This window comes from Xiphophorus hellerii, chromosome 14 (genome assembly GCF_003331165.1).
Source record: "Xiphophorus hellerii strain 12219 chromosome 14, Xiphophorus_hellerii-4.1, whole genome shotgun sequence".
NCBI lineage: Eukaryota > Metazoa > Chordata > Actinopteri > Cyprinodontiformes > Poeciliidae > Xiphophorus > Xiphophorus hellerii.
In genome coordinates, this window is record NC_045685.1 from 11,791,699 (window position 1) to 11,935,877 (window position 144,179).

General features: G+C 40.2%; 1 protein-coding gene and 1 long non-coding RNA gene across 3 annotated transcripts; one reads left to right on the forward strand and one right to left on the reverse strand.

The window, feature by feature from the left end:
• Positions 1-556: 556 nt before the first annotated feature.
• On the forward strand, positions 557-51,548 carry stim2b (stromal interaction molecule 2b). Of its 2 annotated transcripts, none has more exons than XM_032583431.1 (12): positions 557-1,849; positions 25,795-25,925; positions 36,546-36,657; positions 41,591-41,702; positions 42,414-42,529; positions 42,608-42,785; positions 43,780-43,957; positions 44,581-44,742; positions 45,574-45,674; positions 47,177-47,415; positions 47,526-47,712; positions 48,645-51,548. In XM_032583431.1, the coding sequence occupies exons 1-12, from the start codon at positions 1,723-1,725 to the stop codon at positions 49,261-49,263; spliced, it is 2,262 nt and encodes a 753-aa protein (XP_032439322.1). In that variant the 5' UTR covers positions 557-1,722; the 3' UTR covers positions 49,264-51,548. The 2 variants fall into 2 exon arrangements, with proteins under 2 accessions (XP_032439322.1, XP_032439321.1); XM_032583430.1 differs by having other exon boundaries at positions 1,723-1,849; positions 47,526-47,766.
• LOC116732875 (uncharacterized) lies at positions 20,493-25,786 on the reverse strand. The gene is made up of 2 exons (XR_004341900.1): positions 21,451-25,786; positions 20,493-20,914 (listed from the first exon to the last, which is right to left on the reverse strand). It is a non-coding gene; the product is annotated as an uncharacterized LOC116732875 (long non-coding RNA).
• Positions 51,549-144,179: the final 92,631 nt, after the last annotated feature.

Here is a 144,179-nt window from a genome sequence, read left to right on the forward strand (position 1 = left end):
TAAAGAACATCTAGACTCATTTTGTGCTGCACCTCAATAATACAATTTTCCATTTCTTTCAATAAGGGAAACATGCACCATTTTGAAGTTTTGGATTTACCATGATTTACACTTTTCTCTCCTGCAAAGACATCTATTTGTCTGTGTGAATACTCTTGAGTTGACAAGTTACAAAATGTTTTTTTTGTAATCCGTGATCCTGGTATTCCTAATGTTGGACCTCTTGATTTCTGACAGTCAATGAAGTTTAGCCATTTTACTTGTACGTTGTGTAATTGTTTTAGGGATGTCATAATCATAATATCGGTCTACATTTTATCTTAATGTTATCTGAATCATGAATTGTATCATGAGGCTGATATACTGTGTTTCAAGGCTGCTATAAAGGCCTTATCCATAAACCCTGCGCTGACCATCAATAGCAACAACGTCCCTTTGTTTTCCGCGCGCGGAGCATCTTCAAAAACAGACAGAAGACTGCTGGTGGAAGCAACCAATCAGACGCTGCCATGTCGGGGCAGTCCAGCCAATGGGATCGCTCGGTCGGGGGAGGAAAACTTGGATGGGCCGATGGAGGAGAACAATGAGGCGGCTAAAAAAACGTGCTCATCCTCCACTTCACCGTGGAAGGAGACGCCACGCTAAGTTTCTGGAGGCTTCCGGGGGTTCTGACGTGGTGTGGCTAAAGTAAACCCACGGGGGCACCATTAGCTTAAACCCAGGCAGGCGATAGCGCTCTGAATTTACCTCCATACAGGTACAAACACCCCCAGAAAAAGGTCTCCTCATCAGATGGTGTCCCGCACGCGAGGGCATTTGGAGGCAGACTACAGTTCCTCACCCCTCCCTCCGTCCTTTTCGGCACGTCAAGCCGCTTTGCATACCGACTTCCTTCTCCCACTGGTCCCCATCAGCCAGCCGGCGAGGCGAAGCATAGCGAGCAGCAGCAGCTGATAACATGACGGGAGGATACTGTATCACGGAGAGCCACGAAGAGCTGACTTTAAGAACTTCATTCGGGAAGTAGGCGGATGTCGTGTGCGGCCGATATCCAGCTCGGAGAAGGACTACACGGAGAGGAGCGGAGAAATGGATAATATTTGATGCAACCGGGATTTTTTTTGTTGTTGTTGTTGTTGTTGTTTTTTCTTGTTCGACGTGAAGAGGCTGAATATGCCGGTGTTTGTACACTACTGTACGTGGAAGTACACGGAGTGTTTTTCTTCCCACTCACGGCTCTAACCTAAGGATTTAAATCGCCACTTTTTTTCTTTTTTTTTTGCTAATTGTAGCCCCTGGGTTAAAAAAAAAACGCTCCTTGTGTGTTGCTTATTTTATTTATTTCTTTTTTTTTAACGTCGTAGTTATTGAGTGCTCTTTCCTACAGGCTTCATGTGATTTTGTAAGCTAATACACATTTTTAAATGTATAAAATTAGCCATGGGGTGGCCCCCCTCTCAAACAGCCTGTGGAACCATTAGAAGCGCCTCTTAGCTCCCCTTTTTGACCCACCGTCAATTAATATTTCCTGTGAGCTAGCTTTCCCCTTATTACAGGTGTCTATTTGTTTTCGTGACACCGCATTTATTTTGCAGTTATAATCTGATTTTTACAAAAAAAATATTTATCTTTACATTCAGGCTGCTAACTGCTGTGTGTTTTGCAATTAATTAACCCCTCGCAGGATACGATTTCCCTCATTTTCCCGTCCTAATTTCCACCATGAGTTACATGGTAGTAAATGTATTGCTACGTGGACTCGTCATCTATGCGGTACTGGGCTCGGAGTGCTCCTACTCGAATGATCTGCCAAGCCACTCGTCTGATGCTGCAAATGTAGCCATCACAGGTAAGATCTACCCGCTACGTGCCTGTAATGTATGTTATATATATTTTGAATATGCGTGCAGGATTTACCCCCACCGAACACACGGCCTCCTCTTTCCCTCCTCCTCCTCGTTTCCCTCTGGTCCCCAATGGTTTTCTCGGGGAAAGCCGAGGAAAGCCCTGCGCATTGATGGAGAGTGATGCATTTTTTCCCCCCTCCTGTACGTTGCTGAGGAATGCATGACATGACTAAAATGCAGGCTGCAAAATCTTTAAATGCAAGGGTATTGGCTTTATTCATCAAGGACGTCAGGGAAATCATGCTGTGTTTAAGTATTCACAACCCTTTTGCCTTCTATTTTGTTATTTTTTTTACATTTTGATCCCTCACAACCACAAACCCTTTTGTGTTGTTTTTGAATCGGATCTGACAGAAGCAACACAAAGAAATAGATATTTGAAAGCGGATACACACTCTAAGAAGGTTGGAGCAAAATTAAATCTTTCAGCATGCAAGATTTAAACATTATTGACACTGCACATTATCCTAATATTACCATCCCTATTGCAAAACATGGTGGTGGCAGCATTATTCCCTAGGGATGCTAGTTTTAAATAGGGAAACAAGGTTAAATTGATGGACAAAATGAATGAATACAGGAGAATCCTGGAAGAAAACCTGAGTTCGCCTACTACCAGCACAACAACAACGCTAAATATACAGCCAGAGCTACAATGTTTAGATGAAGGCACATTCATTTGTTAGAATGGTCCAGTCAACGTCCAGATCTGGATCCAATTGAGAATCTGTGCTGTGTCTTTAAAATTGATGCTCAATTTTTAACACTTTGTGGCAAAAAAAAAAACAATTTAAGCAAAGTTTCAAGTCTCCAGATTTTCAAAGCTCGTACAGTTATACAATAGGCTGTGATGAGCTCTCAGAAAATTCTTATTGCCACACATTAAAGTTAATAGCACGGACAAAGTGTGTACATGTTAGGAAGTCACTGTATGTTCTCGATCATTAAAGCCTCAGATGAACTCCTGCACTCTCCTTCACCCCCTTTTAACTGCAGTATTGATACAAACTAATGAGAACAGTATTTTCTATCCATTTGCATCCGTCTTTAACTAGGCTTTATTGATTGAACAGACTGAACAGCTCTTCACACTGTGCCTTAACTAGCAGGGTTAAATACAGACGCCAACTTATGTGTTTCTTTGTGCCATAAAGGATATATACAATACTTTTGGGACACTAATATATGCTCCAGCCGTCTTTTGCTTTATTTATTCATTTGGCTTCATTCAATATTCCAGTCGGAGGTTTACATATGCTCATCAAGGGCATAAATGTATTCCTGTTTGGGTTTTTAACGAATTATTTGAGTTGTTTATTTCGCAGAAAGGATCACACAACACAAAATTGTAGTCAGTAAAACAAGAATTGAGTGCTAAAGTGTGTTAAATTTGTTAAGGCTTTTCTCTAATCCACACATACTGTAGTGAAATTACAACCACCTAAGTTGTTAAATAAGCAGCATATTCAGTTGTAGCGTCAGGCAAAATGCAAATGAACATTGCACAACCTTTTTTTAAATGATTATTTTTAGCTTTCAAGAAGTCAGTCGCATCCATTTATTTTAGCTTTGTGCGACTCCACAGTTTTTCTGACTTCAAAAGACTTTTTTTTTAGACACAAGATGCTTTTATAAATCCGCTTTATTCTAAAGATTTGTTTTACAAAATGCCCTTTTTTTCAGAAATTAATCACTTAACAGTGGCCTATGAATCATTCAGGCCTAAAAAATGCAACACTTGACATCGATGGCTCAGCCTAAAGAGTGAGCAAGTGTTGACTTATTAACAGGCGTAGCTTTTCTTCGATGTCTGACCTTAAAGATGACAGTTAAAGAGCGAGACAATGCTGAAGTATACCTGATGTAACCTGGAACCACCTGGACCTGGGGCATTGTTATAGTTTGTGAAGGTTGTATGTTGTACACTGAATCCGTGTTCTCCTTCTCCAGACACTTTGTTCACTTCATAGTTTTGTCTCCTTTGAGGAAACAGTTTCTTTTCAAAGGCTCTGTTGCCATGTGACCAGGAGAAAGTCCAGGAAGTTGATGTTGCCCTGCTGGCAAATGCTCAGCCACAAAAACCTGCTCTAAAAATGGGTCATTTGTGTTTTCGTCCTCCACTTTATTACGAATTTATCGGAGTTGAACAAAAAGTGTCGCTGGTAGTAACTTAAAAACAGCCAGGGCACTTTCTAACTGCTGTACCCCCAGACTTGTTTAATTGTGATCTCACCTCAGTGTGAAGCATGGTTGTTTGACGGATAAATTAAGGCATCGCGAGTAGCGGGCTTTCTGCTGAGCCCGTCCAAAAGATAAGACTTAAAGGTCTTATCCAAAGATGTGAATATGCTCTGGTGCACATTAGGATTCTGGAAACCACAATGTATTTTTTCAATCAACTTATTAGAATATTACTGCAGCTTTCAACCATGTCTTCTTGTACTTTTTGTACTTTGTGTAGTTAGTTTCTTTTATATTTTATGGTCTTAATAAGTGTTACCTTTTATGATGATTTTGTCCGGTTATTTTGGAAAAGAAAATGTTCATGATGGTCAGCACATTAATGAAGAAAAAAAACAACTAAGTATACCCTGTTTGCTGTAATTTTCTAGAAGGGATTCTAGAAGCCTGTTCTCTTAATCAGTTGATCGACAATTGTGAGCGCTCTCAGGAGTTGGGTTACTTTGACAGGACAGGTCCGACAACAATCAGTTAGGTCTGCAGAGAGAATCATCAGGGTTGACCTCCCCCCCTTCAGGACTTGTAAAGGTCTAAGGTCAGGAAAAGGGCAGCTAACGTCTCTCCAGACCCCACACATCCTGGATATAAGCTGTTTAGGCTTTTACCTTTAGAGCACTGTTTGAAAAACCAGCCACTATAGGGACAATTTTTTCCCCCAGACCGTCTCTCCCAATCTCTAATTTATGTTCTTGCTATTTCAACTGTCTTTCTTTTTTGTAAAAAACAAAAACAGCCCTCTGTAATAAACAAGAAGATGGGAAGGGTTTCGAGGTCATTTTCGAACAATTTAAAATACATTCTCTGGTAACAAATATTAGTGGCACGAAAAACATTGAACAGTTTCCCATCTTTCCCGGAGTGAATATCCCACAAATTTAAACAAATTTACCACATGGTTATTATCTAATGTTATGAGAAATTCAAAATAACCCAAGAGCTCAATTTCAGCTTCTGTAGGCCTCATTTAGTGTGTTAAATGTTGCATTGCATGACGTTCAAAAAAGAGAAAGAACAAGTATGGCTTGTTTTGAAGAGTTACCAGGAGAAAACATCCGCTTTAGATTTGATAAGGAGTCCTTGGATATATAAGACCACATTGGAGATGTTTGGAGACCAAACACAGCATATCAGCATAAATGCCTCAAAAAAACTGTGGAAAAGTGAGCACCTTGCCGTGGAGTGAGGTAGCTTCAAGTGGCCCAGCCAAAGTCCAGACCATAGCCTGTTGGAAATGCCACAGTGGTCGTGCATAAATGTACACTCTCAAACCAAATTGGCTTGAGGCAATGTTGTCACAGAGATGGAAGAGATTTATAAAGTCATACAGAAAAGGATTATGACAAGGTATTGCTGCTAAAAGTGCTTTTATGACTAACAAAATGATGGAGTGTGCTTAGTAGATTTATCCAAGTTGCATTTAAATAGTCTTTTATGTAAGGCTCTGAGTTCTATGATGATTGTTATTTTCTAATACAGACCAGTAATTTAATAATAAATTACACGATCCTCACCAGAGGTTGTAGTTTAGCTGTCTTTGGTATTTTATTTATCTGTTCTTTCATTTTTTAATTTTTTTACCCTTTTATCTGTCCCCACAAGAAATTTTGTAAAGCTGCAAGCAGATTTTTCTTTTTAAAGATGCTTCCCTGATGTAAATATTAGTTTTCCTCTTCAACGTTAGTCTTAGATAAATCCAAAGTAAACCCTAGTTTCTTATTCTATTTCCTGTTTTACTCCTCTTCCTTTGTGAGCTGTTATGTAGACCAATATGTGCCCCAGTGTCAGGCTGCTAGCTTCACAAGCAGCCTGACAAATGTTTAGCCTTAAATTCATTTAAATATGCATATCCACCCAATACGTCCCACCCACGTGTGGCAGAGCTGCAGGAGAAGGTAATAAACCTCATCCGAGACAGCTGATAAACATTCAGGACCGTGTCTTTACAAGTGTGAATCCAGTCGCTGAAAATAAACCCAGGATATATACGGTTTATTGATTAATAAGGCAGAGGCACGCTCTGCCTTTTCCAGCGTGAGAGCGGCCCAGAGGCCGACGGCGACCCGCTCTCCAGCACACAGTGGAGCAAAGTGGACGCAGAGATGGCAGTGATTTAATACAATGTCAGTAAACATGACCGCAGTGTTAGCCGTTTCCCACACGGCTCCCTGGAAAGGTCAGCTGCCCTGGTGTCAGGCTAAGAAAACACAAGTCTCTGTTTGAGTGTGTTCGTGCTGAGGTCTCCTTACGATCTAATATGTTTCAGTTGCTCTCGGATTTTCAAAGGGTCCGGATAGTTTTGGGGTTTTTCCATTAAAAGGCTGTGAAGTGGTGGTGCTGTTATAGTCATTACTTAAATCATCTGTTAGTGAAGTAGTCAATACATTTCATTCTTCTTCTCTTACCTTTGTAAAATGTGTCCCTTTCAGAAAGCATTTCCCTGCCAATGACAATGACAAGATACAAACAACAGAGAATAGTAATGATCTAATTCATATTTTTTATATATTTGCGGTATGAAAATTCATTTGGAAGGCCTGCAGATTTCTGACTTTTTAATCGAGCTCAGAGATGAAGGCTGCTGCTATCCAATCCTCTCAGGCTTCAAAGCTGCCATTTAGCCTGCTGGGAGCAGCAAGGCGGTGAAACTGTAGGTGGGTCAGGTATATCCCCCCTGTGATTTGGGATGTTCAAAGATCAGGCCACGGGTTGCACCTAACCGGTTATTGGAGGGATAACTGCAGATGTTTCAAAATGGAAATGTTGACTTTAAGCTTAGAAATTTAACGCTAAATCTCTGAGTACATACTGTCCTGGCCAGAGGTTTACTTTCAGCCGTGATGGACATGGATGTCATGGAAATGATTATGTAAAATACAGTTGCACTTTGTTTTAAAAGCAAGGATTAGGTGCATTGGTTTGAATCTTGCGTGTTATTTAATCCAGACAAGATAAAGTTAAACATACTGACTCAATTATAAACATGCACTCCCACTATTATTTCAAAGTGTTTCAGAATTTTGGTGACAAAATATACGGTTTTTATTCTACCTACATTTAGCTTACTTATTTTTGACCACTGTCAGAATTTGTGTGCCTATGTGAGAGTGCTTCATAAGCAGGAAACTGACTGCAGCGCAGGGCATTCTGGGTAAATACAACCAAAACAAATGTGTGTGTCTTGCACTACTCGGGAGAACTGGCTTGTGCTCTTTTACCAAATACAAGCTTGAAATCCTACATCAGTTAAAATCTGGCACCGCTCCATTCTTGTTTGCATTTTGTGAAGAAGGAAGTTGCACTTAATGTCTTACTTCGAGGTACTGTATTTGCGTTGTTTCCTTGAGTTGTTCCTGGTGTAGCACCAGCACTGCCAAGGAAGTAACAAGTTTTTCAAAGGGTTTGGATTGTTTGATGTAGTACGTTTCAACCTTGGTCCCCAATCGAACCGTGCCTACCGGACTACGTCGTGGAAAAACATCATTGTTCAATTCTTCAGAATTACCTCTTTTTTTTTGCTTCACAAAAGTCGCAAATCCCTGCAGTCCGACTAATTTATAATGTGTCTGTTACCTCTTATTATACATTGTTAAGTCAACAAACTACAAAGGGATGTGGAAATAATTGATAACTTTTAGTCCCTCTCCCTTTCTCCTCTCCATTGGTTTAGTCCAAATAAGCATAATTACAAGATTAATCTGAAATTCATTAGAGGACATGCTCTAACGAATGTCCTCTTGATGGAAAGTTATTCATCAAGTCTTGTTGCTTGTCTTGGTTTTATGTGATTTGGATTAAAAACCAAAGTTGGGAAGATGTTTTTCACCAGGTTGCAACTGTATTTTATTGCCTCCTTGAAGCATCTGACAGCCCGTGTTCCTCACTGTGAATTTTATCAACATTTTACAGTTCCTGCTTTACTGGGAATGCACCTTCGGGGACCACAGTATATCACTCTGTGTGTGCTTTTTGTACAACAATACACATCATAAATCACCGGCGGTGATTTGAAGGAGCAAGTGGAGGAGCATTTTTGAGACGGACAACAGGGAGGTGTCTGTTTTGTACAAATGTGACCTCTCCCACTTTAATCTTCTTGTTTGGCGTTTCGACAAACATTGCGCTTCCCTCTGGTTGCGATGTGATGAGCCGGCGGGTTGATAGTTGTCTTGGTTACAGGCAGACGCGTTATGTAATCTTAATATGCGGCAAGTGGCTGCTGTGCATCAGAATAAACACATGCAGCTTGCATTCCTTTAGCATCTGTAGCTCGGTCAAACTTTTGGGCAAAGTCAATTTGTCTTTTGCTGTGTTTTCAGACCAATCGGAGGTGACTCTTATCATCTCATGGCTCACTGATTGCATTAATAAAGGGATTTGTTTGGAGGGGAGGTTCAACATTTGCTTATCTTCTGACTGCTTGCTTAAGTTCTGCTGGGAGCGCAGGAATTTGCATGCTGCTGTCGGCCAGCCTTTCATTCTATCAATCTGACACGCGCACATTTGAGGAAAGACAGGATGAGCCGGAGTCTTAAGAGAAAAATTTTGGTTTGCCCTGGGGTCGCAGTGTGAATGTGAACGTTTCATAATGTCCTCGTTCTCAACACGCCTTGTCCTTTGTCTTTACTTATGAGAAAAGTTTGCACCCACCCTATAGCTTTTTCACAAATCACTTAAACCGCCCTGAAAAAAAAAATAAAAAGAATAATCTCCAAACAGTTTATAAGGCAAAATATCCAATTCACATCCAACAATATAAAATACAATTTGATCAATAATCATTTCAAAATCAATCCAATTTATTCCAATACAATAAACATATTTAGATACAATTGCACATAGTCCAATCCAGTCCACAAAAATGCAATACAGTCAGATTCAAAATTGTCTAACCGTAAGCAAGTTTGTGGCGACAATAGAGGACACAAACACTGAGTTAGTGGTACCGTCTATGAGAAAAATAAACAAGAATAGTACTCATAGTTACTGGTAGTAGTTACTCTGTCCATCTATAAAACAGATGAAACCACATTTAGAAAAACGTAGGGGTATTTAATATGCACGCATAGGCAGCAATCGCTTTGTGAGTGAATCAGTATAGGAAAACCCCCCAGCTAAAAACAGAGATAACCAGAATAGCTTTCTATGCGGACAAAAACTAATAGTACACTAACTCAGTGGGAGCAACACCTTGGTCACTAGCTCTGTCTGTGGAAAACTCATTTAGACACAGAAAGTTAGGAATACCACTCCTAAGAAAAAGTTAATGACAGCAATATCTCCATTAATGGCTCCGTCTGGGGAAAAGACACAGAACTACTGAAATAGGAGGATTTTCTATGACAGAAAAAAAAAACTGAGGGAACACAAAGTTTATGGCTGTATTAACTTCGAATAATACATAAATGGAGAGCAGTAGGAGATAATGGCAGTCCAGTAAGTCTGGGAATAATTATAGCTATGGTTAGGTGGAACCACCTGTACTAGTCTTTATTAATGCAGAATTGCAGAGGTCTCTGATGGAACACACTCTGCTAATCTTTGTGTTGTGCACAACGTGTTATTCTTCATTACGTTGGCTACCTTGTGCATCCTTCCACTGTGCACGGTCAGCTCTGCGGGCTCCAGAGAAATCACAAACATGCAGTCTTTTTTATCACTTTGTTTGGAGCTTATAAGTCACTGATCTTGATGCAGCTGCCTAAATATATAGCAGCAATGAAAAGTGCTTGCTCTGTCACAGACAGAAACAATGATGATGGTGCTGGAGTCCTACATGACTATTTGTTTTGCACCACAGCAAGACTTATTTTTTTTTTATTTGTTTGCAATATTTCTATTTCTTCTATGATAGCAGCTAATTTGTCATAACAAAGCTAAATATATATTCTTTTTTGCGAGAGTTTCCTGATTTCCTTGCTGCGTTTTCTTTGACAACGTAATTGCGCAAATTGGGATAATAAAAATAAATTTGCTTAATGGAAACACGGCAGTTTAAAAAAAAAAAAAATCAGTTTTTTTGATAAAAAGTTTTTGCGCTAGGATGAGGTGTTTTTTTTGACTGCATCCAAATGAGTGTATTTTGTAAAACTGCAATATAAACACTTTTTTTGGCTCGTGATCAAAAGCAAATGTTACTACTGCTAGAAAAGATGAAGAAGAAATTGGTGGCAGGATAATGACACAGCATGTTTTTTAATGACATTGTGTGAACTAAAATAGTCACGTGTGATTTCAATTACGTTTCATGTTTAAAGGAAACTCCTTCGACATTAGCGGAATATTGGCAAAGTTTTTTGCACATTTGTAATAGAAACGCAGCTATAGAGCAAGTTCACCCAGGAAGCAAACTTTGGATAAACAACTGAAACATTTTAAAATAAAATTTTTACACGAATGGCATTAACTTTTTAATGACTGCATTCAAAACACGGCTGTTTCTGGATACCTTATTGCTGTGTCACCTCTCATCCCAAGTTCTTAAGTCCCTTTATCTACCCTATTAGCAAGTGGAGCAAGTTTTCAAAACACTCCCCCACGTCCTTGTGGCTAACATTGCCTCTGTGGATCCAGGATGCTCATTATTGTTCCTGAGGTCTGTCGCCATGGTGACAAACTGATCTACAAGTGACGCAAAGTTTTTTTAGCTTGATAGGATAGGACCAAGATCACATCCAAAGAGAGTGCTGAGAGTTGGTTGAGCGGCAATTTGTTGTATAGAGATCCACCTATCACAATTTTAAGGGTGATTTCGAATCTCCAGTTCTTGTCCAGTATATGTTTGATAAAATAATTTAAATGTTACTAGAATCTAAAAGGTGTTTCAGATAATGCGTCCATAAGCAGAGGCCCCCTTTGCAGTCAATAAGCTGATTCACTGTTTCACCGGGAGATGTAGGTCAGTGTGCTCCGCTGTAAATTGTTTCCTGCTGTGAGTAGCAGCTTACAGTAGCAGAGGCTGCCCTCACACATCCCCAGAGGAACGGGAGTCTATTGTTGTTCCTGTGCTGCTCATTTTAAGGCGTTGATGTCCCCAGCTGGCAGCACACAAGCTGGGTGAGCCCTTCATTACCAGCAACAACATAGAAAGACGTAAAGAGTTGCGGATCTATATGCATAAAGCTGAGTAGAAAAGAAAATAGTCTCGGTTCCCTTTTTAGGTGTCGCTTCCTCTATTTTTAGTTTCCTTATGCAGTAGCTTAAAGGGTTGGATGATCAATTACTCAAGCTCTTTTGATAGTTATGCTTGATGATAAATTGGACAGATGACTTTGTTTTACTGCAGGCGCCACAGAAACTCACCTTTGTCGGCTTCTTGAAACAGAAGCCAATCCCAGCGGCGGCTCAATGCCTCCTGGATAAAAGACGGATAGGGGTCACAGAGAGAGTGGGCTCCCACCGTGATAATTCTTCTCACCTTAACACCGGAAGAAACCAGTGTTGTGTCCTTCACAGAGATCTAAAACTGTTACAGGGGCATTGTCGCTGTATTGTTTGCCATTTCTTGCTCGGCAATGTACACGGCACACATATTTTCAGGTGAATTTGTGAGATTTAATGCGGGACATGAGCACGGAGAAGCGGCCCCCTCAGATTTCAGGGACTTTCCCTTGGCAGAGGGCACGTGATGCAGTGGGCCCGGGTAAGGAGGGCAGCGAGTGGTGTGGATTTCTTTGGCATGCTGTCACTTCTCGGTTCTGCCTCCACTGACGGTCATGCTCTGACCGGTACTCATAACAGCGTCATTTACAAGACGAGACCTAGAGAAAAGTATTTAAACAGGTAGCTCAGTTTATTTCTCTTTTCATATTAACGCCTGATGGTTACTAGAAAATTTATTTCAAATTTAGGGTTCTTTTCATTTCTCAAGAACCCAGGTTATTTTTCCTTATAGATTAAATCCGTAAAATTAGCCGAGTTATCCTTCCATTGGTAGTTGAGCTTTATTTTGATCCCAAAATTGACAATTTATCCTACCAAGCAGCTGCGGTTCCTCATTACCTTTTACATTGGTCTTAATCAATATTTCTTCAGACTTATTCCAAGACGTAAAGAATTTTTCTTTGGCCTATGGTTTCCTCTACACAAAGACACCTAACCATTTTTAACTTAATAAAATACTGACTTTTGTTAAGCCTGTTAGAAAGCTGCTTTTGGACAAATAGTCCCCCACCCTTTGTGGGTCATTGTGTCCTTTACACACAGATATTTGTTACGTTTTTGCAAAAAGGAAAAAAAAACAACAAAAACAACAAAAGAAGCACATTGTCTCAAAACCACAGGAACCCTCTACAACATTTGTTTTACTAAAGTTTCCTGTGGTGAGTTTTACTATCCCTTTTACTCAAAATATGATAAATAAGAATGTTTTTCAAATACTAATTGTCCAACTTCAATTAGTACATGTCCTAATTTTGAGGGAAGACCTTAAAGATGCTTGTCATTGAATTACTAATCAAACGTTCTTATAATAAAACATATGTTATGGTGTGTCCACAAAAACAAACACACACAGCAAAAAACAGGAAAGAACCAAATATAAAAGGAATATTTAGACGTGTTGTTGGCCTTTCACAAAGTTGTGATGTGTTCCCATCTCTTTGGTTAAGCAATAAAAAATATTAAAAATAAATAAAAACTGAAGAATGAATCACCTTGATTACTTCTAGATTTTCTTTCTTGTTTTTTAAAAACTACAAATTAAAATGTATCTAAAACGACCTCTTCAACCTTGAATTTCCCGTTTTTCAACACACCATAAAAATAATAAGATTTGTGAATTACCCTTGTTGGTCCAAAAACATATTCAAGCTAGTTAACCTATAATATTGCATTTTCTCTACAATTAATTTAACATGTGGAACAAATCTCAAGTGTTTTGGTGACAGAGAAGAGGTCACAAAAATACAATTTAAGAATAAATATGTGGCAAGTTGTGCTATTCATATGCTAGCAGTAAACACCAGCAGCTTTATTCTGAAAACTATTTGTTACATTTTCATTTTAACCTGCAGGTTTTGTGGAGTTCATCTCTTACTTTTTACCTTCCATCCTCGCATCCAAACTTAGAAGCGGCAAAGAAAAAAATAACAGGACGGAATCCGGTCTTGCAGGAAGATGAAGGACACGCACAGGATGCTGGAGAAGAACCAAATCTATATTTTGTTGTAAATTAACAAATCTCCCAACTGAGAAGCTCGGCACAAAAACCTCGTAAATTTGAAAGGTAACAGTGGTAGTTTGAACATTTTGTTCCTGGCATTTCCTTGCTACCAATAAAAGTCTTCGTTGGCCTCTCCAGAGACTTGGCCTTGGATTTTGATACAACTTAATGATACAACATAAATGTAAGATTCTATGGTGAAAGTATCAATTATAAGAAATCCTAAATCAAGAATAAGCAACGTGGAGTATTGTATTTTTGACTGCTTTAGACAAGTTTTTGCCACATAATCAGTTATAATGTGTATTTATTACAATTACTAGCATTCTAACATTTTGGATCCCTCCGAGTAGAACAGTGCATGAAGGACGAAATAATAAAACAATAGGTAAAAAAATGAAGTCTACCCTTGCTGTTTCTGTAGGACCTCAGACTGAAAGTAGCAGTCAACTGGAACTAATAAATTACGTGTTGAACCTACTTTATTAACCGATCATCAACAGACATAATCACTTGTAAAATCAGGAGTTTTGACAGTTACTTTGTCTGAAGCATAAAGCTGCATGCCTCAGACTAGTATGCTGCCAAAAGGCAGAAACGTTTGTTATCTCGCTGTTTGGGCGTTTACTGATCTAAAGCAGACGGTTGTAGATGGAAAAAGTGATGTGCTGAACCAGGACAGGTTCTTGTTTTGCAAATTAAAGGATTGTGGAAGAGATTTTATGTGAGTGACAGACAGCCTATGTGTTTATTGTCCCTCATTTGTCTAAGAATAGACCTAAAGTCACACTTTAAAGCCTTAAGTTTGTATCCCTTCAACGATTAAGTGATAAATTCCCACCAGGAACTCTTCTTCCAGCTTAGTCAGTCTGATACGTTTTAAGGAAGTAAAAAACCTGTATGGACAAGGTGTGCTCCATCGTTGTGTGAATTTCCAGGAATTATATTTGGAAACCTTTCCACACAAGTCAATTCAAATGAAAAGCGTGACAAGGGATCTTCCCATTGTTTCTTGAAGCACCTGGGAAAGGTTTTATTTTATTTTTGTTGCGTTCAGCCTCATTCAGTTGCTCAACCCGCTCGTCTGCTCACAACTAGAAGTATTGTTTAAAGTGTGACTTGAGATTCCTGTCTTTGGTGTTTTGTTATTCTAATAATTCCCTTGAGATTGTTGAGATATAAACAAATTTATATCTCAACAATGTTTCTCTTCTCCCCACACTTTTTCAGCTCTTTTTATTCATTTTGCTGTAATCGTGTTGCAAAGCTTAAGGTGCTGTTCATACCATTTGTGTCAACTTGTGTTCTTTGCAGCTACAATGGCTTTTACTGTTCTGGGGAGGATTTCCTCATGGTTTAGGAGTGTGTTTATAGGATTGTATGGCCATTTTTCCAGAAGCACATCTATGAGGTCAGACACTCATGTTGGACAACAAGACTTGGCTAATGGTGTCCAATCTTAAGTTCTCCCAAGGTGGTCAGGACTTTGTGCAGGTTCCTCTAGCTTTTACACAACAACTTTCACAAGTCTTCGTGTAGCTTGCTTTATGTATTGGTGCACTCATGTTGGAACAGGAGGAATTCACACTGATCCACATAATTGAGAGCATGAAATAGTATCAAAAATCTTGGTATGCTCAAAAAAGCTTAAGTGCTTAATCAAACTCTGGTGCCAAAAAAGTGAACTCTAGTTCAGCTAAAAACCTAGGTCTCAGTACGGGTTGAAGTGAATTCTTGTGCAGTTCACAATTCTGTGCCAAGCAGAGCGGAGACTGCTCCAAAAGCAGGAAGTGGACCAAAGCACATGGCGTTCTAGGTAACCATAACCAAAACAAACATGCAAGCCTCATCTTCCGCTCATGCTGAACCCATTGTTGAGGAGTTGTGTTTTTGGCACATTTGCTAGAAGAACAAATCTACAGCTGCTAAAGTCTTCATTTTGGTTTACATGTTGTGAAGAAGGAGGTTGTGCTCGGAGACCTTTGCATAGTTTCCTTCAGAAGTTCTTAGTACAGCGCCACCACTGGGTGAGGGTACGAACGGGTTGCTTAAAGAGTTTGGTACATTTGACACAGTGCAGTGTGAAAGCAAACAGCAGCAGTTGAAAATGTAGCGAATGTTGCAATTTTGGTTCCCAATCAAACTGAGTCTACCAGAGTATGAGGTGTGAAAACACCCAGAGAGGCTAATACATCCGATGCTTAGGATTGAACTTGGTGATATAAGGCTTGGAAGTAGCTGCTCGCCAATGGAAACTCATTCTGTGAAGCTCTCTGTGGCCTGTTCTTGGAGTAATCTGAAGTTGGGAGGTCTGTAGCTACTGAATGCATAAACTTGGTGACCTCTGCTCACTGCGAGCCTCATCTTTTACTGACCCTGCTCTGTAATTTTATATGATCCACCACTTTGTGGCTGAGTTTCTGTCTTTTCCAATCACTCTTAATGCCTCTAACTGTGGAATATTTAGTAGTGAGGAAATTTCACGACTGGAACCAATTCTTCCTCAGATGTTTGTAGAAGCATTTTCCATTGTGCTGGGTTTTATACACGTGGCAATGAAACTTCGTAGAACACCTGAATTTAATGAGGGTGAGTGAACACTTTTGGCACAATAGTGTTTACAGGGCATTTTTCAGAAATCCTAACCTTAATTTATGTGTGTGTAAAAATTATTTTCTTTCTGCTGAAAGAAAAGACACATTTGTCCTCTTCTCTTTAGCTTTCCATCCCTCAGGCCCCGTAAGAGATGGGGGAACACATAATCCCAGCTGGGATTAACAAGGAGGCACGCTCAGTAGCAGAAGTTATTTTCTACTGTTTTTGGCCTTTGTACAATATATACTGAATGTACATACTGAACTCCCATCATGCTTTTCTTCAACTATCCCCTTTGTCTCTCTGTAGACACTCACTCCATTAACCTCCTGTCCTGAGGAGCGTGTCGAGTTCAGCTAATTAAATGATTGCTCGGCCTCGCAGTGCCCTTTCCTCCTCGCGTCTGAGGCCTACATCGCACATCCCGTGTTCTGGTTCTTACTCAAACATTCCTGAGAGAAAGCAGGGAACGTCTCCTTTTCTGGAAGTTTTTTCATCAGACTAAGTGAGATGTTGAGGCCCTTCCTCTTCATCTGCCCTCTTGTTTCAAGCTGTTGCCCAAGCAGAGGATTACCGTTGGTTGAGATGCTCAAGATTTTTCGCAAAAGGAGTGGGCTCCTGTAAGCCGGCAAGACGTCACAGTCGTTTGTTTTTGCAACCTCAGATCCCTGAGCTGATCCACCTCCTCCTATGCTATGTGCTTGATATGTTCTGTATTCCGTCGTCTTTCAGAGCGGACGATGGTTCATTCAGACATGTTGAATATAGCTTATAGAGGTGGCTTATCAAGGCGTCTTTCAAGAACCCATATTTGTGTTTGTGGATGGCAGTGGTTGTCTTGTCATCAGTTGTAATCATATATTTGTGTGTGCTGCTCATTGATGACTTTGTTGCAACACATTCCTCTGCCACGCCTGGCCGCGACACATGGAGTTCAAAGACTCATCTGTCAGCACATCATCAAATGAATAATGGTAAAGCATCAGCGCTGAAACACGTCTTACCAGGTCCCAGTTGCCAGTCGGATTCAGTCTCTGTTTAGTGACTTATTTCGATACCCAAACTACTTTTGGATAAGAGCGCTTCTTAAAATGGGGTCTGTTTTTAACATTGCACTCTTGTGACTAACTTGTGAAAACCGAGAGTAACAAACCCTTTCTGTATCTTGTTTAACTGCCTCTCTTCCACCCTTCTCATACCTCTGCTCTCGCCGGTGGCTGATGATATTTGTGTCTTACTAACGGTTGCTGATGAGCTGAAATGGTAGACTCTCCCGAAGCTTTATTTACCCGCCTTTAATACTGACCCGTCAGCTTGACTTATGAGACTGCCACATGGGCATCATGTACGACGGTCCACTCTGACATCACATCCTCAGCCAGGTTCACACAGTGGAAGGAAGTTGGGTGCTCCAACTTCCTCCCACAGTCCAAAATAATGCATGTTTGGTTCTTGTTTTACTCTAAATTGCCTTTCTTTTCAATGTTTGCTGTGGCTCCTTACTTGGCTCAAAGAAAACTCTTGTTGTCAGAATGATAAATGTACGAAGGTGTACCATTTTGAAAGAGATTAACTCTTTTGCATCAAAATTGACCAAAGCTGAGCCATTTTCATCACCTAAAGGTGGCACAGAGCAAAGCTTAGATAGACAGACACTTACTGGCTGTGTTTGCGTTACAAATGTGCGCAAAACTTTGTTGCGCACAACAAAATTAGCAACAGAGTTGACACAATTTTGCAATTGCTAAATTTTGCCGAAAGAACTCCCACAATTTTGCCATTGCAATGTTTCACTTATATAAAAAATGTAATTGGAATCACACGTGAATAAGTTTGTTCGTCTTTCTACCACTTCCTGTTGTCTTCTTCGTCTTTTCCGCCAGTAGTAACACCCGGTTGTTGATCACATGACTCGTGTGATGCGAAAAAAAGTGCTTCCATCGCAGTTTTGCAAAATGCACTAATTTCAATCTTACTTCAAATCTAAACACCTCGTTCTTTCACACAGGACCCAACTTGCCCCAAAACAACCTCAACCGACTTGTTCCTGTCGGTATGTCGTTTAAGGAGTGTGTTGCGTAACAGAGATGGGCTGACCTACACTCCCCTTTCCCAATTGGCCCTTTCGTAAAACACACAGAGAAGGCAAAATGGCGACTTAAAAAGACTCGACTGCCTACCTACATTGGGGCAGCTTTTACATCTTGGCTCCGAGTCTTGCTGATGTGGACTCTGACCTTATCTAAACTCTCCTGCGGCAGCTGCAGTAACACTTATCTTGATTCAAATTTAATGAGCCAAAGGTGAACCCTGGGGATTTCCTGCAAACAAACCCTGAGGATCAGGAATGCAAACATATTTTGCATTCCTCATGCCAGACAACCAGAATGCTTCTTCCTGATGCATTTGCAAGAACAATTAGCCCTTTACAAACTGATTCTTAGGCTCTTGCTTTCGCTAGAGTAGAGGCGCGTTAAAACTCGCAACAGGCAGTGACACTGCTTAATGTTGCAGTGATGGTACAGTTGGCATTAAACAAAATAAATAATGTCAATTTTACAAGTTGATGTTTTGTTAGTTCACTGCAAACAAACCTCAGCCTGAAAGTAGCCAATAAAGATACCAGGGAAAGCAATGCATTATTTCCACCAGCGTGCTTTTATTGAAAAACGTGCATCTGGTTACAGCTGCTGTGTTGGCAGTGGAAGAGTGCAGTTGGCTGTTGTACAGACCTCAGTGCCTGCCATAAAAGCGCTTTCCTGCTGTGCTAAACCAAAGCTCCACCAAACGTTGTTAATGGCATGAATGCAACTCTGTAATTACCTAATATACATTCATTATCCGCAGTCCTATGCAGTATTGGTACTGCGTTTAATGGCTACTACTAGGAGATCCGAACTGTGTTTCTGTTTCATCAGATTCACAGTAGAGATGAACTCAAAAAAGGATGAAAGACTAACCTGAAGGAAAAGTTGCTTCTATAAAGCATGCACTTGTATCCAACCGTCTTCCTCTATGTTTTTTAAAAAATGGCACATAAGTCACATTTTTATTAAATTTCAAAACGCTGCAACTTTAACAGTGGTGTGTTAAGTTTTGGAAGCCGCTGAATTATTTTAGGGAAGCACTGGTTTCATATAGGCGGTGTGACGATACTCACAGCATAACCTTGGTTCAAAAATATCATCACATTTTAAATTGGACTTACGCAAAAAAAACAAAAAAACAAACAACAATATGCATAAACATTGTATAGCATGATCAAAGTGATTTCTTGTACCGCTAAAAAACAGTTTGATTGTTACCACCTCAATTTAAATAATGTCAAATAGAAATGTTATTATTTTTAATTGGATACCTCCGTTTCAGCAAAATAAAGAATAAAAACCATTATGTTCAAAATTTTGGTGAGATTATCTGGCCAATCGAGAGTTTTACTGCATAAACGTGTTGAAGATTGATTTATTTCTTGTCTGAGCCTCTTTCTGATTCTGTCAGCCTTTGTAAAGCCGACAAAAAAACCCCATTTACTTTAAAGTCTGTATTAATAGCTGCTGTATGATAAATAATGCTGCAATGAAAAATTACTGTCTGGAGAAATAGGGATTAGTGTGTGTGTGTGTTGGGGTGAAGGGGTGTGTGTGTGGAAGAGGAGGAGAGAGCAGAGGATCCTGAGAAATCTCAAGCTGGTGTGCTGGTGGAAAGAGGCCGCCTCAGCTCCCCACAGTCACAGATCATCAAACCCACCGTATCCTGCTGCCTTAACTCCCCGTTGCCCCTACGCACACTCCCTCCTCTCAGATACGCTTACCCTGAATCAGGCTCCTCGTCCCAGATCAAGTTATAGCGAAGACGGAATTGGAGCTAAGCTCGGTAGAGATCTCCCTTTGTGGTCTGTGACGAGCTGATTTAAAGTCTCCGAGGCCGGTTTTAATCCTCACTGCTGGGAAAACAATGACACTCGCGCTGTTGATTTACAGCCATCTGCAAATGACACAGCTATCTTTATAAATGGAAGTTGGAGGAAGTTCATTAGACAGTTTCAAAGTGTTTTGTTTTATTTTTGGAAAAAGTGAAAAGCTGTAAAGTCCCCCGGTAAAAGTAGCTTGAACAGCTTCGTATTTTCAGATATGGAGGCTGAAATGTTTGCCTGTTGTTTTTCGGGAAACAGCTTAAACTCTTCAGATTGGATTGAGAGCATCTATAAAAGGAAATCTTTTAGATTTTTAACTGGATGTCGGTATGGACTTTGACTGAGCCATTTTAACACAACTATGCTTTGCTCTACAACATGTCAGCGAACCTCCGGCTGTATGTTTAGGGTCACTGTCCCGCTAGAGATGAATCTCTACTCAATTTGAAGTCTTCTTGAGGTATTCCTCCAGGATTGTTCTGTATTTAGCTCCATCCATCTTCCCCTCAACTGTTTTTTTTCCCTCTAGCTTTCCATCAACAGTGGCGTCTTATTGAAAACTCTACACATATCGATGCTCTGGTCTTCCTCGGTCTTCATGATTTTTTTTTGTTCATTTTTGTTCTTGGACAGACCCATGAAGCTGTCACAGAACAGCTGGATTTACAGTTGGACACTTTGTGACTTTTGCTTTTTTTTTTTTAGGGAAATCAAATTAAAGGGAGCAACATAAAAACGAATGCCACACTTCTTTTTAATTTTTGCATTATTTTCATTCCATTTAGTGATTCTGCATGGATTTGTGTTGTTTTATTACTTAAAAACCCAATGAGATACAATGCAGGCTGTCAAAACAAGAAAAATGTCATACTTTTTTTTTTTTTTTTTAGCTGCTTCAATTTTTCTCTTTCTTTTATAGGTTGGTTCTTCTATTCTGTTTCTCCCAGTACGGTTCCAGGATGGTGGACGTTTTATCTATTTTGGGACGCCAGTAGAGTTTTGCAGCAGTAGTTGGTTTAAATACAGTCTGAGGAAGTCCCAGACCACAGAGCACTTTGTCTTCATTGTTTTCTCCTCCTGTCTCCTTCTCTTCAGCTCCTTGTGAAAACAAAGACAGAGGCTTGTTAATGACATGCATATATCGTGCTAAGAAGAAGAAGAAGAAAAAAAAACTTTTCAGGTGCAGCATTTCACTTTAAAGGAAGAGGCTGACAGCTAAATGCCTTTGTTATCAGATTCTATTGAAGACGAGCTGCTGCCCTCTCTGCGACAGCCTGCATGCGTTTGTGAGTTAAAGCGACTCAAACGGCTTTACTACCACTGTCCCGCTCGCGTCGCGCCGCCGCGCTGCGTGTGTGCGTCTGTCTGAGCGCGCATCCGCCTGCTCGAGCGAGGGAGACCTCTGCCATTGTTGAGGTTTTTTCTTCTTTTTTTTTTTTTTACACGCTGACAGCCGGGACTAAAAATAATCCAGTGCTTTCCAAATTTGTCATCTTTAAGGCTACACTGTTTTGTTTTTGAGCGTGCTTCTCCCCGGGAGAGCTCGAGGTCAGCGTGGGGCGCTTCCTGTTCCTCTTTGTTGTGCTAATGGCAGTTCCTAAACGCACTCAATCATACAAAAATAAGTAGGACACCTGGGAAGGAAAGGCCTGCGCTGTCATCTTTCCTGAGTCGCACAGCAGGTAGTCCAGCTGTGACTGACAGTCTTTCCTTCTTTTACCCTATCTTCTTGTTTTTCCCTGTGTGGGAAGATAAGTCAGATCATGAGGAATTATGCCACCGCAACAGCAGCCTATAGAGAGAAATGAAACCAAGTCTGTCAGTCCTGCAAAACCAACTTAAGAGTTAAACTTGGACTCACAATAGGATGTGCGGCTGTGTGCCTGCATCTCAGCCCTGGCTTGTAAAAACCCAAAGAAAAGTTCTGTGTCTCTTTAAATAACCAAACAGCCTAATAGACATGCACACTGCTATGCAAACATCCGACTATGTAAACTTCCCAGATGATCTAGGCAAATACATTATGTAAGTTGTTCTCTGGTGCTTTTTGACTGAAAACAGACGCAGGCTTCTTTGACTAAGACTTTACTGAAAGGGTTTCTGACATCCTACAACTTTTTCACACTGTTTATGTTGAGAAGTGGTTTAGAGCGATATGTGGTCGCCTCCTTCCTGTTTCTCAGAGGTTTGTCAAGAGAAGGCTGGTGCTCATCATTTCGGCCTACCAGGAAGTAACCCGTCATGTTTCCACAAGGTCCTCTGTATATCATTACATTTAAATCCAGCTCAGTTCTGATATACTAACCCACTGTGTCTATTTTCACACGAACAAGTGATCACAACTTTATCTACGCTCAGTCATTTGCCCGTGCCGGTTCCTTCACCTGACACGATAAACGCTCTTCAGACTGACGCTTTTCTTTGACCGTGCAACTGAAATGAATTTGATTGTTTTTCCCCTAAATTAGGAACGATTGAAAAAATAAAATAGCTGCTAACATGAGTTAGCCCTCCAAACCGTCAATGTGTTTATGAAAATGCTGTTTCAGTTGGAAGGTTAAAACGAGAAATACTTTAGCATTTTGACCGTTGTCGCAAATTCGCCTCAAACCTCCACACAACCAAAGTGGCGAACGTATACCACGACTGCCTCCAACAAAAATATGGGCTATTCAAATATTTTCTCATAATGACCAGCCACACTCCATGTGCAATATGGCTTCTTCCTGCACTGACCTCCAAATTGCACATGGACTGTTGTGAGAAGGAGGGACGTGGTGACTTTTTAAGTCTGTTGTTCAAGTGCAAAATGTATTAGCCACACTGTCAAACATTTACTCTTACATCATAAGTGGAGATTAGGAGGGGGATTAAAACGAGCAAGGAGTGGCTCATATTATTTATCCTGCACACTTGCACAAACAGAGTGTGTGTAATTGTTTGACTACTGTTTCTTAATGGGTGTGGGGATTATATACTTTTTGTCCTTCTCTAGGTGCAGAGTAGCCTAATAAAAACCATCCCCCCGTACTCCGCTTTGCTTCGTACAGAAGGTGGCTATTGAGAAATGATTGCCTCCTGTAGGGCTGGACTCTGACATTTTAAATTTTATTGAGAACATTCGTCTGTGACGTGTGCAACGCACCAGTTCGACGCCATGAAGCGTACCGTGACTCGCCTGCCCTGTAAACAACCACCCTCCACTGCGCAAAGAGAAGCACCGAGCTGAACAACTCCACTGTTAATGTTAATTCAGTATTTGGAAAACCGCAGGCTGACTGCAATTCTAAAGCAGTCCAGAAAATCGAAGGTCACAACGTCTCCTTCTGATTGGCCCGATTGAAATTCTACCAGAGGAATCCAAGTAAATGGGAGAAAACCCAGACTGTCCGTGAAGTGGGATTTTAATTGAGAGGAATTTTACAGGAAGTCAATGGCCAGGCTATGTGCCAATATATTTTATGTGTGAACTTTTAACAACAATAAAGAGTTTAATGCAATTTTGCAATATCTGAAATGCATTGGGATCAGCACAGAGTTGTTGTAACTAGAGAAAATATTAATTAAAAATTTTTGTGCATTATTCCTTTCCAATACACTCGATGTATGAATAAAAGATTTATTAGACATATATTTTGGTGGATGTCATGACTGATGGTGTACTGCATCAGTAAGATCTGCTCTTTCAGTAAAGCTAAAGGTGATGGTCCAGAAACCTCCATTGTTTATGAGCATAATCTGCAGAGTGTCAGGAAACGTTCTGATGTAGAAATGGTTCTTGTGACTGTAGCACTGTGAACGAAAAGCAAAATTAAATCAAACAATTGAAACAATTCCCAATGTTTTCAGAAAACACACACAATATAATTTCCTGAATCTTTGAAGTTTTGTAATCTTACTCTAGTGCCCAGTTTTATTCTGTGCCCTTGAAGTAATTACCAAAGATTAACTGTTTTAAAAGGCACGGCTGTTTTTATTTTTATTGCTGTTCTTTAATTACTCTTTTGGTTTCTCTAGCGCCCTTTCAGGCACTGACGGGTTTCTTGTTGCCAACGTGAATTACAGACCCGAGTTTGGGCGTGTTAGGTGGTGGTGTGTTGACTTTGCAGTTGCTCGTTTCTGTTTTGAACTCTTGCCAGCGCAGAACACGGTTGTTCTTCTGGCTTGGACCGAGGCCAGAACACGACTGATTGACGGTTCCCATCTTTGAGGTGGAAAAACTTTTTTGTTCAGTTTGACTGATGCCTTTGAAATTGGGACAAATGTGGTGTGTGGGCGTGTGTGTGTGTTTGCGCCTGAGCTGCAGTTTTCTGAGGATTTTCGTTTGTGTGGGGACTCTGAGACAATGTGGCTCCTTTCCAGTTCAGGGGTGGTCAAATAAAAACAAGACGGGGGGAACGCTAAGGGACGCCGCAGGAATGACAGCAACATTCAGCAGAGGCTTACACAGGAGCACTGAGCTGCTGTTTAAAGAGAAATCTGCTTTATGCTATATCTGCTTAATCTGTACGCGGTACACTTCAAATAGTTGTTTCTTATCCAGGTAGCGTTTGACCTGAAGCTTCTTGTTGAAAATCTGACGAACGACAGCCGTCGGGTAAATGAGAGCTGATTGGCTGACACCGAAATCATGATGCGACCTTGTTGGAATCGTCAGGCGCTTGTTGAAATGTTGGAAATATTCAGTGTCAAATCATAAAAATACAGATGTTTCCTTCTCCCTAATGATGTCTAGTCTCTTTGTGCTTTGCGTAAGAAAAACTAGTTCCAAAGGTTTTATTTAAGAGTCACTGGACTCTTGGTGATTTCAGTGCAATTATTTCCTTTTACACAGATCTGTGGTTTCACAGTAAAATTGCAGCCAGTAGCTTAAAAAGGTATAAATTTAGCAAATATAGAAGTTTTTTAAAGTTTTTCTAACTCTTAAGTTGTTTATTGAACCTCTTCCATACATGTGACCTCTTGTCTACATGTTTTAGACAAGGGGTCTAAAACAGCTCTGGATAAACATTGTTAAAAAATATAAACAATTCAATACAGAAGACATTTTATGGCTTAAATTTGATAACAATATCACCGTTAAAAATGCAATGCTGTGACGGTATAGGTGCTATGAAAACTGCGGTGGCAGTCCCTTGCTAATTGAAAAGTTTAGCCACACCAGTGCAAACAAGAAGTCTGGACCTCTGACAGTGCAGCAGATAATTCCTATTTATTTGATAGAATGTGAACTGAAGTCTTTCAAAAATGATTTATGTGCTGAAAATACACATTTCTGTGTTTGGAGCTGCATTTCAAACTTTCAAGTGAGAAAGATTTCATGCAACTGGAGCCTTGTTAGCTGGAACAACCCTGGAGACGAGCAGCACTGAACTGCCTCGATGTTGCCGTATTCATGTTCCTCCCTTTGACATGACTGATGGCTTCGGTGCAGCATGCGCGTGACTTAGCTTATTTCACTCTGTGGATGATACGACTTATGTATTGTTACAGGAGCAGCACAGTAAACAAAGGCTGATTACTCCTTGTTGCAGAAACTACAACAAAACATTTGCTTTGTCCTCTGTATGTAATGGGTCGAATATTTCATTGCTTTTTAAAACACGTGACTATATTCTGTTCTGACATCCGAAGAAGCTCATCTAAAAACCCATAAAATCCTGAGTTTTAAAATGAAATCCTGCCTGCATTTTGAAAATAAGTCGCAATGAATTAGCTGACTAACTGTCTTCACTGATTAAATACTACTTCTTGTATTTTAGTCTTCCAGGATTGTCTTGAAATAATTAAAATGCGTCTAATTTAATTGTCATTGTGGCTTTCCCACTGTGACTCTTGCGCTGGGGCCCATTTTCAATGAGTCACACAACAAATATCTCTTGTCTTTGGGAAATTAAAACACACTTCTTTATTAGAATCTGTATTTTACGTGCAGTACGTGGGACGATGAACTGACGTGAAGCGTTTCCTCTCTGTAGATCCGTGCCTCATCGTGATGCCGCCATGCGTGGGCGAGGCCGACCGCTTCAGCCTGGAGGCGCTGCGGCACATCCACAAGCAGCTGGACGACGACAACGACGGAGGGATAGAGGTCAACGAGAGCTTGGAGGTGAGCTTCAGGGCTCAGCGTTCAGCGTTTCTTTTAGGGTTGATTGGCGTCACTGGTACGAGTTGAGTCCAAGTCTCAGCAATTGACCCAAACTATCAACATGGAGAACAGGTAGCAACCTTGACAATTCAAAGAGAGGTTTTTGCAGCTAGTCCTACAAAAACTAAGTGTATTCATTAAACCGACATGAAGAAAAAGAAAATGTTTTTCAGAAACATAGTAAATAAAATTTTTTGTGGATGAAATTTTTCAAACATAGTTTTTCGTCTTAGGTTTTAGAACAATAAAAGTAGATGGAACAACATCCCAGGAGGCAAACCGAGTTCTTTGTGTGACTATAAATAAGAAAAAATAAAAAATTAAATGAATAAAAAAGCACAACTTTTAAGATCAGGTCGTTTCAGTTGTTGAAATTTGATAGACCTGCTGAACTAATTTGTTCATCTCAAGACATGACTCATTAATATTGTGACGAGAATATCCGTTACGACCGTCATCCTGTCTTTTTATTTCATCACAATGTCAACACAATGCTGCGACAACATTCAGTCGCTAAAAGTAAAAGGACAAACATATTATTAGCACACATAATTTGCATCATTTAGTCATGACTCAGCCTCCTATGAACTGGAAATGGGTGTCACTGCTCATGATGGTGGCAGCATCATGCTGCGGATATGTTTTTCTTCATCTAGTGGTGGTGCGTTCCTCAATGTTTCTGGAATAATAATGAAACTTCACCTGAGATCAGCATCTAAAATGGTTGAAATTTGGGCATATTTTATAATTGCAGCAGGGAAATGTTCCCAAAACTCAAACTGTCTCCTATAACACTCTAGAATCAGCCAGTCTCAACCCAATTAAAAGGCAAAATAGTCTACACTTAAAAACTGGACCTTATCAGAAAAACAACCCATTAAAATATGTCCAGAATAATGCAGAGGCTTCTTAATGGCTATAAAAAGCATGAATGAATGAGGTGGGAAATTTTGCAAATCAACAATTTGTAACAATGCTCTTGTTAGAACAGTGTGAAGGGACCAACATGCCTCAAGGTAGTGGTTTAAACAATGCATAAATATCAAGAAACAGAAAGAAAAATCTTTTAAAAGAGATAAAGTTCACAAGCGTTGACCTCACAGCTGAATGTCGGCAAAATTAAACGTCAGAGGTTTAAGAAAATAAATGCTTAACCTTGAAACTGCCACTTTTCTATATTTTTAATTACTAGCCTTACATTTTGTATATTCAGCTAGAGAATGTTTTCCTAAAGCTTTTTCATTTGCCTGATGGTGCTTTGTTGAAGCAGGATCTCTTGTCCGTCGCAGGTCGACGCATGTAAATATTTAGTTTCCAGCACTGGGAGAGAGAGAGGGAGGACCTGGCTGAAAGTGAAATGATTTTAATGCTTAGCGGTCAGCCATCAAAGGATGAGTCAGCATTCCTGTCATAGCGACACATCGTCACAACACCGAGCAATGCTATGACGGATTTTATGTTACGGCCGTGCAATGAGGAAAATATCTCTTTCAGTTTCGATTTCAGCTCCAAATAAACACAAAACGGTGGGATTGCTGGAAAAAATTGTAGCCACATTCACTCATTCATATCAGTATTTCAGAGATGGAGATGTTTGTGGTTTTTGAATCAGATTCAGACGAAACCCTTAACAATGTTTCTGCCCTCTCACACCCCAGCATAAAGCAGCTGGTTGGAGGTGTTTGGTTGACTGGAAGGGTAGATTGACGCACGAGAGCACTCTGATCCGCCACCCTCCATTCCAGTCTCTTGCTAATAAACGTCTGACTACCGCTTTTTTTTTTTTCTTTTTTCCAGGAGTAATTTCAAGTGTTGAAGGAGTCCTGGTGTGAGGGATAGCTATACCCCGCTGCCCTGTCTGTGGCGCCTCAGTTAGTCGTTTGGGTCTTGTTTTAACGGATCCCTGTCCACGTTAGGGCATGTGTGTCAGTGATGTGCTATAAACAGCCTGGTTTAACTTTTGTCTACTATGACGATAAATCATGTCCGTTTCTTTCCAGTGGAAGACAGTCATTGGAGACAGATTCCATAACACCATTGAGTCTCTTCTTCCCAAATGATTGTTTTCTTCTTCTTTGTTTGCTTTCTGAAGAGAGATGTCTTTGTCAGTGGGAGATTGTGACAAAATTTCTTTGAATCTGACATATTTCCTTAGTTGCCGTAGACTCACTGCTGGCCACTTTATTAGACACACCTTACTCATACCCGGTTCAACCGTCTTTTGAGATCCGGTGGCCGTTGGAGTACGTTGAAAGTCGCTGTTATTGATGTACAAGGAACCAGTTGGAGAGGATCTGAGCTGTTTTACGGGGCGGATTAGTGGCCATCAAAAGATGGGTACACTGTGTTCAGAAAGGGACGAATGTGTTCAGCAACAGTCCCGATCCGTGACCGCCATTATGCTATTTCCGCTAAACTCTCAACCTGTCATTGTAATGTTGCAGATGAAGACTCGTTGGACCAGGCAACCTTTTTTTTTTTCTTCTTGCAGTCTGTTAACTGTCCGTGTTTTCGTTGTGCCTTCAGGAACAATATTTTGCATACTTTGGTTGTAGCAAGGTGCAGCACCTGGTTGTTTCAGGTGCTTTTGACATCAATGCGACTCACTTATTTCTTTCACTCGTTTTGACAATTTCTTCTAATCCCGGGCTATGAATGTGTGAGAACCTGCTAGTATATGAGTTGCTTCTGAAATATTCGAACCAGTCCGTCTGGCTCTGACAGCAAAGTCACTTAAGCTTTCAATAAACCCGTCTTCCCTGCGTGAGTTTTGTGACCTTGTGACCCACTGCATGATGCTACCACCACCGTGCTTGACGGTGTTTGCAGTGTTCTTAGCTTCGAATGCCTCGCTTTGACATCAACAGCTCAATCTATGTCTTGTCTGTCTATAAGATCTTCTTCTCCAGGCATTTATTTAGTACCGATACGGTAAATCAGGTTAATCGCGATGAATCGATTAATTAAGTTACCGTCAACTAATTTAACAATTGATTAATGGTTAACTGGAGAACACAGACTCAAAAAAGGTCATACTCTGAAAGACAGTTAGAGCTGTTTTCAGAGAACCGGGGGGACGGCAGCTGTAATTAAGTCAAAAAAATATAAATATTTATTGCATTTCAGTCAAAAAAAGTTTTTCTCTTTTAAAAAGCAATTCCATTATTTGTTCGTTTGCATCTTTTAGTGTATTCCTAGTACTGTACACAAAGGCTTGAGCGGTTAAATGAAAAAAATGAGCAGAATGTGCAACTTCTTCTCCGAATAATCGTTTAATCGTCAGAAAAACTGATAGATTAATCGATAACCAAGATCATTGTTAGCTTTAGTCCTACATTTATTTAAAAATGCAAATCAAAAAACTCGCCCTTGCTCTAAGAAGTGCAGAATTGTTCCTCTTTGTCCTTAAACTTTAAGTGATTCTGGGGATATTTTATGGTTTTATCATAAACTGAACCTGCTCGAACACGGTTCTGCAGGCCGGACATTTCTGCTCACTCCCAGGGGTTTTGGATGACGCCCGTGGGGTCTGTTGCTGAGCACAGCCACCGGGGGGACGGCAGGTGCATGTCCTCGCCTCTCGCTGCCGGGCCGCCAAGTGGATGTTCGGCCGGATCGTGTTGCATCTCTTGAATTGCACGAGCTCAAACCTCGTCACGGACCGGAGCGGTGGTGGTTTTGGTGCTTCTGTTGCAGACTTTTATTAGTTCTCGGCTGATTGTGCACAACGTTCCCGAGGGTCCGTCGGCGCGGAGGCGTACTGTACAGTATATGCAACACGTCTTAGAACGACGCGAACGGGGAGAAACCCGAGTCGGGTAGAAGCAGCATCGAGGGTATGATACGTCTATAAAAAGAAGATTCTTAAGGGTGTTTGTTGACTTGTCTGAGAATGTTCAACACAGAGATTTGATTTACAGCTTAAACGTACGTCTCGTGATGCTTGCATCATCAAATATGAGGTGTCATGTGGTAAAAAGTTAGAAAAATAGCTGTTTCTTGGACTGTTGGGTCGAAGACAGGGATGCATGAAGAAATCAGTGGCAAGACGGATAGAAATATAGCAAAAATGATGACATACTGAACAGAAATGAGAAATAAACAGGATTTTTTTTTTTTTTTACAGCATATTTTTTTTTATTTCAAGAAGAGATGGTGACTAAAAGGAAAGTTACCTGAGCTCGTCTTGGTTGTGGTTAGATGGAGGATCTAGATTCAGGACAAAGACTGAGAATAAATTAAAAAAAGGATGCACAATTAAGATTGCGAGATTAAAGCCGCCTTTAATATGTTCTGGTTCATTTGTTTTGAATAAGAGAATAAGATAAACAGCCATTTTAATCACTGATCTGTGTGCAGCTGTCCTGCTAATGGTGTCCAGTAGCCTCCAGATTTGACTCAAAAGCAATTTCCTGCTGATTTATACTTCATAATTAATTCACGGAGCCAAGAAAACCGATTGTTTTTAGACCACCCCTCTCACTGAGGGCACGTTTGTGTAAGTATTTCTTTAATAGAATAAATTAGACGGCTCTGTGAGACTCAGAAACCTTGCTTTGGACTGCTACTGCTGAGCAAACTGCACTGCAGTTATGAGAGAACAGTGGATGAACTTATGTTCACTTCTAAATTTTGACCGAAGCAGGAAGCGGCAGCAGGGAAATGCTGTGGTAAATATGGTCACTGGGACAGAGCAAAACCGGATAAATGAGGTTCGTCCTCTTCGTACCAGGAAGGGCTGCCTGATTTCTGCAAAAGGGATTTTTATAGAGTATAAAAGCATAATAATTATAATGTTTTGACACCATTTTCAAGTAATATGTTCGCAAGTTTTGCCTCTCTAAGACCTAAAACTTTAATTTTGTAGGGAACGCTCCACACTGGAACTGGAAGATATTATAAATATTCAGAAAACACAACAACTGTAAATAAAAACAAAAATAATAGTCGCACACAAACAAAACTTTAAATAAATGAACTATGAAGTCTTTTTAAACAAACTTGCCCTTCAAAAAACATTATTCATCGGAGTGGAAGTGATGAAGCTCGTTTCAGTTTATCATGAAATAAATTGAATAATTGCTGATTAGAAAATGGAGTTGCTACTAAAGGTTTCACAAGACTCTCCATGTTAGATTTTCATCGGGTCGCTAAGGGGAAATGTTTTTATGTTGCCAACAAGGAACCAGCAGCAATTAATCATGATTATTTACTAGAAGTTAATAACGGCACTTGGCCTTGTCGAGTTAAAAGATTAACCATCTTCAGTAAATTAAAGTGTTTAAATGATCGTTTGTTCATGTTTCTGTCTGTTTGTGTACTTCTGAAGCAATAAAATCCAGTATAAATTCAAATGATCTATTGATATTTTGATTAAAAAAAATAAAAAATCAAATCAGCTTGATGTGTAATCATTCCACTGTTGGGAAAAAGACCTTTTAAAACAGGGGTGTCAAACTCAATTTCACCAAGGGCCACTTCAGCATATTGGCCACCCTCAACGGGCCACATTGACGGTATAAATCAGGAATGCCCAAGTGCAGTCCTCCAGACTGCAACTTTTAGATGCATCCCTGCTAAAACATACCCCGGACAAAAAGTTGACTTCCCTCATTAGCAGCAACTCAGTTCTGTAGAGGCCTATGAATGAGTCAATGATCCAGGTGTGTTAGAGAAAGAACACATCTAAAGTTGCAGAGTGATAGGTCTGGAAAACTAGACTTGGGCAACCCTAGCATAAATGTATGAAAATACAATGTTAAAAATAAATTAAACAACACTTCATATTGTTAAATAACTGATTTTATGTAATCAAGTTTTAAATATTACATTTGAGTTTGCATGGATGTAAAATTACTGCTCAGTTTAAAAATTACAATATTTTTAAACTGAGCAGATTAAAAATATGCTCAGTATTTTTAATCTGCTCAGCTAAACTTCGCTCTTTAGCTTGTTAGCTTGTCGATGTTTCAGTTTTATTCGCTGGGAAAATTAATCTTTGTCTGCTTTAAAGATAAGCAGACAAAGAATAAAAACAAGTTTTGATATTAACTCTCAACTTCATTCACAAAACGTTTTCGTTATTTATTACACAACGAACATGTATTTCACATAAGAACAAAACAATGAGGTGATGTTGCATGTCCTTGAACACAACGCTGATCCCTCTTCACCCTGTCACCAACTCACACACATCCTCATTGTGTTGTGTTCTGTAAATAAACAAAACACAAGCAACATCAATAAACTATATGCATATTCCAGTATACTGAGTTTTGGTTTTACATTCATTCTATTTTAATTTAGTTTGTTCGTGCTTACCAATGTTTTCTGGCCGGATGTCTGGCACCGTTTTCCCCTGGTCAGTTCGTCCATGTCTGGTTTTAGTTCTTGTGCTGTGGCAATCCGCAAAATTTTCGTCAGTAATGCGCGATCTGTGCTTGGTCTTGTTTGAATGAATTATTGAAAACATCTGTTCGCACAGATAGGTGCTTCCAAACATGGACAAAACACGAGCTGCATGGAGTCGAAGGTGTGGCATCAAATCAGGGGGCAGTAGACGGTAAAAGTCCTCGATTGAAACATCACGGAGCTTCGCTCTTTAGCTTGTTAGCTTGTCGATGTTTCAGTTTTATTCGCTGGGAAAATTAATAATCAGCTTGAGGTGACTCTGCTGCACTCTTCTTCTTCTTCTTCTTGGTATTTATTGGCGGTTGGCAACAAACCTATCTGCTGCACTCTAGTGGCGAGAAGCCGTAATGTTGGCTGGTAAGAATCGGAAGGCATTATGGGAGATGTAGTTTGTAGTCAATTCGTGCTCAAAACCTATTTTAAGTCAATCAATAGGGCTGTAAAACGGTGGTGGGGGAGAGGGCCACATAAAATGACGTAGCGGGCCACATGTGGCCCGCGGGCCTTGAGTTTGACACATGTGTTTTAAAATGAAGCATTAAAAGCCCCCAATTTATGACTTTGACCCCGACAAGTGGATGCAAACTTCTGACCAGAACTGTAAATCTGCAGCTCCTCAGAGAAACAAAAAAAAAAAAGAAAATTACGAAATGATGGACGGCTTCACCGGAGTTCACGTCTTCATAAATCGCAGCCCCGTGCTGTTTGTGTCATGTTAACGACATATCAGGAAGGATCAATCAAAATCACTGTCCTCCGTCCTACACACTCTCTTACTTAGAATAATGTTGATCTCCGAGTGCGTTTGTCACCTTTACAGTGATGATGATGGAAAAACAGCGGATGTAATAACTTTCGCTCGTTAAATGAGAACAGATTGACTGCTTAGCTGAGTGTCACGGCGACACGGAGTCAGCGGAGCAAAGGCTCATGGGAGGAATACCAAAACTCAGCCAACTCCTCCTGAAGCTGGAGTCTGGTCCGGACAAAAATGTTCTTTGTTCTCTGCTGTGTAAGTGTGTGTCTGTGTCAGTCTGGGTCTGATTATGTCACAAACCGCTTGTCATAGGCTGTTGTCCCGAGAGCATGTCGTCACATCGGCGCTGATGCTTGATTCTCAGAGGAAGTCTGGACTTTCTATTCCTATAAAGATTTCTACCAACCCTTGTTTGGAGAGATTCCCTCCTCTCCTCCGTTCTGGTAAATGGATCTCAACTCTGAACCACCAAAACCACAAATCACCTGCAGTCAGACCTATCTGTATATTTGTGGCTTGCTGCTTTGACTTTATATGGCTCTATAAAGTACCTCGAAGCTACGTCTGACTGCATGCAAAGCGTCTCTGCCAACCTGCCGGGAAGTGGATTCGTGACGCAGCTCTGTGACTATTACCATATAGCCTTAGATTTCTAAGAGAAAGGCCTTGCACTTTTATGCATTTTATTCACAGTTTGATGTTTTCTGTTGCCTTAAATGTTGAATTAGAAAACAGTGACGTCTTCCCTTTGAGGGAGCGACGTTGAAAATTGATATTATTAAAAAGTTTTCTGCTTTTTCCTCTCCATGCTCATGTGGTTTGGAAAGTATTCTTTAGGTCTTTGGCCAGAAAGTCGTTTCGTTTCATCCTTAACTTGTAGTGGTTATTAAGGACGAGTATCACACATGCTGCTCTGTAATACAGACTGCGGCTGTTGGGCATTTATTGGCTGTTTGCGTCTTTCACAATTTCCATCAATGGTCCAATGTTCTCAAGAAGGTGTGAGGATACAGAAAACACCCGCATGTGCCAGCCAAAGCAGTGTCCGTACGGGAACAAATAAAAGCCATCTATCCACTTATCTCGTGCTACACGCAGACCCGTTGCCATGGCGACCGACTGACAACAGCTGCATTAGCCTACAGAGCAGAGATTACATTCAAGTGTGTCAAGATCCCACGCTGAAAAACACACAGCATTTCCCACAAAGAGAGCAGAGCACTCAGTCCGTTACAGTGTTGTATTTTATGCATGAAGTTCATTTTGCGATGATTAATGAGTAAAAATAAGTAATAAGTATAAATAGATAAGTAATAAATAAATTTACTGGGCTGGTGCCTGTTTGCGTGTTCTCACGACTAATCGTGAACATTCCGGCATGACTCCATGTCATATTTTACAATCTGGCTTCATGTCTGACTCCTAATAAACTCACCGTGGCATCTGTTGGTATCTGTGCTTTCTGTTTTTTTTTTTTTTAATCGTGTTGAAGACGTTCCTGATTACGGCTTCACCGAAAACTCTCGGCAAAGTCTCGCTGTGACAGCTCGAGAGCCCTTTCACGTCTGACTCAAGTGCGGGCGCTTAAGTCAGCGCTCGTCCCAGACTTTTAATTTCACAGGCCATTCAGACAGCTCCTGCGAGCAAAAAGGATTTTTCTTTCAATCTGTGACAGGAGGAACATTTGCAGCAGACAGCCTTTCAACGCCAGGCTGCCATTATGTATTCAATGTCAAACTCACAGCAGTCCTCCAGCTCGGGCTCCTTTGAGCACACACTGGAGACGTGTGAAAGTGCTGCGAGGTTCTGATGTCGACTGCCACGTCTGCATATCTGTGTCATAGCTAATACTGTTGTTGGAGTATTTCTACTAAATGAAAGAGCTGATGAAAACATCTGTCACGGTGCAGTCAACAGACATAGATCTAAAACCTCTTAATTAAAATGTTCCCTCGGTTGTTGCTAAACTCTTAACTCAAAAACTGGTTTTGAGCTTTTTTTGTGTGTGTGTTTGTTTTTCTGGGTCAGTTGGGACGTCTTTCTGTTTTTTCTGCCCCAAAGTTGAAGAGGGATTTATTTATTTATTTTTATCACCTTTTATTTGCTGCTGAGGTGAACAGAAAGCAAACTGTGCTCAGCTTTTCACTTCTTACACTTTGGTTTAGAGCTCAGGAACTTTTCGTTTCTCTGTAAATTTCAAATTTGATATTTTCACAAGTTATCTGACAAAAAACGAAAAGAAAAACAGAACTACTTTCAGTCCTTAAAACTCATGTAAATTATGTTTAACAGAGTGGGGTTGCTGTTTTTTTTTAATATATATATATTTATTTTACACTCGCCAACAAATAGACAAAACAAAATCACTTTAATTTTAAGATGTTTCAAAATTATGTAAGGGAAATTTCAGTATGAGATGCTTTCAGGATTGCTTGTATTTCTCTTCTTACAGCAGAGTTGGAATTTACTAGCCTATCCCAGTTTGACCGCTGGGCTAAATTACCTAAAGGAATGGAAATCTTTGGAATGTTTATTATTATTATTATTATTATTATTATTATTATTATTATTATTATTATTATTTCTGTTTTAAATCAACTGAGACCATTTTAGCTGAGTTTCTTCACACGGTTTCTCCTCTCCAGTTAATGTTGAATGAAAGTACACTGTCCTTCTGAACAATATCAGAAACGAATCGGTTTTCCGGCACCTACAACGTTTCCTTCATCTATAAATAAGTGCGTCTGTTGACCCTGGTGGTCTTCTATTGCTCTACTACTCCTACTCATAAATGGCTTACCTTTAATTTTTAGGATTAACAAAATGTTTTAAAGTCACATGTCAGTGTCGGTAGTTTCCCCTAATCTACATGCAACATAAACCCCAGACTTAAAGGAAACTGTCAGGGTGGAAAAGTGACATTCTTCAGCGGTCCGACGCTCATCTGCATCACAGTCACAGGCTGGTGGAGAATCATAAACAAGCAAGATGACAGGAGTTCTTCCTTTCTAAGCGCATGCCCAGGCCACACACGTGTGCACCCAGGAGCCTGGGATGAATGCTTTGAGGTGTTTGGTAGTCAGCTCTGATCCTTGCTAATGCTGCTGGTGTTCTGGCTGTTCTCTTCGTTCGCTTTGTCTCTGCAGGGGCTCTCGGTTCTGAGCGCCAGAAAACTAAAACGCACACACACACACACACTCACAGAGGTGGAAGCGGCACCTCTTCCACAGATCTATTCTCTTTTCTAAACTCTTGAAGGGAAGAAAAAAATAAGTCGGCATGTGCTTGTGTGTGTGTGTGTGTGAGTGATACAAAGAAAGACTTGAAGATAAAACTCTTGTGTTTTTAAATCCCGACAAGCACAGCTATCTGTACCTTCGTCTAGCTCTGTCTCTCCTCTTTTTTTTTTCTAGTTTATAATAGAAGACATGAAGCAGCAGCAAACCAACAAACACAGCAACCTGCACCGTGAAGACCAGCACATCACAGTGGAGGAGCTGTGGAAGGGATGGAAGAACTCTGAAGGTAAAGCAAAGTTATTCGTCCCTGTCAGGAAAAACCCGTCCTGTCCTGAGCGAACCTCTGCTTTCTGGTTTTGCCTTCCGTTTTCCACCTAAATTCACCTTTTAGACGTTGCCCAGACAGGTGTGAGACGCCAACGCTAATGTTTTTACATCGTCAAACATAAAGCACAATCACTGATAATAAAAGAGACAAACTCCATCCATCCATCCATCCATCCATCTTCTTCCGCTTATCCGAGGTCGGGTCGCGGGGGTAGCAGCTTCAGAAGGGAGGCCCAGACTTCCCTCTCCCCAGCCACTTCTTCTAGCTCCTCCGGGGGAATCCCGAGGCGTTCCCAGGCCAGCCGAGAGACATAGTCCCTCCAGCGTGTCCTGGGTCTTCCCCGGGGCCTCCTCCCGGTGGGACGTGCCCGGAACACCTCACCAGGGAGGCGTCTAGGAGGCATCCTGACCAGATGCCCGAGCCACCTCAACTGGCTCCTCTCGATGTGAAGGAGCAGCGGCTCTACTCTGAGTCCCTCCCGGATGACTGAGCTTCTCACCCTATCTCTAAGGGAGAGCCCAGCCACCCTACGGAGAAAACCCATTTCGGCCGCTTGTATCCGCGATCTCGTTCTTTCGGTCATGACCCAAAGCTCATGACCATAGATGAGGGTGGGAACGTAGATCGACCGGTAAATCGAGAGCTTCGCTTTTTGGCTCAGCTCTCTCTTCACCACGACGGACCGGTACAGCGCCCGCTTGACAGCAGACGCTGCGCCAATCCGCCTGTCGATCTCCCGCTCCCTTCTTCCCCCATTCGTGAACAAGATCCCGAGATACTTAAACTCCTCCACTTGGGGCAGGACACCCCCCCTGACCCGGAGAAGGCACTCTACCCTTTTCCGGCTCAAGACCATGGCCTCGGATTTGGAGGCACTGATCCTCATCCCGGCCGCGTCACACTCGGCTGCGAACCGCTCCAGCGAGAGCTGCAGATCACGATCTGATGAAGCCAAAAGGACCACATCGTCTGCAAAAAGCAGAGATGAGATCCTAAGGCCACCAAATCGGATCCCCTCAACACCTTGGCTGCGCCTAGAAATTCTGTCCATGAAAGTGATGAACAGAATCGGTGACAAAGGGCAGCCCTGGCGGAGTCCAACTCTCACCGGAAACGAGCCCGACTTACTGCCGGCAATGCGGACCAGACTCTGACACCGGTCATACAGGGACCTGACAGCCCGTATCAAAGGGCCCGGTACCCCATACTCCCGGAGAACCCCCCACAGGGCTCCCCGAGGGACACGGTCGAACGCCTTCTCCAGGTCCACAAAACACATGTAGACTGGTTGGGCGAACTCCCATGCACCCTCCAGGACCCTGCCGAGGGTGTAGAGCTGGTCCAGCGTTCCACGACCAGGACGAAAACCACACTGCTCTTCCTGAATCCGAGGTTCGACTATCCGACGGACCCTCCTCTCCAGGACCCCTGAATAGACCTTGCCAGGGAGGCTTAAGAGTGTGACCCCTCTATAATTGGAGCACACCCTCCGGTCCCCCTTTTTGAACAGGGGGACCACCACCCCAGTCTGCCAATCCAGGGGAACTGCCCCCGATGTCCATGCGACATTGCAGAGTCGCGTCAACCAACACAACCCTACAACATCCAGAGCCTTAAGAAACTCCGGGCGGATCTCATCCACCCCCGGGGCCCTGCCACCGAGGAGCTTTTTAACCACCTCGGCGACCTCGTCCCCAGAGATTGGAGAGCCTAACCCAGAGTCCCCAGGCTCCGCTTCCTCAGTGGAAGGCATGTTGGTGGGATTGAGGAGGTCTTCGAAGTACTCTGCCCACCGGCCCACAACGTCCCGAGTAGAGGTCAGCAGCACACCATCCCCACTATAAACAGTGTTGGTGCTGCACCGCTTCCCCCCCCTGAGACGCCGGATGGTGGACCAGAATCGCCTCGAAGCCGTACGGAAGTCTTTCTCCATGGCCTCTCCAAACTCCTCCCACGCCCGGGTTTTTGCCTCAGCAACCGCCCGAGCCGCATGCCGCTTCGCCCGCCGGTACCCATCAGCTGCTTCCGGAGTCCCACAGGCCAAAAAGGCCCGATAGGACTCCTTCTTCAGCCTGACGGCATCCCTCACCGAAGGTGTCCACCAGCGGGTTCGAGGGTTGCCGCCGCGACAGGCACCGACAACCTTGCGGCCACAGCTCCGATCGGCCGCCTCGACAATGGAGGCACGGAACACGGTCCACTCAGACTCCATGTCCCCCACCTCCCCCGGGAGGTGGGGGACATGGAGGTGGGGGACAAAAGAGACAAACTGATAATAAAAAAAAACTTCAACACACTTCAATGCAATAAATCACACAACAAGGGCGTGGTCGCTTTCAGGTAAACACCAGCTGAGATGTCGTCCCCGTAACGCACTCCGGTGTGTTCCTGCACTTCAGGCAGAACCTGTTCGGTTCGTTTGCCTTTCAGTCGGCACCGATGGCATCCTCTTACATAACCGTGTGAGCATTCCCATATATTTTGCAGGAGCACTTCCTTCTTCTTTTCTATAATTTCATCTCTTATTTGCTGAACCGCTCTGCTACAGTTCAGTTCATCTTTTACACGTTTTCGTCCTTCATCTCACAGCCGGGGCCAGATGTTCTGACAGTGCCACGCGTGTCTCTGGCATACTTAGGAACTGTAAAAAAACAACAGAGAGTTAAGGTTTCAAGGGCTTTACATGTGCTTAAAGGCTTAATAATTTAATATCAGGGTTCAGGTCTGAATAAGTGTGGTAAAAGATTTGAAGTTTGATCCTTTTTCCCCCCCTATTTTCTTTTTTATTATTTTTGTTCTGACGCTAGAAACTTTTATTTGCAGAAGATCTGCGAAGAGAGAGAAGCTGGGAAAGACATGCAGAGCAGGTTTCAGATTTAATTAATTAATTTATTTTATTCCGAACATTATAGCAGTCGGACCAGCGAGGTTCTGTACTTTGGAGTTGAAGATCGTCCTACTGAATTTTTTACTTTAATTAAATCTTTAAGCTCTGATTCTTTCATTTGGCACGATGTCAGTATCTGCAGATCTTTCTTTACAGGCAGCCATCTTTTCTGACACAAGAAGTCGATGACGGCAAACACTTAGAATAATTTAAACAAAGTGAAGTTTCACCACCAAAACCGGAGCTGCTAAGTTTGCAAAACTCAACATATTTTAGGCACCGTCGCGACTCTTGACCGTAACTGCACTTCCTTGTGTGCCATTGTACAATCAAAGGTTTATGCTCGCTTTTCTTTCCGTCTTTCTCTGTATCTGACTTCAAGCTGTGCCTTTGTTGAGGGGAAGCAATTTAAATCAGGTTTATTGAATGTGGGCTGATCACTGGTTGTTAAAAATCGCAAGCCTTGTAGGTTTTTGACAGATTTTCTGTAGGAATAGTTTGTGCTGCATCTGCCTCTTGAGCTTTTTGTTTCAGATATTTGATGATACGGCGACTTTTCTCCGGCAAACACCGTAAAGTTAAGGAAATCGTCAGCAGTGTGAGTTTGAGAGAAGAAACAAACAGCAGTTGTGAAGTTCAGTCACTTGCAGGCTGTAAAACAATCCTGGACAGTGGGATCACTTTTCAAGGAAACATATTATATAAAAAATGTTCCAACAACCTGGTTATATACAGTACAGACCAAAAGTTTGGACACACCTTTTAATTCAATGAGTTTCCTTTATTTTCATGACTATTGACATTGTAGATTCACACTGAAGGCATCAAAACTATGAATAACACATGTGGAAATATGCACTAAACAAAAAAGTGTAAAACAACTGAAAATACCCCTTATATTCTAGTTTCTTCAAAGTAGCAACCTTTTGCTGTGATTACTGCTTTGCACACACTCTGCATTTTCTTGATGAGCTTCAAGAGGTAGTCACCTGAAATGGTTTTCACTTCATAGGTGCCCTGTCAGGTTAATAAGTGGGATTTATTGCCTTATAAATAGTCATGAAAATAAAGAAAACCCATTTTAATTAGAAGGTGTGTCCAAACTTTTGGTCTGTACTGTATGTGTGCAAACTCTTAAACTCATAGTTTGTTGAAACACCTTTTGTTTTAGTTTTTGCCTGCTGTTTGTAGGAATTTCTGGGTATTTCACCCACACTGCCTTGCAGTGCAATTATTTCATCACAACTAGTAGAGCCATTTATCCGAGAAAGGAGTGGTATTTGGTTCTAAATGACTATTCTCACTTTTTAAAGTGACTCAACCCAGATCTGATTTGATAGTATTTTAGTCTTGATTTTATCTGTTGATGAACAACTTTTTGTCTTAGTTATCATCATAATTCTGATTGACTTCAGACTTATGTTTTAGTGGTAAAGACTTAACTTAACACTGACATGCAGTGCTGTTTTTGAATCAAGCTTACATTTTGCTTCTTTTTTTTAACAATTGTTTGCTTGGTTTCATCAGGGAATTCAACAAAACTTGTGTTTTTCATTGTTGTTTTTTAAAGAAAATGTTCCTAACTTTGATCCTTATCCTTTTAGTACAGACATGGAGATTACAGGAGATTGTGTCTTTATTTGAAGAATGTAAATGTCAGCTAAACTTTATTTTCTGGTAATCTTCGTTGTCAGTTACCCAAGAAATGAAACGAAATCAGACTTGTATAGCGCTTTATTTGGACGCATTAGAAGACTAAATATTAAAGTGTGGTGCAATAAACAAAGCATTTATTACTGCATCTCTGTGTGTTTTTGGCCCCTAAACGTTCTGCTGGTTTTTCAGTTGCATTTCGCAGAATAAATGCCACATTAAAGCCGCAGAAAGCTTTTGGAATAAGTTTAACTGGGGTGTTTGCACTTCCAGAGCCAGTGTAAGTCAGATCTAGGTTATTTATTTGAGTTCTTTGAGAGTTTTCTAACTCTGTCTTTAACCTCTCATCAGTCCACAACTGGACCACGGAGGACACGGTGCAGTGGCTGAAGGAGTCGGTGGAGCTGCCGCAGTACGAGAAGAACTTCCGGGACTTCCGGGTCACAGGGAACACGTTGCCTCGGTCAGTACGGCCAGGAGCTGCCGGTCTTCCTCCCCCCTCTGCCTCAGGAGAAACTTAAATAAAAGCTTTTCAATTTTTATGACAAATCATTAAAAGTAAAAAGACATTCTTTTCTTCCCATCCCCCCATCAACTAAAGCAACCAGTGATTTTTTTTTAAATTTAAATTCTGTATTCTGCTGCCCTCTGCTGGTTAAGAAATGCAACACAGGAAAAAAATGTTTGGAATATTTTAAATGGCAGACATTCCTCACGGCTTAAAGGTTTCTTTTCATCCTTAAGTCCGACGTTCAGCTTCGCAGTCATTCGGTCCATTCTCTAACGCTAACAAAGTTCCCAGTCATGAGTTTTAGTCTTCAGTGGAAGAAGCTGCAGATGAAGTTGTTATTTAAGGACTGTCGTTAAATGAACTCCTGTGCAACGTGAGCTGCTGCAGACTGAATGTACTGAGTGACTGATTGTAACCAGGGGGAGGCGGTGGGTCGTCGGGGGGCTTCATGTTTCTGCGCCGAGCTGACTCATGAAGTGATGTCATAACCAGAGGGCTCGGTTGTTTTCTGAGCCGTTTTAGATGCTGATCGACGGTCCACCTGTCGGTCCCGTGTTTCTGTACGGAATGTTAAACATCTCCCCGATTTACTGTCTCGAGGGGGGAAAAATATTAAAAATGTGCTACCTTGTCATTTGAATGTATGCTCTGTTTGCGTTGTAGAATAGCGGCAAACGAGCCGTCGTTTATGTCCATGCAGCTGAGGGTATTAGACCAGCGGCACAAGCAGAAGCTCAACCTGAAGGCGCTCGACGCTGTGCTCTTCGGGCCTCCTCTGCGTGAGTACGGCTTCTGTTCCAACGCGGCAAACCGGCGGCGCGTCTCCTTCTCACCCCTCGCTCTTGGGTCCCCTGCAGGTCCGCAGCACAACTGGGTGAAAGACTTTGTCCTGATGATCTCCATTGTGATCGGAGTGGGAGGCTGCTGGTTCGCCTACATTCAGAACAAGTCCAGCAAGGTGCACATTTCTCAGATGATGAAGGACCTGGAGAGCCTTCAGAACGCCGAGCAGAGCCTGATGGACATGCAGAGCCGGTAAGACGACCGAGCAGACTAGAAATTCTGAAGTATGCTTTCATTTAACTTTTTTTTTTTTTTTTCTTCTTTGCATACAAAGTGATAAACAGTTAGATTTTGCTCAAGTAGCATGCTTAATAGTTATGCTTGCCAATAGAAATTCCTGCCAGCTGACTGAACTTTGACTGCAAGTGGCGGAGATGTTCAGGCTCCCAAAGAGCAGTGAAGACACGGATGAAGGAAAATAAAAAAAATTGCGAGGAAAATTAGGTGAAATCGGTATTATTAGCACAATATGGAGCAACAGTTTCGCAATTTCTTGATATTGTGCAGTCCTACTTTTAGACTTCGGAAGAAAGATAATGTAGTAAAAAAGGTCAAAAGGAGCTGTTCTGGTCATATGAGACCAAAATTTAACATTTTCAGCCTACCTGCAAAACGGTGTGTGTGTGTGTAGGTGTGTGGGGGTGTGTGTGGGTGTGCGTGTGTGTGTCGGAACAAACTAGCAGTGAAAGAAGGACACGGCAGCATTATGCGGTGCTGAGGTCTAATGTTCTGCAGGAGCAGGCCAGATTGGATGTGAAGATGGATGGAGCTGCCTTTTATTAATAAATAAATAAAAGGCAGCAAATGACTTGAATCTGAGGAGGAAGTTCACCTTGAAGCAGGATCCACAGCTAGAGCTTCAATTGAATGGTCCAATCAAAGTTTGGATGGAACTCAAATTTTGAATCTGTTTCAAGACGTGAAAACCGATGATCATACATAACAATCAGCCTGAGCTTGGGCTATTTTGCAAAGAACAAATCAAATTTAGATGTAAAAAAATGGAGCGAGAGAGAGAATCCTAAAGATGGCAGCTGTTAACTGTAGCGATTCTACAAGATGTTGAGTCAAGAGGCTCGAATGCAAATTTGTCGCACATATTTTAGATTCTTAAATAAATGTAAAAAAAACAAAACAAAAAAGTATTTTGTCTCATTACATAAAACACATGGACCTTTGTTTCCAGGTTGGAAAAGGCTCAGGAGGAGAACCGGACGGTCGCCGTGGAGAAGGAGAACCTCGAGCAGAAGATGAGGGACGAGATCATCGACGCCAAGAAGGAGGCCCATCGGCTGCGAGAGCTGCGAGAGGGCGCCGAGTGCGAGCTCAGCCGGCTCAAATACGCCGAGGAGGAGCTGGTCCAGGTGAGGCCTCCCGGAGGACTTCCTGTCCCTGAACGCAGCTTAACTCATTTCCCCTGAATGCAACTCGGCCACAGGCTCATTATCAGTCAAAACATGCTGGCCGGCTGAAGTGAATATCACACGGTTGCGTGCATAAATGTGTGGAAACATGACTTAGTTCATATGGAAATTAAATTTGAATTCACTTTGATGCGGTTTGCACATTCTTCGCTGTCTTTTGAACGATGGATTTAATTTAAAATAAGGGGGAAAAGGCTCGTCTGGGTGCAGAGCTTTATGCAGATGTAAATGTATTCATCACTGTGGCTAAACCACCTAAAATTGAAAAGATTAGTTTTATATTGTCTGCCTTAAATTTTCATTTCATTTGCGAGGGACCTGCTTTGCATATTTATCCGCCTTCGTAAAAAAAAAGAAAAAGAAAAAGAAAACCCTACAGCTCTGCCCTTGGATTCGAGTCGGGACAAAAACTCCTTTTATTAACTCATCAGATATGGAAGAATCCAATAAACAGTAATCTCTGTTTATTGGTTTATTGGGACCGTTCGTACGAACGGTTTCTGTCGGCGGAAGGTTTATGTTTTTTTGAAACCCCGGTCGTGACCTGTCACCTCTTCCTGCAGGTGCGGAAGGCTCTGAAGCGGGCGGAGAAGGAGATGCAGTCGGAGCGCTCCGTCCCCGAGGCGCTGCAGAAGTGGCTGCAGCTCACGCACGAGGTGGAAGTTCAGTACTACAACATCAAGAAGCAGAGCGCCGAGTTCCAGCTGTACGTCGCCAAAGACGAGGTGAGCTTCTCTTTGGCGGCGCAGGGAAGCGACGGATCCGGAGCGCTCCGCCGTCCTTCAGCGCCGGGATTAGCGGCCGTAGCGATTCGTCCATATTTGCATTGTATAAATTTGAATGAATTTCGCCCTGATTTGGCCGTTAATGCGGATTGTCAAGTGACGGACTTTTCTTTGATGGAGCTGCCCTAGAGGATGTGGAAATATGCGTATAGATTTGATTCTTGTCTGATGCAATTTCAGGCAGCTGCGTCAGGTTTTAAGGACACTTAAATCTTCCCGAACATCAACAAATTCTCATAATGGCAACTTTTTTTTTTAAAACCCTCCTCGATCAAGCCTGACCCTGTGTGAAGAAGTAATGACACCCTGACCTTATAAGTTGTGGAGGCAACAACCTTCGCTAAGAGTTTATGATAATTTTGACAGTTTCTTCTTTGCAGAATTGATTTCAGTCGCATTAAAGAGGTATTGATTATAACCAGCCATCGTAACTGGATTCAAGTCGCTGCTTTGACTAGTCCGCTACATAACCCTTAATTTGAAGCTCTGATTCTTTCAAAAGTGAGAAACAGATGTTAGCCTAGTTCTGTTTCAAATAATTATTTGAAACCTGTCTGAAAAAACCTTATTCTACATATGTAGCAAAGATGATCGTGAGAACAGAATAAAGAAATCTTAATGCGTTAATAATGTTGCATATTGTTTGAATTGAACTTGTAGAAGTTTTAACAAATGTTTTTATTTGTTCGATCCCCTAGATTCATTCTGAGTTGTTGCAGAAAAGTTCAGTAAATAACTTTGGCTTCCTCTTTTTTTTTTTTTTTGTTTCAGGCAGAGAAAATAAAAAAGAAAAGAGGTTCTGTGTTCGGAACCCTTCATGTCGCCCACAGCTCGTCCCTGGATGAGGTGGACCACAAGATACTAGAAGCAAAGTAAGACTCAAATCTACTTCCTGCGTGCGCAGTTCCCCTCCCAATCTGATTTACGATAATTTGTTTTAACCCGAGTTCATTAGAATAACTTAGTCTAACATAAAGCAGCCCTGAGGAAAGCAAAATGGAGAGAAATTAAATTTCTCAGTCATTCACGGCTAAGGCCTTTGCGTATATTGGAGTTCAAGTCACCAGCAGCACAAAATCCCCCAACAGCCTCATTTATTGCTGTCTTACTGTTTGTTCGCAGTAAACTGATTCAGGAAGTGACGGAGAATCAGACTGATTCTCCCTGCACATGTAATCAAGGCCTGACTTTTATTTAGCTAAAGTTCTACAGAGAAAAATGCATTTAAGATATCCTGAAATGGCGTGCTGTGGTGGCGCAGGGGGTTAGCACGCCCCACGTTTGGAGGCCTTAGTCCTCGACGCGGACGTCGCGGGTTCGACTCCCGGTCCCGACGACCTTTGCCGCATGTCTTCCTCACCCTACTTCCTGTCTGCCTACCGTGGAAAAAAATACAAACCACTAGCGCCGCAAAAAACTCTTCGGAGAAAAAAAAGGAAAAAAAAAAAAGATATCCTGAAACGATAAGGGACGTTCAATGTCGACATTTATTATGAATGTTTTGTGGCAATAAAAATTATTACTCACTATTATTATTCCATCATCAGTCTTTTTGGCTTACATCGATCAGTTTGAGCCTTTATTGTCAGACAGTGGTGGGAAACTCTTTGGTGTACACTCAAATCGGTGTTTGTGACAGAAAACTTATCAACGCACATTCGGCCTATTGGGAAACATTTTGGCAGCATCATGCTGTGGGGGTCACCACCTTTAGCGTTTATAAGAGGATCTATGAACGTAGGTACAAGAAAATCATTGTCAGTCCTAAACATAGTCCTGTGTTAGAATGGCTTAGTAAAATTCCGGTATTGAGTGCTGAATACACACATGGACAGCATGCCACACTTGTGAGAGTTTTATTTGTTAATTGTTTTGAAGCAAACCCCGAATTGTCCCAAACATGTCCGACCTGCATGCAACGCCGGCTCTCCGCTGGTGTTAATACCACAAGTCCTCTGGTGAAAGGCCAGCTCCTGATCTATTCTACACTGCTTTGCAGATTAGGGTACATTCTTCTGGGCGCTTAACTTTGTGTAGTCTGCGAGGTTATTTAGAGTTCCTCTGAAATCCAGTTCAAAGAATCGTTCAGTTGTTCAAACACCAAGGGGAATCACAGGAAAAACAAGAAGAAAGTGCAGCGCTCCGTCTGGCTTCTTGTTAGGCAGAGGTCCAGCTTTACAGCGGGTCTGCTTCGTGCCAAAAAGCGCATTAATCTTGGCTCGTCAACTTTTTCTGTGTGCGTCTTAGAAAGGACGTTTTGATGTGCATCAGAGAAGAATCTCTCCAGCTCGCCAAGTTCGGCACGTTCAGAACCAGGGCCGTCCTCTTCGTTTAGTTTTTCCCTTCTTGTTTTTTTTATATATATTTTTTTTAGGAAAGCTCTGTCAGAGGTGACAGCGTGCCTGAGGGAGCGGCTTCACCGCTGGCAGCAGATCGAGAAGCTCTGCGGCTTCCCCGTCGTCAACAACTCAGGTCTGCCGAGCCTGACGGCCAGCCTCTACTCGGACCACAGCTGGGTGGTCATGCCCCGAGTCTCTGTCCCTCCGTACCCCATCGCAGGCGGTGTGGACGACCTGGACGAGGACACGCCTCCCATCATTCCACAGTTCTCCAGTGAGTGCGCCGCGCCATTAATTTATACATTTTTTTACACTCGTTCTCAGCAGGAGAAAATGTTGCCGCTTGCTCCGGAACGACGTCCGATCTTTGTTTTGCTCTCCCAGCCGCTGCGTTGATCCGACCCCCGCTGACCCGCAACAGCAGCCTGTGCCGCTCCCGCCGAAGCCTGCTGAGCCAACAGTCGTCCCTGATGTCCCCGGACCCAGACCTGCTGTCCATGGCCGGCTCGTCCCTCTCCTATCGCCCCGACGCAGACGACGAACAGTTTATGTTCAGTTTGGATAGGAGGGGGTATGTAGCTGTGGCCGGAACGCCATGGAATGGTTTTACAGTTTGGACTAACAGGTGTTTTATCCAGACACTGACAGATTACCAAGAGGGTTTCACTGAGTGTTATAGACTGTCTTCTGACTGCAGGCAAATCACATTCATCTCATTAATCAGACGTTTGTTTTAGGACTAACTGCCTCCCGAAAATGAAACGATCTGATTTTTGTCCCAGTGTTTCTAACTTATAGCCAAGAGTCTCAACAAAGCCTGGTCGAATCTTTACCAGACTGCAAAAACACAAAAGTCTTGTTGGTCTAGTTTCTAACACTTGAAGTAAGACAAAATGAACTTACAAGTAACTTTTCAGCATGATACAGGAGCTTGTTTCAAGTCAATACTTCCTTAATATTGATGAAAAAATACTAGGTATAAGTGAAATAATCAGCCAATGGAACAATGTGTTTTTCCCACATCGTAAATTAAAAATGTCTTGTTCCATTGGCAGATTATTTCATATCTAGCTGGTACTTTTTCATCATTATTAAGGGACTGTTGACTAAAAACAAACTCCCATTTCTTCCAGAGAAGTTATTTGTGAGTTAGTTTTGTCTTTATTTCAAGTGTTCTAAGAAAACAGACCGAAAGTGCTTGTAAGATTTTGTGTTTTTGCGGCGTTGGCGGTAGAACTGGGTCATAGTATTAGCAGCAGTAGAGGTGCAATAGCACCAGAGTGCGGTTAAAAATAGATGTATTTTAAAGCTTTTCCTGGTTTGTTGTGATTTTAGTTGTTGTTGGAAAAGATGTAAACAAAAAAATTATAAAAAATTGTGAATTGGCTGTCGTATTTTGCCCCTCCTACCCTCTGTGGTTAATATTCTGAACAGTCGTACATATTTCCACATTGCGGCGACGTTTTCAGTGTGTGACCCGCTTGTTCTGCTCCTCCCCGTCAGAGAACCGGCTCAGGATGGCAGCTCCGACACGGACTCCCTCTGCTCCACCATCGGCCGGAAGCAGCTGCACTCCCCCGGCGCCGCCGACGCCCCGTACCGCCGCATCTCCCGCGAGGAGCTGCTGCTGCTGGGCCAGGGCAGCCCGGAGCGCCCCGGCTCCACCCACACCACCAGCAGCAGCAGCAGCAGCAGCCTCAGGGACTCCACGCCTCCTCCCATGCCCCCGACGCCGGCCGCCACCCCCTCCGGCCCGCCCTCCACCTCCCCGTCCCCGGCCCTGGAGCACCACCCGTTCACGCGGAAAGGCTCGCCCGACCTCACCCGCGTCATACCCGAGTCCCAAAGCATGCCGCTGTCGCAGGGCAGCGCCGCCTCTCCGACGGGCAAGGGCGTCTACAACGGCATCCTGGAGAAGTCCTACAGCTACGGCCAGCTGCCGGCGAGCATGCTGCCCAACGTGGGGCGCCACCCGTCTCTCACCTCGCTGGACTCGGAGGGCCGGAGCCTGGGGAGAGATTACAAGCTCCACAGCACCTCCTCCCAGGACTCCTGCGACAACGGGGAGAAAATCAAGCGCTCCTCGTCTAAAATCAAAAGCTTATTTAAGAAGAAGAAATAACAACATTCAGAGATAGGTCAGCGTGTGACAGCGAGAGAGAAAACTAAACTAAAGGAAGAGTTTTATCGCTCATACGTCACTGGAAGATAAAACATTTCCTTTTCTCTCCTGGGTTTTTTTTTCTTCTTTTCTTTGTCATCAGAGATGGAATGTAGCTCAGCCTGGGTGCCGTCAAACGCCCCTCAGCCTGGTAGCCTTATTTTTCAATAATCCCTTTGTATTTAGTTATCGCAAAGAAAAAACCCGCACAGATGGAGGGAGGAGCCGAGGCAAGCTCAAAACCTGCTCACGGTTCTCTCTTCCTTTCTTTTCTTTGTATTTAATTTTTTTTTTTTTTTTTTAGTTTGAACCAACCAAAAAAAACCTCTTCATAAAGGGTCTAAAGGTGCGGTCTGTACATTTAGTTTCAAACTCACAAAGTGTAGTGTTTCACTGAAGTCGTGTTGTGTGGATGAACTCGTGTACTTGACTCATTTCATTCAGAAGAGAGGGAGAGAGAGAGAGAGAAATAATCCTGCTAAAAGTTTGTTGCACTACTGCTTTCTTCGTGGTTGTGTTTTTTTTTGTTTTTTGGCGGGGAGAGGGAGAGAGGGCGCAGCTCGCGGAGTTAGAATCAAGATGTCGACATGAAGGGAGGGGGATGCATGAGCGGTCGCAATGAAAACGCAGCACAGAGCCAAAATGATCTGATGTGCCCTCAGTGCCACTCTTTATGGATGTCTCAATATAAATATATAAATAGGAAAAAAAATAGATATATATATATATATATAAACTGTTTTCACACGATGTTCTTAAAGGTGATTTTAATAGATTTTTTAATTTTACGGCTTCATCGCGGACTGAAGCCGCAGCGGTCACTTTATCTGTGTTCTTGTCGCCCTTTATTACTTGATTACCTGCATTCTGTAGCCATACAGTAACAAAATCTACTATCTTTATGTTTTTTTTTTGTTTTTGTTTTTAAATATATATATATATATCCTGCAGCTTTTTAAACCTGGTGTCACTACAATGTTTGGAGGGGGGGGAATTGGCTTTCAGGTGCATCTCTCAAGTAAGTTAGATCATCATTGAAAAGCTTATTTATTTTTGTAATGTAGTTTAAAAAGTGAAAGCTGTGTCTCGTGTAGTTTTGTTACATACAGAGTGATGTATTTTAAGTGTTTTTTTTGGGGGGGGGGGGGTTGAAGATTTTAATCTTTCGCAAACCTTCAAATGGGTTTCGATGATCCCTGCTCAAGGATGCAGTCATCAAGAGCGTGGAGTCGAACGTTATTATGTTTCCCGCCTTCATATATAAAGTAAAATTGATTCTTTGTTTAAAATCTAATCACTATTTTGAACAATAAATGGCAAACTCCGATTAAAAAAAAAAAATCTATAACCATCTTCAAAGTTGTTGTTTCAACTATGCAATTTTTACTTTTTTGTTTTGTTTCTTGCTTAAATGTCCATACTATTAGAGCAGATAGAGAAGTCTAGAAATTAGATTCAGCTTGTACTGAAGTCTTGAAGTGGATGGCTTTTGGGAATCCAGCCTCCCTCAGTTTTCCTTCTACTGAACTTACCATTAATATTCTTGTATGCAGCACTCTATGAGCAGCCATCAAGTATTTTTTAATCTCTCATCTCATGCGTAACAAATTTTTTTTTGAGTAACTGTATTTTTTTTTAGCTGCAAGTAATAATCAAAATGAACAGAAATAAACGCTTGAAATGTATCACTCTGCGTAATGAATAGAAGTTTCACTCTTTGAACTGAAGTATCAGCTTAGGAACATTGATTTTTTTTTTTTTTTTTTTGATGCGCCTGTATGTGTTAAAATTCCAGGGACACTAAGAATAATCTGCTGCCAATCTGACATCACACTGCAAGGCAACCAGACCCACCCAACTGTTTGCCTAAAACAAAAAAAGCAACAAAAAAAAAAAAAACACACACAACAATAACAGGAAAAACAACAATATGCGGCAAGAAGTCAAGCTGTTTGATCCGGATCTGATGAATGATGCACCAAGACCTGCCTCTCCTCCCTGCTTCTGACCCTCCCTGAGTCCCCACTAAGCTCGACCCTCGCAATACAGTCCTGCTCATCACCTATGGGGCCCGCAAACCTAGCGCACTGATGTCAAGAGCTTCACACTGTGATTACTGGCCGCTTCCTCTCGTCCCGGAGCTGGGTGTCACCGCTGCAGTTTGAGAATGCAACAGTGCTCCAGCAGCATCTAGGAGGTCGCTGAGCTGATGATCCAATGTGTGGTTCTAAAAATAGAAGAAGAAGAAGAAGAAGAAAAAACAAACAAAAACTCGTACATTTGAGAGGTTGTCGGGCAATGGAGCGCGCAATGAAGGGAATGCAGGACAGGGCTGCTAGGTGGGGAGGAAGTGAATGTTTACGAGGAATGTGGGGGTTTGAGAACATTTTGTGTGTGTGGATATTTGTATACTGTAGAAGAATTAATAATAATAATAAAAAATTTTTAAAAAAAGGAAGCAACCGAGATGGTTCAGAGTCATGTTTGCGGGTCTGTTTTATGCTTTTGTCTGAAGTGGTGAAAAAGTGTTTCATGCAAATCAAACAGCTGCTGAAATTTCATTGCCAAAAGAGCACAAATAGCACAGCTTTTATATTTTCTTTTTCTTTCAGTTTCCTATAGCCTCGCAGGGCATGTTGTGCCGTATTTAGCTTCATGTCGGAAGTTGAGAAAATTGTAAAATATTATGACAGAAAGAAATCAAGACTGCATCTGGAAGTCGCTGCAGAATGATGATATCAAACGTTATATTGAGCGCTTAGCACACAAGCTTGAATTGTTTGGAGATTTATCCAGACAAATGTATGAGAGGAAATATCTTGGAAGACCTAACAAACCGGCACCTTATCCAGAAAATTCAAGCACTATGTGATGTACCCAACCTTTGCGTTATTTACAGTGATGCTTGTAGCAACAATTGTAATTCTCAAAACCCAAATTGCCACAGCATTTGGAGGGAAGACATAATTTCTGTTCCTGTTCTGACCAGCATTGTTACTCTGATGCAATAGGTGTCACTACCCCCACTTAATCCAAACGGTGTCACCAGAACCTTTGACAAGGGATGCATCCAGTAGATGAGTAAAATATTTTGGCAGTGAATGGAACCAGCTGAAAGTCACACTTTAGAAATAGTCTGTTTTATTTCTGAGCGGTAACGACACGACAGCAATGTGACTTTCATCTGAGAATGTGTTGTTATGCTAGTCAAATACTGACTTTAATCAGCAATTTTCTACCTATTTAGGTTTAAAAAGAAAAGCAAGGTCAAAAACACATTTTTATCTGAAAAACTTTATGCTCACAAACAACACCGGAAGTTGCCTCACTGTTCTGGCTTCCAGCTCGAGTTGTCTGTCCTAGCTGCGGCCTGAACTTTGTTGTATCATCATTCCTCAAGTTTTATTGTTATTCTCCTTGAAGCTAAGTTTCCAGTTATTTCATACCCCTCAGGTCAGGACATTATGTTATGTTTTTTTCTCTTCTATAGCAGGAACCTCAGGGGGAAGTGAAAGTGCTCCCTCCATTATTCTCTTTGTTGTCAGTTAGGCAGACACACATCCAGTCGACACATTCCCCTAAAATACGTCGTTATAGGAAAACACAACAGGCAGTAACGCTCTGACTTTTTCAAGACATGCACATCTTCATTCATATATGGTATGTATTTCTATCTCATAGAGGGGTGGCTATAAAAGCTCTCTCTGTATGAAAAAGGGTTTTAATGTTTCAGCTTAGAAAAAACAGTGCAATTTAATTGTATTGTAGTTTCATTTTCTTAGTACTTCAAAAAAGTTTGTTTCCAAAAACAAAAAGTACAATTTTAACTTTTTGATAGCTCTCTGAAGTGTTTTCACATAAAACCCCATCCACTTTTTCTGATTGACATCCAGCTGGGTTGCCTGTTTGTTTCACGACAGAAAACAGCCGAAAGACCATCCCTTCCGAAACCCGCATCCTCCACCAGCCGAGCCCTAGTGGGAGGATAGAATATCCTTCTGACATCCCATTTGTCTTTGGAGCGGAGGGTTAAACCGTGAAGCGCAGAAGAAAAGCATGCATGATTGCTTTATCAATACCAAGTGAACGTGATGAAACTTTTGTTGATGGTTCATCAATTTGGGCGCACCAGGAGAGGAGCGGAAACGTCTGCTGGTGATGAATGTTGCCGGGGAGTGCTGCGTGCACCGCACAGCACCCAAACCCGCTGCTGCGCCGCTCCCAGCTGGAGGCGCAGTTACAGCGTCGGCCACATGGTGTCAGCAGAGCATCACAGAAGGAACCTCACCGGCCACTCCCTGAGAGAAAATAAGGATCTGCTGGGCGTTGGTATTTGATGCGATGGGAAAAGCGGCACCGGACGTGATTTGTATGTGCTGTCAAGCGTTCACAAGTGCATACAGCAGGTCCAGTGCGGAAAAGTTGTGTTTTATGCCCGATAGTTTAAGGTGTCTTAGCCCTAAGTGGTTCTTTGCAGTCCAGGTTTTAAACGAGACGTTATTCGATCGAATGTGATTGGCTCCCCAACTTTAATTCAGTAAATCAAGACAGAATTACATTTTCATTGATTGGTTCAGCAGTTAGTTACGGTTCAAAAAATATTTCAATCAATAGGTGCCGGATACTAAAAGAATAACTTCTGAATGTGACTGAGCGAAAGGGACTGTCTCGAATACTGGTGGTGTTGCTCAATACCTCTCATGCATAAAATCACCCACTCAAACAGCTTTCTGCTTTTGAATTCATAGTATTTGTTTACGTCTGAAATCAGTTCTACTGTTTGCGAGTTGGCTTTGTTCTAGACAGAACAAGAAAGGAGCAGTCTTTCAACGCAGCCATGCAAACAAAGGAATGAAAGCTGATGACGCTGGCTCATTTCTGAAGGACACAAACTCTTAGGTTTCAACCATGAACATGCCTTCTTTACTACAAAATGATTTAATGAGAAAGTTAATGGCAGTGCTGTCCAACACTGAACTATCTGTTCATCCATTTTCCATATCTGTTTAATCTTTGCGGTGGGAGGCATGGCGCCCATCTCCAGAACTCAGCGGGCATCCGGCGGGCTTCACCCTGGTCAGTGACGGAAGCGGAGCTGCTAATTGGAGAGTCTCTACCTTCTGTTTTAGAGTCTCTGCAGGAACAGGACTCTGAGCGTCATCACAGACCCCTCGCCGCTTCGCCGTCATTTTCTTTGAACTGATGCCATCAGGAGAATGAAGGTGAGGCAACACCAAAAACAGAACCACCAGACTGCAACACAACTTTAAGACCAAGGTTCGGTAAGATATTGTTCAGATTATGTTTTATAAGTTAGTGCACCGATCTTGTACAGTTCAAAAAACAAAACAAACATATGACCTCCCCTGCGATGGACTGGCGACCTGTCCAGGGTGTACCCTACCTCTCGCCCAAAATGTTCGCTGGAGATAGGCACCAGCACCCCTCTGACCCCACTAGAGAAAAGGGTGTAAGAAAACGGACAGATGGACATATGACGTCCCAATTAAACATCTTGTCTTTATTAAGAAACGTTCACAGCCTAATGTCTAATTATAGTTTTTTGGGGGGGAAATTGTGTTTTACTTATTAGCTTCAGTAAAAGAATTGAACTGCACCTGTACTGGTGCCTCTTCGTTACCCTCCTCCGTCAGCATTAGAGAATATAAATGATATGATCCGTGGTTATTGATTTCCGGAACGAGGATCGTCAGACTGTTTGCTTTGGTCTTTTCTCCAAAAAATCATCATGAGCAAGCCAAGCCCAAGCGTTTTGCACGCGCTAAAAGTTGAAATCCTGCCTTTATGCATCTTGACATTGTTAGTTACAGTTCATATTGTGACACTGCAATGCCAAAAACCCACAAGCGTTCGCTCTGCAGCACCTCATTTCGCATGGATCTGATTGTAGAAAAGTACATTTAAAGCTGCTGCATTCAGCAGCACGATGTCCCTTATTCTCCCCCTTACTTTCTTGTTTATGCTTCCTTTCTATCCTCACAGGAGCTTCGCAGGTTGGGGACGCGTTGCTGATATTTATGGCCCCCTGAACAGCACTGCAGTGTGGTAATTGGCCCCACAATGACGCTAATACTCAGACAGAGGAGTTGCGTGAGGGAGCAGAAAGTGATGCAATGCCATAAGATGGCAGGTCCTTCCCTTAATGAGTGGTGGTTGGGAGAAAGAAAAAAAAAAAAGCCCAGTAAATGAGCAGACCGAAACAATATTTTAAGAAACACATGAATGTAAAGTGAATATAAAACAATAAGGTTTTTGTTTTTTTTACCCAAACTGCTGCTGCAATCTCTCCCTATTCATTCTCCTCTCCTCTTTTCTTGATCCCCTATAACTCTAGCCCCTCTCCTCTCTCGTTTGGATCCCATTCCTTTGCAGCGTAATGGGTTTATTAGTGTGGTTAATGCACTGTGACCTAATGGGTGCTCGCCGTCTACCTTTTTCATCTATGGAACGAAAAAAAAAAAAAAAGGAATGTTTTTTCAAAGGCGAAGCAGAAGAGAAGTGAGGTGTACAGGGAAGCCACAAAAACAGCGAATGACAGTTTTAGAGCCAAAATCGTAGCTGAACAGATGAGAAAAAGAAAATACATAAAACCTGAGCGGAAAATTGACAGCCTTTGCACTTAAACAAAAAAAAAAAAGCAAAAATCAGAGGCAAGACATTTTTAGCCTTTGTAATTAATAGTATTGGAGAATGAAAGCTATACCTGAACAGAGAAAGAAAAAAGGATTTTAGCCAGATATGTTCTGGACAAATAAATGATTTTGATGCAAAATTGTGCAGTCAGGATGATGGAGAGACCGGAGGGTTCTTTTGTCTGCAACAGCGGAGACAAAAATGAAATAAAATGAAACATAATTAGGAGGGTGCCAGCCTTAATTTTGTGAGAGCGAGACAGTGTACTGCTCGTCAAATCTCATCATCGATTTCGCCTGAAGTAGAGGAGAGAAGAAGTTTTCAAAATAAGCAGATAGTAAATCTTCTAAACAGATGAAAATTTTAAAATGAGCTTTGTTTGACCTTAAACCTTGTTTTGGTTTGACGCCCAGCTCGCTTGCAATTCTCTTATGAGCAAAAACAGAAATCAGCCTTCAAACTTTGCAAATACTGACCGTGTTTAATATTTATATGATAATTCCAACTTTATAATATTGTGATAAAAAAAAAGTTAAGAGTTTTCCCCCAATATCTATTTGAACAGATGGGTTTTGTCTTCACTTTCAACATTTTTGTGCAAACAAAAAGGTATTTGTTTGTCTTTACTGTCAAGCAAATGCTAAATAAAAAGAATAGTGATTAATATAATTTGTCAAATTCAGGTGTTTTATGCACGAAATAGAGAATTTAGCAAATAATTGTGCAGAACTCCAACCACTAGATGGCAGAAAAGTCCTTCCAAGATAGTCCATGGTATGGGTGGAATATGCATCAAGCAGCGCTAGAGAGATAAATACTCCATCTTTGCTGTATTGAGACCAGAGGCAGTTTGGGGTCAAATTTGAGACAATGGTCTGCAAAAGGACCATAATAAACTTGTTTTGGATAAAACTCTAGAATCGCCTCTCAAAAAGAAAATGCAATAAACTCAGTAAGTCCAGCTGGTTTTCTGCTTGCTCTGCTTTGCAAACCGTAGGGCCGCATGGTGGAGTGTGTTGTGCTTTGAGTGGACTTTCCTCAGGTGCTCTGGCTCTACACCTGCATTCAAAGAAATGTGCAAGTCCAGGGCTCTTGTCCACTGACCGCTAGGATATGCTGCACCTCTTGTTTCAGTCTGAAAAAGACTACAGTTTAAAGAAAATGGATGGATTGATGGATTGGTGACGACTTAGCGGTGAAATTGAATGACCTCAAGCTTTGCAGAAGTAGGAACAACATTGAGGAAATGTGTGTTAATAGCAGAGGCATAACGGTGCGAAAAATAAAAACCGGGAGTATTTTGGTTTTAAAGTCATGGTTCGGTAGATTTTCGCTATGCCTCAAGAAAAAGAACAAAAAGTTCCCGCCGTAGAACTGACTGAATATTTGCTTCGATATTATTCTGTTAATTAAGGATTCACGAGTAGAGCTAGCACTTACTGGGCGGATTAAAGAATGGATAGATTTTATAACAATAAAACAATTTGAAGTTTGTTGTAGTTTTTCTAAGACTGCGTAGACATTTGAGAAGAAAAAGATTTGGAGCACGTTGCAGCTGTTTTTGATGTACCTCATCTTGACAGGCAGGTCCTATTTAAGGGATGTCTTGATTGAGAACAGGTGTGGCTAATCCGGACCACTGCAGCTAGAGACAGTGAAGTCAGGTGTGATTGCGTGTGTTTGTGTGTGGGCGTGGGTGTGTGTGTGTGTGTGTGAGATAACAGGGTCATTAGGTCTTGATTTTTGTTTTCTCCTTTAATAAACACCTTTATTTAAAATCTGCATTTTCTGGTTTACTTATATGGTCTTTGATTAGTATCTAGGATTCTGAAACCCTTGTGACAAACAGGCAAAAAAAAATAAAAAATAAGAAAAGAAAAGCAAATCAGGATGCCTTCTGGAAACAAATGAGTAATTAAGAATTTTAGCAAAATCACTGGGGGTTGTCTGAAAACATAAAAAACTGAGACACTGAGAACCAGAAGTAGAGCCCAAAATATCACTGCTTCTGACAAATTGACTATATTGGATTTTATAACCTTAACAGAACACAGATACAATCAAGCTGAAATACTGCATGTCTTTTACGCTCGCTGTTAAATATCACCACAATAATGGCGGCCTCAGGTAATGCAAAACTCGCCCTATCGTGAAGCACAATCGCAACCAGTGGGGTCAGACTGAGGGGAGCATCTGCATCGTTCATTACGTAGCAGCACGACTCGTTCTCGCTCCCTCAATGAAAGCAAACAGTCTGAGATCTCGTCCTCAATTTCTCGCAACGACAGATCTGATTGAAACTGCCTCTAAAAATAATTTGAGGACACTTCAGTGTCGCGTGCACCTTTTGATCAAACGCTGCCGGTTTTCATTTGTTTGCCCCTAAAAAGCAGCTGAAACAGATCAATAGAGCCGGAACGCGTCGCGAGGACGTGTTTGTCGGGACTCGAGGTTGTCGCGTGCGCCATTTGAATGGGCGTGATTGGGCAGATCTTAATCGGGCTAACAAAGATCGTCATTAGTTTAAGTTTGGTTCTCCGCACCTGAAAGATTTCTAATTTAACGTACCCGTGCTTTTTTTTTTTTTTTTTTTAACGTTGCAAACCAACGTTTGCTGATTTATGCTCTCTGCGACTTCCTGGAGAACTTGTCGGGGCAAAGGTGGGGCGGTTTTATTAAAGGCACTTTTCAGGATCATGAATAAGTCGGCGCAAAAATGGAAATTAACTTTCTGTCCTCCCGCTCGAGCTTATTCGGCTGACGGGAGAAAAATAGTGTTTGGACTCTCGGGAGTCGGATACTTATTACCTGACAGCGTGCCGGCTGAAACAATTAGGTGTCGTAGGACGGGTGGTGGCAACAGGTGAAGCCCAGCTTCATTTCACTTGATGGAAATCCTCCTACTCTTTTGATCTGCTCCAAGGTAAGACAAGGCAATTTAAAGTGTATCCCAAAGGGTATAAAAACTTTATGAAAAATCATAAGTCATTATTATTATTTAAAAAAAAAAAAAAGAATTAAAATAGATTAAATCGAAAAGAAGCTACAGTTAAATATGAATGGAGAGTTCTAATTTAAAACCTAACAGAAAGCAGCAGCAGCAACCTTCCGACATTGTTCCAGTTCATTTAAATGTCACTTTATCTAATGAGCGTGATTGCTTGTACACGCGCCAGCAGGAAGTGGCGGCACGAGCAGCACCAGTGTGTTGTCCAAGTTCACCCTTCAGGAGAACTACCGCAGCTCTCCGCTCCCATCGCACACACTAAAACTGTTGTTCATTATTTCACTTCACAGCAGCACGGCAAAAGCGGCAAGGGACGGTAAAAAAAAGAGGTTAAGATCTTAGGACTGCAAATGTGACAGAATAATTCATTTCTTTTAAAGGGCAGATTTCATCATATTTATGAGTCGGGAAACCTGCAAATCTTGACAGTGCTGAAATAAATAATTCAGTCAGCCCTTTCATTGTTTTTCAAGACAGATAAATTACTTTAAACTGCACTTTACTGGCACAATGACAACTTTTGGTGGCCTTTACTGTACAAAAAAAAACAAAACGGATGACCATATATGGAGTAAACCATCCACAGGAGTAAAGCACCATGTCCCATAGCTGTGTTGAGTGTAAACGCCAAGACGTTGTCATGATATTCGTATCAAAATGAATACACATCAAGGTGGTCCTGAAATATTATTATTATTAAATTAGGTCTAATGGCAAGATGTACAAACTATAACAGCGGTTTGTAACAAACAAATTCAAACTAGAACAGTTGTCGGGGCAAAGGTGGGGCAGTTTTATTAAAGACACTTTTCAGGATCATGAATAAGTCGGCGCAAAAATGGAAATGAACTTTCTGTCCTCCCGCTCGAGCTGTTTGGCTGACGGGAGAAAAATAGTGTTTGGGCTCTCGGGAGTCGGATACTTATTACCTGAAAGCGTGCCGGCTAAAACAATTAGAGTTCACAACTATATGTAGAAATAATATTAGAAATCTACCACCCACCCCCACAAAGCCCCATACATGTTTAAGAAAACAAACCTTGTGTTGACAAAAGGTAGAGCAAAAGCTAATGGCTGTTAGCCAATAACAGCTCAAGCCAAGTCAGCAGCCAGATCTGGAAGTGCAACTGCTAAAGCATGAAGTTTATTCAGTGTCACTTTTTACGTTTGCTGATGTCTGTGCATCACAAACTTTACCACTGCTGGTTTTTACCCACAATAACCATCTGCAGCATTGAGCAGTTTTGTTTTTTTTCCCTCAGTGTCTGAGCCAAATGGATGATAGATCACATATCAGTATTTTGACTTCCCTTCCAACAACTGTGTGTAACAATAACTTGAAATGACTTTTAGGGCCAGATAAAATGTTTTGAGAGAACTAAGTGTAGACAAATTGTAGTGGTGTAACCTAGGATGTGTTCAAACGGACTATTTTCCTTTTATTCGCTGCCACCATGTCTTACACATTTCACTTTTGAAAGCTTTCTGTTGGCACAGGTTTCTTTGCACATAGCTGGAGTTCAGATATGGAAGATAACAGAAACTATAACACAAACACAACTGAAAAACGAGTTTAAAACAATTTCAAAACATCATCAGAATCAAGACACTACCTAAAATCACAGTAAGAATGTGAAAACTACAGTGCTTTTCTTTTTTTTAACATCAATGTTTCTCTAAATACACCCTTTCTGTAGATTTTCATCATAATTATTTCTATGCACATGAAATATTATTTTTACATATCCGCTAGGATTGTCCCTTTTTAACGATGCTTCTTATTTGCTTGGTGCTCTAACTTTAAATTCTTCTCGTTGAATTAATTATTCTGTCCTTAACTCAAACTGACTGCTTGTGATTTAAAAAAAAAAAAAAAGTGACAAATTTTAACACAAGCTGACATAAGTAAATGCACTCAGAATGCCGCACGGACTCCAGGCTCATGACTCCCACAAGACTAAGTCATGATTGCGGCTTCTTTGTCTGTCAGCTGAAATTATATTTCATGAGTCACAAGCAGGATAAAAGCACTCAATCAAATATCAAAAAGAGGCGTCCAACAAGGCAGTGTGGCCGCCGTAATAGGTGTCAAAGATGTTTTCCGGTGCAATTATCATGTTGTTACTGTCAACATGGTGTCAGAAGGCACGATGACGTCCAAACCGAGTCGGGGCTGAGCCGTGTCGCGGTCTAAGAGATCTGACAGCAACGATTAGATTTACATGGAAGGTTCCACTCAAGACAGAGAGCTCAGTGTGGAAATGAAAACCGCTGGGAGACAGAGTTTCCTTCTTCGGTTTGTTTAGTTCTTATTGTGAGGGTTTTACCTATATGTTGTTTTATTTATTTATTTATTTATTTTTTAGGCTGACCTGAGATTAGACGTGGATTAAAGGTGCGATTTTGTCTGACCTACTGAGATTAAAGAGAGTGAGTTCTGAACTGAGCTTTCTGCAACGTGTGCCAAACATTTTGAAAAGACTCTGTGCTTCTTCAGCTTGTCTTTTGGGAAATTTTTTGCAATAACCAATAAAACGTTCTAAATTGTGCCAAACGATGGGGAAAAAAATAAAAGCTTAATTGTGTCGTTCTGTTTAAGCATAATGGGTTACACTGTGCTGCTGTTGCGCTAGTCTAATTCAATTCATTCACTTGTCCTTTATTACAGTGAGAAAAGTTGCCTCTGATTCCGAATAGATAATAAACATTAAAGTCTGAATTGATTAAATGACACTAATATGGGAGGCACATGCATTTTCCTGTTGCATTTAACCTAAACTGATTAGTTTATGATACGTTTGAATGAAAAACAAAGTTTATGTTGCATGTTAGTGATTTGTGAAACATACATTTTATGACTGCTGGCATTTTTTGTGAGGCTGGCTTTATAAAGTGCCTCCAGTCCAATACGTTAGAACGACTTTATAGTAATTTATTTCTCAAAATAGATTACAGATCAACAGAAAAATAATAAATTCCGAACGTGTTTTTGATCCGGTGCTTGATATCCACAATTACCTTTAAAATCCACGATCTTTGAATGTTACATCTGTGATTATTTTTAATTAATTTGTAACTTATCTACAAACCTAATTTAAAATGTTATCGATGCCTCCACCAGCTGGTTGCTTACATATGCCAGAGTCTTTTTCTGCTCAATAAAAAGGATGTCTATAAAGGCATCGACTCTATTAAATCACGCCTTTGGCATCAAAGTTGTATTTCAAACTTAATTCAGTTAGAGTAATGTACCTGGTAGAGCATAATTAAGTATTTTTAATAAAAACTGTGCAGATCGTGAAGAAACAAAGTTAACCAAAAATAATGAAGGTACGCTGGTACTTTTATTATCAGACAAGTTTTGCAAATCCAGTATTACATTACTTGGGGAAAAAATGACAAATATCTGTGTAAATATACAGTATATATATATATATATTTTTTCTTTTTTAAATTTAAATTGTGTTGGCATGCTCCTTTCTTTCTTCTTACAGTTGTAATGAATGTGGCAGTAATTTATATTTTTATGGTTTTTTTTCTTACTTCAAGATTGAAACGCAATAAATAAGAATCAATCAAGCAGGATGTGAAAATTCATGTTTTTCACCATGTTCTCACAGAGGAATCATTCTCTGGCGCACCGCCAACACACACCCACACACACACAAACACACCCACACAAAAAGAGGAATTTGTGAAATCACATGTTTTTTCTTCAGCAACACATGAAACAGTTTAACTTTTCTGGTTCTTAAATGGAAATTGAAGCATGCCATCAAATCCGAACACGCAATGAGAAGACGGAGATAATCAATGTGAAGCTGACGTACAACAAAGGTGTAACACAAAGCTCTCTGCAAAGATAAAAACAAAAAAAAAACACTAGAAATGATCAACTTTAATAAAACAAACAAACAAAACATCAATAGGAACTGATGCGTCCGCCGTGGATGTTGCTCAGATCTGCATACCTTTCTTCACATTGTGTTTAGATGTGATTGCGAGTTGAAACAGGGTGAAAGTAAACGAGTATAAACTAAAAAATAAATGTGGTATCTTGGGTTGCACTGTGGTTTAACCGGCAGCGTCAACAATTGCATTTAGGTTTAATAAAAGCAGAAATGAAGGTTTGTTTTGATCCTTAAGTCGGTCAAAAACCTTTAGCAGTGCTGCTTTTGTAACATGATTGGATCTAAAAACATGACCGGTAGTTTTCAGGGATGAAGAAATGATTCGTTGTACGCTAATACAAAGAATCAACAACAAAACAAGTAATACAAAAAAAAATATGAGTAACCTTTTCCAGAAAGTCATTCTAAGTTAGTTTTAAAAAAGGAGCCTAAAACTTCAGAACTTGACAGAACTTTAATTCTTTGACAGTCCTGCAGCGGCGTGGATCACTTTCTGAGCCCGGGTGACACTTAAAGTCGTTCCTGACACATAAAGTGAGTCCTAAAGTTTCATTTAATTTACTCAAGTTGATGAAACACGGTGAAATACGACAAAAGATGGGAAAAAAAAGAGAACAGAAAAGGAAAATTTAGTCAGATAAGATCAAATCCCTAAACGTGCCAAATACAAAATTAATATACAAATTTAAAATTCCTTAAAGGCTTTGCTTTATGGCAGCTGCAGCATTGTTAAAACTTTATTTTTTTTTTAGTTTTGTTCTTTTTAAATCAGACTTTTGGAGCAGTTGTCTGACCCCTGTGAGCCACTGAGAGGGTCTGTGAATTTTTGTGACAGCGGGGGATCGGAGCTGGGGAGGGAGGAAGGCATGGAAAAATGGAATCTGAAAGGGGAGCAGTGCGAGACTGAAACGTAGGGGATGAAAGAGTCTCAGCAACAAATAAAAAAAAGAAAAACAAGTGAATCAGCGGGGGGCCAAGGTCACCTGAATATGACAGTGCCTGACAACAACACAAAGGAAAAGGGGAGACATTTCCAACAGTTCATGCGGGATTTCAGGTGATAAGATGATCTGAAATTACTAGACGTGATTAGACGCGTTTCCGTTTACGTCCCGCTAACTTCGCCAACAGCAGCGTTCTCATTCGCCTGCTCCTCGCCGTGATCTGATTTTGCTTCTTTATAACCTCCAAGAAAATCCAATCACTTCTATACGTGTCAAACCTCGGGCTTGATCTCTCAAACAAAGGCGGGTGAATTTGATTTGAGAGAATTCAGGAGCTTTTGCGCCGATGAATAAAACATTCCCTCTCCTTGATGTTACCTGGACTTATCAAGTCACACATTCCCCCTTTGAGCTCGGCGGTGACACCGCAGCATAGGAGCCCGTGTGCGGGATGAAACAGAAAGAGATGAAGTTTCTGCTGTATATCTTCAGCCTTCGCGTCGAAGGCGAGGTAACTGCACTAACGTGAAGATATATATACAGGTAGGCGCGGCGCACGGACGCGGCGGTGGATATTGACTTTGGATCAGGCCTTTGATGAATGATGCATTGCACACAGGAGCAGGGAAAGTCGGGGAAGAAGAAGAAGAAGAAGAAGGGAAAAAAAAGACAAAAAGTTGATCTTTGATGCAATCTGCCATCTACAACATGTCCAAATCTCTGCGATTGTGCAAAAGGGATATGCGGGGATTAGGAAGGCTGTGTGGGAGTAATACAAGATATACATTACTCCATAATCCAGTATTTCTAGGAGGATTACCGTGATAAGTGACTGCTAGTTTGACGTTTAAGTGTGCAGTGTGTAATTTAAGTCGCCAGTCAGAGATTTGATTACTAGGTTTTGAATGTGCAAATAAAAGGACACTTTATTTTAGATAATCTGGGGAAGAAGCCAGTGAAGCTCGGTGGTCAGATTTTTGAACAAAGATTTACAGAACAGCCCTTTACTACCTGGACGGGTGAAGAAGTGGGAGATGATTATCCTCATCGATGTTTCCACTGCAGCAGAGTGAAAAGCAACATTTTTCCTCCCCAGGTTTACAGGACATTTTATATGTAAAAACTCTCAGACTCAACTTCTCAGAGCTCTCAGTATGTCATGTTTATTTTTAAGATAAAAATATATACTGGTATGTATATATTAAGGCTTACTGTGAATTCACAACAGGTACTTTTAAAGTAGACCCCCTTCTTACACATGCTAGGTGCAAAAAGAAAGGATGGGCAAGACAGAAAGGACAAAAGAAAAGAACGACAGAGGGAAGGATACATGAAAGGGAGAAAAGAACACAAAAAGTAAAAAAAAGAAGAAGGGTGCATCAGTGTAATGGAGGTGGGAAACAAGAAAGAACTGGAGGTAGGGCACAAGGAATGGAGGACACAAGGAAAGAAGAATACAAGCCAGGAAAGAAGTATGGACAAAGAAAAAGAAGAAAGAAAAAAAATGGGGGAAGAAAAAAGAAAACAAGAAGAGAATGGCAGAACAAAGGGCATAAGGAACAAAATATAGGGAAGGAATCAAAGGAAAACAAACACAAGAAAAAAAGAAAGGAAGGAATCTTAAAACGAAGGTAGGAAACAAAGTGTAGAAACGCAGAAGGACTGAGGACACAAGGAAAGGAGGGAAGAAGAACAAAGGGAAGAAAAGAAGGAAGGACACAAGAGAGGGATTCAGGAGGGCATAAGAAAGGAAGGACACATCAAAGTAATAAAAGAGATAGGACACAAAAAAGGAAAGATGGTAGACCGTAAAGATGGAAGGACATGAAGGCAGAATGAAGAAAGAAATTAGTCAAGAAGGATACATGGACAAAAGGCAGAAAAGATGTGAGTGGGAAAAACGAGGGGAAATAATCACACTACATTTAGACTAATCCTGAAAAATACCAAAATCAAATTCCAGACTTGTCCGGCCTGTAAAGGAGCCAGCCAGCCTCGGTTGTTTTGTTCCACAAAAGCAAAGCTACATGAGCGAACAAGAACCGTCAACAGCAGCAGCTGTTCAAAGGGTTGAACAACTTTTGTCTCCGAACACGATGTGGCGCGAAGCGGCTGACCTCTGGAGCCGGTGTAGCCGGAGGTGACCCTGCTCACTCTCTGACCCGCTCACACACAGTCGAGTTCCTGTCTGCTGGTCGGACCCGTGACTGATAGGTTCTCTGCAATCTTGTCTGATACTCCTGATCCATCCCCTCAGGAAGGCAAAACCTCCCTTTATCTCATACTGCTCTCCTCCTAAAGTCATCATACACACACGCCCACAGCTGAACAGATCACAACTCTTCACCTAATGAACTGTCACATACACACTGCAGACTGGGATGAAGGATGAACTTTTATCTGGAGGTCCTTACTGTGCTTCTGTGCTTCTTTCATCTAAGGCAGCGGTTCTCAATCTGCGGTTTGGGGGACCTCTGGTGGTACCCGGGCTCTTTCTTCTCATTCTCAGAAGAAATTTTCTCATCTAATATTTATAAGTTAGAGAAGAAAAACAAAATATGCATTGTAAGCCAAGTGGAGAAGTAAAATAAACAGTAGAGATGGTCAAACACAGGAATAGTGTGTGTCATTTTGGATTTCCCCACCGCCAATCTATTGACTAATATTTATATTTATAGTTTTGTTATAGTCATGTGAAACCATAAGTACATCCCATTAAAGCAGTGGTTCCCAAAGATTTTCTTCTGGGCCCCCCAATGGATTTCAATAAAAAAAGAAAAAAAAATCAACTGGGCACACACATCGTTCAACCAGACATAAACCTATACATATATTTTGTCTTTAAACTCTACTGAAGTTTATGTCACACTTCAGGCTGCAACAAACCAAACTACAAACCATCTTTACTTTTGTGTAACCGTTTTTGTTTTTTCTTTTTCATTCATCCATACCGCTTCCTGCGTCCCCCTTAGGGGACGCGCCCCACACTTTGGGAACCCCTGCATTAAAGTGTCTGTGCTTTTGGACATATGGATATTTTAAAGAGCAATTTTTGCAAAGCAGAAAATGATAAGTAGAGTGCAAGAAGGCAAAATGGAGCAAGCTCACAAAAACTCTAAACTGCCACCTCGGACGCCTGAGGTAAATGTGTAAAAATAAAAAAAACTAAAAGCTGAAGCAAGAACTGGACTGGCCAACACAAAAATGATCCAAAACACACCAGAAAATGCACCATGGAAGACAGAGGGCTGAGTCAAAACGCATCATTTTGGTTTTTTTCTTAGTCTGGTAGAACAAACTTTCATAAAAATGTGAAAATAAGGATTTTTAAGAAGCTTGTAGCGCTCCAAAATAAAATGTATGCAACGCTTTCGATTGTGGCTTGTTAACCCGACGCAATTTGCAGCCAAAAAACACCGACCATGAAGTCACATGCATTTTGCGATCTGAAGCGTGTTGCAGTTTCTATACCTGCAAAGAGAAAAAGATTTAAAAATGGCAGAATGCACAAGGGCAGATTTGTTTACTTTGCTAAAGACTTGTTCAATTTCACAGAAACTGAATTTTTAAAACCTCCATGAAGAACACGAGAACATCCTTTTGGAGAAGGGAGGCAGCAGGCAACATGTGCAGGTCTATCGTCTAGAAATGATGTTCTCTGCTTCTTGCAGCAGTAGCAAACTTTAATCAGGCGCCTCGAAGCTGAAAACTGAAGGACAACAACATTTTGAAATTTAAAAGAGGGCTTGAGCTCAGCGATCAATTTTTTATTTATTTTTTCTACCTCTAAGCCCTTCTATCCTCTCAAGAAACCTACAGTGGAAGGATTAGTTTTTTTTTAAGGTTTGGGCAGATCACGATTCTGAGCTAATAAGCTGTAAAATGTGTGCTTTTGATCTTCTAAACATGACTCAGAAATATTTATTTACTGTGGCTAAGTGCAGTGGATGATATCTGTGAAGGAGAGAGTTTACCTTGGGGAATCGAACGCCGGGGCAGAGGTGTCGGAGTCAGTAGATGGCAGACTTACCCTGTAGTGACTGTCAGGTCTGCACAACCGGCTCCACCCTCACATCATTAATGCAGCCGGCGCGCACTGTCTGCCACATCCATACCACCTGTCTCTGTATGTTAAAAAGAGCATGTAAATTGGAAAAAAGCTGCAGAAAAGAGTTTTTTTTTTTACAGCTCACATTTTCTTGATATAAATTTAAGGGGAGATCAGCAAGAAAACTGAATTCAGCGAATTAGAGACGGATTCATCTCTTACACTGTCCCCATGGCAAAAAATCCCACTGGAAACACTGTTGAATCTTAATTTTGTCCATTCGATTCCATTTTTTTGAAGTCTAGTAGATGTTAGAAAATGTGATAGCGTCTATAAAGCGTCTCGTGTTTTGATCATGTTTTTAAAAATTTTTTATTATTAAATAAAACACAGTCGTTTGCCCACAGATGTAAATGACACCCGATTAAGTGGCTTTTTCTTCCTGATGAAGATTATAACAGGTTAAGAAAGGTTAGAAGCTTGGCTCAGAAAAGAAATCTTCCGAGACATAGTACCGTTTTATAGCACAATCAAATGACTTCATTACCTTCGGTTATAAAAATGCTGTATGTATTAAATATGACTTAAAAAGAAATTTGACTTTGCAGCATGACACCTTGGAATTGGCTCTCTGTCTCTTTAAGAAGCTCCTGCTCTTTCTGACACTCTGCTCTTTCCACCAGCTGTTGGCTAATTGCTGCTGCCGCTAGTCTGGAGGAGCCGAGTGGGGAAGCCACGGGGCCGGGAGCACTTTGGAGGGGCCCCGAATGGTTGCCATGGGAGATTCAAGGATTCCTCAAACAAGCATTAAAGAATCAAAGCAACACTCCAGGTATGTTTTTGATGAAGTATTTTTAAAAAAAATCCCTCTTTATTAAATGAAATAATCCTTGGAACACTGACTTTTTAAAAATTATTAGTTAATTATCTTTGTTTGATATAAAAATGTGTTTGATGAAACTTTCAAGTGTAATAAAACAGCAGACAACAAAGAGGCAAGGGGCCGAAAGCTTTTCTGCGGATCGCTTTTATTTGTTTGCACTGAGGCCCAGAGAACTCCAGATCCAGTTAGGGCCATTTAGCACAATGTGCTTCCCAGATCGCCGGTTTGCAATAAACAATAACAGTAATTATCATTAGCATTCAGTTGTCTGTTCCACAGTTGTTTACTGTTGGACGCATTCACACATTTTTGTTTTTTTTTTTTCTCTCAAGTCACACACCTGCTGGATATGATCAATGCTCACACGTTAGGACTCTTTATTGTAGGCTGTGAAGGGGGGAACAAATAAATAAATAAAAAGTACTCCCGGCCAGTCGTCATGTTTTGCATTTCCTTCGACTGGGCTGTAATGGGGTGCAGACCGCAGCTCCGAAGCCTGCGTGGAAAATGCGGAGAAGAGTTCCACTTTTCATGAACTCGAGGGATTGGAGTTAGCGGCGTGGGCCCGGCCGGCGCAGAGGAATATATACTGCTCAAAAAAATAAAGGGAACACTTTAAGTGTTAAACACCTGTTTAAGTGTTCCCTTTATTTTTTTGAGCAGTGTATATATATATATATATATATATATATATATATATATATATATATATATATATATATATATATATATATATATATATATATGAATAATCCCGTGCAAGTAGAACGCTGTGAGTCGCTAAAGCGTGACAGCAACACCACTAGCGGGGTTCGTGGTTTGATTCCCTCGGTGGATGAGCGTGATAAAAGCGCACACGGCACACGGCGGCGAGGAGTAATGAAAGATAAAACTCCGCTTATGCGGGTACGACGTCGGTGTCCATGTCTCTCGGCTTTTCATAGCAGCTGCAAATGAGCGGCAGGGATGAAGCAGTCTTTGCTCACAGTCAAGGTAGAACATGAGACTTAGTTCTGTCAAAAATACAGCCGCTACACGGTCCATTCGTGTTCCCTTCAGTAAAAATAGACTGAAAAGAGAGGAAAGGCAGGGGGGGAAAAAAAGCAGCAATAGATGGTGGAGATTAAAGCGATGAGGTTGAGCAGTCGGTTTCTGGAGAAAAAAAAAATAGAAAAAAAACTGACGTGTTTAAGGAAGAAAAGGGAAAAACTTGTGACTGTGATTTTGAGCGCTGAAGTTAAGACGGGAAGGTGTGAATGAATAATGAGACATAAGATGAAGAGGGGGTCTTTTGAGAGAGCCAGACATTAATGAAAACCATTGTAATTGTCAAATTACCTTTTGTCAGACTTAAGAGCCCATTTCAAAAAGTTTAAGCTGAAAAGGCAGGAGCCATGGAGAGTGAAAAGCTGCGAAGAATGGGCCTCTGATCAAAGTGTCTGCAAATCACTGGAGGAAATGGTAATGGAACAAAGGTTAAGACGCAGCTCTGCCTCTCAGGTTATTGCTACGTAGCGGTTTGCTCACCTGTTTGACCGTTTGCCTCTGCAAGGATTTTGACCACGATTATGCACATGATTAAGACCTGTCTGCAGGAGCGGCAGTGGAAAAGACTGTATTTCCCAGGTTTTGGTATCTGCTGATGTCCTGATTTGTGAATTTTAAATTTCTTATAAAACTCAAAATTGTCGTTTTTAAAATTATTTGAGTCATCCAAAATTTTACATAGAAAGTATTACTTTACGAGATGTAGTTTCCTATGGAGATTTACAGGACTAATGAGCTTGCAGGTCAAGCAAACATGTTTTGCTCACTCTGTTAACAGAAAGACAATTCTGTTAAAACGTTAAAAACCATTTGCGTATGCGTAATATTTCTGCATCTCGTAGGATTTGCTAATTATCGTGGTGACAAATGGTTAAATAGGCTGAGAACAATGTATTTTTCAGCATTTTGTTTATTCAGACAGAGTGATGGTGGGAACTAGCGATTTACGATTCTTTTGAACGGTTCTTTACCCGAACGACACGACTTGAGTTAGTCAGAGCAATTTTTTTGTTCTTTACAGCTTTGCTTGCTTATACTTCTGTGCACACACTGCTGCGGCTATTAATATTTGTATTTATTTAATCAGAGAACAAACCCAATACAAGAAAGCAGTGGATAATTGTTATATTTAAGGGTGGAGAAGAGTTTTGTTGGTGCCAAACAACTCAAATCCACCTTTTCCCTCTATTTGTTACATTTTACTTCCAATTTGTTTCTATTTGACAAATTAGCCCCAAAATGTTATTGATGCACACAACACTTGTAAAATATGTGATGAAGTTCAATAGGTAAAAATACTTTTGCTTTTCGCTGTGCAGTTATTGAATCAAAGCTGTTAGTCCAAGGAAAATAAAAAAAAATTGAATGTCTTAGTCAATTAGCTTCTTTTACCATATTTCTCCACTTATGTTGCTTTTCTCCAAGCCTTCCTGTCTCAATAGTTTTCAGACATGCTAACAGTCCTTACGCAGGCAAGCAATAGTAAACATATATGATAAATCTCAGGACAGGTCCTGACCGTTTTTGAATTGTCACCCAGTTTGAAAGAGGACCATAAAAGTCATATAATATTAATATTTGTGTTAGTTATTCATGCCAATAACGTGATCGTAGTTGCTACGTTTACATATGACCTCTTTAATGCCATTGGCTGGTCAGATCTATTGAAAAATGATTTCTTTTATTTATTTTTTATTGGTTGTGACCGCTTTGAAATCAGAGATTTGCGTCAAACTCATTTGTTACACTTAATAATTCATAATGAGTTATATTTAGCCCCTTTTTTTTGATGCCGGTGACTCGTTGACTCAGAACATGAGTGTTTGTGGACACACTGCTCGCTATTCCTTTATCAAATCAAAGGAGTGATGGCAAATGTGCTTTTTCTGATGCAAGCGTAAGCCCTAAATAAAATGCACACTGTTTTATTTGTGCATGAACATCCATTCATGAGATTCATTGTATGCGGTTTAGAGCACACATTTTTAAAAAAAACACACAAAAAAAACAGAAAAGCACTTAGCTCAGCATCTATTCATGTGGCTTACAGTATGTGTGTATCCATTTATGAGTTCAGCTATTATGTTTTCCTGCATCTGTTTATTGTTTGGAGCTTGTTACCCCGAGCGCGCCGTGTTACCGCACCAGCTCTCCATTATTCCCATAAAGCCAGCCCTTAAATCATTCAGGAAGCCTATTCAATTTCAAAATTGAGCCCCCTTTGAGGTAATTTAGCAGCCGCTGTATCGACCTACCAAGGATTTCTACATCCAGCCGCTTCCTGCGCGTCACGTGTCTCTAATCGGATCGGAGGCAAACGCTGAGCTGAATATTCGAAACACATAATAAAGATCATTAAGATCTTTGATGAAATGGTGTGGAGCGATGGGGGGGAAGAAAGCTTACAAATGGATCCAGTTAAGTGTGTTTATCGTAGTGGCATGTTAAATGTGTGGGCTTTGCTGTGGTTTAAACCAGATCTGACCTTTTCCTGTACGTTTCTGACTTGGTGTGGAAATGGCCAGAAGGGGAAAACCCTGAACTGAGGCCGGTTTGTAAATGAGAAACTAAAGATCCACAGCCTCCACAGTCAAGTGGACAATTTAAATTTGACCCTCAGCTGTAGAGTCATACATGCAGAGGGAAAGTCATTCAGGCCAGTGGTGTTTTCTCACCTTTGTCTGTGCAGTGAAGTGTGATTTCTGGCACCTCCAGGAGGTTTTATTTTATGCACCAAGTGTAACACACTGAAATATACTTGTCAGTTAACTCAGGTCATTAATGCCTGTTTCCTGAGTCTAAGGCGTTAGTACTGAGTCGTGGAGTCCCACCTCTGCTGTGTGGACACGGTTTTATGTAAAATGTTCATCCTGACAGTCTGTGGTGTGTGTGCATCACTATCGCAATGTTTTATGGAAGAAGTGCAGCAGAATCTTTCATTTGATGAAAAATCTACTGGAAAAACAAAAAAAAAGACATGGCTTGGGTTTTGCAGGTCTCCTGCGGGGTTTCCTTGACCCCCCTGCAGGCTTTTGAACACCAAATAGTGTTGGAGGTTGTGAGATTATCATCAATCATGATATTCTAAGAAAAAAAGAGAGTATTTTCTCACATTTTCCACAGTCATCAGCATTTCAAACAAAAGTCCAAAATGGATAAAAAGTGTAAAATTGTTAATCTGTGTGAATAGTCATTAAAATGTTGTTTATTAGCGCATATAATTCCAGTGGCAGCTGTTCTTACAAGTCTCTGCCACAAATATTTTGTGGGTTGGAAGCTGAAATGTTTGGGAGCAGCTGCTGTAGGTCTATCTAATATCCTTTTGACTGAGGGGAAAAAATATATCTTTGAGGAAAAATCTTTTCATGGAGAAACATCTGAGGGTTTTTCTGCAAAGCAGGATTAGTCTGGTTCGGTTTGTGATTTTCAGCTTCACAAAGGTGGTTTGTGTCTTACCTGGCCCAATCACCATGGTAACTAATGCAGAATACCAGAGCTTGTGAAAAACTCTGCCTCTAAACTATTCATCAATGTCTTAGTATAGAGGCACAAGCTCTGCTTTCCCTTTTATTGTTTTTTGTAACATCTAATTTACAAAGAAAATCATCTTAATGAGAACATAGTTGAAGTTTGTTTCCTCTGAAGGTAATTATCCACTGAACAAAGAGTTTATCTGCTCTTTTTCTTTCATATTCCTACAGTAGACACACCGGACGTGCTACGCTATCGATCACAAAAACACCCGCCCATGAAGATGTCTGAGGGGACAAGAAGGAGCAAAGATAGAGCACAGGTGGAACCGAGGTACAGCGGCCGTATAATGACAGCAGACAGGTTGAAGCAAATTACACAAAACGGGACACGAGTGATGTATAAACCCCGCGTACTTTTTTGAAAAAGCACTTGTCAAGAGGTAAGGCCTTGAAAAATCTTTTATCATCTATACCAAAACGCAGAGATTAGTCACCGTGCCAGTATGACAAAAAAGGTCTTTGGTGTGTTAGATTTTGGATCATCAGTGCCATCAGTCGTCAGCGCGGCCGGCAGCGAAGACTAATGGTGGTTGCTAATCTGGGCCAATATGACAGAATCGGGTGGTTTTACGTGGCGGCACGTGCTCTTCTTTGTTTCAGGTCTTGGAAAAGTATTCGCATACTCCCGTACTTTTTTTTGCTGGTCTTCAAGGCTCAACCCCAAACTTCTATGTATTATATATTTCATTAGAATGTTAGGTGAAACGCCAGTGTTGAGTTTTGCATCATTTGGAAGGAAAAATACACTTCAAATGCTTGATGAGTGAAAATGTGAAGCATCAGTAAAGTTAGTACTTTGTGGAAACACACTTTCCTGAAATTACAGCTGATAGTATTTCTCGTCCAGCTCATCCCAGTTGGATGAAGAGCATCGCTCGACATCAGTTTTCAATTCCTGCCGCTGGTTCTCAATTGCACTTTGATCGGACCATTCTTACACGTGTATATGTTTTTAATATTTTCCAGCGATTCTGAAAAAAATTCAAAACATTCTGATTGCTGTTCCCCATGTGGGCAGCCTTCTGCACACAAACGTATATAAACTTGTTCACACGCACACACACACCCACACCCACGCACCCACACACACCCACACACACGCACGCACACATCTGCATTCATGTTTATTTCTTGAACCCAGGTATTCATGGATTTTAATTCCTGCAAATATCGGGACCCACTGTTTTGAAATTATGTTTGATTTGATTAACCGCATAACACAATATACAAAACATATGATGCGATTAAAGTTGAATAGCTGTCCATTACTCCTTTATTTGATCATCTTGTGCCATTATTTTTAATAAGCTTAAAATATACTCATAGATCTCTGAGTTCTCCAGGGCCCCCCATTTTGGGCATTGCTAATCTAAACCTCTTCATTTTAGCTCTTGCTGTATATTTAAAGTTGTTGTCCTACTTGAAGCTTTTCTACTGCTGGATTGCCCCATATCTTGATTCGTTCATCTTCCTATCAAATCCGACCAGCCTCCCTGCCCCTACTGAATGAAAGCGTCATACAATACAGTGACGTTCTATAGTATAAAATATATATTTTACGTCAATTTAGCGCATTTTTTAAAATCACAAATCATAAAGCACATATTCTATGTATTATTGCCCATTCAAGCACGTTGGCTCTGCACAGAATTGGTTCCAATAGGCAAACATTGTCCTACGTATAATAAACAGTCTGACAGCAAAAAGCGACAGAGTGACTTGTATGTGTTTTGTAAATCAAGTAGCAAAAGAAACTCCTCTGTGGCTGAAGTGTCTCAGCTAATGCCTATTAGCGCCAAATGCAGCTGCTGTGTAACCGAGAACATCAGCATAGAAGGAAGTAGAGGAAAACAAAGTGGGGCAGAGATGCTGGAAAACAAATGGGCAAATAGAAATGAATGCAGCTAAGTGGAAGAACCAGAAAAGCGTGAAAAGGCGGGCTCCGTGGCAGATGGAGAGCAATAATAGGATCTAGAACAATGCGAAGAAACAGATATATAGAGGGAGCATGGTGACAAAGAGGGACTGGAGCGGCAGTAAAAGAATAATGCTTCGTCGTGCAGAAGGAGAGCTGACAACAGGAATGTGCAAGTGTGAGGATAAACAAACATATAGAGGAACATGTTTAGGCTTGCATGGTGCTGCTCCTCAGTGAAGCATTGTGTGACCCTGAAGATGTCAGCCACTGATCATGACTCTTCTTTTAATAGCTGCACAAGAAAACACAAAAACAAAGACATGTTGGTGTTGAGGAATGCAAAGAAAAATCCATTAGGCCCAACTCAAGAGCTTCTTCTGGTAGCTAGAGGAGGGGAATTCATCTTGGACTTAGTGTCTGACTTTCATCGGACACTTTTCCTACGACCTGTTTGCTTTTGGCTACTCTGACCATTGTGCCGTGATTGGTTGGGTGTGGTGCTTTGATTGTTCTATAAAACATCCAGGCGTCATTGTTTTAGCTTCTGTAGACCCTAGATCTGCAACCTGCTGTACTTCCTTAAAACAAATGGTTGGACTTTAGTCTCCAAAATGCCACCAGTGGTGGACCTTTGGAGATTTTCATGTTACCTCCCTTATCAGCCATATCATTTCGAATGGTGGATATACTGTATACACACATCTTGACCAGCTACGCTCATGGAAGTTTAGTTTCTTCCTTTTTCTTACTATAGAAAAATGCACGCAGCTACTTTTTTTCTTTCCTGACTTTTAATGATCAACACATATCTTTTCAACTTTTACTAAGTGGCTAAGAAAAATCTGCCTCTGCATCACTTTTTTTTTTTTTTTTTTTTTACCAGGAAGCCGGTAAAAACAATATGTATTTGACTTTAAAAAGTCTAATGCAAAGTGAAAAACATAATTTACACCCGCAACTGGGTGTTACTTTTCAAACTCCCCTCTAACATACTCTAATATCTAATATCACATTTTTTTTGTGTGGGGTTTTGAGAAGCTAAAGTTTTGAGAAGCTAAGTGCCACAGATTGTTGTGAAACTTTCGTGTGTGTAACTTTCCGAACTGCGTCCCATATTGTACCGCTGCCATTAAAAAAAATTATCTATTTAAAGGCATTTTGCGTATGTTTTAATAATTGTGGTAATTTGGTCGGTTGTACCAACACTGTACATTCATAATTGAACATCTGCTGAACAGCTGTTTTATGGCATTTTCAATTTAACTCAGCTGATGCCCTAAATATCCAAATTTCTTGTCTTTTCTTATCGCCTGTCTTTTCATATCACACTTCGCTTTTTTTCATTTATGCTTAAGAATCTAAATTCTGCAATATCTGTTTGTCTTTTCACTTGAAAAAATGTAATCAAAAATGTATTTTTTTTTTTTTTCAATTTGTAAGTAGGATCGTATTTCCAGGGAGGGAAGAAAAGGCGTTGAGCAGGGGTGGCCTCCGATGGTCAGGTCTGTTATTAAACGCTAAGACAAAATGTCAGCGGCAAATTTTGCCTTCTGTTTTTCCCCTTCCCTCTGTCAGTTTTATTGCCTCTCATTCCAAATACACGGCCGCTGGGATCTAATTAAAGGAGCTGCAGAGAGCCTTCACGTTGAATCTGCAACTTTAAAGTAATTGTCGTACATGGAATAGGCCCGCCAGCTTCAGATGAGGGGCCTTAACTCGCAACTACTTTCAGTTTAAAGAATAATTTTCACGCCTTAGGATGAAAACTTATCCCCTCGGATGTGAAAGTAAATCATTATTTATCATCCAACCTTTCTCTTGACCAGCGCGAAACTTTTTGTAAGTGACTACAATCTCTTGACATCACACCTGATGTACTTCTTTTTAGTTTTACTAGCCACAAAAGATATGAGTCGATGCTAAGGACATCCAGAACATTTTTTCCCTGTGTAGTTTGGTTGCAAATCTTTACTCAATTTTCTGTTTTACGCCATTTTTAGCATGAGTTTAATATTTTATGTCTCCTTCATCTCAGGAATAGTCTGTGGGGATTTTTGCTAGTTTGGTTTGTTTGCTCAGAGGTGGCTCAGTGTTTTTCTTTTTGTTTGTGACAGGAGCATTTTTTTTTTTTTTGTACAAAATAAATAAATTCATGTTTATTGCAGATGCACAACCCCATACTAAAAACATTAGAAAACCACAAACCTTGAAACTGAGTAAATCTGCAAAGAAAGAAAGAGAGAAAGAAACAAAAATCTACATTAAGATAAATCTGCTTTTAACAAAATCAGCAGTTCAACAACTACTGGCACCCTTAGCAATTCATATGAAATAAATGTTTCAATTTGTACAATTGGATCATTTCTTTGATCAAATAAAACAACACAAATGTTTTATGTAAAAATATTCAATATCAATTCAATTCAACAAAATCATTTTCTATTAATATTTGTAGTTTTGGTCGTTTTGTATCTGACGTTTTCAAGGGGCGAAATGGAGCCACCGAATGTGTGCGAGCCAAGCACTAAATCAATCAAGGGGACAAAGCTGTCTCTACGGTAACAGCTAGTTGCTAATCTTACAAGGTAACGCTAGCTTATTCAGAATGTGATGAGTTATCAAGATAAATAACCATCAAAACTGCTGAAGTATGGAAAACAGGCAAAAAGACCAGCAGCCATTATGTTTGTAGCTTGTCTCACTACACCCCAAAATATATGGTGGCAAGATTGAAGTTAGTTTCACTCTAAGTAATTTACTTAGTAAAAAAAAAATGTTGTAGTCTTCTTTGAGTAAAAAATTGTGTTTAAAAAAAAAAATCTTTACAATTATTTCTCCACAGTCCTGTTTCCCGGCATATATATATATATATATATATATATATATATATATATATATATATATATATATATATATATATATATATATATATATATATATATATATATACGATTTACATCCCTCAGCATGGCAAACAGTGAGTGTGGAGGGTTGCCCTGCAAACACTCAGCTGTGGGACCTTATGGAATGTAATTTCCAGGAGAAGCCCCCCGAGAGTCTGAGCTCGGTTGTGGGAATTGGTAAACACACTAAACAAGCCGAGTCCCCGTGGCCCTTCAGCGCCTTGAAGAAGGGGTGAGTGCTAACAGTGCTATCAAACAATGAGACGGCGCAGCGTAAGCCAGAAAGAGACTTAAAGTCATTACAGCTCCAAATGTTTGGCCCACATGTTGGGGTTGGAGTTGTCTACTTATCGCTGGGAAAAATGAGGCTTTCTAAAGGAGAGTGTGAAAATGTCACTGGGAAAGATGAACTCAAGAGTGTTCAGTGTTATCCAGCGGTATATAAAGTGTATTGTTTGGAGCGGCGTAAAGTCTGGATAGCAAAAGGGTGATATTGCTCAGCTGAGTAGTTGTACTAAACAAGATGTGGACTCGGTCTTGCCAGGTTCTCTGTTTTAAAGTGAGAATCATTTGCTGAAGTTGCTACACTTTCTTGAGAAAAGTCCATTTTGAGGAAAAATCAGCATAATCTAAAATTCTTTATTGTATCAGAAGTATAACAGCGCGAGGCTTCTGAAAAGCATTCCTTTAACACAATAAGCAGAATAGTAACTGGAAAGGTAAAATACACTTTAGGCACTATGGGGAGGCTCGCTGAATACTAAGTTTTAAAAGCTGCAGAGAACACATCTCCACTCCGAAATCCTGTGCACAAACATCGATCATATTAGCTGGATATAATGTCTGTACTTACAGACTAAAGCAGCTCGCTGATTCTGTACCAAGAGCAATAACGGAATCAAGATGTGTGACAAAGGTCACATGGATTTTATATTTCAGGTAATCTGCCTGGCGTTAGCCTTTGACAGCACTTTTCAGGTGTTAGAGATGCACAGCCTCCGTATCTATAGGCACCTCTGGTGAAGATGTGCAGAAAAATCCTGATATGAATGGAAACTTGCTGATCCCATGACATCACTCGCTCTTGCACATTCAATGAACTTTGGAGATTTCTATTTTTAACCCTCACCGTTAAGCTCTCATTTGATGCTCATCAGATGACTCAGTTCTACTATAAACTAAAATGAATGTGTGAGTTGATACCTTTTGGGAGTGACTGCTGTTTTTCACCCATCCACAGGTATTTAAAAAAAAAAAAAACTCCCCCAGATTTCTTCACATTCAATGTGCAAAACGTTTACCTTCCCCATCTCCCTGCTCCAAAACGTACAATGACCTGCTGATTGAATGACTAACTGTGAGAGCCATAGTTAAAGAGAGTTTCAAAGCAGGGAGAAGTGAAACTGATGGAGCACAAGCCCATTATCAGAACCATTATTGTGCTTTTTTTTTTTTTTTGGTCAGGAGTGACACTAGAAATCGGAATTGTGCAACCAGCCCCTAAGGGGCTTTCCACTGAAATGAATGAAGTAAACTTTGTATTTCAAATTAGTCTCAAAATGACCTAAAAACATTTATTAGTGAAATCACTTTGTAACACTTCCGCTCCATCCACCAAGGTATAGAAACCCCCACAAAATTAGGAATCTGCTGTAAAGCTGAAACTTACAAACAGGATTTTGTGTGGGCTATTCTTGACAAATTAATATTTTTCAGCCTTGATATTCACAATAAAAAACAGTAATAGAAATGCACTATTCTTTAGCAATTTGCCACATTTGTTGTAAAGTAAAAATTTTAATTTTATTGTAATTCAGGCACACAGTGACGTTTTATAGCACAATCAGGTAACTACCATAACCATAATTACCTCCAGTTGTCATAGAAATGTTGTACATATCAAAAACAGCTAAATAAATTTGAGAAATAGAAATCGTTGTATCGGACACCTTGATATTGGCACCTGTCTCCTTAAAAACTTCCTACACTTTTGTGAGGATTTGCTTATTTTACATTTGCTTCAACATGCTTTCCCGTTTTTTTATTTTTATTACAGCTCACCCGCAATTATGAATATACCATAAAAGATAACCCGAAGAACTACAAAATGCAGTTTTCAAATGATAATTTCATTTTTTGAAGTCAACCAAGCTTTCTGTAAGAAAAGTTAATTTCCATCGTTATTAGATAATTTACCAAAGTAGGTCCTATCAAACAACATGAGGTAGATTAAAAGATTTTAAAAAAGAAACATATCCTGTGCAGAACCAAAGAAAAGCATGAACAGAGTAGAAACAAAGTTATGGACATTTATGTGGCAAGAAAGTGATCTGAAACAAATAAACTAGTTCACATCTGACTGGCTTACGAAAAGGTTGTTAATATTCTAACCAGCAGATCTGCAAGAGCGAGACGGAAAGCTAAAACTTCCATTATCCCAAACTCCTGCTGGCATCACGGTTAGGAGGACTAGTTATTAGATTTAGGGAACAATAACTTATTCACATAGAGCCACATTGGTTGTGTTTTGTTCTCCCTCTCTACATTAAGTAATTTGAAAGCTACTTTTTAAAAATTTAGTCAGTTTTCTGTGGCATTAAGATGTGTTTGTTGGTCTAACTTGTCCTTAGCACAGTTTCCATAAGCACTGAGCCGTTAACTCTACGGAAGAAAGCTTTGATAAATGCCTTTTGTATAAACCCGGCGTGCAAAAGGGTAGAGGGATTAATTTGACCACATAAAGCTGCATCTGCTTCGCTATAATGCAGTCCCATGTGTGACCTTATCACCCTGTCACACTCACCACAACAAGGCAGTGGATGTTATTGTACGCAGCTGATAGCGTCGGTCCTCTCGGCCTCCTGTCTCCTCCACTCAGACCAGGCCCTAATTAAGGCTGGATTTAGACGGTGGCATTTGGGTTTGTGTGGGCAGAACAATGCTTTCTGGTGAAATGGCCACATCAACGTGATGATTCCTCTTCGTCTTCAACAAACCTCCACCTCCTCTTTCTGTTTCCCCACCATTTCTGTGACTCACCCACTGATCCATGCAGATGTAAGAGCCACCTCCCTCGTCCCCAGGCCCCCACCCGTTGTGGCGGCTTGTCTAATTGTTATCATATTTTCTCATCTGCAGACTCTTGCGTTAGCTGCTCGGGACACACATAAATACCCGCTGACGTTTATTGAATGTCAAAGGCCACTGGGCGGCTGATTGATTCTGACCCCTTTTCAGTGATGTCAGAGTGTGATTTGTTGCCACATCATGGCAGTCTTAAAAAGCTATTTTCTCCACCAGTGGAAATACTAACTATCACTCAGGGAGGAAAGCGAGACTTGAATAACTAAGAAATTAAGATTAATGGGTGTTTTAGGAAGCCTGCCGGAAACCATGAAGATATTCTTGGACATGTTTAAAATGGAAAAGGGAATGTCACCAAGTGGCAATAATTAATGGATTTTTGGCATAACTAGAGAGAAAGGGCGAGACCTTTATCTTTTTGAGTTTGATTGTTAAGGCATGTTAAAGGGAGGTGCTCTAATAATATTGGGGATAAACATAAAAACTGTCCTAATAAGGCAAGAGTTTAAGTTGAACAATTATCGCGATAAATTACACCTTAATACCGGAATAAATAAAGCAATAGTAGCAAAGTCCAACAAGAATTTCTAATGTTGTGTTTAGACGTAAACCACTGTTAAGATTTACATCGACTACTTCAATCGGCTATTAGCACTTACAAAGCAGTCATTAAACCAAAAACTGCAACAACTACAAACTAAGAATGTTGTTTAAAGTAAAATGTAGTCTTAAAGAAATAGTTGCAGCAACAGTACAATGAAGGTTTTGCCCCCGTAGATAGACATTTCCTTTCTCTGCTTTTTGTCACATCCAATGTTTGTTAGAAAATCCAACAACTGTTACAAGAGTAACCAGAGTAAACACAAAAGCAGTTTTCATTTCATTTATTGAGGGTAAAAGCTATTCAAACCAACCTGTCCAAATGTGAAATTGCTTAACTTTAGTTTTTCTTCCAGGGGTGGACTTGATGCTCGATCTTCTCTTTCTCTGAAAAGCTGTGTTGGTTTTACTGGACCTTACATAGAGCTCAACTTAGATCTCAGCAGTGCGCAGACTATTTTCTCAAAATTCTTGAGGATTATCAAAATGTTTTTTGTAGGACGTGGGATCTGTGGTTTTTTGTTTTGTTTGTTTTTTTCTTCCATTTTTTCCAAGCATGGAAAGTGAGGTCTGCGGTAAACATTGTTTTGTGCTCTTTTGTGACGTCTTGCATGACTCTTTGAGTAGTTTTGGTTGGCCTTCCAATCCTGGGATGCTTCACCACTGTTCCAAGTGTTTTCTGTTTGTGGGTAATGTTTCTAATTGAGGTACACTGGACTCCCAAAGTTTTATAAATGGTTTTGTAACCCTTTCCAGACTGATAAATATCAGTAAATTTATTATTGCTGCTGAATTTCTCTATAGAAGAAATTAGCCTACTTCATGATGGAATAGATGTTCTATTTCTTGTTTTTTTTAATTCTTCTTTTTATTTTATTGGTCTAGTGTAGCGTTTCCGTATTTTATGTTTTATTGAGGATTTTAGTACTAATATTTTGGCAGTGCTGTAATCATGTCAAAGCAGCAACTTATATTAAAAGTGTTTTATTGTCCGTCTGGATGCTCTTCCATGGAAGGACAACTGAATATCGCTCTTATAAACATGTAATGACTAAATTCACGATACCCTCACTAGGTATCCCTCAGAAAAATGAACCCATTTAAATAAAGAAATCCCTCCATGAGTGATACCACGATACAGAGCGTTCATTTTATAGACTTAACATTGGTGATGTGATCCGGTATGAAACGGTAACACCACAATACTTTTGAATTTTAATCATCAGAATACCTGAGCTAAAAGGTTTACGACAGTCTGCTTTTCTCCATCGATACGCGTTTCCTGACCGTTCTGCACCGTAGGGGGTAAAGAAAAAAAAAAAAAAAATCAGAGTGGATATTTTATCCACTCTGATTGGCTGCTGATAGGGCCCTCCGATTTTAAGTTGAATGTCCATTCATTGCATTTTTCTTTAACACCTGTAAAAATAATTTCTTTTCACATTGTTTTTTTGTTCTCTGGGAAATTATTGTTGACGATAACTCCAGAAACAACCACAAAAATCAAAACATCAACAATAGTGATAGTAATGTTAATAATAAAATAATATTCAGTGAAAAGTAGCCAACAAATTCTTTAATGGGGGGCGGTAAGGGACCTGGATAATGGATAAGGGGGCGCTGGCCCAAAAAAGGTTGATAAACACTGGACTAGCACTTATAAAACCTGTGTGTGGCTAGGAAAGTTTTACAAACAAATGAGCATATTCAGAATTATTTTAGCAGAAGTAACAGAAAAATTCCTGAATCGAGCATAAAATTAAAAACGTTAAAAAAGTTCAAACTTACCAAAACATACATATAAATACGGCAGAGCAACAACATCTGCTTTTTAACACTAACTACTTCAAGCAAACAACCTTAAACGTTACGGCTTCTCGATATAAACACACCACAAAGGTCTACTCTACTATAAAAGCTATTTGTTTTTCCAAAAGATTTTTCAACAATGATTTCAATAATGTATTCATTCAGACTGAGGAGAGTTTTCTACAAATGTTCAGTTCCTCTTTTTTCACTCAAACAGAAAAGGCAAGCAACAAGTGTGCATCCCGTTCTGCTTTCCTCCTTCCACCACTCACAGCGGAACTGATCGATATTTCCTCAGTTTTTTTTGTCACCATTTAACTTACAAGACATCAAGTTTGAGCGCTACTGAATTGACTAAATCAAAAACAGCGCGATACCAGTGTTGTGACAGGCTGATCAATTGAAGGACAGAGAGCGTGGAAGTTGAAAGAGTCAAAATGAGCTCTGTCACACTGATGAGTTAATGAACTGTGCGACTGCTTCAGTGTGTTCAACAGTAACCCTTCGGTGGGATGTCAGACCCGCTCCTCTGCATGAAGAAGTCCCCAGAAATCTTGTTTGGTGATTTTAGCATTCTAAAACGCACACGTCGGAGGGGTAGATGTGTGCAAATTTGAGTTTATTCACCTGCTTATAGAGTAGCTTTACCAAGCAAACTACTATTCTGCAGATGACCTTTGCTCACATTTAAATTACCGGTAGTTGGTGTGTGTGTTTTTAAGGTAGCATATTTCACTACAGGGTAGCTTGAGTAACATTGCCAAAGATGAGACCTGTTTGCGTCATTTAGAGTGCATAAAAAATACCGCTTGCTGAAAGCCGTAGGTAATTTTAGCGTACAAGAAGGAAGAGAAAAACAATCATGTACACTAACGAACAAAAGACACAGGTGTCACAAAAGAGTCAAGTCATTCACTCTTTTGAGATGTTTCTAATATTTAGGGAAAGAAATCTGTAATAAAATAAATAGCCAAAGGTATGCTTCAAAATAATTCTTAAAATTCTGGAAGAGGAACTTGGGGGCGAAATGAGAAGGAAGTGACAAGTTGTAGCGCAGGCAGCACAGTAGAACACAGTAAATTAACAAGATGTTTTTTCTTTCTTATAAGTACACCAGCAACTTACTGTAATAGTACACAATCTGATACACTTTTAAATTAATTTCAATTACCTTTTTTGAGTCTGTTTGGAACCAGTCTGATGGAAAAACCTGTATGATCTGTCAGCCCGAACCAGCCATATCGGAGTATACCACACTTCTTCACCTCTGTTTCCCATCAGCTTCTTGACTTTGAAAATATCATCAAGGCCAATCAATTGTGCCGCTCGCTCGAAAACACAGGACAGCACAAAGCGCGGGCTCGCCATTACCTGCTCATCCACCCACGTTATCACTTCTTCCTGCGGACGGCAATAAAAGAGGAAGACCAAGTGACATTTTGGAATACAGATTAATGAGCGCGGGATTGTCAAGAAGAGAAGACACACGACAGAGGTCAAGCGTGTAATGACTGACCTTAAATCCAGCAGTGTCCAAAAAGTAAATGGGGGTGTGTGTGCGTGTGTGTGTGTTGCCAATCTGAATAGCGTACTTTTTTCCCCCCCAATCCTATTTCCTATTATTTTGTATTCATTGGCTTATTTTGTGTGAACTTGTGTTATTGTGGTTCAGTGATTTTGTTACCAGTCTCGATATTAACTTTTGTTAAAATTTGAGAATTAATGATCTTTAGCTGAAAAGGGCTTTCAACATATTTACTTTTCATTAGAGCTTTTATAGACATTAGAAATGCCTGAACTAGTGTAAAAGATCCATTCCCATTATTTAACGAGGGCAGGCGAAGTAATACTTTGGCTTCCTCACTTTTTGTTTTGTGCGTTATGATGAACATCATCATAATGCCAGTGCAATTAGGCGGCCACATTTAAACAGCCTCCTTCACTCCATGTTTCATGGCTGATATTCATCATATTTGGAGATCATTGACTCATTAACAAAAGATTTATCATAATATAACACAATGCAACTTTGCATCAAAGCAAGTTTATGCAGTAATATTTTTAGATAGAATTGACTGCTTAACATAATTGGTTTATTAGTTTCACAGGACTTAGAAACGTGAGAGTCGGTTGCTGTGTATTTCAGTTTGAAACAAAAACTTTTTTTTTTTTTTTTGTCATATTATAAACAAATTATTCTGCATTAACTATCGTTTCCAGCACCATTGTTCAACTGCTGGCTGAAGAAGTAGATGAAAACCGCTCAGCGGTCCCTGCGAAGTCAATGCGAGTGTTGACCGTGAGAGTCAGACCGCTGAATCTTTTCACATAACTTCAGATTGCATTTTCCTTCAGCAGCAGAAAATAAATGCACATCTGATGGCGTTGCTGCTCGGAGAGAGAAGACTGACAGCACACGCAGAGCTGTGTTTAAGAGTCCTTGGCTCAAACTTTCTCACTTGTGGTTTTTTAAAATAAAAATATGTCATAGACGAGTTCTTAATCATATCACAAGTAGGCCAAGTAGTGCTTCTTTTGGGTGCTGCTGCTGCTACTACTACTACAAAAAAAGACTTGTTCTAAAAAAACAAGTAGGACTAAAATAGAACATGTGTGGTAAAATCATTTCATCTATATTACATTATGCTGAATCTTAGAATAATGAGTGTAGAGAATTGTAATCCTGGTTTAGCTAAAATTAAAAGCCCAGATCTTATAGTAATATGTTGTGACTGAGCTTTGTTGCCAGTCCATCACAAGATCAACATGATTACACTCCCACAATCACTCATAATGGCACTTCACACATTTGGAGGAAAACCTTGTGAGGCTTAAAGACAATTAAAGATAATTATAGCTCCTCATAGAAAAGCCCCCAGATGAGACCTAAAGATATTTTTTGATGTTCAGTGTAAGCTACTCCCCCAAGGAGCCACATTGGTTTCTTTTACTGTCTTCTCCTCATTTAATCTTAAAGTATCATTTTTTTTTCAACCCAAAACCATGTAGACACAAAAGGTTCTGGATGGTAATTCATGGAAATACCTGTATGATCTTTGTTTTAGAGCAGATTCTAGAAATTGGAGTGCCTTACAAAAATATTTATACCAGTTTGACTGTTCTCACACTTTCAATCTAAAACCACAGAAGTCAATGAATTTTACCTGGTTTTTGTAGTTTTTTTTTCTTTCTTTGATGGAGCAACAAAAATAGTATTGAGAAGTGAAAGGAAAATTTTTTTTTATCTGAAAACGGCATTTTTATTAAATCTCTTCTACTCCAACACCATTGAGTTTTCCTTTCGACTCCGGCTGTGTGTAATGTAATGCTTAGTATAAATCCATCTGTTCTTTGAAGACCTCAGAGCTTTGCTAGAGAATATTAGTGACCAAACAGTGTCAAGCTGAAGATCTCAGGTAAGGGCAGTTTGATAACATCCTCCTAAAATAGAAAGTGTGCAGCACAGTTGCAAACCTGCAAGACATACAGTAGATGGTAATCAGTGAAGCAGGTCCTTGGGAACTCTGGAGAAATCCACAACTCTGGTGGGAGAATCTGTTGACAGAGCTGCAGTTAGTTGTACGTACAGTGCACTGCATTTGGTTAAAAAAAAAAAGGCAGTTGTTAAAATAAAACTTTATTAAGAAGATTCAAGGTGGGGAAACAACAACCCATTTGAAGAAAGGAGTTGTGGTCTAATGTGACCAAAATTGAACTTTTTTGCCTACATGTAAATCATTGTAGTTGCAAACACATGATGAACAAAGGGCAACACAGTGGTGGCAGTATTATGCTGTGTGGATGCTGAGAATATGGACTGAGCAGAATCCAGGACAATTCCGGAAAAAAAAAAATTGCAAGAAGATGTAAAACACTTCAGACTTAGGATGAAGTTCGTCTTTTGGCAGAACTGTGAACATCCAACTAGAGTTAAAGTGAAATGGTCTGGATCAGGGGGTTTTAGAGTGTGTGGCGTCAGAGGTGTTCATGGTGGGGTGTGAAATGAGGAAATAAATAAAACAGAAAAAAAGTAATAGTGGACATTTAGCGAACTTCAACAGAGACAAAACTGACAGATCTGTAGTACCTAAAGCTACGGTGATTAAGAACTCTGGGCCAACGAAAATAAGTAAATAATAATAGAAAAGCCCTTGATTATGAGATGCACCACCGTCACAGTGCTGTCTACAAATCCCCAGGAGTTTTTCTTGCAGTTTCTTACAGTTTTTCAAGAAACTGTAAGAAACTGGACTGTGTCTCCCAAAATTTTAAAACTCCTGGTGTAGATAAAAGCCAAAATCTTTTTTAGTTTTTAATCAACTAAGAGTTCTGCCTATGTCAAATGTCAAGCCCTTCATTAAAAAAATAACACAAAACAAAACAAAACAAAAAACAAAATATGACAGATAGTACTTGCTATGAAAATTAGAAGGACTAAATAAGGACGCTGAGTAACTTATTCTATGCTCAAAAACATTCTCCTCCAAACTGTGCTGCTCTAGAGGACAACGTTGTGTTTGTGGCTCGGGAAGTAATGGTCCCGAGCCAGTTACACTGAAGATCTCCGTGTCTTCAGTGTAGGTATGTGCTATAATGTGAGAACCTTCTCTAGGGTGCATGGGAATACGAGAGGCAGCCCAGTTGTACTGGGGAGTCTGCTCCCTCTTTTAACCGTAATGAGACAGAGGCTCATATACTCTGCGGAGCAGGATGAAAATAGACACGTGTTCCACTGGAACACTTTAATCTCCCCCCCCCCTCTCCTCTCTCACTCTTTCTGCCACAGCTGAACAACATCTTGGGATATGGAACTATGGGATTTGAAAACCTATATCTGCTCTGCGAGACAGAACTGGATCCCCGCTCTTCTTCTTCTGCGCCCGTGCTGCAGTCATAAATTTTGCATGTGAGCGAACGGAGGGGAGGGAGGGGACGCTGCTTACAGAGTGAGACTCTGCAGCGAAACCGAGGGGGAGAGAGAGGAGGGCCATGGCTGCTATTAAACAGCACAATGGTTGGCTTTTTGGGGCTGTGCAGAAGTGTGTGGGGGTGTTTGTGTTTGTGTTTGTGTGGGGACGGGTGGCAAAAAAAGGCATTTCTGTGGGAGGCAATTTGAGTGTAGCAAAGCGAGTGACCACATGCAATCTGTTCAGCACAGCGGTGCTGGAGGTGCAACCCAGAGGCTTGTTTGGTATTCAAAGTGGGCTTTAATGCATTGATCCATGAAGGAAGGGATAGGATACACAGACGGAGTCACGCATGACTATGAATCCACAGCCTGTCAACTATTAGGGGGTAATAACACTGACCAAAGGGGTGTATATGTCTACATGCAGAGAACAGGGTGGTGTGTTTGTGTTATTAGCCTTAAACTTGGGTGCAAACATGCACAGCTGCATGGGCATTAGCTCCCGACCGCACACAAACACAGTGGCTTGAAAAACTATTTGTTCTCCTTGAGATTTCTCCTTGCAACAAAGTTTCTCGTCAAACGCAGCCAGAGTGGATACAAAATGCATCTTTCTTCAAAAGCTACCCGAACCAACCCAGCCCAGTGTGAAAATACTGTATAATTGCCCCTCTTTTTGCTTATGAGCCACACCGAAGCCTCATTTGTACCAAATGAGAAATGAGATAGAACCTGTAAGCTAAAAAAAAAAGTAAAGAAATCCAGGAAGATCCAAAGTGAGAGCCATTGTCCATAGGTGGAGAAACATGGAAGAGTGGTGAACCTTCTCAGTGCATCGGCTCAAATTCAAATTCAAAAATATTTTATTGATTCCAAAGGGAAATTAAATGTTGTTGTAACTCATTTAGTTAGAGTTATTGTAGATGGTGGCGGCTGTGAGCAGGAAAGATCTCCCCTATTACAGCAAATTTGAAGAAAGCCTCCAACTGTATTTTTCTATGACAGTCTCATGAAGAGGACCAACAATCTGCAACTCATCCAGCATTAAGAACCCAAAACAACATCTAAAGCGTCGCAGACCTGACTTTCCTCATATATGATCATTGTCTCATAATAACTACAAGATTACTTGAGTCTTTCCTCAAAATGTGTCACTCTGACGATCTCCAAAACTGTGATGGACTCGAGACCCAGCAAGAACAGCATAGACCAGAAATGATCTTAGGTTTTTGTGAAGGTGTGTGTCCTGTCATCACTGCTGTAAAGCTAACACAGCATTTTTAAAAAAGAAAAAAGATCACTCTGACAGTCAAACATAGTACTAGTGGTGTTGTGATGGTCTGGGCCTGCTTCACTGCTTCAGAACCGGGAAGATTCGTCGTAACTGGTAGAACCATTAATTCTGTTCCGAAACATAAAATCCTTTGAGAGAATTTCTCGTCATTTGTTTGAGACTTTAAGCACAAGACTTTTTTTTAACTAAGAAGATATCTTTTTTTCCCTTATTAAGGGAAAAGTGAGTTTTGTATTTACTCAGATTATCTTTGTCTGTTATTACAATTTCACAGGAATCAGATAGGGAGAAATACTGCCACCCTAAGATACCTTCACGTTTCTTTCTCATGAAGTCACAACAATCTGCCTTCACCCGCCATTAAAACGACAGAAGAAAATCATAAGGAGAGGTGAGAGGAGGGTTGTCTGAACGCCATGTCTCCAGGCGGATTCTGACCGGATCGTGGGGGAATATGAGATATTTTTTTTCTCCTGCTGCCGTTTGCAGATGATCGAAGCTGTCGACCCGTCGACTGGTGAGGCCGGCGTTTGGTGGGCCGTGGATTACTGTGCGAGGCTGCCTGTCTTAGTTTATGATCGTCAAAGAAAATAATTCTCCTTTTTTTCCCTTTTGCTCACAAATTACCTCTTGGCTCCCATCTCCTCCCACCCGTGCTGGGCTGGCTGGATTTATTACACCCAGCCAACACCTGACAGTGAGAATTTACTTACGGGAGGGGGGGCTTAGTTTCTCTCTGTGGCTGATTAATGTGTGTGTGGAGAAAGACCAAGGTATTCAGTAGCTATATATATGAAGATAATTCAGTGGAAGCTTAAATCCCTTGAAGTTTTTTTTTGATTATACAGAAATATGACTTTAAATATCGACAATAAGGCTAAAAGTAGGTGAAAGAATCTTACAAGTAAACTGATGGGATTTAGTAACTTTAGATATATAACGCTAATTAAATAGCCAAGATAAGACGCCAAAGAGAGTAAAAGTTAAAACATTAAAATAAATTGCCACAATATATAAAATTTTGCTGGATGACAAAATGTCCCAGGTGTTACAAACAATAATATTGTTGTTTTGAGATCCACTTTACAGTAACATATCGTTTGTTTCATAACAGGGTTTGCTCTCTCAAAAAGTAATAAACTTTAATTTTGTACATGGCACTTAACAATGGAATTTGATGATATTTTAAATATCCGACATAAATCACAACAACCGAAAACCTAAATGAAAAGGAAATAAAAAGCACACACAACCAAAATCATAAATACAGTGAATTGTGACGTCTTTCTATACAAACTTGCCCTTAAAAAAAGTGTTAATCATCAGAATGGAAATGATGAAGCTCATTTTAATTGATTCTGCGATTAATTGATTAATTGCTTAATTGCTTATTGTAACCGGCTTAGCTCTTTGGTTAAATTCAGTGCCAATTTCTAGCAATTCTCATTCCAAAGGAATTTACATGACAAATATATCCAACTCATATCCAGAAATCCATACGCAACTCAGTAAGTACTAATGACATAAATAGATTCCAATTCAGTCTTTGTTATTATGCGATGCAGTCCAATTCAGTCAACAGATGGCTTGTAGTTTTATTTCTGTGGAAGCACGGCTGATTGAGTTCAGTCATTGACTTTGCAACAGTCCTTCCTCAAAAACAAGCAAATTCTTCCTATACCGGCATTTTTTTTATACTTCTCAAAGAGAAATTCTACAAATAAGTTTCAATGTGAAAAAACTCGATATAAGATCAGTGACTGCAATGGAAAAATCAGATCAATAAAGCTTTATTTAACATTTTGGTTAAATAAAGCTTTATTTAACATTTTGGACAGCTCCTTTAAGTCAGAATGTCCACAATGCCGGACTGGAGTCTTCCTAAATGTTGTAGCAATTAGCTGTGGACTTTGTTAGACTCTTATTTCATAAAAGTCGGCTTTAACACAGCTTTCAGTTTCAAATGAGGCAGATCAACATCGTGGGAGTGAATAAATTAACCAAAGCTGGATTCCAACTACAAGTAATCAGATGTAGTTTGCTGCTTTATCACTTCACAGTAACTGGCAAGTGCTACTGTGGATTTCTCAGCCACAGACTGAAATCAATCAAATCTATTGTCAGATGAAGGTTGATGCTTTGTAGATGGTGTTTGCTTTGCTGTCTCAAAAGTCAGCTCAAATAATACCAGTTGGACTACAAAGAGACAGATTTCTGTTCTTGGAGATCAGTGTCAGAAAGTCCAAAACATACATTCACAGACTCAGATTGTTGTCTTTTTTTCCTTTTGTGCATTTGGTTTACTTTAGCAAAAATGTATTCCAATCTTTGGTGTCTTTGATATGAAAGTTTACTGATAATAATACTGCTACTGTAGTCCTTTGTGTTTCATGCTCTAAAGCCCATTTAGCAGCAGTTAAGGCACACCTTTTAAACTCTTCCAGGTGGCCACAGCATTTAGCGGGAGAACAAGCTCTGCTACTTTGTGATACATTCGCAATGACCGGAGCATCACTTTGTGCGATGGAACTAATGCACACGCAGACACAGGCACAGATACCAGCCGGGGAAAGTGAGAATCCCACAGGTGTCTGTTTGCTATCTCCTCCGCTGTCAACACAAAAGGCAATGGTCCATTGCTTTTTTTTTGTCACGCACGCTGACCCTCTCTGTCTTCCCCAGAGCCTCAAGTGGAGTCCTGTATAGACGGAGAGGCAACCCTGTGTTTGTTTCATCTAGTTCTCAAACGCTTTTGCGCGTGCATCACTTTTAAACATGCTGAACCTAAATAAACGTTGCATGAATGCAGCATTATCAGAGGGTGCTGTTTGGCTATTGGAGCTACTGATATTGTGGCACAAGTTTGATGAAATAATTAAGAAAGACTCTTCAGCCCTACCTCAAATCAGGACCCCAAATCATTGTTTGTTCCAACCAAACAATGATTAAAAACACGTTAACACCGGCTTTGAATGGAATAAATTGGACCGCCGTTAAGCTTCTGGAAGACATCTGTGGACATCTGACGTTAACCTTATTGTAACTTTTTGTGGACTCAAAGAAACATCACTCAAAGCTTGACGAAGGGGGTTAGAAAAGCTGACGATGTGGTGCGGAGGTCCGCAACACACCTGCAGCCATCCCTTTCTTTCTGCCTTGCTGCCTTGAATCAAACAACACAAAACGCAGACAGCAAAAAGGATAAAGTCAGGGATGGAAATCCATTCTCCGTCTGCTGCCCGTAGACAGAGGAGGTGCTCAATTCAAGCTCAAAGATTCTCTGCAGGCTGAAGGCTTGTGACTGAGTTGCTCCATCTTCCATCCCTAATCCCCTGTCCTCGTATTTCTATTAGGAGTTGAACAATTTATTAAGATTAGATGTAAGTTTAATGGTGCCTGTCGGGAAAATGGGTCATTGCACATCACTCTGAGTATTAATAGAAATTAGAAACAATGTCTGATTGCAATGTATGGGCCGACACAAGGTTTAAGCCTCTTCAAAATAAATGGTTCTGAATCGATAATGACTCTAAAGGTGCTCTGTCACAGTTTTACATGCTTAAAGCTCAAGTTCGGAGAGCAATTTCAATTTATTTGACTTAACCTGATCCCTTCAGTAGCTAGCAACCCAGATTCTGGGGGTAATGTGGTTTTTCGGGGAACCTGGGCAGTCGGTCTGGCTTTTGATGATCTCAAAGACTTTCTTCCATTCAAAGCTTTTGAATGGAGGAAGCATGCTAAGCTTATCTTTTGGAATGGCCTCTACAAAGCCCCTGTCTTAACTACGAACTAAGTTTAACTGTCTGGTTTGTGCCAAGAAACCTGCAAAAAAAAAGTGGTAAATATTCTATTGGAATAATGCTAGGAGCTAATTGGTGGCTTCAAAATGGACTTGGATTCTCTGCAATTTGCAAAGGGACATTTAGCCACATCACACTGGACAGCTGGTTTATTTTTGACACAGAATGTGTAATTTTCACCCTCTCTTGATGAAAGAAAACCGGAGCAAAAAGTTAAACTTGTTTGAGTTGATCTTACTGTTTGGGAAATTGTGCAGAGTAATGATTTTCTATACAATAAGGCAATGGTGAAAGAAGCTTCCTGGTCTGTTGTTTTTCCTGTGGTTTAATTATAAACAAGTGATCTGCATTGTTTTTGGTTGTTATCTTAAAGACATATTAATAAAGGTCAGCTTCTTCAAAACCGTGGCGTTTTTATACAAAATAAACTTATGTATAAGACAAAGATTTCAGATCCTATTAAGTCATTCTCCTTTCATGTTTCATATTCATCTGTCTGTTGGGTTTGTTCATTTCTACATAAATAAAATCTCTTCAAGTCTCACTGAGAACCAGCCCACAAGCTTGGCTCAGGTCTCTTTTGGACGTCTCTTCGTTTTTGTTGCAGAAACATTAAACTTCATCCAGGATGGATGGGAAGTGTTATTGCATCGCCAGTTTTAGCTCACTCCAAACACGCTCTCCTGTCTCGTGGCCAGAATCTGGCTGTGTCATGCTGCAACTTTTGCAGAGCTCTTCTGAAGACGCTCTTGTGTTTATCCAGTAGTGCTTTTTAGGTTTTTGGTTTGTAGAGACGTAAACCTTTAATTCAAATTAAGCTCATGAGGGTTTTAAATTAAAAAGTCCAGATAGCTTTCTATTTTAATTATTGCATCCAGCATATATATCTATTATAATTTGTCTACCAGTAGCTTACACAAAAACTCCCAAAGCCTTTCACTGCCACCGCCATGCAATAAACAACCATTCATGGAGGTGCTTAAAGCTTGGCGTCCACTTCAGATTGGAAGGAAAACTGGATCTAGAAAGTGTTTTAATGGTGTTTTGATTCAAAAACAACAAAAAGCAGACAATATATAAACAACTGAATCAAAAATAATAAAAGGCCCTAATACACATCCCTGTGGTTTCCCATTTTCTTGTACCAACAAATTTCTTATTCTTACAAAGTGAACATTTTGGTATGAAATATTATGTGAAAAAAAGTTTTTAAAAACATATGCTATTGTACTTTTAACATTTATCCAGTATTTTGATGTACCACAAAGTAATTAAAAAATATATATATTGAAGGCAGTGGTCACAACAACCCAAACGACGATATCAGTGTTTGGGTCTGAAAACGTTACCTAGCGATGCTAAAGTGTGTGTTGATTTGGTCAGTAGTGTCAAATGTGAAAGGCTGTTGGGTCACTGTGAGGCCATCATCTGTTTTTTTGAGTAAAGAAGAAACAAGAGAAGAAGTCCAGTTGCTTTATATTTAAGCATTTAAGCACATTTTTCAAAACGTGAAAACACTTTGTGAGGCACTTTATTAAGCTAAAGTTGATTGTGGGCTGGAACCGTTTTCATCAATAACGCAAGAAAGCAGTCTCTTAAAAAAATATCTTGATTGATGAGGAAATAAAATGAATTTATTTTAAGATAAATTGGCAAAACTACAGGACGTGAACGTTTCTGTCTGCTCAGCTTGGTGTCTTATTATATGCTAATTAAAAACAAACGTGCCAAAGTACAGACATAAAATCATATCTGTCTTTTCAATCTGCACCCATCTGTCCTGCCGTTCAGAATGCTCTTCATTGCCAGCTCATCCCTATCATGGCTCCATCAGATGTCTCCCACCGCTCCAGCGAGGAGCCACGCAGCTATCCAAGTGAACTTAATCAATTCCTCCTTCAGCGGAGCACAATTCCACTGTTACAGGGCCTCACACCGCCATCCATCCTGCCGCTGCTCACCGCGGCGGCAGCAGCCGGCTGCGCCACACAGATGGGCCTCTGCTCTGCCATGAAATAAGCTCAGTTTGTCCTCATGGATGTGTACTCTGTGTGCTGTGCATCCGCGAGCGTGTGAGGGGGCGCGCGCAGCAGCGGCAGGCCACGAGCTTCTGATAAATTCTGGTGCACTACACCTGACAGTCACTGAGAGACGAATCGGAGTGGTTTGGCATTCTAGTCTGTTGGGCTGAAGGTCACTCCTATTGTGTAGGTCCCTTGCATTCCCGTTAAAGATAACAAAGACAATATTGATGCCTTTCACATGTTGTTGTGCTCGTCTTGCTGACAGCTTAGGTGGAAAAATCAGAAGCATTTTTTTCTCTCAGTGGGAAAACGGTTTGATGCTACATTATGTTGTTTTTTTGTTTGTTGTTTTTTTCGCGACTAACATTTTCAGACCGCATTGTTTTTCTCTTTTTAAACTCGGTCAAAATTCATTTTTATTTTCAAGTTCTTACGACCAAATACATACACACACATTCACCCACGCGCATGCCCGCGCACACACACACACACACGCACACACACATATATATATATACACATACATATAAACAAAATGCTTCTTTGAAAAAATATTTTATAATAATCATCCTGCATGTAACTAGTCTATAGGTTAGTTCTACTATTAAATTAAATCTCTAAAATAAACATTTGGATGAAATATGAATTTATTCAGACACATGTACATATTTTGTGTTTAATAATCTTCTGTCTAAAACACAATTTGTCAATCCTTCCAGGGCCAAATTTGAAAAAATGTATGTAGCTCTGCTCCATCTTTTCCCCTCATTATTTTATATTTGTCATCTGTTGGAACAAAAACACAAATTAAATGAAAAAACTGTTTGACATGCAGTTCTCTGATGGTCATAAAGGGTCAGATGTCAGAGTGACTGTTCAACCAATACCTTTCATAAGGAATTCACAATTAGATCATTACTCAAATATTAAGGAATGAAGCTAATGTTTAACTTTTCTATAAATGTCTATCGCAGTGTTGTATAGTAACGAAGTAAAAATACTTCACTACTTTACTTAAGTATATTTTGGAGTACTTCATACTTTCCTCGAGTATGAAAATTTTTGATGACTTTCACTTTTACTTCACTATATTTCCGAACTTAATTGCGTACTTTTACTCCGATACATTTTCAATGTGTGGTTTAGTTACTCGTTACAAAAAAGCGAGAGAGAGAAACAAAGTGTTTTGACCCCACCTACTGATTAGCAAGTAGGCTACCGAACAAAGTCCGTAGCCTGCTTGCCTGGGCTTGTTCATCACCTCCAATAGGATACACCTGTTTCGCTTCTCCCATTGTTGGGGAAATCAGAAATCAGAACACCGTACAGCGGCTGGGAGGGAGGGACGAACACAGAAGAGTGCTGCCCGCACTGACGCGGCTCAGGGATTACGTGACACGCAGCGCCGTGCCCTATAATGCACTGTAAGCTATGTAATGTGTTTGAGGCAGTTGACCAAAATCCCGGACAATTTTTAAATTCCCCCCGGACATCTTTTTAGGTCTGAAAAGTAGGACATGTCCGGGAAAAAGAGGACGTCTGGTCACCCTAGTTCAATGGGGGACAGAAGCCATAGCGATAGCAATTTAGACTAAATTTAACGAATATAGGAAAGGCATGCAAGTTCAAAACCACAAACCATTAACATGTGCTACTCTTTAAAACTGGAACAATTTATTAGCAGGTTTCATTTTGCCTGCACTTGGTTGGGTACATTATTTTAAGTTTATTTGACAAGTTTACCAAAATATAAGAAATGTCATTCACACTTGCCTTGTTTTACTTTTTACTTGTACTTTTCATTACATTACTTGAGTACATCCATTTTTACAGTAATTTCCATACTTAAGTACAAGACGTTTCAGATACTTTAAGACTTTTACTCAAGTAACATTTCAGTCAGTGACTTCGACTTTTACCAAAGTCGTATTTTGGAGAGGTACTTGTACTTTTACTTGACTCTGAGATTTCAGTACTTTATACAACACTGGTCTATCAGTCTATTGTTTTGAACTGATTTAGTATATATATATTTTGAAGCGAGTTATCTTTTTGTTATGCACAGTCTGTTTTCTTCAGTCTGTCTCCCATCTTCACTGAGACCAGAGCAGAGCTGCTCATTCCAGTCGTCGTCTCTGTAGACTTCTGAAAGCGAGTTCTGACAAAAAAAAATAAAAAAATAAAAATGCGATCCAACCACTTGCATCACATCTGATGCCTGTCACTTCAGCAGCAGACATGTTTTCCTCCTAAATCAGTCGTATAGCTGAGCATTAACTCCCCGCAGCCTCAGTAAGACGCTCCACTCCACGGAGGAGAGCACACTGCCACTGTTTTTCCGAGGAGCAGCAAGCTCGGCGTAGTTATTTCTCTGTCCGAAAACCGATAACCTGTAATTATTGTGGAGAAACCCGGAGGGGGAAATGCTGGGGTTGGCTGACATCTCCATGTTTACTGCCGAACAGCTGCTGTCAGAGACCGGGGATGTAAGGGATGGTGTAAATACGTACAGTGAGAATTAGCTGCTGCACTGCACTTTTTTGGGTGTTTGGAGGCTGAGGAACAGATTGGAGTGTGAGAGGAATTTAATGAAAGCTCAGAGTTGTTGGGTCTGAAAAAAAACACCCATTTCCGAAGAAGCACAGATGTAGAAAAACTTGCCAACTCCAGAACGCCGCAAAGGTATTCAAACCTGTTGAAACACTTGTCCATTTTGTCATGTTAAAACTAAGAACTTGAATGTTTTTTGAAATTTAACATGACAAGCCAACACTAAGTAGTATGGAACTAAAATCGTGTTAGGAAGAAAATGCTTGTGAGTGAAAAGTTTCTTTAAAAATAAAATTTTCTTTGCTTGTATCAAAACCTCTCTATGCTGAGACCCCTAAAAAAAAACCAATTAAGGCACTTAATTAAAGTCAACAAGTGTGTAACTTGTAGTGAGGTGAATATAATAAACACTTAATATCTGACAGAGAACTAGAAAATTATGTGAAACTAGATGGACCCTACAGCCAGAGCTACAGTTCAATGGTTTAGATAAAAACATATTCATGGCATGGAATTGCCCAGACTTAAATCTAACTGAGAATATCTATAGTTTCATACATGGAAAACCAATCAAATCAATCAATCAGTTTTCTGTGAAGCTTTTTTTGTTATGTAACTCTTATGCTTTCTTTTTTTTTCAGCTAATGCTTAAAAAGATATAAATTTTCCTTGTTGCTGCCTAAGTCGTTTCATGATCCCACTGCACTCACTGTCTGACCTCAGTGTTTCTCCTGCATCCCTATTTGCCCACAGGTTGCAGACTGGCAGCTTCCAGTAAAAGTCAGGTGGGAGGAATTAAAAAAAATAAAATAAAGGAAGAAATGTGCAAGCAGCATCTCTAGAATATCCCGAACGTGATTAGGGAAGCAAATTCTGTGGACACCAAAAAAATTTCAGTTCATAATTTATCTATTCTAACCCTTCCTGGCAGGAGTGGTTTCTTTTTTTTTTTTTTAAAGGATTTTTTTTTTTCCTCCCATATTTTCTCAGCAACATTAATGTGGAAAACTTTCAGCTGGGAGCTCAGAAAGAGCTGCTTGCCTCCTGGATCCTGCAGCTCGACACTCCCTGCCTGCTGCTGCTGTCTGGGCAGCTGAATATATTTGTTCAGACGGACGTTTCGTGGGTGCATATGTTGGCTCACTTGGTTTTTTTCTGGCCTCCTGTAATTATACTGGCAGTACATATAGATTTTTGAGTCACTAGACCCACACCTGCACCCAGTGCTTATTGAGTCCTCTGTTTTGCGTGTGCGTTTTAATTCCCGGGTTTTTATCCGCCTAAAGATTTACATTTTCTGGCGTTTTGTAGTATAATCCTGTTTAAAATCAGTCTGTATGCCTCATTTAAGGTCATGGGGCGCACTCTATCTTAGTCATCCTCCTTTTTTGATTAATTAGTAATAATATTAGCCCATCAAATTCAACCGCCTTATAGATGTCGACTCTTACTGTTTATCCCAAAAATGTAAAGCTGCTGTCACATGAGTTCTTGTCTTGCCCTGTGTGTGGGCATATCTAAAATCTATTGCTTCAAATTTGATAAAATTAGGTTTATTTTGTAAAATCACTACTTCACTTATCTTTTGTTTTTTTAGTGAGATGAAGGGTGGAAAATAGACACTGTGCTACCGTCAAAAGACAGAAGAAGTAGCTTTTTTTCTGTAACTTGCCTGTTTTTAATGTTTTTCTGACCATCTTGGGCTGAACGTTTGACACCCTATTTATTTATAAATAAACAAATAAAAATAAAGAAGCCAATTGCCTTTTTATTTATTTAATTAATTTTGGCTGAAAGGGATCTCCATAACAATTTGAACAAATATGTAAAAAAGACATACTGCAACTATAAGGTTTTCTAATTACATTATCTTTGTATATGCAATGTATATGTTAAATAAGACCTCATACTTTAACTTTAATACAATTTAAGTATTGGCACCAAAGTATTTGGTGCCAATACTTTAACTGTCTTGAATGTGAACAAAAGACAAAAAATTAGTTTTTACTTTAAAGGTATACTTTTTTTTTTGATTATTGGCAACGTTTTTGAACACGTTGTGAAACCCTGTTCTGGTTTGTACAAAGTTATATCAAAACATAATTAGACTATTTCACCCCTATTAAGAAACATAGATGTCATGCCAAATGCATCTGTTATTCTGAACAGCATTGGTGCACCAGTTGTCTGCAGCTTTATGTTTTATTTTTTTGCCCCACTGTAAAACGGAGGCTGATGCAAATGTTGCATTTTCTTCTCCATCATATCGTTCTGACATCTCCAGTTATTTGCTTCTTTTTGGGTCTCTGTTTTCATTTCCTTCCTGTCCAGTAAAACTCACCAATTTCTCACAAACAATTTTAACTGTAACTGTGAAAGACAGAGTGCTGACTGGAAGAAATATCACAATTCATTTAGGTGAATATGCTGATTGTAGGTTGTTACCCATAGTACCCTGTAGGGGGTGCTGTAGTTTGGTTTACGTTGAGTTAGTGCCTTCATTTAAAGCGAAAAATAAGAGGAAGTGTCGCTAGTCTCCTGTCATTCAGCACTTTGGGCTGAAATATCCCACGGACAAGAGGAAGAGGAGGATATTCTTCATCTTTATGACTCTGGGCTGTAGCGCACATTCTTCAGAACCGGCTAAAGGCTACAGGCAGCACAACACGGACTTTACCGCCATAAACTTTGCAGCCCTTGGACAGCGGAGCGAGGTACATGTTTAGAACTGCATTAGTGTGTGAAGTCAGCGTTTTTATGTAATGTATTCATGTTTTGTGTCAAACAAAGGCACTTAAGCAAATGTATTTTCTTTTCTTTTAGTTTTCATGGTGTATTTGGAGCACGGTGTATTTGGAGTACCCAGTAGGGGGTGCTGTAGTTTGGTTTACGTTGAGTTAGTGCCTTCATTTAAAGCGAAAAATAAGAGGAAGTGTCGCTAGTCTCCTGTCAGCAAACTTGGTTTCGAAAGAAGTAAATACGAATCTACTGCACCCGTCGAAGCCCTCTGTGTTTTCTTGGGTCTGAGAAACTGCTACAAACGTATTAAAATAAATTCTTTTTTTTTGTGGAGACACGGTTAGAAAAACATATCAAACAGTATCAAAAGTATTCTGGTTGGTATTAGGGTTAGAAGAGGCTTCCAACCAATACTTGCAGCTTTCACGCTCTTTACTGTTGCAGATGCAGAAACAACTGGTTGTTACTGCAACTGAGGAGATCACACCAAGTTGAAGGGCAGGAATAATGTAGCTCTGGTAAAATGGGAATTTACCCTAGCTGCCTGGCTGACGGGCCTACTGCTTCCTGTTGTTCTTTGATGACGGCTGCTTGTTCACATTTTGTGAATGAGTTCATAAAAACAAGTCCTTGTGAGTTTGTAGATGAGGAGATCTTTGACATTTACAAAGTTATACCATTTAATTGTTTTCAGTTTTGTGCCTCCATCTTTTGGGTGTCCGTGTTTCCGCTGGAGTCAAAGAAGCCATCATTGTTTTGATTGGTTGTGGCTACTGGGTGCCTTACAATAGGCCAAATAATACACAGGTCCTGAAGCTTCCTTCATTAGTATTTCCACAACACTTCTTTACTCTTACCAGAAAACTGTAAAGAATGTGCAAAATGCACCAACATGTAGCAGAAGCTAGCTGAAAATAATTCATGAAGTGGGCCTCATTTGATTAGTGGGAATCACCGTGTTGTGGCCAAATTTAAGCCAGCTTTGCGGCAGAGGCGTGATAAGGTATAAGGAAGAATTGATTTGAGTGTGCGACCGCCGCCGCCTGTCATTAATTTCTTCCGGCCCTCGTGTGCAAAAGGTAAGTATTAAAGATAAGTGGCTTAGCCTGATTACCGTTTAATAACTAAGAGGTGTCATAATTAAATTTTCATCAATCAGGGTGCTCCGCCTCTAACAAATGTCTGAATCATCTGAATCATTATGCAAATTAATAAGTAATATTCTCAGAATAAATTGGGCTTACATGTTCTATTTGGTGCAGCTCGTTGGTGCCGGGCTGTGTGTGTGGTCTGCATGTAAATGTTCGACACTTATACAGAGAGCGCTTCTGCCTCACCAAATTATGCTTTACTGTACTTCTCATCACCCTGTTATTTTCCAAGAAAACAAAGGCGCTTACAGACACATCCCCAAATCGTATCAACTACCTTTGCAATTAATTAATTTGATGTTGAGTGTTTAATTGTACGGCCCTAAGAAAAAAAAACATTTTTTCAAGGAAATCTTTCAACAGTACGAGTTTGAAGTGTTATTGAAGAAAAGTGACCGTTCTCTGAGCCGTCTGCAGGGTTCCCATTTAAATTAAACACAGAATGTTTATGTGGAGAAAAGTGAGACTTACGAAAGGCTAATATTAAGTAGGCTACTCATAGACAGAGATGTTGTGAGGAACATGCTGTTGTATGCCAATTCAAATTAGTTACAATGCTCGTTACAACTAAAGCAGAAGTTACTCCACTCACCTGCATTCTGCAAAATTTCTTTGTATTTTAACTTGCAGTCGATCCCAACTTGTCATTTGCTATTGGTGATTATAGTAAATTATAACTGCTGTAACGCTAAAAAACCCTTCCAGGAGGCAAATTCCCAAATGCGTGACCGGATTTATTGAATTAATCCCTCTTGTGGGGAAACAATAGACTCACCAAGGTGGGGACATTTTGCAAATCTGAAGTTCTTTCTGCATAATTCTTAAAACACTTTGCACTGTGATACACCTATTGTGAGTCACAGTGCAAATCACTGTGATACAGAAGGTGAACACAGTGAAAGGACGGATGTCCCAAATCAAACACAACTCAAAATTGATAATACTTACATTTACTCATCAGACAACCAACATATGGACGTTCACTGAAGAATCAGAAGAACAGACAGACTATTCCATAATAAAAAATAAGAGGTGAAGAGGCAAACGGAGTAAAAGGGTAGGTAAGTAGAACTTTATTATATAGCACCTATTAAGACCTGAACCCGAGTGTCACCAGATTTGTAGATTTGCTTTGATTTTTCTTCCATGCTGGAGACTGCAGATTTTAAAGAATAGTTCATAAACTTATGTATTTGTTACTAATTTGAAGCTGGAGGTTGGTTTTGAGCACAGTTGGAAGTATTTCAGTCAACTTCAGTTTTGAAACGAAATTTGAAGGTTTTGAGAATGTTGATAGAAAATGAATTCTAAGCAACAATTTAGAGAAAAAATATGTTTCCACAACTCAGGAAAACGGTATGAAGCCGACTGTGCTGTGCTCATAAATTCTGGGGGGGAGTGCTAGTTAGCTAGGTCAACAAGCTTTCAAGAAAACTTTTTCCTGTTTTCCTCCTGGCCTGGGTAAATCTTCACTTCATGAACTCAAGCTTCGAGCTGGAGAATTTTCCATTACTATTTTTGTCCTAAGTAACATAACATCAAGACTCTACTATAATTTTCTGCTGCTTGTTTTTTTGTACACATCTTAATTTTTGTGCACAGAAAACAAACTAGCTTAATAAAAATTACAATTAATCTGCTCACTTCTGCAGCTCACCACGCAGCCCGCTGATAGAAACGTCTTGTACATCAAAATTGTGTTCAAATTGACATTTTATGGCCTTTTCAATTTTTACACTAAATGTAAAGGAACTGTAACTTCTTTTTTTCTCCCTTCTTTTAGCAACAAACCTTGGACGTCTGGCTTCAGGCTTGTTGCATCTCACATGAGCGTTATTTATTTTTCTTCTCGGGGGGAAGTAAAATGAAATGGAGGCCGAGCAAATAATAATGGTGAGCAACACAGGCTTCTGCAACCTTTTCATTAGGAAAAAAAAAACTGAGCAAAACACCTGCAGTCATTACAGTTGGAAAGTTACGAGCAGTTATTAGAGCGGAGAAACTTTTCACTCTGCTGACAGAGGCTTCAGGAGCATGAAGGAAGGAAGAGCAGAGAGAGTGGGGGGAAAAAAATAGGGCAAGAAAATATCAATATGAGAAATGAAAGATGGTGGGTGCTCTCTCTCTTTCTCTCTTTAAAACGCTGGTGGCGGGAGACACTCAATATTCATCGATTAGAGACGATGCGTCGGCGAGAGAGAGAGGGAGCAATGACGTGCAGGGCGAGCGCTCCTCATTGAGTTCTCCTTGTTTTTCTAACCCTGTGAATCAGTTCTTTTTGTCTACAAGGCAATTTACTTTGGAGATAAAACAGCCAGGGTTAATCCAGAGCACCGGCAGCGCCTTTTTGCCTCCGTTTCTGTTTTGATTTTTGTCTCCGTTTTTTGCATGGGGTGTAAATTAAGGTTCAGCCTGACCCTGATTTGCTTCGCTCCTGAGGAGGAGCGGTGGTTGCTTAAAAACAAAACATAAAGGAGGGTGAGAGGGAAAAAAAAAACGGATGGAAGACAAATGAGAGCAGGGGATGTTTACCTCTACATATAATTTTGTTAAGGTACTTCCTGCACCTCACATGCTCTTTCACCTTCATGCATCATTGACTGCAAGTCCTTTCATCTTCTATTATCTGTTTAGAGTCCCTTTATGTTCCACTCAAATGTTTGCGGAAATCACCGAATATAAAAATCAACATAGCTCTAAAAGAGCCAGTGGGGGGCGGAGGGAGCGAGAAGGGGGGGATCCTGGGAGAACGGATTTACCCAGCTGGTAGCTTCTGCAAGACCGACAAAACGTAGCTTCGCCTTCCTTTGATTATCTCTGGATGTTAGTCGTCCTTCGGCGGCCGCCAGCTAAGCTCCTCAGCTGGCTTTTCTTTAGCAATCTGCTGCTCTGTTTCATGACACCCGCATCGAATGAGCACCCGTCTATTACCAGAATATGCATTCATGTGGGTGTTGGGGGAAGAAATCACACGTTGCTTATAACTGTCTGTCTTTTTACGTTTTCCTTCTGTCTTATCGTTTCAAAGTAAAATAATCATAAAAAAGAAAAAAAACTATCTCAACTTTCAGATGAAAGGATGAAACTTTCACACCTTACACCTGCTTCGCTCCTTCTCTTCGGGCTCGCTCATTCGGCATTATCTCCACTCACTGCGCCCGTGCCATCTGCTAGATTAATTGATCAAAAAGGCTAGGAATGCTCCTCGACGTTTGCTTGATTTAATTTGGGACAGCCGGCGCCTTCATATTTTTCACCCCGGCTTCCCGCGCTCCTCCGCCGCTTCTTTTGCACCCTCCTTTGTCTGTCTCTTCTTTACTCTCGGTCTGCCTCTTTTCATTGTCACTCCTTTTTTTGCCTTCATATTCCTCTTCATTTTAACACGTACACGCTTGGTAATAACCCAGATAGTATATCACACAGGAGGAAAAATGACATTTATGCGCTCCGTTGGATTTTTTCTTTTTGGTGCAGAGGTAACAGAAAAATGTAAAACAGAAAAATGTAAAACAAAAAAGGAAAACTCAGCCGAAGGAAGTCTGGAAAAAGTTGAAGATCTTAAAAAAAGAGAGTCCTCTGAGATCTAACATTTGTTGTTTTGTTTTGTTTTATGGAAAAGTTGCTATGGAGCATGGCGTGTAGCCATAGGGAACAACTCCGACCAATCAAAATGCCCACTAAAAAAACCACAAATCAAGCAAAGTGTTAGGACATCCAGGCGTTTGTGTATCGGCATGTGCATTTGAGCATGCACTGCACTCATCTTAAACAAGCAGGCCATGTCAGACGAGTGTGTGTGTGTGCGCCTGTGCTCGGCCTCATAATGGTCAAACTTTGTTAAATATTGCTTTCCAGCCAAACAACCCCGCTGCGATCATCCATGTAGCACAAGGCTCTGTTATCGGCAGGGTCTGAGTGAGAACACCATGCTGGGCTGGCAGAGTGTCAGGCTGAGCGTGACCGCACAGTGAGGCATGTATAGATCATTTGCGTTATGTCATCCAGAAGACAGCAGATGGTGATTCTGACACTCAATCAAGGCAATCAAGGGGTTAATGGAACCTGAGGACGCCACACGACCTCATTCTGATGTTTTCCGTATGTTTGAATTTACCAATCGTTCAGAAACTTGCCAGAAAAATGATGACCGTTCAGCTTGATTTTTCAAATCATAACTGTCTGCACTACAGAGAAAAAAAGTAGCAAAAAAGAAAAAAATATCTATCTGTTTATCTATGTACCTATCTATAAAGTTTATTAACTCATTCTATCTTGTGATCATACCTTACTTGAAAGTTTGAAAAGCTAAGTGTGAAAAAAGTCTAGTATTTCAATATTGGAAATACTGCCAGATAAAAAAAAAGGACAATCTTAAATTCATTTAGTCAGAGTCGACCTATTAAACTTGTAATGTACCTTTAGGTAATATTTGCAGTATATTTAAGGCTTCCTGGGAGTTTGCATTTGAGTTTTTGCGAAGTATTAATTACCTGTGACTCATAACTGTCACTTAGTTTTGTTACAATTTACCTGCCTTAATCCTGAAACTTCCCAGCTTTTTCAGTCAGTCAGTTCATACTCTTGGCAAATGCCATTCAGCCTTGCATGATTATGAAGAAATTGACATCTTTATTTTCCCGAATTATCAGTGTAGAAAGAATTTACAAGTATCGTGAGATGGTGCAGAGTATGCCACAGTTAAATAAATGTTCATTGCTTTCCAGCATGTGATGCTGCTAAATGCTGCATTTGAGTGCTCTTGTCAGCATGACTGATTGAATCATGATTTTGTAGATATTTATGCACACAGTCTACAAAATTACTTGGAGTGCATATAGCCATGTAAGTGGCCAAAGTGTGCAAACACCCTGAAGTGGCTCTAATTTGAGATACAAGTTAATTACTCGCAGAATGCACTTAGCCACAATGACTGAAGTGGTTTGTTCAACTTGAAATCTTGAATCGGTGTATTGTCTAAAAAATATTGAATGGCATATCTTCTCCCTTTACATTTAGTGTACTGTGAGCAGTTCTTTAGCTATCCTAGATCAGGATTTGGAAGGACTGCAATTCATTTGATTTGTTCAAGGAACAATTAGAAGTAGATGAAGCCACTGACAGCCAAAGGAACGTACCTGAGAATCAGAGACTTACTAAAAGGTTCCCCTTGAAACTTGTCAAGGAGAAAATTAAGTGTTTCTCTCATCGATTCAGAGCTCAACATGGACATTTTAAATCCAAAATTTGTCATCCTCACTAAACTTGATCATTTAGTGAGGATGAGATGGGAATCTTAAGATCTCGAGATGTTAAGATTCCATTTGTTCAAGGAACAGTTTTGCCCTGTGTTTTATTGTTGAACGGTGTGTCCTATTTAAAATCTGTCCTGTTTTTTTTTTTTAGTTGTTTTGAACACCACACCATCTGATCCACTGAAAACACAAGATATTGTTCCTGCCAAAAGCCATCATGATCTACAATAACTTTTTGAATAATCTGAATGGATATGAGGTACAGCAACATTTAATTTCCCATTTGGGATCAACAAAGTACTTTTAAGTTAAAACTTTGACTGATTTCTTGAGGTCTAAGTAGGTAGTGATTGGGTAAGATGTTTGTGTCCATCTCTGATACACACAGTGACTGCAGAGTCATCTAAGTGTTTGACAGAAAACTAGAGCACAGAGTGAAAAGGAATGACAAGAGTACAAACCCCTGTGGTGCTCCGGTGCTCCTGAAAACCTGGTTATATACACAGTCCTCCAGTCTCACAAACTGTGGTCTGTCAGGTAGTCATTGATGTCCAGGTCTCCACCTTTGTCTTTTCTAACAAAGCAAATCAGACTGAATCGTATTAAAGACACTGGAGGAAACAGAGAACACAACTCTCACAGTGCCGCCTGCTTTATCCAGATGACAGCAGTACTGTTTTCGTTAACGATGACGATAAAATTACTTTAGTTGATGTCCAGCAATATGGCCATAAATATTTGTATAAATTTGGTGGACAAAACACTAGGAATCTGAAACGGCACCTGAAGGTTTGCCATACTGATATTTGTTCAGAGGGAAGTTACACATAGACATACAACATCCTTGAAAATTGGCTTGTGATAAATTTCATTGTAGGTTTGTTGTGTGTATCATTACTGCCCTCCCGTTTACTCTGACCATCATCACAATGTTCATTGCTATTCCTGCCTTTTATTAGATGTTTCTCTGCACTATGTCTGCTACTTCATTTTGCGGTTCTGAGCCTATCTGCATGTTGGATCGCATTGTTTTGTGCTGGCCTGTCTTTGCACCATCTGGGTCTTAAGTTCAGTTTGCCTGTTTCCTTGACTAATGGTTAGCTTGACCCCTCCCGCAATCAGAATTGCGCTGTTTTTTCTGATTATCAACGCTGAGATCATGTATATCTAAAAAGAAAACCATTTAAAATGTCCAAAATATCCTTTTAAAAGTTAACAGTGACAGCGTTCTCTTTAATTCAACTTTCTGGAAAAAAACTTTGTTCCTTTCACGTCGGGCTGTCAAGCATCCATTGAATAATGTATGCAAATGTAGATTTGGTTTGCTTTTTCCTTTCAAGTCGTGCCAATGGAAGTGCCACATTGGTGACAGAACAAAAGAAAAATATGGGGTGTATCAAAGAAAGCAACAAAAAAAAAATGTATGTAGTCAGGGTGTCAATTTGCAAGTGACAGTCTATGCACGGTAATCAAAACTCATTTGTAGACATGGTTGTAAGAAAAGTTTCTATCAAGGAGTTTGATGGTGCCACTGAAGAGGGAAAGAAAATAAAAAAAATAAAGTCTTAGATTCATGAACATGCCAACCCAGCTTGACTGTGATTAGCAGAAAGCCAGACAATGGTGGACAGTGACAGAAATCAGGCCTGAAAGGAGCCGCTAGGTTTGCTGCTGATATCCATACCACAACACCGAGAGCTATGGATACTGAAAGTCATCTCTTTTTTTATTTAAAGAAAAAACAAAAAAACGTGCATCCTTAGATTGATAAAAATGTAAACATTTGCGTATGTTGAAGTGGATTAGAAGAATTGCCAGACAGAAGGGGAAGCAATGCAATTGAACCGAGTACGAGGTTTCTCAAGACTGCAGGATTTGGGTCATTTAAAAGAATACGGCTGAATCAGCAACACCGCCGCCACTGCTGAAGTTAATCTATCGAATAGTCCTGCAGGCGGAGACCGAGTGAGAAGGAGAGGGAAAGAGGAAGTGAACGGAGGGGCGAAGATGTCAAATGGGAAGAAAGGGAGAAGCGAGAGATGAAACAAAAGGAGAAGGAAGAGGGAGCGGAGGGGGGGATAAAGCAATAGATACAGTCCTGACAGGAACGGCCAGGAGGGAAAGAAGAGAGATGGGGAGAGACAGAGGAAGCGAAAAGCAGTGGGTGAGAGATTTATCAGAGGAGACGGCAGGAGCGAGAGAGGAGATGGAAAGAGGAGAGGGGCGAAGCTAAAAGAGATAGAGGGAGAAAAGGGTAGAAGGGAGAGAGAGAGTAGGGGAGGGAAAGAGATATGGGCAGCAAACAAGAGAGAGATAGAGAAAACTCAACCAGTCTGCTGGCAGCCTGCCGCTTCTCACTCGTGGATTGTTCTCTCCATCAGATTAACAAGAAAAGGGGTTGAGAAGTCTGCACCCCCTCCACTTCTTCCTCCCCACCGCCAACACTCCTCTTCTACAAGACCTGGAGGGGGGGAAACATGCTGCTTATTTCTTTATCTTTTGACATTAACACAGATTTATCCTTCTGTGTTGCTCACTCACATTCGCATCTGGCTTTTTCCTTTCTGGTTGAACACATGGGTGGACATAAATTGTTGCCATTTAAAGATAGCTTGGAGGAGTGGAGAAGAAAAAAAAAAGAAAAACTCCTCACAGATTCTCCCTCTTTGTTTTTCGCATAGTCATGAACAGAGACAACATGTCTCAGTGTTTCATGTCAGACCACTCCATGTAAGCAGAGATGTAAAGCTGTTAAGTAAATGTAAAAATACTTTTAAAGATATAAAATTTCATGCATTGCTGTAAAGTCACGTAAGGGGAGTTCCAACAGTGGCAGGTGTTGCTTGTAAGGCGCTATTTTTGGTACAGAGTTGCTTTAAATGTGAACACATGTAGAATGAGGAGAGCTAATGTGCAGCATTCTGTTTGCCTAGTGACTTTATAAAACATCAGCTCTTACTACAGTCATCCAATTAGGAATATTAAGGTTTCCCATTCAGCTACAGTGAGAAAGAAAGGTAGACTTAAGCAAAGCTTTGTGTCTGTATTTTTCTCACTCGACACTGGACTTAATTACTCACCTGAAACATTTTCAAACCGAGTGTAATAATCACTGTAATGGAGAAAAATAGGCTGAAGTGCAAATCCAGCTCCTTGCAGCATACAGTTGGCCCAAATGCCACATGAGTATTTATAGCAGCAGACGAAGAGCCAAACGTTGGTACTATTTCAGAAGGACTCCGTCCAATCGGAGCTATTTTCCCACAAGGTGCATCTGTATGGTGCTTTCAGGTACAACTATTTCACTGGACAAGTCACATATCCAAAACAACTCCAAACATTTTCAAATCTAAAATGCTGGCATACTATTTTTTCCAAAAGATGCTTACAAAATAACACTGACATTTATTTTTGTTGCATAAGAATTTCACAGATTGGCAAAGTCAAAGGAAATCTCTGCTTTGTTTTATGCTGGGATCTTCTTGGAAAATCTAAGTATTGAGAGAACATGCTAACATTCTTTGTTCACTCCTGACTAAAGTAAAAAAGAAGAAAAAAATGCTTGTGGCTCTTGAATGACAGAACCTGTTTTGTGTACAATTACAGACTAGTATTGTAGTCTGTCAGGGTTAGCCAAGAATATGAAACCTGGGAAGCTAAGAAATTACCTAGACATATTGCTACTTTACACTCAAATGGCAGCAAAACAGCCAATCAAGGAGAGCTATTTCTTTTGCTTGCTTTTAATTGGCTGTGCCCAAAGAGCGACTGTGGACATTAGCGTCTGCAGTATTGCCAAGATGGCTTCCACTGTGTGTATTCATGCATGTGAAGATATATCTAGTGTTTTAACTATTGAAATAGGCAAACGTAAGGGTTTTAAGAGGATGTCTCAGTTATATTCGGGTGGTTATAGTTTCTGTCTCCAAAAAATACTGGGGTCCACTACATTGGGAAGGTGATTCATGGAGCATGTTAAGCAGATCCTGTCAGAGGACCACTACTCTGATAGTGGCACATTGAAATATAAAATAGCACTTAAATAAATTTGCTTGACATTTTTAGAGAGTGAGGTTGCTTTAACATGACTGAAATTCCATTTTATCTTGATCCTATTTAACTAGTTTTCAGCTGGGAAGAAAAAACAAAAAAAGGATTCACCAAAATGAAGGTGCTAGAAAGGGTGAGTAAGATAATTAATGGTCATAACATCTTAAGAAAACCCCAATTAAACAAATAATCTGAGCTATATCTTAAAGTGTTGAATGTGTGTCTGAGTCCTGTTTTCCTTGTAATCCAGTTTGACATTTGCATACATTTCTAGCCAACTAATAATAAGAACAATGACCACAGTAGCCCCCTTTTTTTTTTTGCATTCTGGACTCACTTTTTATGCAAAATCTAATGGGACCTGGCCATTCTTCGTGTAATAAATATATCTCTTTGTTCCCAGCAGACATTGTGCCACAATGTGCATCATTAATAGTTGTTTCTTCTATGCAGCTGAGTCTTCTATTTTTCTAACTTTGTTTTACGCCGAAATATTCTCAGATTGTGCATCTCAGCGTTGGATAATTGTCCAATTTATTTGGGAACTTTTGTTCGCAGCAGGGAGCAGCAGTCTGCAGGAAGTTATTTCGAAAGCAAAGCAAGAAATCTTACTTTATCGCGAAAACAATAACTGAATCAATAATTATTAGCTGTTATTTCCATGAAACTATTTTTAAGAACATGATGGAAAAATTGGACTTAATAAATCCTTAACTGAAGATTGAATGTCATTAAAATGTCCGTGTCTAGAGCTGACGATCACAATCTACATGCGGATATCTTTCATTTTGAGAAAAAACAACAAATACCTACAGCAGAGCTCTCACTGCAATAACTACATCAGTGTTCTATTAAGCAACTAAAAAGCAAAATCAAATTTGAAATTGTAGACATGTAAACAGTATGACATGAAGCACCATTCAACAAAATTAAAAAAAATCTTAGTCTGTCATCTGCCATCCAGAACAAGCCATATGAACCAGCCTTTTTCACTTATTTATTTATTTATTTATTACTTTAGCTAGATGCCACTAGATGGCAGACATGGTGTGCTCCAGCACCGCCGCTGAACGCTCCCGTCTCTCTGCTGAGCCTAATGGCATGTGGCGGCTGGTGCCTGTGAGTAATGCCGCAGGAAAACGCGCTCCATAACCTATTGTTCTTATTGCAACATAGGAAGAAGAAATGAGAGGGACACCAACAAAGCAAACCGGGGAGAAAGAGAGGATTTGAAGAGGATGCATGGGCAGAAAAGAAAGACAAACCAGTGACACCAGATAAGTTCTGCGCAGAGAGGCTTGTGTGGTCTTCTGACAGGAGGGCGAGGAAGGTTAGTGAGATACAGTGGTTAGAAAACGATCCGTTGATGTGCTTAGGTGTGTTTAACACTTGCCTAAACACAGGAAGCTGCTGTGTGTTGAAACAAAAACAATGCACAGCAACACAGAGATGCATTCATCTTCAAATGGTGTACATACAGTACATGAACTGTGCTCTTTCTTTGGAAGGTCAGAGTCAGCAACCTTAGCCATTTTTGCAGGAAATGCTTGATTTGAACAGTGGTAGCCTGAGATTTAAGTTGGCACACCATGAGCCACAGGGTTAGGTTGGTGAGTGTGTAACTGTAGTCTGCATAATTCAGTATAGAAAATGCTCAAAATGAGTCAGACTTTCCTGTAATCATCTAAACTTGTAGTCCTATAGCCTACCTTAAGTTTTTTTTTAAATAAAAGGTTCTGTAGATTTTGGTTGCTTTACATTCAAATCTGCTTCTGTGCCTGAATAGTATGTTTGTTGCAATATTGTTGAGTTGGCTCATAACAGACAACTTAACAAATTACCAATTATAATTTTTACCTCTAGGCACTGAATTTGGAGCTCGGATCTGGGAACAACCCAAAGTGTCTTGGTTCAGTTAAGTGTCAGGAAAAAAAGTGGCATTTCTATGGCACCAACTTTTAGGAATAGAAGCAAAAACAAACTATTCATGTCCATTCTAAGCATTGTAACACTTGACAGCTTGCTTCCAGGGATCCAAACTTTCTTGTAATCTTTTAGAGTGCACTTTACAAATGGCTCTTAAGGCTTTCTGGAAGATGTTCAAAGTTTTGTTTTGTTTTGGACTTTGACTGCTCAACAGTCATTTTCAGTCATTTAACTCTGATATATGGATTTTTCAAGAATAAAACAACTACTAAGCTGAAGTGGTTAGGCACTGTTGGGTTGACAAACAATAGTCAATTCAACAAACTATTTTTAAAATAGATCTTCAGGCACATTGTTTTGAGCAACCTGAATGTAAAACTTGAATCTCAGACAAATCAAAACAAAGTCTTTTCATTCAATCAAAGCATGGAGGTAGTATTTGTGGACGCTTTGCCGCAGTAAGACTTGGTCAACTCACCATCACAGAATCAGTCGGGTAGAATCAGCACCTGTAAGAAATGAATGACTAAAGCACAACTGGACTCTACACCAATCACATTGATCCTCCAGTAAATCAATCAAGGACTGGCTAACAAATGATAAATAGAAGCTGTTAAAATCTAGTAAAAGCCAGGATCTTGATGACGCTCAGATACTGAAGGTTGACTTAAAATGCTATACGAAAAACCCTTTATGTTTCACAGCTGAAGTTGGTACATTTTTGTTGCTTGCAATCAAATAACACTTTCCCTCAGTTTTGAATAAAAAGAAGATTATATATCAATTTGTCAACATTTCAAAATTAATAGCTGAATATTCAATAGCGTGCTCTAATTTTCTTTAATCGATTATAGGGCGGATCTTGTTTAGAAGCAACACTACTCTTGGGCAACTGTTGTGCCTTAAGTTCTTGAAACTTTTTTGCTCATTCAGTGACTCTATGATAATGGCGAAGTAGATTCTACAATCTGTAATATTAGGCAGCTACAAACTCTTTTTGTCTTAATCCCTCTTGGTATTCTCTAATGCTTTACAAAGTCTCAAACCATCTTCTTCACTTTGGGGACACACTACGGCATGTTGTTAGGGTCAGTAACAGGTGGACAGAAAGTGAGTAAAAAGCAGAAAAAGGTCCAAATAAAACATTGAAAAACCTCCAGAAGGCCTGAAAACTATTGATCAAAACAACTTTAAAAGTCTACAAGAATTATTGTTGCTGTGCAAAATATGTCCTCCAACCTTATTACACATTAACAAGTGACTCCTACCAAAAGAGCAGCTCTGAGCTGTTCACTTGTTTTAGTAAATGTTTGCTACTTGAACATTTTAGGGATAGATTGGAGGTTACACCTCTCTTGTTTACCAAAATAAGAAAAGTCTCCTATGCAGCTAATGGGCTGTAATTACCGAGTTAATGACAGAGAGCCACAAATATATTTCACACATCTTAACAAATATACTCACAAATGAACACAAGAGGGCTGGCTGCAAAAGTAAATAAAGTAGAATTTGCTGTAATTAGATTCCTACTGACGGATTCTTCCCATCATGCTGGACTGGAGCGAGGCCTACGGGAAGCAAGTGGATCAATCAACCTGGATCCTGCATGGTGCGTCGAAAAATCTCCGGCTGGCGTCGCAGTCGCCCTTCCAGGGGGGGAGAGGCTTGCACCTTTTGGGTCTGTGAAACGTTTGACTGACCTGCGCGGTTGTTTTCCGCTTTCATATTCACGTTCCCACGCTCAGAGCGAAGCTTTCATCACCTAATCGAAGTTCTTCATCATCTTTAACTTTATACCGTTTCCAGGTCTCTCATTGGAGGATCTTGTCTCAAATCAAATATTTACAAAAAGCCCACTACTGTTTTGATCTCATGCGCATTTAAAACACAGATATAAGCAGCCATCACCTTGACACCCACCCACATGCTGTACAAACTACGCTACCTTCATGCAAAAGAGAAGCGAGAGACTTTATTTTTTTTTCAAAATCCAACTCACCCTGCCCCACCTACCCGAACCCCCTCCCCCTGCCTCCCACACCCAGCCATTGTCTTACTTGCACATCCTCTTCTTGCCTTACTCCCGTTCTTGATTCCCTAATGTCGACTGAGATAAAAAGCAAAACACCTTTGTTTGCTCAAAAAGAAAAGAGGAGGGAAAAAGAACAGTGGCGGTGGGTGTGCGGGCGGTGCGGATGGTGGTATGACTCATGTGCGAGGCTTGATTTCCAGATCGTTATATCTTCCCGAGAAGCCCCTGAATGTAGCAGAGGAATAGGCAGGGAGCCGGCTCTCTGGAATCTACTCTCCCTCATATCCCCGCTGCTGGCTGAATGTTGCTTCCCCACTGAAGTGCTTGTGACCTTTGGAAGAGAGGGGCAGGGGTTTGATAGTTTTTTTTTTTTTGTCAAATTGGGCACACAGCAAGCAGAAGCACAGTGAGGACCCATTTACTGGCTGAAGCCCCTCAATGAGGGACAGAGCTGTGGTGTTCAAACAGATTATTTTGGCCACAATTTCTCAACCTTAAGTCTGAAATGTTTTTGATACATCTTGAAATTTTTTTTTTAGGACAGGGCATTTAATTTGTTTACCGTAATTCAAACAGTTAATAACAAGCTCACAATTGAAACATAAGAGATTTAGAAGCATTATTAAAGTTTTGAAAAATTACAGAAACTTTAGCTTCTTAATTATAATGATTAATCTTTTTTTCCCCAGACCAATTCTACACTTACAGTAATTTATTCTCCTTTTTTAGCTTTTATAAATCAGTTGTTGATGTTAAATTGTCTTCATAGATGTCTACACAAATATGCTGTACTTGTAATTACAGGTAAAAGCCAGTAAATTAGAATATTTTGAAAAACTTGATTTATTTCAGTAATTGCATTCAAAAGGTGTAACTTGTACATTATATTTATTCATTGCACACAGACTGATGCATTCAAATGTTTATTTCATTTAATTTTGATGATTTGAAGTGGCAACAAATGAAAATCCAAAATTCCGTGTGTCACAAAATTAGAATATTGTGTAAGGGTTAAATGTTGAAGACACCTGGTGCCACAAACTAATCAGCTGATTAACTCAAAACACCTGCAAAGGGCTTTAAATGGTCTCTCAGTCCAGTTCTGAAGCCTACACAAACATGGGGAAGACTTCAGATTTGACAGCTGTCCAAAAGGCGACCATCGACACATTGCACAAGGAGGGAAAGACACAAAAGGTTATTGCTGAAGAGGCTGGCTGTTCTCAGAGCTCTGAGTCCAAACACATTAATAGAGAGGCAAAGGGAAGGAAAAACTGTGGTCAGAAAAAGTGTACAAGCGATAGGGATCACCGCGCCCTAGTCAAGATTGTGAAAAAAAAAACATTCAAAAATGTGGGGGAGATTCACAAGGAGTGGACAGCTGCTGGAGTCAGTGCTTCAAGATCCACCACCAAGAGACGCTTGAAAGACATGGGTTTCAACTGCCGCATACTTCGTGTCAAGCCACTGTTGACCAAGAAACAGCGTGAAAAGCGTCTCACCTGGGCTAAGGAAGTCATGTTTTCTGACGAAAGCAAATTTTGCATTTCCTTTGGAAATCGAGGTCCCAGAGTCTGGAGGAAGACAGGAGAGGCACAGGATCCACGTTGCCTGAAGTCTAATGTAAAGTTTCCACCATCAGTGATGGTTTGGGGTGCCATGTCATCTGCTGGTGTCGGTCCACTCTGTTTCCTGAGATCCAGGGTCAACGCAGCCGTCTACCAGCAGGTTTTAGAGCACTTCATGCTTCCTGCTGCTGACCTGCTCTATGGAGATGGAGATTTCAGGTTCCAACAGGACTTGGCGCCTGCACACAGCGCAAAATCTACCCATGCCTGGTTTACGGACCATGGTATTTCTGTTCTAAATTGGCCAGCCAACTCCCCTGACCTTAGCCCCATAGAAAATCTGTGGGGTATTGTGAAAAGGAAGATGCAGAATGCCAGACCCAAAAACGCAGAAGAGTTGAAGGCCACTATCAGAGCAACCTGGGCTCTCATAACACCTGAGCAGTGCCAGAAACTCATCGACTCCATGCCACGCCGCATTAATGCAGTAATTGAGGCAAAAGGAGCTCCAACCAAGTATTGAGTATTGTACATGCTCATATTTTTCATTTTCATACTTTTCAGTTGGCCAACATTTCTAAAAAATCCCTTTTTTGTATTAGCCTTAAGTAATATTCTAATTTTGTGACACACGGAATTTTGGATTTTCATTTGTTGCCACTTCAAATCATCAAAATCAAATGAAATAAACATTTGAATGCATCAGTCTGTGTGCAATGAATAAATATAATGTACAAGTTACACCTTTTGAATGCAATTACTGAAATAAATCAAGTTTTTCAAAATATTCTAATTTACTGGCTTTTACCTGTATATCAGTCCTCTATTTTAAGTGCAGACCTGCCTTTTTAGACACAAACTCAGCTTTGAACACTGAAGCTACACTCTTCATGAATTCGCTTTCTTGAGATATTTGTATAGTTTTGTCCCCCCCCCCAAATTCTTGCTTTATCATGACTGTTCTTCCATTCAATTTCCTATCTTTCAAATGGATATTAATAGTTATTAGGATTGTAAGCAGATTATTATCTTGAGAACCACAGAATTCATAGTCACATACTGTAGAGCCAGGCTTTAGAACCTGCCACAAGTTTATCTCTTGAATGACCTCATAACTGCCATTGATAAAGAAGAACACTGTGTGGCTGTGTTTATCGATGTGGCTAAGATATTTGATTCTGTAGACCACAACCTTCTACTTGGCAGACTCTAAGAGAAAGGTCTCTCAGAGAAATGTCTGGCTTGGTTTAAAACCTACACCTCAGGTCGCTTTGAGTTGGTTCAAGCTGAAAGTCACCAGTCCGACCCCATTCCTCTGTCTATGTGTGTTCCTCAGGGGTCTATTTTAGAACTCTCTTCAAAATCCATATCAATGCCCTAGTTCTATGGGCTGACGATACCATCCTGTACACCTCCAGTTCATCCTTGAGCACAGCTGTGTGTCCACCTTGGCCTTTTTTCAATCAATCTGCAAAGCACAGTTTGGCCAAAATTACAATCTTCCTAATACTTGACGATGGTGATATCATCAACAAATCTGCCTCTAAATCTCTACTCCATAAGCTAGATCTCATTTATCACTTTGCAATCCATTGTTGTTGTTTTTTTCTATTTTCTTCCATAGCTGTATGATGCTTTGCTTTAAATTTGTTCTCAACCATTTTACCAGGTTATTTCTGAAAGAAAAGTGTAAAAAAAAAAAAACAGATTAAAATTACTTAGACATTTCACTTTAATCGTTTTCATTGTTGTTTGAGTTAGAATTTTTTGTCAGGTTAGTAGCCTGCTGGTGTTGGATTAGTTTTTTTTGGATGTAATTCTTGAGAGGTTTCTTCATAAAGGAGTCAAAATCTATCTGTTTAAACAAATAGACAGAGCGGATTAGCTTATTTCCGTACTATTTGACATAAATTTTACTTCACAGTGAAATTTAAAGACAGCTGGTAAGAATATGCTCACGATATCACATTCATTCCACATAGTCCAACCACTGGATATGATGTATTTTCTTCTCTCCTGTTCTCCTGATATTTCCAAATTACTTTCTCCATTTATATGTGCATAATCCCTTTCTCTCATTTTATCTTTCATTCACAAGACCTGTCATCTCGAAATCCACTTAAAGCAGTATCTTGTCAGAGGCAATCAGACAAATTGACATGAAAAAGTACTCATCCACATTGTATCCATCTGCTTTCTTATCGTTTGTACTTTTCACTTCCTCTTCCTCATGTTTTCCGTCTTATCGTCTCTTATTGCTATGGATTCATGGGGGTTTCAAGCCACCACATCCAGATGTGGATTCTTGTCGTCACATCTGTTTTGTTTTTTTTATAGCACAAATAGGCTTTTTACTTTCACAGCATTTTTCATCCATCTACATGTGGCTGACTACCTCATGTTGTATGTTCACGTTTGCCCCAGAGCGGTGTTTACTGTGGTTGGCTCTCGGCGACAGGAATTTGATGACTTTTCGAACCAAAGTTCCTGATGTATTTGTTTCATTTAGATAACTGCACAGAGAACAGCCTGACATAATGAGAGTGAAAGCAATAAAAAGTGCCTGGAGACAGTGAATAGACTGCAGGATGTGTCAGGCTACATACATAAAGGCACTTGGAACATATGCTTTACGTAAAATTGACTTACGCCGATTAAAGTTTGACAAACAAGAGAAAAAGGAAGAGAGAATTTGGAAGAAACACTAAGACGTCAAGGCAACAGATCTGCTTTGATAAAGAGCACTCATATTCATCTTGGTAGACTTACTGCAGTGTTTGCTTCTGTGTAACTTGTTTCTTTGTTTAGGCTGCCAGCCGACGTGTCCTGCATGAGAAAGCTAAGTTCCTTCACTTTCTGCATCTCCAGCCCTATATTTGGGTCAGGCTAGGAAGATTTGAATCTAATACATCAAGGCAGAAAACAGAACGCTATGTTTAAAAAGTATTTGCCCCATTATTAATTTCTTACCCTAAATGTTTCAGATCAAGATAACCCCACCTCTCTATCTAAACCAAGAGGTCCCATCATCAACCACATTTGTGAAAACTGGAAATGAGTAGAAAATTATTTTAACCCCTCAGCTGTCATGATGACACCGGTCTTCTCATGGATCTATTGACTTACTGTAAGCATTTTGAGGGTAACAGCTAAGGGGTTAATTTAGCCACCTTGGAGGATTTTCGAGCATTGATCCCCCTGCTGTCTTTGCATGACGCTCAGGAGGTGTGTGGCAAATGTCACAGTTTGACAGTAGGGAAGCGTGAATGGGGGTTGTCCCATCATACTGTCAATTTCTGAAGCCACATAAAAAAACCTTGTAAAAGCGCACACGGGGTCAGTGCGACGCCACCAGACTACAAAAGTGCAAAAAATCTCATGGGGTCTAAATGACCCCATCTCTAAACACCACGGGGGGGTTCATAAACTTTTTAATGCCATGCCAAAGCATCTCAAATGGGTTTAATTGTGGAGTTGGACAAGACTAGTTCAAAATCTTCTTTTTGTTTTAGTTTTGTCTATTTAGTGGACAAAACTAAAACAGATCAATATCCTAGTCCATAACCCAAATGTGTTGATGTTAGGATTGCAGCATCTGCAGGATTGTGACCAGACATTCTCTTTTAGGGTTTTCTGGGAGAGAACAGAGTTCATGGTTAAATTAATTCCAGTGAGTCATCCAGGTCCAGAATCAGGAGCACCAGATCATCACACTGCCACCACCATGTTTGACTTGGTCTGATTTGATTTTATGAAATGCTGTTGAGTTTTGCCACAGATTTAACAGCACTGGCACCTTCTAAAAATTCTGCTTTGTCACTTCACAAAGTGGTGATATAAAGTCTCTGGGAACAATAAGGAGTTGTTTTAGGATGTCAAACAGACATTTCTTTTCTTCTTGGTCAGCAATAGGAATTTCCTCTTGATGTCATTTTTGTCCAGTCTTTTTTTACTGTTGCGATATGAATACTAATCCTAACTGTGGCAAGTGAGTCCTGCTGTGCTTCAGATGTTGTTGTGGGTTCTTTTTTTCCTATTTGGTAACCTTTTTCCCATAAACATATGAATTCACCATTACAAAACATGTTTATTTTCACCACAATTGTGTGATTATTCTGATGATCTGAAACAATTTTAAAAAGCAAAAGCAGAAGAAATGTGAAAGGAGGAAAATATGTTTCACATCACTGTATAAACAAAAGTTCAAATGAGCAACAGCACATCTAAATTGCACTCTAGCGTTACAATAATTTATGTATTTCTACATTTATATATAGAGCCTGTGGCAAATGTGCTACTTAAGTAAAACATTTACGGCTAACCTTTAAATTTGCCATTTTGAATCAATCAACAGTCTGGTAACAGCAGGGTGGATCACCCAGATTAGAGTCTTAAAGAGGCAGGAGGTAAAATGGAATATTTAGGTAGAACAAGATCCAATTTGGACTATTGGCTCCTTAGCAAACCAACATTTTCAACTCAAAAATTATAAAAGATAACATTAACAACCAATGGTGAATTATTAATACTCTATGAGCTCGTCAATGACAGAGGTTTTATCAAGGGAAGTGATGAGTCTGCATACAGACGGGAGACAGACCAGCAGGTCCCCTGATGCAGTGGAAACTATCTAGAGATTAACCTGCTCACAACTAAGGTGAACTTCCAGAAAACACCTCACACACTTCCTCCTCTCGCCTTCCTCAGCAACACTGACTTCTGGGGATCACTTCCTGTCCCCAGAAGCCACAAATGTTTTAGGACCTGTTGGTCCTCACACATAGACACAGCTCAAGAGAATGCCCAGCAGAGACTGTGCTTCCTGCGGCATCTGAAGAAATACAAAACCACACAAAGGAGCATCTGGTCATCTTATAAACTGACATTATTCAGTCAGTCCCCTGTTTGTCCATCACTGTGTGGTTTTGCTCATCCTCAAAACATGTCTGGAACAGACTGGAACAAACTATTAGGTCAGGAGAGAGAATCGTCAAGGCTGACTTTTCTGTCCATCCAGAACTTGTACAGGTCAAGGGTCAGGAAAAGGCCATTAAAATCTGCTCAGAGTCCACATATATTGGACAAAAACGTCTTAGAATTTTATCTTCAGGTCAGCGCTACGGAGCGCTATTTGCAAAAACCAGCTGGCACAGAGACAATTTCTTGCTCCAGGCGGTCTCTCTTATGAACACAAACACTCAGTATCCAGATTGAAACCTTACATGTGCAATAATTAAGCCTTGTCTTCTTCTTTTGTAAAAAGACATTGTATATAAAACAGAAATTCTTATTTCCCAACAATTAAAAAAAAAAGTTTTCATTTAAGATGTTTTCAAAGAGAGCGAAGTGACAGAGACTTTGTGTGAGCAAACATGGCGAAAAAACAGATTGTGAATTACTAGCAGGTGAAAATAATGTGGGTAAGGGGCAAATAGATATGTAAAATGGGCAGTAGGTTTTAAATAAAGATTGCAGAGCTTATTTGGGAAAATAAAAGCAACGTCTTTTTCTCTGCGGGATTAAAGCATGTCTTCATAAACTGACATCGTAATTCAGTGTTAAAAACCGGGGAGTATTACATCATTCAGCAGCCGTGTGCTTTGCCATGATTCATGTTTACCTCTTGACTGACTGACTTGGCTGCTTGTTTCGCTCCTCCCGCCAGACTTGTCGTACAGATCTCGGCGGTAACTTTCGGGAGAACAGTGTCATCCTAATTGACGTCAGCGACAGCTGAAAACTTTGAGAACGAGATCAAAGTCACAGCAAAAATGAATCATTTAACACGTGGAATCAATCCCGAGGAATAACAGGTGACAACCGATCTTTGAAAGAATAATCTGAAGTTCCAGGTTTTTGATGGTTAAAAATGTTGTGTGTAAAGAAGGTGCAATATGTCTGAGCACACTGAAGCACATAACTTTTTATTTATATTTTTTTATATATAGTTTTTGTACCCTGCCAGGGGATCTTTTTTGTGGGCTCTAGTGTCCCTTATTTTTTGAAAGTAGGCTGAAAGGAAAGGGGGAAGGCATGCGGCAAATGTCGCCGGGTCCGGGAGTCGAACCCGCGACGGCCGCGTCGAGGACTCAAGGCCTCTAAACATGGGTCACGCTATCCCCTACGCCACCACGGCACGCCCCAAGCACATAACTTTGAGATTAGCCTAAGCTTACTCCAGAAACATACCAGACACTTTGCGCCAGCTAACAAGCTATGAACGTTGTCAGCACATGCATAAATGCGCCAGATCTTGAGCTAATTTAAACTCTTAGTTCTCAGGAGATTTGTTTCCCCTCTGATTTCATCTTCTGAACTCTTAAAGATCTCTACCAGTCCTACCGACTCACTACAAAGCAGTCGGATGCGCACAGAGCCTTGCAAAAGAGTTAATGTCCCCTGAACTGTTACTCATTTTATAAGATTTCATGTGACAGAGCAATTTTAAAACACAGGCCCAAAAGTGTGGTGTGTATTTGTATTCAGTCCCCTTTACTCTGGTACTCCTAATAAAAATCCAGTGCTGCCAATTGCCTTCTCGCTTATTACAGTGAACTTGTATGTAATTACATAATCCTTAAATAAGTAATAGATAAGCAATCCCACATCATGATGGTGGTAGCATCATGATGTGGGATGAGTTTCTTAAGCAGAAATATGGAAGCTGGTCAAACTTGATGGGAAGGTATGAGGACCTGCATACAGGACAATCCTGGAAGAAGGATTACAGGTTGCAAAAACACTTTAGTCTGGGACTGAAGTTAGGAGCTACAAAAAATATGTATTCTAGATCAGAGCATATTCATGCATTGGAATGGCTCAGTCAAAGTCTAGACCTCAATCTAGTTCATAATCTGTAACATGAACAGCGTTTACAGACACTCTTCATCTGATCTGGCAAATCTTGAACTATTTTGCAAAGAATGAGAGGAAAGCTCACAGATATACCCTCCCTTAGACTATAAACCAGTGCACAACTCTTCAGATAAAAAAAACCTTGAAAATTATGTGCAGTTTTTCTTCAATTTCTCGTTTTATGAGTTATTCTCTTTGTGCATCACGCAAAATTGCAGTAGAATACATTGAGGTGGTTTTAGCGTGTGGCAGAATGTTCAGGGAGTGTGAATACTTTTGCAGGATAATATGTGCACCATTTAAAATAGACCGGCGAAGAAAGAAGAAGCATTCGCTTTCATAACCTGATTATGACATGTAAAATCTTCCATGAAGGTTACAATTACACCAGGACACACCCTTATTGTTATGGTACTCCAGAACCACAACGGGATGTTCTCATAAAACATATTTATAAACAGCAAAATTACTTTTCGTTTCTAAACGGGGGAAAGACGATTACCCCCACTGTGTTGCAAGCAAGTGTTGAGAAATCTCAGACGCGTCCTGTAGACTTATCAGCTTCAAAATGACACGATGCTACCACTGCTGGGACTTGAATATTAATTTCCAGGCTTGACGAATATAAAAATAAATCCTTTTGCTAATCGTGCCTGAAGATGCTTACCGCCAGTAAAAAAATAATAAAATAAAAACAGAGAAGGTTTTTGTGTAAATTATTAGAAGATTAGTTCCCTTGCCCGTTTATCTCCAGGTCCAAACCACAGAGGTGCATTGCTCAATCACCAAAAATGTTCCTCCCTAACTTCCTAGAAGGAATGGAAGGATTTGCGGCTGCTTCCGAAATCCTGCAATTGTCTCTGGCGCAACAAGATAGTGGCGACGCTTTGAAGTTGTAAATCTGTGACAGGAACGAGCATTACCTGTTTCTGATAGGAAGTTTCCGGACAGCCGGACTTTCCGCCGCATGTGATGGGCCGACGTGGCGTTCTCATGAGATTACCGTGGATTAGCCAAGGTGGGTACCGGTCAGAACACACCCTGCTCTATTTTGCTTATTTATGTTTAATCCTTTTGGCAGGAAGTAAACATTTATAGCTAAAAGTGTGTTAATCTTCCCTCATTGTCAGGCCCCTACATCCTATAAACACTTATCACTGGCCTATTTAGCGTATGCTTTGCCTTGAACATGGCTGGAGAAAAAACGGGAGAGGCATTTGTTGTTTCACACACTCAGCAAAAAAAAAAAAAAAAGCACCTTGGTAAATTCTTAAAACCTCCCTTGGATGTGATCATATTGCCAAAAGGCCAGTGAAAAGAGCGCTTAATGGGGAAACTGCCAAGTACCCGAGATGAGACAGGTATATTACCCCAATAAAAAAAATAAAATTGAATCCTGACACCTTCATAACTGAGCGGGATCAGGACTGTTCTGGGTAGAAAAAAGAAGAAAGAAGGATATGAAATTTTATAGATTTGCTTCTCTTTCATCATTAATGTTTATGAAAAGCTTTTACTTCTGCCACACTTTGGGTATGCACCTAACTAGAATCTCTTTCCCTTTGAAACCTTAAGCCTGGCTCGCCGCGTGTGTTTAGGCCGATCAATTAAAATCTTAAGGAGGTGAGAGAAACATGAGCAAGAGGAGGAAAACCACTTGGTTATTTTAGGAGTTTTCTCAATTTCACCTCCTACAGTTCTTTGCTAAAGACTTGATACCCTTCAGCCTTTTCACATGCTTGTCACGTTGCAGCCACATGCTTAAACGTGTTTTATTGAGATTTCAGGTGACAACCGACCACAAAGAGCATCATGTTTTTGTGCACTTTGAATCCAAAGGATGTTTGGATTGCGTTTTTTTTTTTGTTCTAATTATTATTTTTGGTAAGCGTAGAAGTTGCCGGCGTCAGTGTCCTTCTCCAGCCTATGCTGTTAGTGATGACAATGCAAAACAACTTTATGAAAGCCTCCCAGTGAGCTTGAATAATAGGATGAGATTGATTATCAGATAGTTCTAAAGGAAAGACGAACCAAGGACCAACATGTCAGCAAGTTTGCTCCAGGATCAAACTACGCTAGGGCGCAGGTTTCAAATAAAGGCTTCAGTCAGGAAGAGCGTTAATCAAAGAAGCAACTGAGAGGCACATGGGAACTGTGGAAGAACTGGAGAAATCCACCGCTTAGAGTCAAATGACAGAAGAATGATGAGTTTCTCCACTTACGAGTCTGCACACTGCAAAAACACAAAATCTTACAATGTATTTTTGATCTAGTTTCTAATGCGAATATCTTAAACTTGAAATAAGACAAAACTATATTACAAGTAACTTTTCAGTAAGATCTAAAGGCTTGTTTTAAGTAAATAATTACTTAATATTGATGAAAAAAATTACTTGCTCCATTGCCAGACTATTTAACTTATAACGTTATAACGTATAGATGTTTTTCCCATGTTATAAGTTATAATTATTCTGCCAATAGAACAAGTACTTTCTCATCAATATTAAGGAATTATTTACTTAAAATGAGCATCTATATGTTGCTGGAAAGTTACTAGAAACTAGACCAAAAATGTTTTTGCAGGCCTTCACAAAACAAAGTGGGCAGACGAAAATCATTGTAAATAATTAAAAAATACAATAAGTTATGTTTGCAAAGTTGTAAAAGAAGGTACTCTGGTATAATGAGAAAAAAACTGAAATGTCTGGCCTCCATGCAGAAACCTATAAGTGGTGCGAAACTGCCACTGAACCTCATCTTGAACACGGGAGAGACATTGAAGTTTATCAGAGTTGATAGAAGGGTGGAAGGAGCTAAACACAGGACAGTCTTGACAGTAAACCTATTAGAGGCTGCAACAGACTTGAGGCTGGGGTAAAGGTTCACCTTCAAGTCAGAGAATTACCCTAAATGCGCAGCGAGAGCTACAATAGAATGGCTGAGATCAAAACATGATCATGCATTAAAGTGTTCAGTGAAAGTCCAGACCTAAAAAAATCCAATTCACAATCTGCTTTTAAAGACTTTTAAAATTAATGCTCACAGATGCTCTCCGTCCAAACTGACTGAGCTTGAAATGTTTTGCAGAGAGCAAATCTGTCTCTACAAAAAAATTAGGGTGGGTGAACACATTTATGTTATCTGTAAAAAAAAAAAAAAAAAAAGTTCACCGTTACAGTTCGTGTTGGTCTAACATGTAAATTAGACCATTGGGACCATTGCTTTAAAGCAATACAGTGACTATATATTTCGATAGGAGTGTGTGGTCAGTAATGAACAGATAACCTTATCTTTGTCACATCTCCATTCCATGTCAAAGACTTTTCATGGCGAAATCTCCAAGTCTTGTCTTTAGAACTCGTCATCAAAGTCCTAAACATCTTTACTATCTTAAAGAGATTTAGGCACCACTATCCAAGGGTCCACACTCATAGATCCTTTAGATATGGATAAAGAGGCTTAGGTCTACACACACCTTTTCTTTCTACCTCTTCATCCCCTGATTTTTCTTCTTTCTCCTTTGCCACCTTCTCATCCCACGCGGTCGTGCACGCATAGACACTCTCAAGCACCCCCGGAGCTTAATTTGCAATAGAAGACTACTTCATTTGAATGTCTTTGATGTAGCGTGGCTTTGCTCAAATGAAGTATCTGATCCCAATCCCCCGGACAGATCCACGTGGGTGTATTGGTGTAACCAACCACCACCAGAACCAGCCCCCCCACCCCCTCCTGCTGCCAGCTCCTCTTTCATTGTGTTCCTTGTCTATAAAACACCATCCATCATTATACTCATCATGCCGTCGATCCCCTCCCAATTTAATTCATTTACACTTTTAACAACCGTGCTTACGTGTGCCATCATCCGGGTAATTTATGGAGATGGAGTCTTGTGTTAAGTCCCTCGGTGGGCCACATGGCCTGTTGGTAAATCTGGCTTAAGCAGAACGGCAAAAAGTAGAAAGACACACTCTTAAGAAGTCTTGGAGAATGCTTGCGGGTTTACAGAAAAGAAATCTCGATCATTTTTTACTGTGCAAGACGGTTGCTTCTGTCAATTTAAGATCGCGGCTGCAGCACTGAAGAGAATCCTGTGATTTTTCCATGTTTTATTTGCTGACTCGCATACATACGAGACTCAAAATATTTATAGTGGTATAAAAACAGAGGCTGTGCTTAAGAGATATCGGTAAGACTCTAGAGGAGATGCAAACAATCCCAAGCAGAAGCGCAAGGTGATGCTTCAGAAGCAGGTTTGAGTTTCAAGGAGATTCTGAGCCGAGCTTTGGAGCGCCTGTTCCCAGGCTAACTCCTGATCCGCAGTTGCAGGAAAACGCCATGGCAACTGGTAGGTCCTTCTGTAGGGACTGACTTAAGGGAGTTGAAGGCTACATGGATCCAACCAAGGACTATGGAAACAGCAATAAATATAACCTGGGAGGCTGAGAGGACACAGGAAGTTAGTGACACAAATTAAAGTACACATAGAGGCTCTAGAAGGCTTGATTCTATCACATAAGCGAAGCATCAGCCAAAAACTGGATGTCCAACAGCTCTTTAAATCCCCAGATTATGAGCATTTGTAGTAAGAGAAATAACAAATAACTTGAGAAATGTAGGGAAACAAATGGCAAACCTTTGCCATTTAGGCATCAGATGTTGTAAACCATTAACTTTGTTTTTAGTTATTTTATTTGGCTCATTTGCATCTTTGGAGGTCAGTTGTCAACTTTATGTGACATATAAATTAATATCATTTGAGTTAACTGCGTAGCTACTGAGTATGCAGCGGTTTGATAAATTATAATGACAAATATTAAACATGTGAAAGTAATTTGGAAATGCACCAAAATAGAAAATGGAACTTCATCTTTTATTGGTAGATCAGTACAAATAGGTTTTTGTGTTGCTTTATGTCAACTTCACATTCAGTGCAAACTAACTCTACATTTAGTTTAAAGTTTATCCTGCCCCATTGAGGACATAGATTTTTTTGTTGTTGTTTTTACCATTCTTTTATTTCTACTTATTCAAACACTTGTTCTTAAATATTTGCCTCTGCAAATTAGGGGTAAATAATAGCTACACTTTACAGATGCTGAAAAAGTGTTCGATCAGCAGAATGAAAACTTAATTGCAAGTGTCTGCCTATGACTAAGACACTGAAACAAGCTGGCAGCCAGCAGCCGGAGACTTAGTAATCATGATAATGGAGCATGCAAAAGCTGCTCTGCCATCATTTGTCAGGCAGGAATAAATCTTAAACCGGCGAGGCTCAGATTATACTTGGTATACTTGACTGTTTAGTCAAGCATGGAGTGCACTCAGTCTTAACTCAGTACATTCACTGCATTGGTCTGTTTCAGGCTCTACAGATGTGTGGTTAACACTGTTGCATGTTTTACCAAGTATGAGCAAACTGCAGAGTGCATGACATCTGACGAGCGCATACACCCAACATTAACTGCAGGTGGAGGAAATAGGTAGAGCACTTCACTCAAGCGGCGTTCTCTCTTTTAAATATTGAGAAAAATATATGCATGTTTATCGTCCAGTATGTCTGAGACCAGGTAAAAATGTAGTTGATTCTGGGGGGAAAAAATCTAGTCTCAAAAATTGGAGGTGGGTATTAACAAGTCACATTTAGTGAGGAACTTTAAAAAAAAACACTCTGGTAGACTCACTTTACTATGATTTTACTTCAGCTTGAGTAATACCGTTTTGATGCAGCAGTACTCTTAAAGTTGAGTGCAACTTTTCAGCTACCCTACTCACCTCTGGTCACTTCACTGTGTAAAAGAACAGATGCATTTCAACCAGACACCAGACACACAACTACACAGTATATGGTCAGTCCTTTTACGTAACATGTACCTTGTTTTCGCACTAGCATTTTTTTCTGTCTCTAAAGCCAACTGTGTCATTCAGAGGGCAAATAAATATGAAGTATGTGTCCCTGGGAGTAACTTACATAGTTCAAACACATTTATGTTACCTGCTGTAGGTCATGGTTTTTATTGAGAAAAAGTGAGATGAAGAAATTCTTGTGCCCTAATTTGTTGTTTTGTAGAGAAATTATCTGACAAATATTGCATTTCATTATTTTCAAATACCAAACTGTCTGCATTATATTAGACCTTTGTCAATCTGTTCACTAATTTCTAAAAAAACAAATTACACATCATGATTAGTTACACATTACTTAACCTTTTTGCACTTACTTGACTTTTTTCTTTCAATAGTAACTTTTTACTTCTAATTGAGTATTTTTGGCTCCTCTACCCATCTCTGTTCAAGATCAAGAGCAATCACAGGACCAATGCAAGGTAGGTCTGCTGGCTCTGCACAAAATGGCAACAACAGCAAAAACAGTTGTATATTTTGAAATACAGTTTTTGTTTGAAAGGTATTACAAAGTTTATTCAGCCGCAAATGCAAATCTCTTCTGAAGACTCTAAGCTGCATATAAGAAGTAGTAGATATTAAAAAAAGCATGCTATGCTCGATACAAAAGACTCAGCGCGGTGTCAGTGAAGACAAGAGGCTAAAACAGATTAAGGGTTAATCCATTATTAACTGACCAATAAAAGTTTTCAGTCAGAAAAGCCCTGCCTGTACTTTGGAGCCGTTACCTGTAAAAGAAAAATTCAGCTAACCTTCATGCCAGAGATGAACACTCATAAGGTACCCTTTGCAAAGTGTTCTCTGAAGCATTCTTTAAATGGGTTTTGTGATTGAAGTGCGCATAACATTATTTCAAGTTAACAGAGGGACGAAGCGGTCATGATCAAGAAAGCTTTGAAACATTATGCTGAGCTTAAGTGTCCCATCCAAAAATACCGTTTGTAGCTTTATTATTTCGCAGAGCCACTTGTAGATCAATTGTATAAACTTATCTCAATGGCTTCAGCTTTGCAGGTGGATTTTTTACCCTTCCTTAAAGTCAGGTATATTTGTTATACCATAGTGTTTCCTCTGCGTAAGCCAAACCGAGTGCAAGCAGAAAGTTCTTCCACCGCAGGAGCCATTTTATCTGCCTCAATTTGTTGTTTGCTTCTAAATGACTCCGTTTGCATACCTGATGGGAAGAAGTCGCCCTCTGGCTCTCCGTTCGTTAGAGGCAGGGATTTGCGGAGTTTAAATTTGATGTTGTCTGACCTCAGCGTGCTTGTTTACCTCTGAGGACAAGCCGAGGCTGATAATGTGGCAGCAGAGTCACGGCCGCTGGCCTTTTTTGATGAGAAGAAAGGTCTGTTTGACTAATTACCCTGGCGGTCGCACCACTTGTTTTGCCAGTGCCAGGATTTCACATCTTTTTCTTTTTTTCTTTTTTTTTCTCACACACTCTGGTTGTTTCTGTCCTTGCTCCGCGAGCGCACACGCACCGATCTGTGAACGTCTGATGTGGGAATTAGCATTCAAATTAGCACTCCAAATCAGTGGGTATTGATTAGCTTTCTTTTCTTCGAAACCTTTGTTTAAGAGCATTTTACCTCCCTCACTGCGCCGTTTCTCTCCTCTTCCCATATCTAGCACCTTATTTCCTTCTTTAATTACACATTTTACACATTTTTTTGTCACAGAGCGAAAGGTTTACAGAGTGGGGATGGGCTAATGAACAGAGCACTGTTTGATGTTAAATCAATAATTTCAAAAGTGAATAAAAGAACTCAGGAGTCACCAGGTAGTTTATTGGCTGCTCCATCGATCTGCAGCAATGGAGGGACAAGAGATGGAAAAAGATTATGGGAATTATGAGATCGTTAATCAAGAGTTACTATTTACAGTATGTTGCTGCACATTTTCTCAACAATTACTGGGTGAAGAGATAATTGGACATTAAATCACAGATTACACAAAGTCCTTCATCTAGTCTGCTCTGCTGAACTGGAACGGAGGGGTTGTTTAAGATATTTCGGTCCGTGGCATGTATTGTCCTCACATATTCATGCACCAGGTGTTTGTGTGACTATTGCCGTCACATTTAACCTTGTCACAAAAACATACAGCATTAATTAATCTGATTTTAGAGTTTGATTTGGTGTATTTTAGTGAAAATATGCAACAAACTGTGTTTGCATATTAACTACATGAATAGAAACCAAACTGTTGAAGATGAAGCTTCTCTTTGTGGGAGACAGTCGCATTTTAGGCCGGAAATTGAAGTGGCTACTGCTATTCTTGATGCAGATAAACTCGTTTTGTGGGAAACATCTCCTTTTTATCTTCAGTTTGGGTTTCACCATGTCCCCTGATTAAGAGCTTTGTTTGGGCCACCTGCTCCCAGGGTCTTCTTGCGAGGCGGACAGAGCACATGTGCCTCAGGAGATTAAGTGACACGTTGACATGTAACAAATCCTTTGTGGTTTAGGATATCAGCCCAGACTGTGTCTAAATCTATCATTTAAGAAACTGGACAAAGCACTAGATCAACTATGTGCACTTAATTATGAGACCTGGAACAAGACAAATATGAACCATCTTGGACGGCAGCCATCAGAAAACCCAAACCTCATTCTTTAAATCGAACCGCTGAGTTGCAGCTGATCAGGTGAACTGACAAAGTCGGGGTCATGGTCATACAGAAGTTGTTTAGCAGAGAAACCAAACATTCTGAGGTTTTGTTTGTGAGCAGATATGCACTGGAAAACAGACAAACTGTGATGTTTTTTTCTCCAGAAGCAAGTCTGAAAGATTTCTGTGGTGTGACAGGGACAGACTTTATGTTGGTCTCGAAGAAGTTCTGGCAAGCTGTTTGAAATTTCAGGAAGAGAAAAAAAAAGGTTCAAACAAAGCATACTTCACACCAATATATCAATAAGGCATTAGCTGGAAGTGCTGAACCCACTTCATAATATATTTACCTATTAATCTGCTGACTAATAGCTCTTGGCTTCTAGCAGACGATGGTCATCTGCTGATGAGCTTTCTCTAATCCTGTCCCACGTTCTCAGGCTTTGTATCTTGCTTTCTCAGTGTTCCAAAAACATGAGTGCTGTGATCATTCTCTTAAAGAGATGGGGCACCTTTATTGATCTGACATAACAAGTGGACTTTAGACTGATCTGGAGTTTGGTAAATGATGAAATAAATTGTAAAACAGCTGACTAACAGAGTGGAGTAGCAGCTCTCTGGGAGGACTGCCAAATGTGAGAGTGCTCCATCTCCCTTAAGTCTAGTCCGATAATCATGTTTGAAGAAAACCTCTTGAACGGTGTGGAAATAAAGTTTAATACTCAGTTCAATAGTCAAATAAGGACTTTGAACCAGTTAAAATTTCAAACTGCAACTGATTGCATAACTAAGAGGTCAGATGCGATATTAGAGACTCAACTGAATGTTACCTTCCAGTCAAAAAGCAAAGCTCAAATCTGTCCCCTGCAATAGAGTGTCAGGCTAGATACGGTCAAGACCTGATCAAAAACACACCAATGCTCTCTTATAGGAAAAATACACCAGAATGCTATATGCCTATTGCCAAAAGATAATTACCACCGCTGACAAGAACTGACATGACGGCCTTCTAAATGCGAGCGCTTAATACGTTCACCGCTGAATTTAAGCAAATTTGCCCTCTTGCTGTCAAACTGCCGATGATGGCTTCAGGTGTATTGTGAAAATCATCTGGTTTGTGTGCAGGCAATTTGCTCGGGAGTACACGAGTGGGAGTGAATTAAAGAAATGTCCAATCAATATTATGAGGCCGAGAGAGAAGAGAGCGAGCGGGAGAGAAATGAATTGGCCCATGGACAAAGTAACCAGATGCCCGAGAAAGTAGATGTTGGAAGACACATTTACATAACCCGGGTGGAAAATAGATACAGCAGTGGGGTAGAGGGAGGGAGCGGAGGGGGAGCGAAGAGAGAAGATTAAGTAATTATCCTTTCAAGCCTAATTTGAGGTGCTGTTTGAAATTAACCTATGCAAATGAAGTGGCTAAATCACGCCGAGGACAGCAGTGACTAAGACTGTACAGAAGGCGAGCGCTCGTTTTATCATAACGCTGTCCAACGTGAGCGCTCACGTACGGCGAAGTTTCAGCGCACTTCATTCGGTGCCTATTTTCCATACCACTTGAGAGGGTTACAGTGCATGTTAGTGCATTGTTCTGTCTAAACATTCAAAGTACAACGCAGTTATATAAAGGGAATCAGTATTCAGGTAATAGCTAGGGGTATGGCTGTTCAGAGAGCTCTTCTTCTTTTTCATGTGACGCTGCTCACTTTAGAGAAATGAAAATACTAAACTTTTAATCTTTATATCAGACGAACATCGCTATTCAGAAGATGTGTGCAACTCAACTACTACTATAGGGGACATAAGAAACTAGGAGTTTAGGCAAGAGTCTCCATGTTTTGGTGCTACATGATCCTGGATGTGCATAAAGGAGTTATATTTATATGAATTGAAGTGTTTTCATGTACCGCATTAGAATCCTGTTCTTGAATGCGGTTGAGTGGCAACAACAGAACAGGATGACGCTCCTACAGTAATTCTTCTGCTGTGAGTCTGAACAGCTACACAGTGAGATCTGAACTGGAGGTTTAGACACATATGAAATACATCCTTCATATGCAGATTCTCACCTCCTTGTCATCGTTTCTGTTATGCAATTTTCAAGTCTGTGTACCAGTCACAACGCTTATTGCCGATTTCAGCAACACTGTTGCTAAAATGCTATTGTCACTAAGGCTGCTTTTATGCAGACTTTATGGCTGATCGCCTTCAAATTGTGAAGTTGATCTATTAATGTCATAGTTGTTCTGACACCCCTACCTCCGTGCCAGCCTATGGAGAAAACGTGAAACTTGCTGCTAATTAATTTTAGAAGCGCTTCAGAAATGGATTCCTTGTAAAGTAGATGCATTTATCCAGCCAGTTTTCCTCGCTGTAAAATCACATCACATTTGAGGGAGAAAAGCACAACAAACTGATAATCTACTTTCTCTACTTATAAAAAGAAATACCTTGAAGAGTATGTTACCCAACGATACACGAGAGCTAACCTTCCATGACATTCTAGTAACACTATGAACATTACCAAACAGCAGGATTTCAGATTATGTTCACCTATCCCTCCCAATCGACCGCTTGTTCTAAGCTGTTGATTGCTTGTCATTATGTTAAGTGTCCCGTCATTTAGTGCATTTTTTTTTCATTCATTTATTTTTTTTTTGGTCTTTTGCATTTTCTCCCACAGCGATTCCTCCCATTAATCCAGTCTCTCCTTCTCTTAGATTTTGTTTGCAAAGGTTCCCCCCCTCCATTACTAACCAACAAATTGCTCTCCATCTTCCCTGCTGTCACGACAGATTCCTCTTTCTGCATGGGATGAATCCCGTAATGGCTGGTGCAAATCAATTGGCATTTAGATACTTACTTTTGTATCACACTATGTGTCCACACAGCATGGCACGCTGCATGACTGCCTCTTCAGAATAGGGCCGACAGGATATTATAAGGAGCTGGCTTGGAATTGTCTTGCGATCTAAATGCAAATCTAAGGAGGGCGTTAAGGAAGTCATTACCTACATGGCTGGCTTTGATGAACCGCTCACGGCGGTTTGAAGCAAATACCAAAGCGGAGCATCACATACATGTGATTAAGATGATTAATTACTCTTTTGAATGTATTCCTCATTTTTAGCCGCCTTTTGTAACCTGAAGCAATCACAGGATGAGTGTTAAGATCTTGTGATGTTTCTGGTTTCGGAGGGCTCAGGGGAATTCAAATGCAGCGGTTGGCACAGGCACTGGGGGAGCCAGCCTGTAATCAGCATAGATGTTTCGAAGCTAAACAGTGAACTGATGAACGGAGTTGGCTACAGAGGACAGAGTTGACACATTGTTGTCTTGTAAAAGTATTCAAACCCTTTGAAACCTCAAATATCAATGTAATAAATTAGGCTGTGTATGTGAAAAAAGGATATATGGTTTTCAGTTTTTTTATACAAACAAATCTAAAAAGTAGAGCATTTAGCTCCGCTCATTATTCCCATTAAAGCTGCAGTATGTAGCTTTTACAAAAATATGTTTTTTTAGGTGTTTGTTAAAACTGTCGCCATGTATTATACAGTATTATGCAGATAATCTGTGAAAAGTTTGAGCTAATCCACCTCCTCTAAGTGCTACGATTGCTGTTTGCAAAAATGCACCGCTCCAAAAGCAACCAGAGCTAGGAGGAAGGTCATAGCACTGTCAATCACGCTTGTGTATATACTGTTCAATGTGCTACTGGTGGAAAAACAACTTACCATTGCAGGAAATGCATTAATCCACCGTCATCAGTGGCCATGCTAACTAGCCTGAGCATTAATGGCAGACTCCATTGTGGTCAACCAAATGAAATGAGGCAGAGAGCAAATTGAAGGGGGTGAGCAGCAGCTACACGAGAGTGATAGACAATGCTGAGACCCTCCTCCTGGCTCTGATTGGTTGTTTCTGTTGTGTATTTGTGCAGATCCACAAATACACAACAAGGGTTGCAAAGGTTTTTTCCTATTACTAAAAAATCTCCAGAAAAATACTAGCTGGAGCTCAATTTTTTTCACAGGTTATTTGTCTCATATTATACTGTCACGGCGTAGTGATAGCGGTAGTTCTGTATGGTAAAAAAAATAAATAAAAACAATGTGTCCTTCCACTTCACAGTTGTGCACTACTTTGTGTTAGTCTGTCACATAAAACCCAAGGAAGTAGCAAACTGGTCAATTCACAAACACCACAATGGTAGCACTAAAACCTGCTACTTTTAAAACGCCTCTCATGCCTCTCCGTGAATCTCACTCCCCCTAGCAAAAAAAAAAAAAAAAAAAAAATGTTTGCGCCGATCCTCTTTTATGTAAAAACCCAGCAATTTGTGTCACTACTTTTGCTATGATTCCCAAGGACATTTCCAGAGACAGTCCTAAACATATGCTGATGTGACATCACTCGCTGACAAACCCACATTAAAGGTAAACTCTTAAAAAACACTCTTTGAGAAATAAAAGTCACCTTTAGAAGAGGGAAATACTGAGAGTGAAATGAAAGCAATTTTTCCTCCTTTTGAAATGGAAATGCTCTGTGATTTGCTGAATGCCTTTGAAGAAATCGTGTTATTAAGAATCAGGTGTCGCCGTGCAGCCACCATTGATACGGGGTTCATAATCTTAAATGAAATAGTTTTCTTCCCCTTGCAATTTCTTCACCCTTTTCACTCCGTTCTAAGTGGAGAGCGGGCTTTTGTGTGAAAAGGTCATGTGGCTTTCATGGAGCTCACACTCACCTGCTGACAGTCGAATGTCACCTTTTTTGGCTTTAAACTAAGTAATGATTCTTTTTCTACAAGCCTCCATGCACTGAAACATCTCTGTGTGGCTCCTCCTCTCCTTATTAATCTTTTCAAAATATTCATGCTACATTGTTCGCTCGTTGAACCGTGCAGATCGTTTTGACGAGCGGGGAGTGTTTAACGGAGCAGCCTTTAAAAATTGCAATTTTTGTGAATTAAATATTTTGTCGTTTCCTTTTGCTTTTTTGTGAAATCTTGAACTAAAACCAAGAAGCCTTTCAAAGTGTTTAATGCAGAGAATATTCCTGCTAACCCCCCCAAATTAAAAGTTTTGTTACAGCATTGAAAGACGTCCAGTGAGTTTGTTACAGTACAGTTTATGTAGTTTATGTAAATCTTTAATTCCACTGCACAATTTTGATATGAGGGCCTGGAGTGCTTCAATTAAATCCGTCATAAATGTATTTTTATTATTTTTAGAAATCTTGTGAAGAGTAAAATTAGTGTAGATTGATTGTCTTGAATGATCCCTGTTGTTTCAGTTTGAATTAGACTCCCTCATCTTATTTGGTCAGATATAGAACAAGATTAAATATGTAGGCTTTATTTCTTTTACATATCTTCCTTATCAGTTGCAATTAAGTAAAATATACCTTATTAATAAAGTATGTGTCAAACAACCACGGTTAATCAAACTGCAGAAAAAAACAAAAAATAAATGAATAAATAACAACAAATGTAAATAAAGATGGAAAAACATACAATATTTTAAAAATAATAATTACATTTAAAACCCCGGTTATGTTTGATTGAATTCAACAGGATAATGATTCTAAACATATGATCAAATCAACAAAGTTATGGATCAAGCACATTTGTTCCAAAATTTTCAGTGTGAGAAAATGTCCACAGTGAAAGTTGAGCCTAAAACATTTTATAAATTTTTATCAAGAGGACTTGATAAAAACAAGGTTGGCTTTTTCAAAAAGAAATCTTTGCTGATAATTACAGTTTTTGTTTAGTTACTGCTCCCATTTTGACTTTTTTTTTTTGGCTCTCTTCTGCAGGTGCTCAACAGTTTCAAAGGCTCCATTTCTTCAAAACCAAATTCCAGGCGTCATTGTGAATATGATATGTAACGAGTTAACTTTCTGAGCTTAAGCTCCATTTTGTGTCCTCTTTGCACCAGAAAGTGGTTTTCTACCTTCAGTTTTAATGGGCACATTTGAAACCAATCAAAAGTAGAACACTCAGCCTTGAGCACTCAACGCGATCCGCAAAGAAGCAGGTACAGAAATCCCAGCTCGCCTTCACACAGGTTGGCATCACAAGTTTTTCCAACTGTTTATATTTACAAATTGGTGATACAGTAAAAAAAAGAAAAAAATTGTCGCTTTGCTGGAATCTGTATTTTAGCTTTTTGTCTTGTATGTATCCACTTTAACTCCCCCACCTGAAGCAGCTTCTCCTCTATTCATCTCCTCTGGTAACAATCCTCCACAGTATTTTATTTTATTTTTTCCAAGAAAAAGCCCGCGTGTGCTGCAACCTGCTGAGACAAAGCAGTTGGTTCGGTACGCTCCGTACTTGTTCAGCACTGCTGCCATTTGGCACTGAAGGCAGCCGTCACAACCGACGAACAATTTGCTTCGGGGAGTCTTTCAAACTTTGTTGTCATGTACTCCGTATGCCTTTGTAAACTCATAAACGGAAGACAACCGATCTGAAAAGACAAAAACATAAAAATGACACTTTCTCTTAGCGGCTAGGATTTTAACAAACTTCTCAGCGGTAGTTTAAAAGCACTACACCAGCTTGGATTCTGATGAAAATTTATAAACCTTGTTTATATAGACGCACCCAGTGTGAAGGAATGAAGTAAAAGCATTTCGCCTTGTAAAAAAATAAAAAAATAAATCAAACACGTGGGCTCTCTACCTGCGACTGAGCATCAAGTTGAACGCTATAAGGGAGCGTCTGCTTGCCTTTATCACTAATGGGCCTCCAAACTGCTGCGCTTAGACGGAATATGAATGCACCTCCGGTGAATTATTAATGCGGAGGTGCAGCTCGCATTCTGCCTGGCACTTCCAGAGGTGATCCACCTCCCACGCGGATTGGGAGCTGTCACCCATAATTGGAGAAATCACAACTGCATGGAGTTAAGTGCAGCTCATTCCCCTCCGGTGAAGAATCCCGACGCCGCATCACCAGGAGGTAAGAACATTCGCCTTTATGTTTCTTTTTTTTATTGCCGTTTTCCCTTCGTGTTCTAATATTTTCCTTTCTCCTTTTCCTTCCTGTTTATCGGGGACTTTTATGGCTGACGTCGTGCTGCAGGTACGGCTGAAGGAAACTGACCAGAAAATCATTTCTGAGGATTTCATCCTCAGTGAGCAATGATCAAAAACGTGACAGTGCTCGCTCAAGGTTTGAGACGTGCTGCGGCGAGTTCTCACCGTGACCTCTGACCTGGATGACAACCCTCGTTTCCATTAAGCATATTCCGCTGGGTGCGGCGAGGTGAACCGCGTCTGATGGAAAACATGGTAGCGTTCACGGGGGCAGACGTTCATGAAGGCTTTGCGGCACATTTTTCTGACAGAGTGACAACTCCATGCAGAGCTCGCGGATCTCGGGGTCCCACGGAGTTGGCCCGGGGGTGTTGTCAAGTCGACAGCTCAAAGCACGGGGACCACACCCCCCCTGTGTCCCAGAGACACAGGCAGAGTCATAGGCGAACCGAGGAGGTTTTGTAGTTCGATTATCCCCGAAAGAAAGGGAACCGTCATTTCTCTTCACAAGGGCAAGATTCTTGTGTTTTTCATCGTGCATGAACCAACCAGAGTATGCATGGTCAAATTGTGGCAGATTATTCTCAACAGTGCATTCTTTGGAGAACCATCTGGCTGTCAAAGAAAATACTGTTCGGGCGAGATAACTCGTGCGCTGACATGTATTTAGGCTGGTGTAGGTTTTCTGTAGAGGCAGTGACGGGGTCGGAAGGTGAAATCTGTCAGTCAAAGTCTAGTCTGTAAGATCTAACTGCTATAAATGGATGTGAATGCTTTTTTTTTTTTTTTTTAGCAATACCTCACAGAAGCCCAGGCCTTTGTCAAGAGGAATAGTGCAATTTGATTTTAGCCCCCACAAGTGGAATCTAATTACTTTAATCAATTCATTTAATTATTCCACTGCTGCTTTGTGATCAAGTAGTGAAAAGTTCATTTATTTCGGTAATTTAATTTAAAAAAAAGAAGAACTCATACAGTGCTGCGAATAATTATTTTCCACATTGGGGATTTATTGGGTTTTAGTTTTTATGTCCCATATTTCAGATCATCAAATAAAGTTTGATATGAAAGACAGACTAAGTAAATAAAATGCAGTCTTTAAAGCAGCAGTATGTGACTTTTATTTTAAAAAATAGATTTTTTACATATATTTTTAAATTGTCACTATATTGTGACAGTGTGCTTTGAGATATATAATCTATGAAAAACAATGGATCTCCTCTCTCTTCTACCTAGTTTTACCTAGAAACAACCAATCAGAACCAGGAGGCGGATCTTAGCGCTGTCAATCACAATCTTGTGTGGCGCTGGTCACCCCCACTTGCTCTCTGCTTTGCCGCAGCTAGCAAAGAATGTCATGAACAGTAAGGATAGATAGCATGATTACAGATGATGACGACAAATAAGCTGTTTTCCTGTAACTGTTAGTTGTTTCGCCATCATTAGCGCATTTAGCATCATTGATTGACAACGCTAAGACCCTCCTCCTGGCTCTGATTGGTTGCTTTAGGTTGAGTGTGGTGCGTTTCTTCAGGAGGCAATAGCATCTCAGAGAGGAGGTGGAGGAAATCAACTATCTGTTTCATAAAGTACTCACTCTGTCATGACATGGTTTTAAACAACTACAAAGTTACATACGGCAGCTTCATGTGTCGACACTCTGTGGTACTGAATTGTGCCTTCCTCACTCGCAGAATCAAGAAATCACGTGAAGAGAGAAACAACATAAAAGATGTGAGGAAGGAAGTAGCACATCTATCAGTCTATAAGAGATTTCAAAACCATTTCTAAAGCTGTGGGGATCCAGTGAACCACACTGGGAGTCATTATCCGCAATTGGAGATGACATGGAATAGTTCTGAACCTTTCCAAGAATGGCCGGCCGATCAAAAATTCTCCGAAACTGAGTCAACCACTCATCCAGGAAGCTGCAACAGAGAAGAGAACAGTGCAGGCTTCTTTTAATGAATCTCGTTCAGAGTTTATGGGCAAAAATGATACTTATAAAGTGTTAAAATACTTTCAAAGTACATTTTGCATTCTATGAAAACAAACATATAACAGTCTGGAGGAAAAAATGCAGAGGTAAAGTTTCCAAGTTTCTTTCTTTCTTTCTTTCTTTCTTTCTTTCGATTTTAGGAAAGAGTAAGGGCAAAATGTAAAAACAGATCTTTGTAATGTAAGTGAATAAACTGAGAGAAAAAGGATGTGTTCCACAGCTTTTTTCAGAATATTGAGGAAACCATATGATATTTCCTTAAATGTTATCTAAACTGACAAGTGCAATAGATTGGTATGTAGAGCATGCTTTCATTTTTTAATATTTCACTCTTGTTAATATGAATTAGCACGTCGAATACCTATGACTGCCAAAAAATATGCAAATTTGTATTGTTTTAAGGCATTTTTTGCACAAGTTAAAACCTTGAAAAATGGATGTACCTGATGGCAGAATATTGAATAATTAATGACGCGCATTCTCTAATTCACCCCAATTTTACCATTGCAGGGATATACAGTATATATGAAACTGAGGTTTTAATGTCGCTCTAATCATGCACATAAACTTGCTGTTTTGAATTCAATTACGTTTTGAAACTTTAAAGAGGAGTAATTTGTTATGTGGAGCTGTTTTTCCTCCTTTTATAGCGTTTCTGACCATTCTTCTTCTTTTGATGCTATTGCCGTTTCTGACTGTTTCTCCCTCTGCACCTCAATTCATACTGACTCGACAGCTGCAGCACATTCAGGAAATTGCACTCACCTGTTGTTCACTCCAGTCGTCATTGTCCCGGTATTTAAGCGATCAGTTTTCAGGAACTCTTCCCTGGGCTCTCCCGTGGTTCCCATCAAGGTTCCTGTTGTTATTGCCATACGGCTTTACTTGTGTTCCTGTGCTAGGCTTACACATTATCTGTATGTTCTTGGACTTCTTTTGGTGAAACTATGCTTTTCATCATGATCCTGCTTGCACTTCAATCCATGATAAAAACTTCTGGGATTGTTCAAGAAAAACGCTACTCAGAAGATAGATTTCAAGAAATTTAAGTTGGCTTTTTAGCAAACGTGTATTGGAATAACATCAAAATAAACTTAAACCGCTTCAGCGAAAAGCTTTGAAAACCTTTGGGAATTGAGAACGCACAATCCAACTGGCAGCTGGCAACTTTGTCAAGAGACTAACATTTGATTGTAAGCTGCAAGCTGTTTTAAAATGTCTGACAGTATGGTGATACTCTGAAGCCTCAAAATATTCTTTGATGCTTTTTGATACAAAAAGTTTGACAACCACCAAATTTCAATATTTAGAGTGTTTGAGAACAATCATTACTGTAAATGTGAATTAGTTCTCTAAAACTTTAAAATGGTCCTTGGAGTGATAGCTCTCCACAGCAATTTCTAGAAATTTGTTCTAATTTGACTACATCAACATGATTTTCCTTCATCCAACCAGTGGGTTGCTAATTGTGCTGATGACCAACTAAGCTACATGTTGCCACATTTTTGTTCTTAATCCAATATAAAAACTTGCCTTTTGACAACGCCGGTTGTCATGAACAGCATCCTGCTTTGGCAGACACCGGTACTGCGTCTTAGTGAGGTTGACGTTTCTTTCACATGCTGCATGCCTCATATTCAACCAGATTAATACTTTCAAAAGTGGGAAATCAGGTTTACAAAAGAATGAAATTCGGAAATGAAAAAAATATTTAGGAACCTTTGAGTTTCCTGACCTCTAACTTCACCACAATAAAGTAAGAAATTGTCTTTCACATCCAGTTCGAAACCTGGTACAAAAAAAAAGGGTTAAAACAAATTGTAGAGTACATTAAATTTTAGCCTCTGACCAGTCTCTGGCTTCTATGAATAACCTTTTAAAGTTCTTTCTTTAGCAATACAGATTAGGAAAGTAATCGACCATTACCTTTTGATGGATGGAAAGAGAAAATATTCTGTCTAGTCCTTAATTGGATCTGTAACAAAACATCAATGACTGGAAAAAGCTTTTATGACGCGTTATAATGTTATTCCCTCAACAAAAACTTGACTGGAGTGTTGCTTTGATATAGCTGTCATCCAATCGTTCAGTCAACCTGCAAAAAGGGAAATGCAAATATTTAAAGAAGCAAATTGCATATCAGGTCCTTGTTCTGTTTATTCTACGCCTCCTCACACAGTAATAATGCTCCCTTAGTGCTACTGATCCCAAAAGAGGAAGATGCTTCAGAGGAAATGATGTATTGACTCTCCCCTCGCCATCAAGATGGACCACTTTGAAATGAGATGTAAATTTCTTTGGTAAATTTGACCAAATCAAATTAAATTTAATAAAATGTTAGGCATTTTATTCAATTATGACATTTTTACTTGAGAGAAAAAGAGTGCAATAGATAGTCGCGTGCAAACAATTAGGACAGGCCATGAAGATCTGGAGATCAAAGGTTTCTCTTTGCTCATCTGCTGCCAAATTGTATTGCTTCATTGTCTTGATGAATGCAAGAGGCAGTTCAACAGTCTGCTGTCGGTTCCATCGTCACATTTTGGGGCTTTAGGAGAATTGTTTTGGTATCTTGCTGTCTGGTCTCAGATTGAACTTGCTTGGGCAGCCCAACCTCTGCATGTTGGCAGTTGTTTTTTGTCTCCTCACCTTGCAGAACACATCTCATGAAGTGAAATGGCACATTTCAAAAATTAGTTTGGAACCCCTTTAACTCCATTTCCAGACTCATAAGTTGATGCAGTTTTCTTTCTGAAGACCTCGTCACGGTGCGTGAATCTCACTTCAAGAATCAAGAACAGAACAAGCCAGTTGTTTGAG

Excerpts from the sequence above, each read along its gene's own strand:
- stim2b (XM_032583430.1), top strand. The coding sequence starts at position 1,723 with ATGAGTTACATGGTAGTAAATGTATTGCTACGTGGACTCGTCATCTAT. Across the intron at positions 42,530-42,607 it reads GCTCTTCGGGCCTCCTCTGC|GTCCGCAGCACAACTGGGTG; the intron begins GTGAGTACGGCT and ends GGTCCCCTGCAG. Across the intron at positions 42,786-43,779 it reads CTGATGGACATGCAGAGCCG|GTTGGAAAAGGCTCAGGAGG; the intron begins GTAAGACGACCG and ends CTTTGTTTCCAG.